This window comes from Ochlerotatus camptorhynchus, unplaced genomic scaffold, assembly GCF_037179485.1.
Source record: "Ochlerotatus camptorhynchus isolate MF236.1 unplaced genomic scaffold, CSIRO-AGI_Acam_v1.1 ptg000330l, whole genome shotgun sequence".
Classification (NCBI taxonomy): domain Eukaryota; kingdom Metazoa; phylum Arthropoda; class Insecta; order Diptera; family Culicidae; genus Ochlerotatus; species Ochlerotatus camptorhynchus.
The window spans coordinates 13,025,324-13,169,502 of record NW_027040818.1 but is presented as its reverse complement, the minus strand read 5'-3'; the positions used below and the strand labels follow the sequence as shown (position 1 = coordinate 13,169,502).

Here is a 144,179-nt window from a genome sequence, read left to right as displayed (position 1 = left end):
CTAGAATGGGGTACGTTAATCGATTTGCTTGGGACCACGAAAGTAGTAATTTAGTAGTGAGCCAATTTAAAATCGTTAGTTTCCACCGGTTGGTTGTACTCCTTTAATCTAATACATCAAAAGGTACAATTGGAGGTACTAGCTTAAAGAAGTACAACCATAGAGGTAACTCCATAGAGACCACAGGGTCCCGAAGAAAATCATTATTATTTTTGGCTCACTCAGTACCAGAACAACGGTCCCAAGCAGTCCCAAGCTATTTCACTCACCCCTGCATGTTCTGCATGAATCCACACACCCCTGATGTTATCTGTCAAACTTTCATAGCGAATCAAAACAAACATAGTGTAGTAATAGAATTTCAACTAGAATAGGGTACGTTAATCGTTTGCTTGGGACCAATAGGCTACTAAAGTGGTGAGCCAATTTAAAATCGTTAGTTTCGTATTGATTGTTGGTACAACGGTAGCACAACCAACAATCAATACGAAACTAACGATTTTAAATTGGCTCACTACTTGACTAGCCTGTTGGTCCCAAGCAAATCGATTAACGTACCCCATTCTAGTCGAAATTCTACTACTACACAATGTTTGTTTTGATTCGCTATGAAAGTTTGACAGATAAAATGAGGGGTTAGTGGATTTTCCTATGTTTCGAGGGGTGAATCGATTAGCTTGGGACCGAAGAGAGTACCAGAGCTGAGCCAAAAAGTTGATCACGTTATTTCGGGACCTTCTAGTCTTAAACGCTGTCCAGACTGGAGATTTATAACATGTTATAACGGTTGTCAACTAATTGCAACACAGAAACCACCATCAAGATAGCGCTATAACATGTTATAACTCTGTAGTCTGAACGTACTATTAAGCGCTGTCCAGACTGAGCAGTTATAACATGTTATAACGGTTGTCAAATAATTGCAACACAGAAACCACTGATGTGTTCTAATTTAGAGTGCAAACGATAAATGTCGTTAAACGAAAACACCATACGATGTTACGTATGACAGTTGGGTCAGGTCGACAAGGTCTGATCGTATGAAAAATAAAGAGGAAGATCATTCCAGTCTGAAACATCAAACGAAGTAGAGTTTTTTTTATTTTGCTCCGCAAAGTCCCGGTTTTCTCCAATATAAGTATAAGATACTAAAGTTGACGACGAGTGATAAAGTGAAGTTAGTGGTGAATACGGCCGTTTTCTCGTTTTCCACTTTATGCGGTGGAATAAAGCTTCGTCGGTGATAAAGCTACCCGTAGCATATAGCGGTGGCATCAAAGGACGCCTGATACAAAGCCGACGGGAAGTTCGCAACCAATTTACTGCTCGCTGCAGTTGTTTCCTTGCCGGCTCAGTTTTGCCGTAAATCTCGCTGTGAGTATTGCAGAGAAAGGGAATTTTTTTTTGCGTGATTTGGCGATACAGTGTAAAATTGTATAGCGTTGCGTATTCTAGCACCATTTTGTGCTAAAGGTGATTTTTACTCTAATCTCTTTTCAGCCACACAGAAGAGTTTTTTTTTGGCTTGTGTTTCATTGTCCCTTTTATGATAAAAAAAAGAAAACAAAAAGAAAGTGGTTGAAACAAAAAGTTCTTTATATTCTTTTTCTAAGAGAGTTCTTTTTCTATTCGTGTATAGGTTACAAAAGTGTTTGTCCTTTACAAGGACATTTGGCCATTTTGTGGAAGGTTGCCATCAAGGTGAAAGGATTTTTCGGTGGTTCAGTTGGTGATTGCGAAGATTAATTGATTGGGTTCATCCTTTCGACGTTGGATCCAGATTGATACAGATAGGAGCTAAGTAAAAAAAAAAAAAAACAAGCAACGTCAACTGACGGCTCGTGTGGCTGCCGAAGGGCTGTGAACAACGAGTTGAAATACCTCAACTTAGACGGCAAAGGCTGAACAATCTTCACTGGTGAGTCTGCATTTTATTTTTGGGGAAGTTAATTTTTTTGGAAAAAGTGCTAATTCAATTGATTACTGGTATTAATTTCGGCGAGTAAAAGCTACCATGGCTCAAGCCAATATAACAACTACGTTAGAGCCTTACCGGAAGGGTAATTGCTTTAGTGATTGGGTGGAAAGGCTAGGATTTTTTTTCAATATGAATAAAATTCCTGAAGAGGACAAGCGTGATCATTTCATCACGCTTAGTGGGCCTGTAATTTTCAGGGAACTCAAGCTACTATACCCTAACAGTGATTTAGCTGAAATTGCCTATGCCGATATGGTTTCTAAGCTAAAGGCCCGACTTGATAAAATAGAATCAGATTTGGTTCAAAGGCTCAAATTTAATGTAAGAGTGCAGCAACCGGATGAATCGTTGGAGGATTTCGTGTTGTCTGTGAAATTGCAAGCTGAATTCTGTAATTTTGACAATTTTAAATCTTCGGCAATTAGAGATCGCATTGTTGCTGGGGTTCGGGATAAAGCTCTTCAGCAAAGGTTGCTAAATGAGGAGAAGCTTACGTTGGAAATTGCGGAGAACCTTATTGCGACCTGGGAAATTGCCAGAAATAATGCCAGAAATATGGATTGCAGCAGCGGCATGGATCTGGTGGCTGCATTGAAAGCGTCAGGTAGTACTGGGTCTAGATTGGACAAGTTAGCTGCTACCATGGATTTGGCGCAAAGGATGAATAATGGTGGCGTTAGTCGTAATAAGGGATCAGTGAAGAACAGACTAGGTTATACACCGTATCAGAAAAATACATGGCGGGACAGACAATGGCGGAATGGAGAATCGCAGGACAGGCAATGGCGGAACGAACAATCGCAGGACAGGCCAAGATGGAGTGGACAATGGCAGACTAAAAGAAATAATAATAGAGAGCAACGCCCTGATTATTCGCAGATGGTCTGTGATTTTTGTGGTGTAAAGGGTCATATTAAAAAAAAATGTTTTAAATTGAAAAATATGCACAGGGATGCCGTAAATATGGTAAATCCAAATGCTTCGGCAACAAATCCAGATGAATATTTGAGCGATTTGGTTAACAGAATGCGAGCGGACTCGGAAAGTGATAATGATGTTGAGGGTGAGACAAATGTTCTTCAATGTATGCACGTTTCTTCTATTGGTAAAATCAGTGAACCTTGTCTGGTAAATGTGGAAATTGAGAATGTTATGATTAATATGGAAGTGGATTGTGGATCGTCTGTGACCGTCATTAGTAAAAAAAAATATTTCGATAATTTTAAGAAGGTTTTGACGAAAAGTAAAAAAAAGCTAATAGTTGTAAATGGTACAAGTCTTGTAATTGAGGGTGAAGCGAATGTTTCAGTGAATTTTAAGGGCATTTCAAAGAAATTGAAACTTTTGGTACTGAACTGTGATAATAACTTCATCCCATTGATGGGAAGGCCTTGGCTTGACGAATTTTTCCCCGAATGGAGACATTTTTTTGTTAATTCTATTATGTGTAATTTTATGACAAATCAAGAAATGATTAATGATGTTAAGAGCAAATATAAAGATATATTTATTAAGGATTTTTCTTCTCCAATCCAAGGTTTTGAGGCCGATTTGGTTCTAAAGTCGGAAGTACCTATTTTTAAAAAGGCCTACAATGTTCCCTATCGATTGAGGGATAAAGTGTTGGATTATTTAGCAAAATTAGAAAGTGAGAGGGTAATCACACCTATTAAAACTAGCGAATGGGCATCTCCTGTAATTGTGGTTATGAAAAAGAACAATGAAATAAGGCTTGTAATAGATTGCAAGGTATCCCTCAACAAATTTATTATTCCTAACACGTATCCTTTGCCAACTGCACAGGATGTTTTTGCAGGATTGGCGGGTTGTAAATTTTTTTGTTCATTAGACCTTGAAGGTGCTTATACCCAATTATCATTATCTGATAGATCCAAGAAGTTTATGGTAGTGAACACCATAAAAGGGCTTTTTACATACAACAGATTACCACAAGGAGCATCCTCAAGTGCTTCCATTTTCCAACAGGTAATGGAACAGATTCTGAATGGAATTGAGCATGTTTCTGTTTATTTGGATGATGTGTTAATAGCTGGGAAAGATTTAAATGAATGTAGAGAGAAACTATTGTTGGTTCTTGACAGGCTAATGAATGCGAATATCAAAGTAAACTGGGATAAATGTAAATTTTTTGTCACTGAATTGGTTTACCTAGGGCATGTTATTAGCGAAAGAGGGTTAATGCCATGTGCTGATAAAATTTCTACGATAGAAAAGGCAAACGTGCCACGAAATGTGACGGAGCTCAAATCTTTTCTTGGATTAATAAATTACTATCACAAATTCATTCCAATATTGTCTTCAAAACTGTACCACTTATATAATTTGCTGAAAACTGATATAAAATTCACATGGGATGAAAACTGCAATAGGGCATTTGAAGAAAGCAAAAAATCATTATTGGATGCAAAATTTCTTGAATTTTATGACCCAAATAAACCTATTGTTATTGTTTCGGATGCATCCGGGTACGGTTTAGGTGAAGTGATGGCTCATATTATTGACGGAGTTGAAAAACCGATATATTTCACTTCATTTTCGCTGAATGCAGCACAAAGAAATTATCCGATTCTTCATTTGGAAGCGCTTGCTTTGGTATGCTCAGTAAAAAAGTTCCATAAGTTTTTATATGGCAAAAAGTTTTTTATTTACACAGACCACAAACCATTGGTGGGAATTTTCGGAAAAGAAGGGAAAAATTCTATTTATGCTACTAGATTGCAAAGGTTTGTGCTTGAAATTTCAATTTATGATTATGAGATTCAATATAGGCCATCAGGAAAAATGGGAAATGCTGATTTCTGCTCGCGGTTTCCCTTAGATCGGGCAGTCCCTGATGAATATGATACAAGTTTGATCAGTAGTATAAATTTTAGCAGGGAACTCCCTATAGATTTTTCTGTGGTGGCTAGTAAAACGAAGGAGGATGATTTTTTACAAACTGTGATAACATTCATGCAAAAGGGTTGGCCTGTTAAACTAAATAGACTTTTTATTAACGTGTTTGCAAATCAAAAGGACTTGGAACTGGTGGACGAATGTCTGTTGTATCAGAATAGGATTGTAATACCTCTGTCAATGCAAAAGCAGATTTTGAAACTGTTACATGCCAACCATTCAGGAATTATTAAAATGAAACGATTAGCTAGGCAAAGCGTTTACTGGTTTGGTATTAATAGCGACATCGAGAAATATGTAGCAGAATGCGACATTTGTAATAGTATGGCAATAGTTCCAAAGGCGAAAATTGTTTCCAAATGGATACCAACAACAAAACCTTTTAGCAGAATTCATATAGATTTTTTTTACTTTGCACATCATACGTATTTACTGATAGTTGACAGTTATTCCAAATGGGTAGAAATTGAGTGGATGAAGAATGGAACTGATTGTGGAAAAGTGTTAAAGAAATTAGTAGCTTTATTTGCTAGATATGGTCTGCCAGACGTTTTAGTTTCTGACGGGGGTCCTCCATTCAATGCTTTCGCCTTTGTTGACTTTTTGAAGCGGCAGGGAATTATTGTTCTAAAAAGTCCACCTTACAATCCTTCCAGCAATGGCCAGGCTGAAAGGTTGGTGAGAACCGTAAAAGATGTATTAAAGAAGTTCCTTCTAGATCCGGAGTTTTCGCATTTAGACTTGGAGGACCAGATTAATCTTTTCTTAATTAATTATAGAAACAACTGCCTAACAATGGATGGGAATTTTCCATCGCAAATCATATTTTCATACAAACCAAAAACAATTTTAGATTTGCTAAATCCAAAGAACCATTATAAAAGACACTTGCATATGGAAACCTCGCATGATAAGAATATTACTAATAACAAACAACTCGTACCTATGCATGATGATGTCAACTCAAAGGATTGCGGGAATGTCCCGAAAGCTATAAAAGATCCTTTCGAATATCTGATGGAAGGGGATGAGTTGTGGTATAAAAACCACAACCCCCATCATACTGCTAGATGGCTTAAGGCAAGTTATATTAAAAGGCATTCTCGCAATACTTTCCAGATTCGAATTGGAAACGTGCCAACAATGGCGCATCGAGGACAGCTTCGCATATGTAAGGATCGGGACTTCTCTGGGAAGCCAAATGTTTTGTTAAGTCGACGACAATTGCAGCCCGAGTCAAGTGACAGCAACGAGGCATTCCATGGTTTTACTGAAGAAGAAGTTAGAAGAGGCAGGAAACGTAAATACGTGTTCGAGAATTTGGAAAGTGAGGTTGAAAAGTCAACAGATTTCGCCCCTAGGCGTTCTAAAAGAATAAGAAAAGCTAACATTGATGAAGAATTTGCATATTAATTTGTAATAATTTTTTACGTTCTGATTTGCATTGTATGAAGCTTTGAAAAAGAAGATTATAAGAAATTGTTGTAGTAGTGAATTGAATTGTAAATGCTTTCTGAAGAGGGAAGAGCTGATGTGTTCTAATTTAGAGTGCAAACGATAAATGTCGTTAAACGAAAACACCATACGATGTTACGTATGACAGTTGGGTCAGGTCGACAAGGTCTGATCGTATGAAAAATAAAGAGGAAGATCATTCCAGTCTGAAACATCAAACGAAGTAGAGTTTTTTTTATTTTGCTCCGCAAAGTCCCGGTTTTCTCCAATATAAGTATAAGATACTAAAACCACCATCAAGATAGCGCTATAACATGTTAGAACTCTGTAGTCTGAACGTACTATTAGAGTTACCTCTATGGTACAACCAACCGGTGGAAACTAACGATTTTAAATTGGCTCACTACTTGACTAGCCTATTGGTCCCAAGCAAATCGATTAACGTACCCCACTCTAGGGATACCTTATCCCATTCTCGTCAAAATTATTGTACTACACAATGTTTGTTTTGATTCGCTATGAAAGTTTGACAGATAAAATGAGGGGTTGGTGGATTTTCCTGAAAAACGAATCAGAAGTGGGTGGCCGGATCAAGGAATATGTGAGGTTCGTGAAAACGCTGTTTGACAGAACGTCTAAAGTCATCCATTCGGATCAAGGTGGCGAGTTCCAAAACGCCGTGTTAGCATCCCCCAACAGAACGGTGTATCGGAAGGAAAGAATCGCTCACTGGTGGAGATGGTGCGTTGCATGATCATCAATTCACGTTTGCCGCGAGGTTTGCCGTTAAAATACTGGGCAGAGGCTGGCCAATTACTTGCAGAACCGTTTGCCAACCAAACCTTTGCAAAAGACTCCGATCGAAATGTGGAGTGGATCGAGGCCGTATCTGAGTCATTTGAAGATTTCCGGATCACCAGCGTACGTGTGGATTCCCCCAACAGATGGATCCTGAGAACGACAAACTACTGACTGTTAGCCGTGATGCAGTATTCCTAACGCGGGAGGAGGTTCGGGCAACGGAACCTCAAAAGGGAAGTATGATTGTTTAGACCTTCAAATCTATTTAACCTGCCGAAGTTGACAACGCGTCCGTTGTTACAGTAAACGACTACGACGAAGACAGCTGTACTTAGCGCAAATATATTTGCAGCGAGTAAATTTGAGTTGGCACGCAATAAGCTAATATGCATTAAGGTCTAAGGTCTCTAAGGAAGCCTTAGCGTGAAATTTTAAAGGCACAAATGTCAGCTTCCACAAAACATACAAATTTGAAATTGCTACTCCTTGTTTGCTGTGCTACTACAAACAGAGAGTAGCAATTTCAAATTTGTATGTTTTGTGGAAGGCTTCCTTAGGGTATCACCTTAAGCAATACGCTTGAAATGCGAGGAAGAAGAAAGGACGATATCAGAGTGACCGTGCCAAAAGGGGAATGCTCCTTTTCGGTTAGGTGTAACCTCACCGAGTTTCAAACTTCCTTCGTGGTCAGTCGAACCAGAGGTTGGAATTAGGCATGACCAGTTCAAAATGGAGAGGTCTGGTAAATAACACACGAACGTCTGATACATGTAACCGTTCTGTTACAAACCTTCAATTCGATGTTTTCTTAATTACACCATGTGATCGATCCTTCAGGTAAATTTAAACTATAGCGATGGAACCCACTGGGAAGACGACACGGTCATGTTTAACGGTCGATTGTTGAATAAGGTGTGCATGGCCACAACAAAATGGTGACACGGAGTCACGGGGTGATGGGGCTGAAGGGTCCTGCGATGCTCAGCGAATCGTTCACTTTTAAACAAGCGAGCGTGTAGACCAGAAGTGATTAGCTAGTGGAGTAAAATTAATACCTAGGGAATCTAGTGCAAGTAGTGAATCGTAGTGACTTGTTTAACACAGATGTCACCGATTCAGGACCTTTTCCGTACGTTTTTAAAACTGCTTACTGGTTGGCGAGTCTCGGACCTCCATTGCACGCTACGGTAGAAGTGACTTTCTAGTCACGGATATCTAATTGTAAAGGACCATTGTTCCTGATTTGTTTCCTTCCCGATTTGTTTCCTTACCGTCGTCGACCGGCTGTGTCTGAAGGAAGCGCCTGTACATCGGGACCAGCTCCACAATCCGTCATACCAGCCCATCACCAAAACACTATCGCACGACAGCCAACGAACGGTAGACGCGCTAGTCAGACCGCCATCGCCGTATTCGCCGGTAGACCAGTTAGCCTTTGATCGTCCACCATCGCCAGAATCGTTCTGAAATTTCAGCGAGCGCTCGCTGTACTGCATTTGTCGTTGTTGTCGTAAAAGTACGTGCCAGAATATTCAATACACCACACTACTCACTCCTAAGTATATTGAGGAATGTTTGGACAATATAGTGGTTAAGTTGATCCGCTCCAAGGGGTGGTCACTCTACACACTTATTTTGTGCCAACATTTTTCTCAGTGTACCTCAGTGTGCCGCAGCTGTACAGGCAGTGCCAAGAAGTCATTGAACTGACTTTTGTTTGCTTGTGAATAATGTCTTGTTTGGCAACCCGGTATTTGAACAGGTCTTGTTTTTGTTTTGTTTTTTAATGTTTTCAAACATGACACGGACTCCAGTTGGGACTACACACTGGCTGCATCCATCTTCAAGGATGCCTGCAACTGACGAGCTCCGTTGCTACACGATCCTTCCGGCGGAAGGCCGACCCCGCACAACGAACGTCAATCATGAGTCAACCAGCCCTTCTGGGAGCCGGCGAAGGAAACATATTTGCACCGATTTTTTTACCGCCCGAGTATCATCCGTCGGAAAACTGGAAACCAACATCGGCCGGACCACACGTCGGACTGACGAAGGGCCCGACCCGATGACCCGAAACGGACCATCCAACTTCATTCAACCGGCACAGCAACTGGGCGCAGTGATGATGGTCTACGGACTCAGTACCGCCATGGTCCAGATGGGAGACGCCATCGCAGTCGAACCAGTCGAACGCAGCATCCAGCACTTGAACAACATTGAATTAATGGAAATGATGGTAGCAAAATTCAAATAGCATTTTCCAAGCAGAACTATATGCCAGAGTCCACCAACCCGTATACTCTGACGGACAATTCGATCATCTTCAAGGTGTACAGCACCTCCAAGAACAATCGTTTCCATTCCCGAGCAAGTTTCTCCACTTCTTCAATACCCCACCCGGTATGTCCGAGGATCTGCTTCTGACTGCATTCACCACCAAGGACTGCCACCCGTCGCAAGTGCGAATGTTCCCGCTGAAATCGGAACGTTCCTCCTTCGGATTGATCGAGTTCCCGAGTGAAGCCCTGGTGGTGTACGCCATCATGAAGTGAAGTGCAACCACAGCGCGATCGATCACAAAGGCACAAAATTCCCGTTCATTATGAAGCTGTGCTTTTCCTCCTCCAAGTCTATGAACGGTGCGTGGAGCAACGAGAACATCGAAAACATTATATATTGGCCGATGGAATGGTTGGTGTAGCAGCCACCGCCATGGATGTATTCGAGCAGTTCGAATGGTCGGATGGTATAGTTTTTGTTTGATTGTTGACTTTCCGATTAAAACTCAAGCACCGTTTGTCGTGACCGGCCCAATATTTCCAGCGTCGGCCACGGCTACACGAATTAGCGATGCAGCTCCCACGGCTGTGGCTGCTTCCAATGCTGCTGCTGCTGTTCCTTTTGCTGGTCCGTCTCCTCCAAAAGTCGTCAGAAAAGACGGACCAGCAGCAGCATTGGAAGCAGCCGCAGTCGTGGGACCTGCATCGCTAGTTCGTGTAGCCATGGCCTGAAACCTCGGTCAGGTCAAGATACCGCTGTCAGCAGTTCTTCGTTTAGGAGAAAATGTGGACGCAACTGCCTTCACGGGTGTAACGATTGTGAGAATCCATGGTGAGACTTTGTTGAGATTCACGGTTGTGTTTTGAAAATAATTTGATTATATTGCGGCAACATCAATAGCAAATTTTGACACATGCAAACTGCGCAGGCGCAGAAAAATTTCAGTGTTACCAGTAGCTTTAAAGATCATAAAAAAATGTAACCATGGGTGCCAAATAGCTCCAATGACTGCACCCGGGTGTGCCCAAGTTTGATTTTGACACACTGTGTAGAGTGACCAACCCCTTGATCCGCTCCGGGTTTTAATTAATTTGAAAGTTGAGTACGCGAAGCCCCTCCAGTCTTCCCGGTAGTGCACCGACTCTGAGACACAGTTCGTAGAGTTTCATGCTGCTGAGTCGTTGTCGGGCAGAACATTAGTTTCATACAGTATGAGGCAATGGCGGCTTATTTAGGGTTATCAGGTCATCTACGCCATTCCTCTTCTCCTCATCCCACTTCATGGATTGGGAGTTTGTTGCCACTTTTTTAGATTCTTTTTTTTTATTAATTAATTTATTTGTACAGGCTCAATCGAATAAACTTTACAGAGCCAAGTTATCATTTGCGTTATACATAATTGATGTCTTAAGTCTAGATTTAAAGGAACTGAACCGATTACTCGCGGTCATTTTTTTTTAGATTCTACCACCCAGGATATAGTCCTTTTTTTCCATATCAACTGTTAGGCACATTTTGCTTCTACCAACTGGCTTGCATTCAACACCCATTCAGTCGAAAGTTATAAATCTGAAAGATTATATGTTATAGATTATAAGTTTTCTTTTTTAATTGATACTTACATCGAGGTTCATCACTGAAAACTGGAAAGCACGTCAACTTACTTGCTTGACAGCATCGGTATCAACATTGTTTTCAATATAACAATTAGGTTGCTATGTGTATATGATATTGAGCAACGCTAGTTACTCAGAGTTACTCAAAATTAACTCCGATTTCACTCATGATCGAAAGCTCCAGGATTCTAGGATTCTAGCGATGAAGATTTCTACGGATATGAGTCAACCTGTGATGATTTTCATAATCAAACGACCAACGATGAAGACCAAACTCTGGAGGAAACTGAATCAACCCATGGATAGAAGGAGAATGATGTTGACACTCCAAGACGGGCCGAACGTGCAAATAAAGGTGTACCGCCGAGTCGTTATCAAGATGTAGTCACACTGGTAACAGAACATCGAAATGAACCAAGCTTGTACCAGGAAGCCATGAATTGCTCCGAAAACGATCATTGGAAACGAGCAATAGAGGAATAGATCGAAACCCTTCGAGAGAATGTCACTTGGAAAATTCTCAGACTCCCTGCAGACAGGAAGGCCATCGGAAGAAAGTGGATTTTAAAGAAGAAACTTGAGCAAACGACTCTTCGTACCCTTATGAGTGTCGCTGCACCTCATAAAGGGTGTCCAACATCAAATTGCATCACGGAAAAAACGCTGTAGAAAATTACCCATTGGAAAATTTGGTAAAAACGAGGTATTTCCACGATGGGAAAAGTGGTTTCCCTAACACAGTCGCCGAATATTGATACCGAACACACACGTAATCCTACGTCAAATCTACGGTCTTGTCTTGGATACAACCTCTTACTTTTTATGTAACCGATAGCCACCATCTTGTGTTTCAAAATGGCGTCAAAAATGGATTTCCGATTCCAACACGTCCCTCTGATTCCAAAAATACCCATATTGTGGGGTATTTGACAGTATTGTTCAGCTTTTCTGTAACCGGATGCCACCATCTTGGATTCCAAAATGGCGTTGACACAGATTTCTGGTTCCTACACCTTACCCTAATTTCAGGAGTATTTTTCAGTTTTTCTCTAACCGGAAGCCAACATCTTGGATTTCAAAATGGTGCCAGGCATGGATTTTCGGTTCTAATACGTCACCCCGATTCTAAAAATACCCATATTGTGAGGTATTTGACAGTATTTCCCAGTTTTTCTGTAACCGGATGCCACCATCTTGGATTTCAAAATGGCCCCCAGTTTGGTTCGTAAATGGAGGTTCCAGTCCCAGTGTATACAACTTTGTCTCAAACGTCATTTAGATCAGATAAGCCGTTTTCGTGCTATGATTTATTGAAAAATATCGAATACGCCAACTTGGGACATTGCCCCTATGCAGTCCATCATAGTTGTTTGGTGCTGCAAATAATCACATTCGATGCCATCTAGCAACGGCCCAACTGCAACGGAAAACGTTGATAACTAAGCGAAACGCGAACGAATCTCTAAACTGATTGCACAAAGTCATACTTCCATATTCCGCTTTAACGATCAATGCAGTTTCTGATTAATGCCTTATTGACACTTGGCAATATTAAACCAGATGAACCTTATAATTGATGACTATACCTCTAGACCGGTGCACATGACAAACAAGAAATGATTACACGCGTGCTGCTTGACAATTAAACAACACCTTCAATTAAACCCCTCTCCTCTCAGCCCAACTACTACTCACCTATGCAATTCCTCGGCCCCGCACTGAACGGTACGTACGCGTAGGGGCTCCTCCGTTCGATCTGCTCCGGCAAAAAGCGATCCGGATCGAACCGTTCCGGATCGGGAAACTGCTCCGGATCCCGATGCAGATCGTAGATTTCCACATTCATAAACGATCCCTTCGGAATGAATTTGCCATCGTACCGGACGTCCTCGGTCACCAGCCGGGATATGAATGGAACCGGTGGGTAGATCCGTAGCGATTCCTTGATAACACGTTCCATGTACTTGAAGTTGTTGTAATCCTGCAGGGTTAAAGGATCGTCGGGGTTCGATCGATTGCTGTCGATGATGGATTGGAGTTCATCGAAAAGACGCTGCTGAACATCCTGGTGGTGAGCGATCAGCAGGAAGGTGAATACGAACGCACTCCCGGTAGTGTCGTGACCTTCGAAGGTGAACGTGTCGACTTCTTCCCGGATGCCTTCGGCGTCGATTTGCTGCTTGGCTTCCGCCAGCAAAAGACTGTCCAGCATGGCGTAGCGCTGCTTGATGTTGGTGTAGATATTCTCTTCGGATAGGGAGTCTACGTTCGGGACCGTCGCGTGGAAGATATCCCTTCGCTGTCGGATGATACTGTTGGTAAAGGCATGGACCGGTTCGAGGATTTTATCCAGATGAGCCCGGTATCCGAACGCCTTGTAGATCCAGTCTTCGAACAGCAGGGGGTTCATCAAGCGTTGCTGAACGATTCTACCGACTTCACGGATGTTATTCTTGTACAGCTCGGCCAGTGCCATCGTGTCCAACTTAAAACCCATTGCCGTTTCTGTGTAGATTGTGGAAGAGTTAGATCGATCACTTCAACCCTATCCGAACTTACCGCAAATGGTATTCAGTGTGACCTTGGTAGACAAGGGCTGTAGAGCTGTGGTGAGCCCCTTCCCGGCATCTTCATCCAGTTGCGTTACTAACTTCCTACACTCGTCATGGAACGTTTGCAGGAAGCTTTGCAGAATGTTGAAGTGAAAAGTAGGCGTCAAAATCTTCCTTCTCTGGTGCCACTTTTCTCCGGTGCTGTTCAGCAAACCATTCCCAATGAACGGGTAGGTCAGCTTATAGATCGGACTCTTGGTGATTAATCGGGAACTGGAAAGCAGCATCTCGACGTCTCTGTGGTGGATCGCTTGCACAAACAGAACCCCCCGTATCAATAGGCGATACGTTCGTCCGTTGAACTCGTGAGCCCATCTTCGTGCCTGTGCAAATGAACCGGTTTGATTCTTGAACAGTGCCGTGAAGAGATTCTGAATGATCGGATACACGGTATGGCCGGGAAAGTGGGTGGCCGCTTTGAAGCTCGCTAGCGACCGGAGATAAATCTCGTACAGTGTAAGCACTAATAGGAACAGTGCCAGGAGTGCGCCAAGAACGTGCATCGCGAATGGACTCTGGACCAGAACTGCGACCGGATTGTGTTTGCAGGAATTGGCTGAGTCTGAGATGATGCATGGGGAGCACAATTTGCAATCATTATAAACCGGTCGAATGTGTATAGCAGCAAACGGGGGCTAGCGATTAACCTATCCTGCGAGGGAACTGGCGATAGTCAATTGTTTTGGTTTATAGTCAATTCGTTTATTATCGGGGTTGGAACCAGTGCGAAACCGAACTTTTTGGCAGTGCGAACCTCAATCTGAGGTAGGCTTTAAAACCAAACGATCAAACATACGTTTGTCATAAAACAAGCAGACCCAATCTTGATACCCGATCCAGGTTGGAGCTGATTTTATAAACGAATTCGCTGTTAATTTGTTGTGATCGCGAGAGCTTTTAATACACGGGAGAGCTATCGGCTTACAATGTGCTGCTGTGTGTGGCATTTTGCAACGTGCGTGGTGCTGTTGAGGTTATACAGATTTGTTTAACAGTTTATTAATCTTAAAATAGACACTAGGGGAAATTGCTCTAATGTTGGCCTATGGATCTAAGATTGGGCCCATCGCTAAAAATCTGCTATCTAAATGAACGCGTCATTGGGACGGTACTAATGGATATTTTTGGTCGCTATTGAAAATTTAGTCGATTGCTGAATTTGTATGGACCTAACTTAGGGGCATTTAGGCCGACATTACATCCATTTCCCCTACCAGTCATAAGCGTCATAAGTATGGAATCGCGCAGAAAAGTGTGGCAAAACACATTATAGAGCTGGAATTCGGGCCGGAACAGCCTTTGTAAACAATGACTTCTTTCGTAGATTTCCAGAAATTCAAGGCACGCCTACACAAACCAACATATCCATCGGGTAGGAGAAGTCTTACTCTACTTGATGGTCATGTAGATTTGCCAGGGAGGGCTATGACTTTCGAGAAATCATCGAGAGAAGCCAATGTTTACAAAAGCTGTTACGCCCTAATTCCATCTCTATCCAGATTTGAGTATTGTATCTCCTTGAAAAGTTTAGCATCACCTAGAAACAGTTCCATTTATAATGCTATATCCTGAAATCCTGATTACCTATTTGCAAAAGTTATTTCACTTCAGCAAAGTTGTTCCGAAGGGCAAGGGCGTCTGGAATGGAGACAGTTTCGTTCGGAATTATGTCGTTACGTGGCGCAAGTGTGCATGCAAAATTTAGCATTGTTGGATGTTTTGTCACATGATCCCGAACACCTAGAGCTAGAGTCTTCACCAACGTAGTTCAGAAGACCAAAGGCGATCGGAAGATAGGCATTAGACTGATGCAAAATTTGAAATTTTCGCTCCACAGTTCGCTCCCAAAATTTGAATTACTTTAGTAAGAAACTGACTTGGCACAAACTATTTCAAGTTTATATGGGAATTACTATGGTGAAACTTATGTTTTTGTACATATCTATGTACAATTCACCACATCACTATGCTTTTAAAAATGATAGCAGTGATTGTAGCTAATTTTCTCAGCTACAACTTTGTTCAAACCTACTTTTCAATCAAATGTAAGGAACAAAAGTTATTAATGATTCAAGTCACTGATGTCTTATGATTATGCTCATTCAACTGTTCAGCAGGCAACATTGGTGTTTCTAGCGCGTAGAATAGAGATTGCTAAAGTATGATTGTGTCAGTGATTTGTTTTCATCGGGAAAATTTTCCGCTATGAAGTTTTTTTTTCGATGAAAACATTTTGCGTATACGTATACGTGACGTAGTGTGCGTACGATAAACGTCAGCAATCCCTATAGAGCACAAAAATCATGGCTACTATGTCACACTGCAGAATACAGTGTTGCCCACAGAAAAGCTGCTTGCTTATGCCATAGGATTATCAATCTCTTAAACAATTAATGACAATTTAATTTGACATTTGGCTGAAAAACAATATTCCGCAAAGTTGTAGCTTAGAAAATTTCCCGTAAGAATAGTTATATAAATTTTCGAAAAAGCAATATGGAAAATGGGTAGAAGACAATGAACAAAAAGTTTGGTTTTCCCACAGTAATTTCCATATAATACAAACGAATAGTTTGTGCCAAGTCAGTTTCTTACCAAATGAGTTTAAAATTTAGGAGGCTAAACAGGACCTGATTTGAAACCGTTTAAGCACTGTGGAGCGAAAATTTCAAATTTTGCATCAGTCTAGTAGGCATTGGTTTGGAATTATGGGATGGCGCTAGTGTCCATGTATAATTGATTCCAAACTTTCTGAAATTATTCAAACTTTTCTGAAGTGATTCAGTACTTGCAGAAGTGATTTCAAACAATTATTTATTTTATAGTTGAAGATGCTAATTTCAAATAACAGACTGTAGTGGTAATTTTTATACGATAGATGGAGTAGATGAAAGCATAGAGTTGATAGTTCCGTTAGAGTACGGCAGTGTGAAGATTGTATATAGATATTAGACAAGCGAGCTAGGACAACTTTTAAGGAAGGTACAAATCGGTTTTTTCATCTCTTTACCAAACTCCCCCTTTGGAGAGGGATGGTGAGGGGTGTCCCCCCCCCCCCCCCACCACCACTGGCAAAAAGAGATGAAAACCGACCCGCTCATGTACCAACTGTGTGTTTGAAACAGTTCTACCGATTTTTTACCGCACTTCAGTTGTTATTTGAAGGAAGGCATCCAGTCGTAGGTTAACGGCGCCGGTGGTGTAGTGGTAAGCGTGATTACCTCTAACCCCAGTAGGCCTGGGTTCAATCCCAGTCGGCGCCGCCGGGATGTTCTGAGGCATAACATCTCTGATCTCGCCTTCCTTCGGATGGGAAGTAAAGCCGTTGGTCCCCGGTTCATGAGTTGATGAGTCGATAGGTAGGGTCCAGGTGTGGGAGCTGCCTTCCTGGCACGTCGGTAGCATTGGTGCTCAGCATGGAAAACATGATCGACTAAAAAAACAAACCAAAGGAAAAAAAAAACCAGTCGTAGGTTTGGAAATTGCAACTATCGTGGTAGGGGTAAACAATAGTTGCAATTTCCAAACCTACGACTGGATGCCTTCCTTCAAATAACAACTGAAGTGCGGTAAAAAATCGGTAGAACTGTTTCAAACACACAGTTGGTACATGAGCGGGTCGGTTTTCATCTCTTTTTGCCAGTGGTGGCGGGGGGGGGGGGGACACCCCTCACCATCCCTCTCCAAAGGGGGAGTTTGGTAAAGAGAGATGAAAAAACCGATTTGTACCTTCCTTAAAAGTTGTCCTAGCTCGCTTGTCTAATATCTATATACAATCTTCACACTGCCGTACTCTAACGGAACTATCAACTCTATGCTTTCATCTACTCCATCTATCGTATAAAAATTACCACTACAGTCTGTTATTTGAAATTAGCATCTTCAACTATGTAAATCGTTGACTTCACGTAGAAGTAATACTAAAAACATATAGGGTTAACTACCCCATTTCCGGCCTATTAAGCATAACCCGCACTTAGTCTTTCTTAATCTAGTCCAGTTTAGCACCAAACGGATTGTTATTATTATTGATGGCTTCCAAATTTATTTATCTTTTCGTACGTACCGTAAGATTTTAAAACGAGAAACCAATCGTTGAGATATTGTCAAAAGTCCAACACTGCTTCTTGACGCCAAACTCGGCCTATGGATTTTAAACTTGGCCTAACGCATTGAAACGCAATTGAAACGCCATTGAATTTACTTCGGCCTATCGGATGAAGATAAAAATTGATTCGGTCGGAGCGCTTCTTTTGATTTTGGGAATAATGGGTGCAAACCTTCATATCACGCGTTCGCAATGACTTCGTTCGTTAGATTATTAACTAAAGTATCGTACCAAACGCATAATTGACTTGTTAACTCTGAAATCATGGATTTATTTGAAGTTTTCTGCTCGATAGGCCCAAAATGGGCGATTAGGCCGAAGTAGTTCTCTACCCTAGTCAAAGTATTTATTTTAATCAATACTTTCCGGAGCAGTTTCGAACTTGACTGAAGTTATTCAGTACTTTCCGAAGTGATTTCGATCTTTTCTGAAATTATTCAGTACTATCTGAAGTGTTTCCAAACTTTTCTTGAATGATTCAGTTCATTCCGAAATGATTCAGTACTTGCGGAAGCAGAGGCGTTCCCTTAACCTCAATCTACTTGTGCACCAACTCTCAAAACAGGAAAAATTATCAAAATAATGCTTGCAATGGATAGATATCGAGGAAACTAGAAGATAAAGTGTATTTTTCAACCGATTCGAATATAAATATGTGATTCCAAGTGATTCCAAAATTTCTAAAGCAATTCAGTGCTATCCGAAGTAATTCCGAACTTTTCTGAAGTGATTCAGTACTTGCCGAAGTGATTTCAAACTTTTATGAATTAAAGAAGTACTTTCCGGAGTTATTAAGAAATTCCTGAATTGATTCAGTATTATCCGAAGTGTCCAGTTCTTTCTGAAGTAATTCCAAACTCTTCTTAAATGATTTAGTCCTTTCTAGAGTGATGCAGTACTTGCGGAAGTGATAACAAGCTTCTTTTTTTAAGTGATTCAATACTTTCCGAAGTGATTACAAAATTTCTAAAGCAATTCCGTTCTTTCCGCAGTGATTTCGAACTTTTTTTAAATGATTCAGTAAATTTTTAAGTAATTCCAATCTTTTCCGAAATGGTTCGGTACTTTCCGAAGTGACTCAGAACATTTCTAAACAGATTCAGTACTTTCAGAAGTGATTCTACTATAAACTTTGCTAAATCGACTCAACACTTTCCAAACTGATTTAAAACTCTTGTGAAGTAAACTGCCGGTAATCGCAAGTCAGTCCCATCTGCATTTTTATCAATTTTGAGTTAGCATCATTATTCAGTTTATCTTTCTATGTTTTTTGAGATGTACTATTGAAAAAATGTGGTTTGTTCAAGAAAAATGAAAAACAATACCAAGTCAAATTGTCCTACAACGAAAAGTAACCGCAAGTCAGTCCCGTTAGAAAAAAAAATAGACTTTCATTAAAGAAACTATAAATCAACGTTTTTAGGATTGCTTCTATATAATTAAAAATGTTCACATCGCATCATGAGATTTGTCTCAAGACAGATTTTGTCCACTTCCCCTAGGGTATCTGGAACATGTCCGGATGTGGCCAACATGGTGCTGGTCACTCATCATGACTCTTATTGATCTTATTTTTGAATTATCATGTGAATTGATTTATCGCATGGTGGTTTTGGCACGTTTATGAAAAGCGCTGGTCTGATACCTATACTGACCTATACTCACCGGAATATGTTCCGGCCATTGCTCTGGAACCAGCAGAACATTCAATAACGTTCTATGGGACCATGGTATCTTTCTACTGTTCAATACTGTGCTAAACTATGCAGCATCGTCATGGAATTGTGACTGACTTGCGGTTATTTTTCTCATTGACGTTAAATGTAATCGCATGTCAGTCCCACTCAGAATTTGGGCATAAAATAAAAATTTCACGATATTTTATCCAATATTTTTTTAAACATAGATCGATTCTATCACATTGTACGTTTATTTTTAAATTCATTCATCCAAAATAAATGCAACATCAGAAAACTTCAAGGGGTAATAAACTCTGCACACTGTACCAAAACACAGCATGGCACACTATTCGGCACTTTAGGATAAACGTTGACAAGTAGGATAAAATCAACATAATATAAAACGGCATCGATCTTTCTATCAGGTCGGCATCACGAAATAAAATAATTACAAAAATGCTTAAGTTTACATACACACTAGCGCGCTAGTGCCACGTAATGATAAAATTCCAAAACAAGCTGTCCACCTTCTGTACGCCCTTGGACCATAGAGGTAACTCTAAGACCAGAACGTCCCGAAGAAACGTGCTCAACTTTTTGGCTCAGCTCTGGTACTATCTTCGGTCCCAAGCTAATCGATACACCCCTCGAAACATAGGAAAATCTACATTTTATCTGTCAAACTTTCATAGCGAATCAAAACAAACATAGTGTAGTACTGGAATTTATACTAGAATGGGGTACGTTAATCGATTTGCTTGGGACAAATAGGCTAGCCAAGTAGTGAGCCAATTTAAAATCGTTAGTTTCGTATTGATTGTTGCTTGGACTTTTCAACAACTTTACTGAAGACTCGTTTCGTCCATTCAACATGTTGCACACATTCAGTGTTGTGAAAATATCAAAAGATCTTATCTCACCAATGTGCATAATCTCATTTGAGTATCGTAAACCAAAAACTCAACACGCAAACAACAGCCCATGATATTACAAGCTGTGATTCGGTTGCTATGATATCATGCTAACAAAACTCCCCGGCTACAATTCTCACCAAACAGTGTTGAGTTTGAGCTTCAAGATTTTTGCTGTACATCCGAACACGAAACGAAACTTCCATCACTGCTGGCAGCAGTAACTTCGTGTCTGCCATCTGTGAAGCGTAAAGAAAGATAGCAAACTATGCTTTCTCTTTCTAAGAAAACGATGTGCAAAGGAATCATTTTTGTGGTAAGTCAACTCGTGGCTGCAATTTTACATGTTCTGAATAGTCTCGCAATATCAAAGGAGCTTGTAAAAACAATATCATGCTTGATATTTTATTCCAATATCATGCGTGATATTGGGAGCCCTTGAGAGCGAAACAAAATCATTTGAGTGAGGATTATGCCATCACTGCACACATTAGAGAAAATTTTAGAACTTGTTGTTTAAGGCCAGCTGTTGGAGTATTTAAATAGTAATAGCATAGAGGTAACTCTAAGACCACTGGGTCCCGAAGAAAATCATTATTATTTTTGGCTCACTCAGTACCAGAACAACGGTCCCAAGCAGTCCCAAGCTATTTCACTCACCCCTGCATGTTCTGCATGAATCCACACACCCCTGATGTTATCTGTCAAACTTTCATAGCGAATCAAAACAAACATAGTGTAGTAATAGAATTTCAACTAGAATAGGGTACGTTAATCGTTTGCTTGGGACCAATAGGCTACTAAAGTGGTGAGCCAATTTAAAATCGTTAGTTTCGTATTGATTGTTGGTAATAGTTTGTTGATACCAGACCAATCGGGATATCGGGAAGGTCATTCTTGTGAAACCGCGTTGAATTTGGTATTAGCATAGAGGTAACTCTAAGACCAGAAGGTCCCGAAGAAAATCATTATTATGTTTGGCTCACTCAGTACCAGAACAACGGTCCCAAGCAGTCCCAAGCTATTTCACTCACCCCTGCATGTTCTGCATGAATCCACACACCCCTGATGTTATCTGTCAAACTTTCATAGCGAATCAAAACAAACATAGTGTAGTAATAGAATTTCAACTACAATAGGGTACGTTAATCGTTTGCTTGGGACCAATAGGCACTACAGTGGTGAGCCAATTTAAAATCGTTAGTTTCGTATTGATTGTTGGTAATAGTTTGTTGATACCAGACCAATCGGGATATCGGGAAGGTCATTCTTGTGAAACCGCGTTGAATTTGGTATTAGCATAGAGGTAACTCTAAGACCAGAAGGTCCCGAAGAAAATCATTATTATGTTTGGCTCACTCAGTACCAGAACAACGGTCCCAAGCAGTCCCAAGCTATTTCACTCACCCCTGCATGTTCTGCATGAATCCACACACCCCTGATGTTATCTGTCAAACTTTCATAGCGAATCAAAACAAACATAGTGTAGTAATAGAATTTCAACTAGAATAGGGTACGTTAATCGTTTGCTTGGGACCAATAGGCTACTAAAGTGGTGAGCCAATTTAAAATCGTTAGTTTCGTATTGATTGTTGGTAATAGTTTGTTGATACCAGACCAATCGGGATATCGGGAAGGTCATTCTTGTGAAACCGCGTTGAATTTGGTATTAGCATAGAGGTAACTCTAAGACCAGAAGGTCCCGAAGAAAATCATTATTATGTTTGGCTCACTCAGTACCAGAACAACGGTCCCAAGCAGTCCCAAGCTATTTCACTCACCCCTGCATGTTCTGCATGAATCCACACACCCCTGATGTTATCTGTCAAACTTTCATAGCGAATCAAAACAAACATAGTGTAGTAATAGAATTTCAACTACAATAGGGTACGTTAATCGTTTGCTTGGGACCAATAGGCACTACAGTGGTGAGCCAATTTAAAATCGTTAGTTTCGTATTGATTGTTGGTAATAGTTTGTTGATACCAGACCAATCGGGATATCGGGAAGGTCATTCTTGTGAAACCGCGTTGAATTTGGTATTAGCATAGAGGTAACTCTAAGACCAGAAGGTCCCGAAGAAAATCATTATTATGTTTGGCTCACTCAGTACCAGAACAACGGTCCCAAGCAGTCCCAAGCTATTTCACTCACCCCTGCATGTTCTGCATGAATCCACACACCCCTGATGTTATCTGTCAAACTTTCATAGCGAATCAAAACAAACATAGTGTAGTAATAGAATTTCAACTAGAATAGGGTACGTTAATCGTTTGCTTGGGACCAATAGGCTACTAAAGTGGTGAGCCAATTTAAAATCGTTAGTTTCGTATTGATTGTTGGTATTAGCGAAGTGGAAAAAAAACTTGGAGTGTAAAAATACGATTGTTGCTGTTTTATTTTGGTTCTAAAACGCGCTTTTGAAGCAATTATTATTAAGATCAATCAAGCGCTTTGGAATTACGGGTACTGCATATAAATGGTTTGAAAGCTATTTGTCTGACAGAACTCAACGGACTGTTTTTAATGATTCTGTTTCCAGTGCCGTGGGGAATAACCTTGGAGTGCCCTAGGGAAGTGTATTAGGACCCCTGTTATTTATTATGTATATTAATGAATTGCGACGTGTTTTGCGATTTTGCGACATTAATCTTTTTGCAGATGAAACTGTGTTATTCGTTGCAGCTGAGGATTTAGATGATGCCGTTTTACACTTGAATGAAGATATGCGTTCTCTAAGTAGATGGTTGAAGTATAAGCAGTTGAAATTGAATACAAGTAAAACTAAATTTATGGTAATTTCGCGGAATCGAGGAAATGAGAACGTCTCGGTTGTAATTGACGATGAGACTATTGATCGCCTTCGTGGGGTGATGGAGTGATTTCCTGGGGTTCGAACCGGAGTTTCCAGAAGAACAACCAGTGTTTAACAGAGCTAATCGGCGTACTCGAGGAGTATTGCCTGGACGTTACGAAGACTTTGTAGTGGGACAAGTGACTGTAAATGACGATCCCGAAGATTGTAGGGAAGCAATTCTAGTGCCAGATTGGAGAAATGCCATGAACGCGGCAATAGCGGCACACGCCGTGAACCATACATGGGAGTTGGTGCTGTTACCCTCTGGGAAGAAACTGATTGGAGTGATGTGGGTCTTCAAGTTAAAGCGGAATGAAGCAGGGAAGGTAGTCAAACACAAGGCGCTTATTGTCGCTAAAGGCTGCACTAAGTTGTTTGGAATTGATTTCACAGAGGTCTACGCTCCGGTTACCCGACAGGCGACGCTACGTGTGCTGTTGGCGGTGGCTAGCAAGAAAGGATTACTGCTGAAACAATATGATTTCAAGACGGCGTACCTTAACGAAACAGTTGACGGGGAATTGTATATGTCCCAGCCACCCGGATATTCTATCAAGGGGAAGGAGAACATGGCTTGCAGATTGCGTAAGAGCATCTATGGACTGCGACAGTCGGCTAGATGCTGGAATAAAACGTTACACGCAGTGCTGCTGGATTTGAAGTTCAAGACTTGTGAATCTGACCCTTGTCTCTACGTACGCCATGGATGGAGTGTCGTCAATCTCGTTGTATACGTTGAAGACCTGATTATTGGCAGTGTTGATGAGAAAGAGATCGATGAAGTATTGAGGAATCTCCGTGACAAGTTCGAAGTGACATCCCTTGGTCAGCTGCATCATTTTCTCGGGTATGAGATCGGAAGGGAAGCTGGTTGCTACTCCATGCGACTGACACCGTGCATACTCCGGAAGTTCAAGATAGATAACTCCCATGCCGTGAAGACACCGATAGATCTAGGGTATATTACAGAGAATGAATGAAGCAAACCGTTCGAAGACACAACGTTGTACAGGAGTTTGATTGGCGCTCAATACTATACCCGATTTGTCGTTGAGCGTGGGTTTGTTGGGACGCAGTCAGCCGAACAACAGCGATTGGAATGCATCAAATACAATACCTGAATGGGAACAAGGATTTCAAGCTAAGCTATGGAACACAGGACGGATGGAAGCTAGTAGGATATTCACACTCTTATTGGGCCGGCGACAGACGTATTCGGCGTTCTACCACGGGATTCATATTCTTTTACAGAGGTGGGCCCGTCAGTTGGGCCAGCAAGGGTTAGGACTCAGTTGCTCTTTCGTCCTAAGGAGACCGAATATAACGCGTTATCCTTGGCCTGCCAGAAAGCGATGTGGCTGAGACGACTATTGGAGGAACTAGAGGAGTCGGAAAGGAATCCGACAGTTATGTACGAGGATAACATGGGATGCCTGAGTTTCTCCAAAACTGAAAGATGTAGTGGCAGAGTGGAGCACATATATACGAAGAGACACTTCATCCGAGATTTGTGTGAACATAAGACTGTCGATTTGGTGTATTGTCCAAGTGAGGAGATGGCCGCCGACGCTTTTACTAAACCAGTCGGTCCGGCTAACCTGAATAAGTTCTTGAGGACGGTAGGACTAAAGAAGTGATTATGGCGGTACTCATCCAGGAGGAGTGTTGGGAATTGATGAGCACCTTGATGTATAACCACCTTGGCTGAAGAGAAAAGTAACTTGATTACTGGCTACCCTGTATTTATCTCGCGAGCTGTAAAGAAAGCTTGCTTGCCAAGTCTCAAGCAATGTTGCATACGAGATCTATAGAATCTATAGAACCGTCAAAGTGATCCAGCGCTGGCTGTTCGTGTTTCGCGAAACTAATAATATTTAAATTGAACGTTGAATGCGTGTACGGCGGTTGAGAAGAAAAAGTTACGTCTGTTTGTCTGTGCTAAAACTGTCCATCTGTGTATATTTTCCTGAATTTCCTCCCCTTGACTACCTGGCTAATTCGGTCTCACCCGCGAAAGAAAACTTCCATGTCCCAATGTCGACCATTTATTTAATTTACCTTCCCACAAACCTAACCTCAATCGGGTTCGTACTGCGGAGGACCAAATCCGCCACGAAGTTGATCTCCTCCAGTCGAGTCACCGGGAGTACCTTGAACCGCAGCAGCGTATTCACCACCACCACCTTCAGTTCCATCATGGCGTACTTCTGCCCAATACAGTTCCTCGGCCCGGCACTGAACGGCACGTAGGCGTAAGGATTCCTCCGGTCCATCTGCATCGAACCGCTCCGGATCGGGAAACTGCTCCGGATCCCGATGCAGGTCGTAGATGTGGATGTTCGCAACACTTCCCGCCGGGATGAGGTTTCCGTCAGCCAGAATGATGTCCTCGGTGATGTTTCGCCCGATGAACGTCACTGGTGGCCACAGGCGGAGGCATTCCTTCAGAGCCCGGTCCAGGAATTTCATCTCAGCGTAATCCTGAGGGGTGAACGACCGGTCTGACTGGGCCTTGCCGGAGTAAATGTGTTCGATTTCAGTGAAGATCTGGTCCTGGACGCTTTGCTCGCGGGCAAGTGTGAAGAATATGAAGACCAAAGCTGCTGCCGTAGTGTCGTGACCTTCGAAGGTGAAGGTGTCCACTTCTTCGCGGATACCTGCCTCGTCGATGAGCAACTTCTGTTCGGCTAGCAGAAGGGAATCCAACATGGCGTAGCGTTTCTTCAGGTTGAGGTAGCTACAAAACAGAGTCTTGGCTGCAGCGGAATCGATTGAAGGATGGACTGGTCAAACTTACATGTTTTCTTCAGTGATGTCGTTGGATTGGACCGAATTCTGCTTGAACTGCTCCCTTCGCTGATTGATGATGCTGCTCGTGAAAGAGTGAACTGGAAGGAGAAGTTTCCGAAAGGCTGCCTTGTAGCCGGTAAGCTGGCAGATGAAGTCGTTCAACAGCCATGGTCGCATCAAGCGATGGATTAGGGCTTCCCCGATTTCGTAGAGCTTCCTGCGGTATTCGTCTGCTCCCGAAACCGAAGACAGCTTCACGCCCATGGATGTCTCTGAGAAGATCAAATTCTGTAATGCGTACTGGAAAGTTTAAAACCATTCATCTTACCGCAAATGGTACTCATGGTAAACTTGGACATCACCGTCTGCAGCGCCGTCGGTATTCCTCGGCCGGCATGCTCATCGAGTGTAGCCAATAGCTGATCGCACTCTTCGACGAACGTCCGATGGAATCCGTTGAGTATGTTGAAGTGGAATGATGGCGTTAGGATTCTACGGCGGTGCATCCACTTGGGTCCGGTACTGTTGAGCAAGCCTAGCCCCAGGAACGGATGAAGAAACTTGTAGAACAGGCTTTTATCGATGTTCTTCGTGCTGGACAGAATGGGTTCGACTTCGCGAACACGAACTACGTTCAACACGCACAGCGAACTGCTGATCCAGAATCGGTAAGATCCGCCATAACGCTTGGGCCACTCTCGAGCCAATCGGAAGGTTTTGGCTAGAACGAAACCGTCAGTTGATGAAGTGTCTTTGACAATGCCCATCTACTGTACCTTGATTCAGGAAGAGAATCTCGCTAAGCGTTCCGATCAGAGGCCAAGATGACGGTCCTGGAAACTTGCTAATAGCCCGATACTGGCGTCCACTTTTGTGGATAAAATCACACAAGCAAAGCAGCAGAACAATGACCCCGACAACGAGCCAACAACTCGTTGAGAATTCCATTATGATGCAAACAACACGACCCTTTCGATTCGACTGTACTTTCTATACTGAGCGAGTAATTTTAACTCGTTATCATCTCCGGCACAGGATTGCAATTATTCAATAAGCCTTTTAAATTATGAAAGAATGCGAGAGATAAGCAAGGCGAATAAGATTATCAACATATGTTTATGTTTATTTTGTTCTGGACCGTCGGTTTGCTGTAATATTTACTGGCTACGCATAGTGCTGGTGGCTTCCCGTTTTGCCAACCGGACTTTGATCGGCGTTTTCGCCCGGAGCACGAGATCTGCCATGAAGACCACCTCCTCACGTGTGGTCACCGGTAGAATGCGATAGTTGACCAGCAGAGCGCAAAGTACGGTTTTCATCTCCAGCAGGGCGTACTTCTGGCCGATACAGTTCCTGGGCCCGGCACTGAACGGGACGTAGGCGTACGGGTTACGCTTGGCGGCGACTTCCGGTAGGAACCGATCCGGATCGAACCGTTCCGGATCGGGAAACTGCTCCGGATCCCGATGCAGGTCATAGATGTGGATGTGGGTGATCGTCCCGTGCGGGAAGGTGGTAGAGCCTGCGGAGAGAAGCGAGTTACCGGAACGTTTACAAAACGAATCTAATACCACTAACCAACATTCAACGGTCCGGAAAGACTTCGCGAGATGAAAGCCACCGGTGGATACAGCCGAAGAGCTTCCTTCACGAAGCGATCCAAGTACTTCAGATTGTTGTAATCGGCAATGGTGAATTCTTCGTGTTCCGACTTTGCACAGCGAGCCTTCGTTAACTCGTGGTAGACTCGCTGTTGAGCTTCCTGCTCGGTAGCCATCAACAGGATCGCGAAAATTAAACCCGCTGCCGTTGTATCATGACCTTCGAACATGAACGTGTCAACTTCTTCCCGTATTCCTTCTTCGTCGATGGCTTCATTCGCTTCCGCCATCAGAAGTGTGTTCAACATGGCGTACCGTTGCTTTGATCCGTATCTGAAATCGTTCTTCCTAATTCAACATACTACAAACGCTGATTTACCTTGACTTACATTCTATCCGCCATCAGACTTTCCAATGTAGAATGCTGCTTTAACTGTTCCCGCTTCTGTCGGATGATACTGCGGGTGAAGTCATGGATCGGTACGATCGCATCCTCCAGCGGCTTGAGGTAACCAAACAGATTGTACATCCCGTCATCGTATAGCCACGGAGTCATCGTCCGGTGAACCAACATCTCACCCACTTCGTAGACCTGCGACCGGTACTTATCTGCGTCCTTGTACGAATCCAACTTGACACCCATCGCCGTCTCTGTAGTCAAGCAACCCAAAATTAGTTCCATCCCATCATCATCCATGAGCAACCTTACCGCAGATCGTATTCAGCGTGAACCTGGTCACGATCGACTGCAGCACAACATCCTCCCCTGAATTGGCGAATTCATTCAACACCCCAACCAACTTGCCTGCCTCCTCCTGAAACACCTGAAGAAAATTGTTCAGGATGTTGAAATGGAACGCCGGGGTCAGTATCTTGCGCCGAGTCTGCCACTTGCTACCCTTGCTGCACAGCAATCCATCGCCCATCAGCGGAGCCAGGAACCGATAGATGATGCTCTTCCGAGTGTGCTTCGTACTGGACAGAATCAGCTCCGCCTCGCGGACCCGTATGATATTCAGAACCACATCCCCAAAGATCCACTGACGGTACGATCGTCCAAACTTCTGGGCACTTGATCGCGCATAGCTGAACGCCTGCATCGGATCCTTGACCAGCACCTCCAGTATGTTCCCCAGCAAAGGGAGCATCACCCCTCCGGGATATTGCAGAGCCGCTCGGTAGGCGTCACTTTGACGCAATCGCCAGTCGTACAGGACAAGTATGATCAAAACCGCGATCGACACCACAAACACCAACGGCAGCATGACTTTAACGCGACCTACAGGGAACTAGGAGCGCGCCAAGATCGAATGCCGTATATAAGCGATCCAGCGTCCCGTGGGAAAAACGGGCCATTGTGAGTGAGTGCTTGAGGGTGAGCAAAAAAAACTGATGAACGTTAATGTTAATCGATATCGTTTAGAAGCTGCTGCACTTACGATGACGTGTTACGTCGCACAATGGGGCAACGATGCCGGTAGCGTGGACATATCCTCTAACGCCGTGGGTATGAATTCTCCAAATCTTCAGACTTCGACAAAGTTGTTTAGTTTACAAAGAGGCTACTTTTGGTGGTTTCTGATTAGTTAGTTTTTATGCCGCATAGGTGGCAGTCGAATCTATCTTTTGAACGGAGCGTCCTACAAGAATGGTTTCTTGAGCAAAGTTTTGAGAAATTTTGTCAAAGACATAAAGCCCTGAGACTCACTGACACTCCGTTAAAAATAATTTTAAAAAATCTAGCGCCACCTATGCGGCATGGATGCGAACTAATCAGAAAACACCAAAAGTTTACCCTTAATAAACTGAGCAACTTTGTCTAAGACTACCTGCACCGTTGCCCCACTGTGCATCGTTTAGATGCATTCGAAAGCACAAGTAGTTCGGGGAAAGTGATTGCAACGGAAGATCACGACGTGCTTTTGCGGGTAGAGATTCGATGGGTGATGTATGTGGATCGACCGAAGGGTTTTTGTTTTTCGTTCTAGGCATAATGTTTTGCTGCTTCTATGGTCAAAGGCCATTTGTCGAGATGTTTGTACAAACTAAAAACAGTCGCGCTCATTTATTGACATCGTGTTCTGTAGTCTTGCTTGGTACCGGACAAAGAAAGATTTAGGTAATCAATTGGATTCGGCGACGATAGTCCCGTTCTTCGTTTATCGCAGAAAGAGCGGTGCCGGTGGTATAGTGGTAAGCATGCTTGCCTCTCACCCCAAAGGTACTTGTTTCAGTCCCAGTCGGCGCCGCCGGGATTTTCTTAGGCATAAAATCTCTGCTCACGCCTTCCTTCGCAAGGGGAGTAAAGCCGTTAGTCCCCAGTCCATGAGTTGATGGATCGATAGGTAGTAGGGTCCAGCATTGGTACTCAGTGCGGAAAACAAATCAAGATAAAAAGGTAAGCGAAAGGGCACCCCTGCAGACAGACCTTCAGTTCAGCTCAATTCTAAATCTATAATTTTCGACTTTGCACTCTGTGAGAACATTTTTCATATTCTTTCAGTTTCTCGCCTGATTCGTTCTACTACTTTTAGCTTTCAATCATGGCTATTTTATTGATCGCTTGAATGAATGAATTATCCGAGGGGGGCGACTCTATCTACGATGCAGAAAAGATTGTGTTTAGCTGTGGCTAGCTGCACGCACGCTGAGTAGATAGAAGGAAGATTTATGTCGGTTTTGAAGATTTCCTGCAAAAAGATGAAGCGCGATGCAAGTAGATGCGAAAAATGAAAGACGATTTTTCGAAGATTGATTCGCTAGTGTGAGATTTTTTGCGCATCTAGAATTGAGATTTAGATGTGTCGCCCCCTTCGGAATTATCCCATAATTGATTCTCTCAAAAATGGTCCGTCAAAACATAATGTTCAAGCTTGCTGTCTCTCACTTGCTGTAAAAAAATATTTTTCGGAATTATGAAATCATTATTGCGAAGTTTTTCTTCAATTATACTCGAGTGATTTTAATTTCGTCGTTCTCAAATTTCGCTTTCGATTTCGTTCTCATTAATCCCACCTTTCCATGACATTTCTTCTGATGTTTACTTTTGACTCCTTTGTTCCAAACCAGCTGTTTAGACCGAGATTTAGACGACGGTAGAGTATGAGAGTACGAATACAAACAGACTGTCACGCACGACAACAAAGCGAGTGTAGTAAAAACATCAACAGTTTCAACCCCTGGTTCCGGCAAAGTGACAGCTAAATCTATTGTCTAACTGTCAAATTTACGTCAACGCAACGCAAACGGATCTAATGTGGGTGGCCCTTTAGAGTACGGCAGTGTGAAAATTGTATAAAGAAAGTAGAAAGCGAGCAAGGACAACTTTGAGGAAGGTACGAATCGGGATGATCATCTCTCTTTACCAAACTCCCCATGTTACCGCGAGGCAATTAATTTAAAACCAAAACCATAAGATAACCACATAGTTGCATCTCGTTTGCATAGCCCTAGCTGACGTTGATACCAAGGCCAAGAATATGAAATGAAAAGTAGGGCAAAAGGGGCGAGAGCTCGTTTTACATAATCTAACTGCAGTATTTACTTAGGAACGTTTCTGCGTTCAAGTGGGATATACACGCCCACGCATGGCATGCTTGCGCATCTAGGTTACGTTTAGCTTTCCCTCTTTGTTTATCCTTAACGAAGGATATAATTATAATGTTTAAACTTTACAAATGTCTCATTCTTATTTGTAGAGCCATATCAGATCTGAGTTACAAAAATAAATAAACTTACAAGATATCTGAGAAATCCCAGATCTGAGAGGGCATAGTATATAAGGTCTAAACAACACAAATTTACCCTTTCAAGGGCGATCGGAATCCTAGCTAATTAGAATAGGCAAATTAGGTTAAAGTTCGGTATTGAAAGGGATATGTTAAACCCTGGACAAATTATGTAAAAGTTTTACATAATTATAAGTTGCTAATGCAACACGTAGCCGTAAGATCACTTTGTACAATTTTGTTGAATAAAATTAAGTTTCGTAGGTTACTCCAGATTCTTCTTTTTTTGAATCCGAAAGAACTTTCGGCCTAGAAGTGAAAACTTCTCTCCTTAACCGGAGAAAAAAGTAGCTCCTAGAATCGAGAAAGAGTGTCTGACCTAGTAAGCGAAAGACTCTCCCTAACCGGAGAAGAAAGTAGCTTTTGGCGACGACCCCAGTTGGAGAGGAATGGTGAGGGATATTCAGTCAAATTGGTTGTCCCATCACATAAGAAGCAATGATACGAAGCAAACATAAAACGCGATTTTCTCGGCTTGCTGATTTTCGCTATGTGACGGACATGCAAAGAGCGGCAGTTCAGTTGGAAGGTAATTCTGACTGCTTCAATGTTTTGGTTTGGCCATTGACCTTCCGGAAATTAGTCCACAATCAGTTGTAAAAATAATATACGTAATATACGGAACGGATAGAGCTCAAATGAGGAAATGTGAACGTGTTTGTGCCTCATAAAAAATCCCATCGACCTCGGCTGGGATTGAACCTAGACCCATTGGGGTAAGAAAGCAGTCACATTTACCACTACACAACCGGCGCCGGCTACATGTTGGATTGTTTCAACAGCTATGATTATCAAATGTTTGACACATGCACACTGCGCAGGCGCACAGATAGGGCAGTGCTGCCAGAAACATGGGGGCCAAACAGTGCCAATGAGTGTGCCCATATCTGTTGTTTTCACACTGTGCCGAGTGACCAACCCCTTGTCTGCCATAGACACAGTAAATATAATAATTTTAAGTAATAGTGAAAATCGTAATACCTTCTCATTCTTACTACAGTATCCTATAGTGGTCCGTAAATGCCCTCGTTGTGACTCCAATTTATATGTATTTTAAATTTCAAAATTGGTTTAAACGAACTATAATTTAGACAACTTTTAAAAATTTATACATAAATCTGAAAAGCATGGCCCACTTAGTAATGGAATAATATCATTTGGGTCTATTCTGGATTTAAAGTAACGGATTTGAAAACGGTTTTCACTAGTGCAAGTGTTTTAAGACAAAAATACGAAACGAATTATTCGTCGCGGTTTCGAAGGAATTCTCAAATTTTTCCCTTAATACGACCCATCAAGCGGCGCACAACTGTTTTAGCGATTTTATCCCGCCAATATTCATCTGAGCTGCCGTTTTGATGACTGTACCTTTTACCTTCAGTTTCATCTTCATAATTAATCATTTTGTTCGACCATTTTCCACAGAGATGGCGCTGTTCCGCTGGTAGGAAGTGATAAAAATCCCCATATAGAAATTGAGAGAAGTGGGAATAATTCGCTTTCGGTGCATATTCAGGTGAAAAAAGTGAACGACAACCTAAAGAAATGAATCAGGGACTTTGTCGTTCAGTTTTTTCCCGGAAATTATTGTTAAACAAGCTACAATTAATTAAAAATGATTTTTCCCCATACAATTTTACCTGCATTACTACCAGTTCCCAGAGAGCCAAAAAAATTCAAATTTGAGAGAGAAATTCTCTCTCACGAGCTCAATCTCTCAACATGCCATGTATTTTGTTGACACTCGATTTGTGATTTCCCTTTCACAGATTACAAAATAGAGTACCTGACACTACAAAACATATCTGGTACCTCTATATATGCATTTGCTTTATCATTTGAAGTCCCTTCCGTTTTTACATATTCTGCGCAAAAGATACTTTATGCCCCGCCCCATACATAAAACTCGGCGGGAAATTCTGTGAGGGGTGAGCTATTTTGTGTGCAGAATGTGTGAAAAAGGAGGGGCTTCGAATAATAATCTAAGTGCATACATAGAGGTACCAGACATGTTTTGCACTGCAGTGTCCTCTGTGAACAATTATAGGAAAAAAGATTGTGTCTAGTTTCCGATAGATGTCACCGCAATCAACAGCTGCGACATCTGATGGAACATTAATGCAGAAGCTTGACAAAATGATCAATTGCCCAGTAGTTTTCAATGGGCCTGAACTGGGGACAATGACTCCGTTGTCATTGTACCATTGTTGCACTTCCCGGCTGTAGTGACAACGCGCAAGATCCGGCAAAATCTCACCGGACCATCATGTGGCAGAATTCGCTTCTGGAGACATTCGGTTTTGTAAACCTCCGAGTTCATCGTTTTCTCAGTGACGAAAACTTTTGTCTTCTGACCTGTAGCGACAAATTCCCTGCCAGATCATGTATTTGCGTGCGAATTTATCCGCAAAAACAAATTTGAATCTGCCAGGGACGCCTCCTTGAGCCTTCGCCTTGTAAAATTTGGGTCCTGGAAGCTGTTCCGGAGTCGGCCTTTACATTAATTTACATCATCCATAAGTATGCACCCACCGGACTTGGTCAGCAGGTTTTCATACAGCTTTCGAGCACGGGTTCCACCACACCTCACGACGTCTCCATGGAGCTGACGGTTGGCAGTTCCACTCCGGTGTTCACTTTGAGGCTTCCGAGAAACGTTCGTCGCGTGTGTGTGTGTGTGTGTGTGTGTCATCCTCTATCCCTCACCCAGCCGGGGGCGTTGGACAAGTAGAACTGCGAATAATTTGATCAAATCTCATGCTCCGTAATGGTGCCCTTTATGTTGTGAAGACTAGTACTTCAAAAAGGGTAACTTTTGAGGCAAGACAGGGTGTCCTCAACAAGTTAAGGGAACAGGATGCACTAAATGTCCACAACAGGTACAGCAAAACATCACATAGATGCCCTTATTCACACTAACTACTCAGGGGGTAGAAGGTCAAGAAGAGCCACCGCCGCCAACTAAAGCTTGAACCGGGTACCTGGGACTCCCACGATATACACGCGGCAATGGTCAGCAGACGATGCCCTGTACGTATTTAGTATGTAATATGTTTTATTTGGATACACAAAATGTTTGAAGCCATGCGTCATCTAAACTAAAGAGCCTGAATTTATAAAGAGACGACATGTCAAAATTGGAACAATCGATTGTCTGTCAAAGTCAAAGGAAAAGTCATTCCAATCGAGCAGAAGACCTGTCAAATGGATAAGATGTCGCCTCTTTATAGAGCTTTTTGACGTTTAATCGGCGCACACTACTGCACCATTTAAATCGAACGAGTGCAAGCAAGAGGGAAACAGATTAGTGGGAAAACAAACCGTTCATTCATTCATGTGTGCTGGATAGAGAAAGACTATCAAACGTCAAAAAGGTCTATAAATGCAGGCTCTTTAATCTAAACCATAATTCCAGAACAACATGTGAAAAGGGCATACAAGCTTTTTGTAAACAAACCTTTGTAGGCCCTTTTCTCACCAATCGAGGGTCGCTCACGCAAACCAGCAATATCATCGGGAAGGGGAAAGTGTCCCCTACCCGGTGATGTTAAAGGTTTGCGTTGGTGTCATATGGGTGGCGAGAAAAGGGCATAAGAAGGTTTGTTTACAAAAAGCTTGTATGCCCTTTTCACATGTTGTTCTGGAATTTGCATCACCACAAATACACTTGTCAACAATCTTCAACTGGAACGTACTCACCAAATCACTTCACCCGGGAGCGCATTCCCTATGCTTCCACGCATATTTTTTTTCCCTCCACTCCAACCACACAACAACCAAATATCACTTTTCTTTTTCAAGTCACTCCGTGCACATCGCAAAACCCTAACAATAGATCAGCGCCGTTCTCATCACCGCGTAAATAAACTGAAATTAAAATTTTCACTCGCGATGCCACAAATTTCTGGTCCGGGAGAAACAATCAAACCACACAGCGCCAAATCTTCTGATGCTTGTAATTTTGCAAACATGATGAATCATGTTTTCTTTCTCGATTCTAAAACTTCTCGGAAAGCGAGAAAACCACCACTCACACACGTATAACCGTCCGGGAGGCAGAGTGCCAGCGCTAATCCGGCAAATGCAGCCGAAAACTATGAAAGCGAATGCACGCACAAAACAGAGAACAAACTTAACACGCAACCGTATCCAAAGGCGTTCGAAACTCGACTCCTCCGAGAAACGTTCGTCGCGTGTGCTTGAATTGATACACTCAGATGTGTGCGGTCCCGTGACATCGATTAGCCTTGATAACGTGAAGTACTTTGCGACGTTCGTCGATTACTGAAGTCATTTTACGGTGGTATACCTGATCGAAAGTAAGGACAAAGTGCTTGAGTGTTTCAAGAACTATGAAGCGTAGGCGATAGCTAAGTTCGGCCAGCAAATATCGCGTCTTCGCTGCGACAACTGCGGCGAGTATCGTAGCCGGAATTCCGACGTGTTTTGTAAGAAGAAGGGCATCGGAGTAGAGCGGCCGGTTCCTCAACCTCCAGAACAAAACGGAGTCAGTGGGAGGTTGAACCGTTGAACCGTACTCTTGTTGAAAAGGTTCGAACGATGCTCGAGGACTCGTTCTTGCACGATGTGGCTGCCCGAAAAAAAAATTACAGTGAAATTTTCAGTGGAAACAATGCTCTAACATTAATATTTATTGTCGACAATAAAAATGATTGTTATAATGTTGTACTCTTCCGAAAACGGCAAAACTGCTACCTAGCTGTACAATGAATTTACATAATAAAATGTTGTTACAATGATTTTTATCGTATTTTTAATTTATTTTATTGTTAACATGATTCGATCATGGACAATAATGAACAACTCTATTACAATAAAAATTGTTGTTACATTAAATATTGGTGTATTTTCATTGTGGGTTACTTCACGAACAATAAAAATAAATCTGATTGAAGCATGATACTATGAGAGGGTCAGCAACACTGCCCATGTAATCAAGATAGGCGCTGCTCGTATGGCTCTTGCTTTGACAGTTCGTTTGGCTCAAAACCAGCCAGTCCGCGTCCGCTCATCTCTTATCCTAGACCCTCTCTAAAGCTTAATGGAGACCTTTTCCGTGCAGTCAATAATCATACAATAATAATAAAAAATTCCACCACTTGAAGATGTCAGGAAGGAACCCTCAGGTGGAAGCATATTTCATGGGCGATTCTCTCCAGTCGAATGCATTAACTTATCAACGACGCTCAACCACCAAGGAGACGTGACCTAGAGATATCGAGCGCAGGGGAGTTGGCCTGCATTTCTCAAAAGTTCCGGATCGAATCTCGATCCATATCCAGTAAAAAAAAGGACCACCCGTAACAGACATACCACCCCTTCCCTTCCCGCGGCAATGTTTTATTTTTTCGATTTATTTTTAAAGTCGATAAAGTAGATCTGTCAAGCCAACACATACACTCTAAAGTACACTGTTATTTTTTTTAATCAATAAATTCACCAACCAACAGTAAAATAACAATAATATATAATGTTATTGAAAAAAAATTATATGGGAAAATCACGAAAATTTCATTGTTAAGATACTTAACAACCCCCCTTTTTTATTGTAAATTTTCCATTTACCATGAAATTTATTGTTTTGTACAACATAAATCAAGGTTAATTTATTGTAGACGTAACAATATAAATCATTGTTAAGACAATAATTTTCGTCTTATTGTTACATTGTTTTTTAATGTATTTTTGTTGTTATTTTTTTTCGGGTGATGACGAGTCAGTCTGCAGTGATGCTGAAAAAGAAGCGAATAGTTGAAGAACCCACCGAAGCAGATACGGATGAAGAGTATGACAGCTTTACCAAGCTTTACCGTTTTACCTGATCGCTACAGTAGCGATAGGATTTAGTCATAAATACTCGCATAAATACGGCTTTGACTACACCGAGATCTACTCTCCGGTTGCAAAAATGGACACTTTGTGCACTGTACTGGCGTTGGTTTGTCAAGAGAGGATGGTGGTTCACCAGATGGACGTGAAAACGGCTTTCCTGAACGGAAGCCCAACTGAAGAAATTTTCATAGTTCAACTGGAAGGCTTTGTGAAAGGAATTGATTTAGCGTGCCGTTTGGAGAAGTCGCTATACGGGCTGAAACAAGCCTCACGTGCGTGGAGTGGAACGATCGTTTCCACCGTTTTGTTGAAGATCGTTTGGGTTTCAAGCGGAGTGCCAATGATCAGTGCTCGTACACACGAAAGATTGGAACAGACAGGGTGATCTTGGTATTGTATGTGGACGACGTTATGCTCGCGGGTGATTCGTTGAATGCGGTTGAAGCTGTCAAGCAGTGCCTATATCGGGAGTTTGAAATGTCCGATGCAGGTGAAGTTAAATCATTCCTTGGGACGAAAATCGACCGCAACGTGGAATCTGGACTGATGAGGATTAGTCAGCGATAGTTACTGAACTTTTGAGGCGATGCAAGAATGTAAACCGATTAGTACTCCGATAGAAGTTCGTCTGAAGTTGCAGAAGGGTGAGGGGGCGAATGCAACGGTGAAGCCCCTATCGTGAACTGTGTAACCCGTCAGCCTGACGAGCTTTCCGTTGAAAGTAAAATGGCTTAAGCGCCACTCCCGAGGGAGACCATTTACCAATTTTGAGGTTGTCCGACCGTATGAGACCTTGCGGGATTAGGTTCCTACGATCGCTGATCGCGCTTTGGTCGTCCCCAAAAAGATGATTGCGGGTTTTGTTCCTAATGTGGCCGTTTCGCCCTGCCTAGGGCGCGTTTCTAACGGTCGCGGACCTCTTCCGGCGTACCCCGGGTTACCTTCAAAACCGATGGTGGGGCCAGAAATGGTCACTAGCTGAATGAGTGGTGTGTCGGGCGTGCACAACCTTCGCCACGAATCTGTATAAAGAAAAACCGTTGCACAAGCACGTGTTAAGCCTCTATCGCACAAACCAGAAATTGTCACCAGTTTTACCTTCTTCCTCCAAAATCACTACACACGCTTCACACTGCTCGGAACGAATAATGCCTATCGAAATAACTAAAGGATTCTTAAGTTTCACTAGTTAGAAAGAACCTCATGTCACTTCTACATTACTAAACACACCACGGCGCGAGATTACGGGTGGACCACTCCTGCCTCTTCCAATGATCAGTCCAAAGTGATCGATAGATTCTTGGGGATCCTCAGATTAAACGCATTATCGTAATCTTCGGCACCGGAAATCACGTAAATCTAACGAAGTTAGATATTCGTGAAACAACGAAAATTGTTCTCATGCTCTCATCAATTGCATCCCCCGCTATCGGCATCTTGCTCTAACAAACAACTCCAATCATCCAATCCTGGGAAAACATGAGACAAATTTTACTCATCGCTGAGTTCCTGCACTTATGGCGATTATGAGTGAACTAAACTCAAATTTGGGTCGTTCTCATTCGCCGTGTATGCATCTCACAACACTCGACAAAGAGTGTGTGGTTCTCCCATTTACTTCGCAAACTCTTTTCCAACTAATCTGTGAGAAAGCGATGATTCTGTAGAAGTTTTCTTCAAAAATTTAAGAGTATTTCTGGGTGAAATGTTGAAGTTCTGATAGTGGAGCTCGAGAGCTTGCAAGGGAAGGGCTAAACACTTCCAGCAGAGTTAAGTTAATGATTGATATTATGTTGTAGGACAACTCTGAAGTTTAATATAAAAAATACATACATTTGTCTTTTTTTTTAAATAAATATCTACTTAGTAAAACTTTCAGTTACTTTCTAAAATAACACGTTACTACAGGTTTTCCACTGTAGTCAATCTCAATACTTTAAGAGCGTTATCTACTATTTACACCTCCACCTGCACATCCAGTAGATGCGACGTATCCGGCGAGCGACCAAGGCGGGTCAACAGCTTTAGATAGGAACTCACTAGCCAAAATTGGAATGAACATTTCCTGAAATATGATCAAAAATCTTTGTTTAGAATACAATCCCCCAGCAACAGTTCTTCGCTTACCACAGTTGATACTCGAAGTTGATCCTCCGGAAAATCGACCGGAAAAAGCCCGTAATACCGCGGTTGGTCTGTCTCAACGCGGCGATGGCACAGCGTGCCATCACCTTCGGCCGATCCACCGGATCGCCGTGCTCCCGGGCAATCGCCCGGATCGTGTTCAAATTTCTCAGCACGAAAATCAGATTCCGAGGCATACTCCTCAACGTTTGCATCACCTTGTCAAAATGTTCCTTGGCCTGGCGTGTCATGTAGTCCAGGTCGTCTTCCGACAGGCGGGTGGTCAGTTTGGATCCCTTGAGCTCCAGCGGGCGTTGCAGCAAAATCTCCGCAAAGGTCCGGTAGTCTTGGACGTTCAAAGCCCGGGCGATTTTGGCCATTTCTGCGTGGTCTTTCAGAACGATAGCTTCCCAAAAGCGGCACAGGTTAGCACGAACCTCCGGAGTAAGTTTCCCGTAGAGGCCGTGATCCAGTAGAACGAGCTGTGGTCGCCCCGAGGTTGGGTCTCGCCTAACGAAGACATTTCCCGGATGTGGATCGGCGTGGACGAAACCGGTTCGGAAGATTTGATCGGCGAAGGCTCGGAATAGGTTGACGTCCAGCTTGGCCAGATTGACTTTGAGGTTTTTCAAGCCCTCGGAATCGTTAATTTTGCATCCATCGATGAATTCCGCCGTTAGGACACGCTGAAATTGTTGGTAGTGAGATTTTCCAATATCGGTGAAAAATTACATCAATACCAATCCATACCTTATTGGTGTATTCCCACAGGACTTTGGGAACGTAGATGGAGTCATGCTTCTTCAAATCCTCGGCACATCGTTCCGAATTTCTTCCCTCATGGGTAAAGTCCAGCTCTTCCCGCAGGGTTCCCTGAAGATCCCGAATGATCCATCCAAAGTTGTAGTTTTTGTGCATCAGCGCAAGCATGTCTTGCAGGAAGAGAATCGTTCTCAAATCGCCGTCGAACCGTTTCCTCAAATCCGCGTACTGAACCTTGATGGCGACCTTCCGGCCTTCCTTGGTCGTTCCTAGGAAAACCTGAGCCAAACTCGCTGCAGCTATAGGTTCATACTCGAACGTTTGGAATACTTCTTCCGGTGTCTTCCCGAAATCCTCCACGAACAGCTTCCTCACCTCCCCTGCTTTCCGCGGCAGACACTTGTCCTCCAGTTTCTTCAACGTCCGCACGTACTCCTTGGGAATGATGTGGTTCATAGCCGCCACTCCTTGGCCCATCTTTATATACAGACCTCCATTAACTAAACATCCGTTCAATATCCTATCGGCCGCTCTTTGGTGAACCTGAGACATGATCAGCTCGTATTTCGGATCCTCATCAGACAGTCCCCAAAGACTCCAGGTATAATCGGCCGATATGCAGACCCCAATCGCCAGGGATCGAAGGAACCGCTGCGCACTCTGCACATTTTCCAGTTCGTTCACCACACCATCGTACCCGATCGCTCCCAGAAGCAAAGTTCCGGTCGTGCCTAGGACAATCCTACCTGTTTTCCATTCCCGCTGCGCAGTAGGCGCCACCCCGCTCTGCGACGTCAGATTTCTTCGCAGACAGGAAATACTGGTCCAGCATCGTCTTCCCAGTCCTAATCGAACACCCAGCATCTCAATTGCCACGTAACTTCAGCGAAAAACTCGCTCCTAATGTTCGCCGTCATAGAGGACGTGAAACAGATAAAAATAAATAACACCGGCCCGTCCTTGACAGTTTGGAGCTTTGCTTGTAAACAACCGCATCTTGGCAAAAAAAAAAGTTGACTAGGGATGCCCATTTGGCAAAGTGCTCGAAAAAATTTATTCGTGATGGTAAGACCGAAAGGGATGCTAGTCGGCATAATTTGCACAGTAAATAAATTTTGTATCTTTTCCCAGTGGCATCACGGACGATGGTATCAGAAAATCCTTTTCATTATGAAGCCGTTCCTGCAGGACATTCTGTTCGTTTGGTTGGATGTGTTGAGTCCTACGCCGCTGCCGGCTGTCGTGAAATTCGCTTTGAGCGTGATCATCGTTGGCGTTATGCTACTACCGGTGGTGTATCTCGTGTTGGGAAGCTTATTCTATCTAGGATTTTGGCAGTATCAAATTGAAAGGTAGCTTCAAAATTCTAGCTGTCATTTCGATTACCTCATGCAGATAATCTTAACATTTTCAGTTTACATCCATCTGTCATACCGGTACAGTTGCAAATTTCACATTGGTTCAGGTAGCTGCTGCAGATGACGGTGTACTCTAAAACGCAGGTGGAGCTATTTCAGAGAAAAATACAAGCAATTTTGCTGATTGTAGCTGGCACGATTGACTATATGAGAATTTTGTTAGAAATTATTTAAATTAATGAATCAATGCTGCATTATTAACAACCTGGAGATTTTGAGTCTGTTTGAGAAAAAGTCTAGTTATTTATACTTCAAACATATCACGCGAATCTCAGGGCGTGTTCGGCACGGATGGCAGAGGAGTTTAAACAAGCTGTCCCGAGGTTGTTCGATCACATGAAGTTTCACCTACCACGCCGAACGGTTTGGGGTGATGTGCGGTTGCCCTGTCGTCCCGAGTGCCCTGGAGCGAGTGCTTTTTTCTTGATTCTATCAAAAGCTGTTCAAGACGCTAAGACAGTTACTCTACTAAATCTCTCTAACAGTCTCTCTGTTACGTTACAATGGCGTAGTTCAGAATTTAATAGACCGAAAAGGAGTGCCTTTAGCCTTAGGTTTTTGATTTCGATTTTAGACTGAGGTCTGAACTCCTCACTAAATAGATTTTAACAGTCTCAACAGTTATGTAAGTTTAAACCTGATGAAGGTACTGGCTGGAAGGAATGCAGATCTTGAAAGATCGACAAACTGACGGAAACATTCGTTTATTAAGTAGAAAATTTACCTTATATTTATAAGGGTTTGATCCTAGAAAGATTTGTCTGCTGCTAAGATCGTCCTAACGTAATGTTGATAAGAACGAAAGAGACTGAAAGTGCTCCTAATCTAAACTTATCCGTCGTTCTCCTTCAAGGTCATGTGATGCATTTCTGGACCAACGCAATCCTTCCAGAATAATTTCATATGTAAGCATACGTCCAGGATGCACTTGACTCCTGCGACTAAGCTAAACTGGTAGAACTATTCCATAAATGGTTGGGATGATACCCCTAATACGTCGTTAAGGAAAATAACCATACACATTTTATTAAGGAAATCCTATGTTGCAAACGAGAGCGTACTGCGGTAAGGAAATAAATACAACTTCTTCGGATTCTTCATTAAGATCCGTTGTTGGATTCCCCATCGGGATCCGTCTTCGGAATCCCCATTGGGATCCGTCTTCGGATGTTCAATCGAGACCAGTCTTCGGATTGCTCATCGGGATCCATCTTCGAATTCCCCATCAAGATCCGTCTTCGGATTCCCCTTCAAAATCCTTGCTCTTACTCCCTATCAGCATCCGTGTTCGGATTCCCATCACGATCCGTCATCGGATTCCCCATCGGGATTCGTCATCTGATTCCCCATCGAAGTCCTTCTTCGGATTCCCCATCGGAATTTGTCTTCTGATTCACCATCGGGATCCGTCATCGTATTCTCCATCGGGATCCGTTATCGAATTCCCCATCGGGATATGCCATCGGTTTCCCCATTGGGATCCGTCATCGGGGTCCATCACCGTATTCCCCATCGGGATCTGTCTGAGGATTCTGCATTGGGATTCGTGTGTGTATCCTGATGAATGTGGGTGTCGTCCTTGACAGATACGCGTATTTCGTCTACAATGTGCAGATAAGCAAATAAGGTAATGGAATTAAATGGAAATTACTAATCCTTCTCTCTTTCTCTCTCTCTCTCTCTCTCTCTCTTTATCCATGTTTGGAATCCCATCGATTCCTATCGGGATTCGTCATGAATAAATAAACAAGCAAAGAAAAAAGAAGCCCCATTACCGTGACAAATTGACCACTTTGTCAAGCAGTTTTGACGTGACTTTCTACCAGCCATTTCACAAAACTGAACCAACTAATTTCTATTTTTTTATGAAACGCACAAATGTTGGGTACTTTTCTCGTGGTTCTAGAAGAAAAAATCTTAAAATAATGTTTTATTTCAACGTTCGAGTGGTAGTAAACGTCATTTTAACTGCTCGAATGAAGTGGTCAATTCGTAAAAATCAACCATTATTAACATCTCGATAAATATGATTTACCATATGCTGCTTCAATATTAGCTGTATCATGTAAAGCTAGGAATAATCCAGATACATCTAAATCCCATTTCTAGATGTTCAAAAAATCTCACTAGCGAATCAATATTCGAAAAAAAATTATTTCTTGCATCTACTTGCATCGCGCAGGAAATCTACTCAGCAAAATACAACATCGTAGATAGAGTCGTCCCCCTCGGCTCACGGTGTAGTTTCTATTTGGCTCACCCATTTAGCAGCCCCGTTTTAAAACTCCTCTCCTCGTGAAAAATTATGAAATTCTGCATTTGATCGTTTTTCGACCTACACAGCAAAAAAAAATGTAATATCGATCAACGTAATTCAAGCTGATGTATGAAATAATGATGTAATAGCAAAAAGCAGATACAATATTACATCAATGGATGTAATTTTGTTCACAAAATCGATGTACATCGTACAATGTGATATTACACAACCGATGGATTGACCTGGTTGCAGCAGTTTCGATGTAATATTCAACAACTTTTTTTGCTGTGTATTCAAATAATTAGGTATTAAAATACAAGCATTTTAATTCTCTCCCATACATCGCGTTAAAAGGATTTTGAAACATTTCAGTACTTCTTATGTTCGCCACGAGGGGTATATCTTGATATCAAATAAAAAAAATGGTTTGGCGCCCAAAGAGTTAACCGTTTTTACTCGGGAGCGAAACTGCTCGAATTTGTGCATCAAAACGGTGTTGTGCGTTATTATTTTGTAGATACCACCCTGTGAAGGATTTTTTTTCCGAAGCCACGGTCCGACGCAATGAGTGTAAACATGTGACACCCAGAGAATTTGTCGTCACTTTTGTTCCTCCGCTGTTTAAACGGTGTCGGAGTGTGACGTCAAACTCCGTCAACCATTGAAACAGCGGAGGAACAAAAGAGATGACAAATTCTCTGGGCCTTACCTCATTGATCCGTGGATCAGCTGCCCGCAGTTGTCATTGTTGTCAAACTCACCATATATGACTTTCTCTTTCCACCGCACGCTAAAGGGCCGCAAAAATCCCGTTGTATTTGCTGGTTCGATCTCGCTCTCGCTCATGTATTTTCTCGCAGAGATGGATGCGGAATTTCTCCCGTCGACATCGTCTTCATCGTTCGTCTGTCTGTCTTTGCTTGTCCGGTCGTCATGTTTAGGTAATTTTATTTTAGTGCTTAGCGAAAAAACGCCAGCAACGGAACCGTCACCAATCCGTGTATTTTTTAGATAGAAAAATTTCTTTACTGTTTGCCGACGATTCTCCTGTTTTATTTGCTTCCAATGCTGGATTAAAACCAAGAAATGGAATAGAGGAGTTTGTAATTAGTGTAACTATTGTAATGTTTTAAAAGTGTGTGATACGGAAAAGGCGTTTAAGAAGCTTGGTCGTGGAAAAGGTAAGTCCGGGGAAATTTTCCTGCTGTCCCATATGGTGTTGTTTGAAGAAGACATAGGCATAGGCTCTAATTTTGGTTGGTCACCTGAGCGTCGCCGTCTGGTTGCTCATTGATTTCGTCTGGAATGTTCAACGCATTCCAGAACGACGCAAAATGGCTCACACTGAGGAACAACCCCGAGGGCTTTGTCCTCGGGTTGAGTTGACCATCATCTTTGAGTCGGCTGTCGCCTGTCGTCATCATCCCAATCATCGTCATCATCATGGCGGATCTCTTCCATCGGTCATGGTTCTGTTTATCTTGTTAGAATAACCACCTCGAACGAAAATAATCATCACTTGCGTGATCGTCTGGGAAGGGAAGAAAGCAAAATACCTTTAATTGAAGGGGAAAAGGAACGATGATGGGCTAACTGGCTCGAGTTTGTGTCTGTACAGACTGACAGATGTTTTGCAGGCAAATCCAACGATAGGGTTGCAAGTAGACCAAGGCGACATATTTCGATAATTACCTATATCTAAATTTAAATCTTTCTTTCCATTTCAGTGTTTTGTGGAACAATTACTGTTGCAATTGTGCAAGTCGAAGAATAAAGTGATTAGCATAAGTCAAGGGAAAAGAGTGCAAAGCCCGAAGTGAGAACAACAGTGATCAGTGAAAGCAGAACAGTGATCTCGAATCGCCGACCACCGCTAGCCGCTGGGTTTAGTAGGATGATTCACGGACATCCACCCCAGCCCCAGCAGCAGCAGGCTCATCCCCATATGGCCCATCCGCCGCCACCGACGGCGCATCAGGTTCCTCCACCGCATCTGACCCATCTGACGAGCGTTCCACCGCCGAACGTTCCCCAGCCGGGCACGATGCCGCAGCAACAGCAACAGCCACCACCGCCGCCACAGATCCGGGAACACCACTCCGGTCCCAGGTAGGTGTCGATTGTATTCTCTTTCCCAAATATCTACTCAATTGTTTTGTTTATGTTTCATTGAAAGTCAATATTGATTGCGAAGAAGTGCAGTGTCGGCATAAAATGTGTGCTGCACCGCGGTTAGTGTTGTGCGGAGGATAATGCTGATGAGACATGCAAGGCAGCGCAAGCATAATGCACTGAATTTAAATATCTAAAATACACTGGTGGAAATTAGTATAGGGACACTTTAAGAAGCATGGCTTCTTCCTATTCAAAGAATCAGAGGAATTCCAAATCGTGTGTGTTTAGAAAAGCTACAATATGAGCCTAAGAAAGAACTAATTACATCATGTACGTAGGATAAAGAAATGGAAATGTGATTTTGTCCTTCGTACATAGAGATAAGGACACCATACAACTTGATTTTTGCACATTTTAACAAAGATCCAATCGGCTGGGCCTCCCTTAGCTCAGTCGGTAAAGGTGCAGCTACAAAGCAAGGCCATGCTGGAGGCGGCTGGGTTCGATTCCCGGTCCGGTCTAGGAATTTCTCGACTTCCCTGGGCATAGAGTATGATCAACCGGTGGAAACTAACGATTTTAAATTGGCTCACTACTTGACTAGCCTATTGGTCCCAAACAAAGCGATTAACGTACCCCATTCTAGTATAAATTCCAGTACTACACTTTGTTTGTTTTGATCCGCTATGAAAGTTTGACAGGTAAAATGAGGGGTTCGTGGATTTTCCTATGTTTCGAGGGGTGCATCCGTTAGCTTCGGACCGAAGATAGTACCACAGCTAAGCTAAAAAGTTGAGCACGTTTCTTCGGGACCTTCTGGTCTTAGAGTTACCTCTATGGTATGATCAACTTTTTGGCTCAGCTCTGGTACTATCTTCGGTCCCAAGCTAATCGATGCACCCCTCGAAACATGGGAAAATCCACGAATCCCTCATTTTATCTGTCAAACTTTCATAGCGAATCAACACAAACATAGTATAGTGCTAGAATTTCGACTAGAATAGGGTCCGTTAATCGATTTGCTTGGGACCAATAGGCTAGTCCAGTGTGAGCCAATTTAAAATCGTTAGTTTCCACCGGTTGGTATGATTGTACTTGCCACACAATTATACTAATGCAAAAATGGTACCGGTTTGAAAATCTCTCAATTAAGAGCTGTCTCAAGTGAGATCCGGCTTAAAGTCCCACTAGGGACGTAAAAGCCAAAAGAAAAGAAGAAGATTAAATTGATAGAAGTTTTCAAAATACACGAAAATGATCGATGATCACATTAGGGTGACCAGTAAACCAGGAATTCGAAGTCACCGTGACAAATCGTGGAAAAATCAGTGCTAACATTTGAAAACGGCACAAAAGCCATTTGTAAACAAATGGTTTGTGGGCCCTTTACTCACTACTTGAAGTACACCCACGCGACACAACAGCAACATCGGGTAGGGGAAATTTTCCCCTTCCTGACGATGCTGTTGGTTTGCGTGGGCGTTCTTCGGGTAGCGAGTAAAGGGCCCACAAACCATTTGTTTATAAATGGCTTTTGCGCCGTTTTCAAATGTTAGTACTGAAATATGTTTCGCCCTCTCTACGAAAAAAAAAAATAGATTTTGGACCATGAAAAAAAGTCAATACCCTTGGACTGGACTAGATTTTCAGGTTACAGTCACTTTCATGAGCTACACTGTGCAACAAATCTGAACTTTTTTTTCTAGGACTGAGAAAGTTGACTATCACCCCTATTCTGTATTTCGTTTCGATCGAAATTCTCATACAAAAATTTTTTTTTTGTATGAGAATTTCGTTCGAAACGAAATACAGAATAGGGGGGTATATTTGACTTTCTTGTGGATCCCTGAGTAAAAGTCTCGAACAAACTTATACCTTAACACGTCCTAATTTTTTGGTACCGCCCTCTTTATGAATTTTGGTATGTTGTCCCGATTTCGGTTGTATACTGCCTAACTAAAGCATGTTACGACATTGTTGAGAAACATTTTTTTAGAACATTTGAAAACGATATCTCGTTGTCTTACCCGTCGTTTGGGTGATTTTTCAAACTGAGTACTTCCCTAAAAATATAGAATTCATTTAAATTCACTGTAAAAAAAACCATAGTATGTGCTGTATGTTGAGATTTTCATAAATTAATTATTTTAACAACTTATTAGAATGAAAACATTCTAAATGCGATGATTTATATCATACTTGATTGTTATTTTATTCAATTTAAAAATATTATTGGTATTTCCTGATTATAAGAAGAGCTACAAAATGGTGAGTTGACAACCTGGAAGGAGCGGAATACCTAGCCCTGGTCCTCACAAGTTCCTACTTCACGCCTCCTCGAGTCATATGATAACAAAAGACTACCAGCTAAAACATGGACACAGCTGGGTGGGCGTAGCCTGGGCAATGTTGCCAGGCCGGCAATAGCAAAGTGAAGAGGTGTGACGCGAACACTGGCTCGGTAACCATAGTACGGTGATAGAGGAAATGCTTCACCAAACCTGAGCGTCTGTTCACCATGGAGGTGCGGCTTAAAACGGCGTCTGTTCTCCATGTTAGGAGCGGCTGATCACCGTCCTAGTGCCAGCGTGGGACTCTAAACAGAGCTGTGCACGATGGTCCCCCGGCGAGACAGGGGGTTGGGGCAGGCCCAACAAGCCGCCCTGAAAAAAAAACAAAGTTGCAAATACCGAAGAAAGAAATACGGATCGGAACAATCGGCACAGACCTACGCGACGAAATAAGGACTATGATTGGAAACTCGGAACATGGAACTGCAAATCGCTCGGCTTCCCGGGTTGCGATGGATTAATCTATGACGAACTTCAACCACGCAACTTCGAAGTCGTAGCACTGCAGGAACTTTGCTGGATGGGACAAAAGGTATGGAAAAGCGGGCATAGAGCGGCTACTTTCTACCAGAGCTGTGGCACCACCAACGAGCTGGGAACCGGCTTTGTAGTGCTGGGTAAGATGCGCCAACGCGTGATTGGTTGGCAGCCGATCAACGCGAGGATGTGCAAGTTGAGGATTAAGGGCCGTTTCTTCAACTACAGCATCATCAACGTGCACTGCCCACACGAAGGGAGACCCGACGACGAGAAAGAAGCGTTCTATGCGCAGCTGGAGCAGGTGTACGACGGCTGTTCGCAACGGGACGTCAAAATCGTCATCGGCGACATGAACGCTCAGGTAGGACGGGAGGCAATGTATCGACCGGCAATCGGGCATGCCGTATCGAACGACAACGGCCAACGATGCGTGAACTTTGCAGCCTCTCGGGGTATGGCAGTTCGAAGTACGTTTTTCCCCCGCAAGGATATCCACAAAGCCACCTGGAGATCACCTGACCAACACACAGAAAACCAAATCGATCACGCTCTAATCGACGGGAAATTCTTCTCCGACATTATCAACGTCCGCACGTACCGCAGTGCGAACATAGATTCGGACCACTACCTAGTTGCAGTATGCATGCGCTCAAAACTCTCAACGGTGCATAACGCACGTCGAAGTCGAACGCCGTGACCCAACATTGAGCAACTACGGGACGCCGAAGTTGCCCAGGACTACGCGCAGCAGCTGGAAGTTGCTCTACCCACGGAAGAGCAGCTTGGCGCAGCTTCTCTTGAAGATGGCTGGAGGGACATCCGTTCCGCCATAGGTATCCCGGACCGAAAAAATGACTGATTTGACGGCGAATGCAAACTGTTAGTAGAGGAGAAGAATGCAGCACGGGCTAGAATGCTGCAACACCGCACGAGATTGAATGTGGAGCGATACAGACAAGCGCGGAACAGACAAAACTCGGTTTTCCGAAGGAAGAAGTGTCAGCAGGAAGACCGAGATCGCGGGGCGATTGAAAAACTATACCGCGTAAACGTTCTACGAGAAGATAAATAGTTCGCGCAAAGGCTACGTGCCGCAAGCCGATATGTGCAAGGACTTGGACGGTAACCTTCTCACGAACGAGTGTGACGTGATTGAGAGGTGGAAGCAGTACTATGACGAGCACCTCAACGGTGAAGCAGCAGAAAACGAAGGTGGCACGGCAACAGACCTTGGAGCACGCGCAGAAGACGACAGGCTACCGGCCCCTGATCTTCAAGAAGTTGAGGAGGAGATCGGTCGGCTGAAGGATAACAAAGCAACTGGTGTAGATCAACTACCAAGTGAGCTATTAAAATACGGTGGTGAAGCGCTGCACTGGGTAATTTCCAAGATTTGGGAGGAGGAGATATTGCCGGAAGAGTGGATGGAAGGTGTCGTATGCCCAATCTACAAAAAGGGCGACAAGTTGGATTGCTGCAACTACCGCGCGATCACACTGCTGAGCGCCGCCTACAAGGTACTCTCCCAAATTCTATGCCGCCGTCTGTCACCATATGCAAGAGAGTTCGTGGGGCAATACCAGGCGCGATTCATGGGTGCCCGCGCTACCACGGACCAAATTTTCGCGATTCGGCAGGTTCTGCAGAAATGCCGCGAATACAACGTGCCCACACATCATTTGTTCATCGATTTCAAATCTGCATACGACACAATCGATCGAGATCAGCTATGGCAGATTATGCACGAGTACGGACTTCCGGATAAACTGACGTGATTGGTCAAGGCGACGATGGATCGAGTGATGTGCGTTGTTCGAGTATCGGGGACACTTTCGAGTCCCTTTGAATCTCGAAGGGGGTTACGGCAGGGTGATGGACTTTCGTGTCTGCTGTTCAACATCGCGTTAGAAGGTGTGATCAGAAGAGCTGGGATAGACACGAGTGGCACGATATTCAGGAAGTCCATCCAGCTCCTTGGCTTCGCCGATGACATTGACATGGCGGAAACGTACATCAGACTGAAGGCTGAAGCTAGACGGATTGGACTTGTCATCAACGCATCAAAGACAAAATACATGAAAGGAAGAGGTTCTAGGGAAGACAATATTAGCCTACCACCCCGAGTACAGATTGACGGTGACGAATTCGAGGTGGTCGATGAGTTCGTGTATTTGGGCTCACTGGTGACCACCGAAAATGATACCAGCAGAGAAATTCAAAGACGCATTAGAGCAGGGAATCGTGCCTACTTTGGACTCCGGAGGACGCTCCGGTCGAATAAAATTCGCCGCCGCACGAAGGTGACTGTCTTCAAGACGCTGATTAGACCGGTGGTCCTTTACGGCCACGAGTCCTGGGCTATGCTCGTGGAGGACCAACGCGCCCTTGGTGTTTTCGAACGGAAGGTGTTGCGTACCATCTACGGTGGAGTGCAGATGGATGACGGAACGTGCAGGAGGCGAATGAACCACGAATTGTACCAGCTACTGGGAGAACCATCCATCGTCCACATTGCAAAAATTGGGCGACTACGGTGGGCTGGGCACGTCGTAAGAATGCCGCACGACGACCCAGTGAAAATGGTTCTAGAAAGCGACCCAACAGGAACAAGAAGAAGAGGCGCGCAGCGGGCAAGGGGGATCGACCAAGTAGAAGGTGACCTGCGGACCCTTCGCAGACTACGAGGCTGGCGAACTGTGGCCATGGATCGAGTAGAGTGGAGACGACTTCTTCGGACAGCAGAGGACAACAAGACCTTAGCCTGATTGGTAAGGTAAGTATGGTTGTAACCCGGCTTTCCGCATTGCGTTTGAAATTTGTATGGAAATTAGTATGGGAAAACCTACTTTTTTTCATCTTTATTACTAGGGACCATAATTTTGCACAAACCATGCATCTAAATACGTTAAAGTATTGCCCAGAAAGTGCTAAAGAATGTATGGTGCTAGAATGTATCTAAAAAAAGTTATAGCTGTTGAAAGATCAATGATTTGAATTAAATGCCAAAAATCCCTTTTTCTGCCAACACTGCCGGTGTACCAATGAAAGTCAGACTCCAAACTGAAATAACTTCGGAGTTTCTTATCTTATCGATTTGGTATGTTCAGATGAATTATTATGTATGTTTATTGAGCATTTCCCTTCACTTTAGATCTTTGAGTGAATACTTCATAAGAAAAATCACCAAAATGAGGAATAATAGTATGTATAATCACAGACAAACAGACGTAACTCTTCATTGTGTATCTTCGTTCACGGAGTTAACGATTGATTTGAATATTATCAGTTCCGCGAACTACTCGCCGCAGCGCTGGCATCGGATCACTTTGACGTTTTTATACATTCTATAGAACTTTTATGCAATATTGTTTACGAGTCAGCGAGCAAGCTTGTTTTCCGCGAGAAGCCCGATAGATGTCGTTACTGAGGTCCTATGTTTTGAGAAACTATGTTTTCAAGAAAAACTTTTACAAAGAGTTACGTCTGTTTGTTTGTGGTATAATGGTCGTATTGTGAATTTATATGGATTTTAAATTTTTGAGGTGGGGTGTCCAATTTGAATAATCACCCAAACGAGGGGTAAGCTGGCGAGATATCGTTTTTAAATGTTTTAGAAAAATGTTCCTCTAATCGTTTCCTACAAAAAACTCTTCGACAGCAATATCGTAACATGTTTTAGTTTAGGCACGTCCATCATCGGGACAGCATAACAAAATTCATAAAGAGGGTGGTACCAAAAAATTAGGACGTTTTAGGATATAAGTATGTTCTAGACTTTTACTCAGGGGACAACAGGAAAGTCAAATATGATTAATTTTCTCAGTCCTAGAAAGTTGTGTTATTCTTATAATCAGGAAAGACCAATAATATTTTTAAATTGAATAAAATAACAATCAAGTATGATTAAAATCATCGCATTTAGAGTGGTTGGCTGGTTGGTTGTCTTTATTAAGGAGATTTTCAGCCAGACGCTTACATTTAGAGTGTTTTCATTTCATTTTCATTCACATACTATGGCTTTTTACAGTGAATTTAAATGAATTTTAGATTTTTAGGGGGGTACTCAGTTTGAAAAATCACCCAAACGAGGGGTAAGACAACGAGATATCGTTTTCAACTGTTCTAAAAAAATGTTTCTTAAGTCATTTCCTACAAAAAACTCCTGGATGGCAATGTCGTAACGTGCTTTAGTTAGGCAGTATACAACCGACATCGGGACAACATACCAAAATTCATAAAGAGGGCGGTACCAAAAAATTAGGACGTGTTAGGGTATAAGTTTGTTCGAGACTTTTACTCAGGGGTCCACGAGAAAGTCAATATGGTAAACTTTCTCAGTCCTAGAAAGTCTTGTTGCACATTGTTGCTAGACGCTTCAATGAATCACCTGAAGCAAGCCTTACTCATACTTGTAATTTAGAAATAATAGAATATGTATTCGCATTTACTAAGTAGGAAATCCAAAATATATGCATAGGAAAAAAAATTCTACTGTATTTTAAATCAATATCCAGAAAAATGCACGAGAATTTCACATACAGCATAACGTAGTCTACGTCAACCATGCGGTCGTGTCTTATACACAATCCCACCATTTTTTGTATCCACGACTAGTAGGTACGATAGATTCGTTCAAAAGCTACAGAACAAAGTCTATAACAACGCATAATATGAACACCGACAAATATTTCTCAACGTAAAACATCGTCACTAAAACATTACCGCCATCTGTTGAGTACACTGTGGTGGGTAGTACACTGAACAGATGGCGGTAGTGTGTAAACGTCAAACGCAAGGGAATTGACTATGCGTGCCACAGGTGGCAGTACTACCAACTGCGATACTTTTAAATTGACCGTTAAATGCTTGTTCGATGAACAACTTGCGAATGTTATGTCTGTTTGTCTGTGATATGAATGTTTATATCCATTCTTCTCAAAAACAAAAGAAGCGCTCCTAACCTAAGGGAAGAGGAGACAACTGGCTTCTTAATTTTATCTATATCTATCTCTATCTCTATCTTACGCATTTCAAATCGGCCAATCGCGTTTGACAGAAAAGTGGTTCGTTTTCGCCCCCGTATTGTCTCCTCTTCCTCTTAGCTCCTAACGAATCCTTTTTTGTTGCCTTCATCCGTATGCCGAGGTGAATTCAATGACGTTTCACTGTGTTTGGACAAGATCGACACTCGTATGCCGGAATTGGAATCAAGATGCTAGATTTTTAACGATATCTCAACAATTTGTGATTCTTTATCAAATCAAACGGTACGTATGGAAAGGTACATACATTTCTAGAGTAACATTTGAAATGGGCCTATGTTCAAAACGTTAACAAACCAGAAAATGAATTTTAAATTTTTCCGCCACTATTCAATTCATATTTAAAAAAAAAATTGAAGTATCATTTATATTGTTCACAATAACAATAGTAACTGTATCTCAGTATACAACATCCAAAATATGCGAAAAACTTTCAAAAATATATGAAAATCGATAACAATTTAATTTCATAAATTAATAAGCCTTTTTGTGAATCTTTCAATCGATAGGCCTTTTTTAGAAGCCGTTGTGCTTTTCATCAGAAATGGTACGCCCTTTGCTAAGCCTTTTCGCAACGTCAAATAAATTCAAAACAAATCATCGGCCCTGCCTCAAAGAGTAGGGCCTAGCTTTGGTTTGAAAATTTTCAATCATCGGCCCTTCTACGTCACTAGGCTTATCAATGAAATGAAATAAATGAATGGTTGGCCGTTTTAGCATGCGGGAGCCTATTAATGAATCGAAAAATTTCGTTGATCGGCCGTTCCGGAAATCGAGATATTTTTAATGATTTTTCTCGATTATGCGGAACTTTCCTACACGATTCGTAGCTATCAAGCGGTGCTAAAGAATGGTATCAAAACCTGATTTGTTTACGTTTTGGACATAGGTTCATTTCAAATGTTACTCAAGATTTTGAAGTCATCTTTGATAGAACCGTTCCCATTTTTTTGTTCAAACCCGCTCGAAAAAGAGAAGTAAAGTGCGGGTTGTACTTAGGATGACGGAAATTAGATCATAACCCCATCAAATTCAATTAAAACATTCAAAACGATTTATTACTCCCGTTTCTTAAGTTGTCAATACCTTTTCCGCGCGGGCAAAGCTCAATGGAACCAGTTTTCTCTCCGTACGGTGCCGAAAATAATACGCGAAACATTGTATCGGAAAACGGATTCTTCGCTCAAGAACCGTCAGGATCAAACCTGAAATGCAATGCCGGTCGGTGCAATAAAATGCACATTTTCATTTGACATTTAATATGATGGATCGGTTTGCTGCCATGAATTGGGTGTTATTAAAGGTAGCGCAGACAGACGGACAGACGGCGGCCACGACGACGAAAGTACGGCAGAGCGAAAAGTGCAATGAAATGCATATTTATCCCTGCCTTCGGAGAGCTGGTTTCGCGCGACGCCCTTCTCTATTGAAAAATTGCATATGCTGAGGGTAGCAAAGGTAGAGCAGGGCGAGCGCCGCAAAAAATGCAATTATTTGCATAAACAAGGGCAAAGTTAAGAGAGGATTAAAATTGCACACACACGGAACTAACAAAAAAAATCCAGACGTCATCCGTCGAGACGCACCGAAATGTGCACCCGACTGGGAAGAGTAGGGGAGATGCAACCAATTAACGGTAGCTGACATGTGCAGAAATCCAAACGGGCAGAAAAAAATCGGATCGATTTGATGTCGCCTCTCGACGGGTGATTTTGCAATTATCCAATCGAATCGAACACTCACACACACACACACACACACACACACAAACACACACATGCTCAATTTTGCTCCAAATGGATGGCTCCTAGTATTACACTGTTAAATGCTGGATTATGAACTCTTTCACTAAAGGGTGACAAAATGGTACGAACCACACAAGCATGACAAGAAAAAGGTACCGCACCCTGCCTCTGTACGGTCGAGCATAATAAAGGATATTGCACACGTAGTCCTCGGGGCGGTCTCCTGCGCCGAGATGCAATAATTACACCAGTGTGAATAATAGGGAATCAGGAAAATCACAACATAAAGGCGATCAGCTGGAAAGATGTCGACGTACCGTTGGTACTTGTTTGCAGGGTGTCGCCTACCTGGAAAACCTGGAAAATCTGGGAATATCAGGGAATTCCTTTTTTGCCCGGAAAATCAGAGATTGTCAGGGAATTTCATTCAAAGTCAGGGAAATATTTCTTTATAACAGAAACATATTAATAAGTATGGCTGACTTCGCTAGTTTCAAACAACTTAATTATTCGTTGTACTTTGAGGATGGCTTTCAATTTCAAATTTTAAATAGATTTGCGAAGTAGTGGTTGTTCAATGACAATGACAATGACTATTTGATGTTGTATTTTTGCAAGTGGAGCAAAAGTTATTCAAACACTAGTTACTGCGTCTGTCAGATCCAGCTGTGTCCAACAAATATCAATCCCTTGAGCGCATTGGAGCGCTTTTGCGTAAATGGAAGAATGATTAAGAGTTAAGCTGGGCTTAGATAAGGCAAGTCGTTGATCAACTCAGTTGAATTCAGTTGGCTTGAAAAGTGGAACCTGTTTCTACTTTTTATCAATTCAAGTTAGTTAAATGGCATAGTTTACACGTTCAAGTCAGTTGAATTCAACTGAGTTGATCAATTGACTTGCCTTGTCTAAACCTAGCTTTAAGAGAAGATAATGATTTTTCTGAATACTTCTAGTTCTAGTTCCTTATTGTGTTCTTACCAGTTTGGTTAGCTCAGAGAACTAACTAAATGAGAATTTACGATAATGGTTGGGAGGTTTTTTTTTATTGCTTTGGAGTAGCACCTTTATGATTGAATAATGATTCAAAGATACGTAGACAAGCATTGCTTTGACAGCATAGAGTGGCTGTATTAAGTATTCCAGGTCTTCATTGTAAACCTGGTTAGGTCGATTAACTTACAGAATTTTGGAGATGAAAGCGTTGTTTTTACTATTTCCTACCGGAGGAATAATTTTCTCACGGAGCTGGGTCTCAAAATGTGCTCAAGGCAAAACAAATATAATGGGATTAAAAATAAGTTTTTCATATGTGAAATGCAGAGTGACCAGTGAACCGGGAAAACCGGAAAAGCTGGAATTTGAAGTCACCAGGAAAATCCCATGAATTTAGTTGACAAATCTGGAAAAATACACCTCGTCTTCGCTTCGAAAACAATAAGATTTCAAGACCCTTGGCCTGTTCTACATTTTCATTTTTCACTTTGAAGAACTATTAAGAGAATTTTAGAAATTTTTTCCAAACCAAATTTGAGCAGATTTAAGAATGAATTCAAGAGATAAACCAAGTTATTTCGGAGAATATTTTCTAGGTAGCATTACGAAAACCTCTAGGAGAGTTTTTACTAGATCTCTCAAGAGTGAAGAGGATTCCAGGATTCTTGAAAAATACCAAGGAACGCGAATTTTGAGGGTACAGTGATGTGAAGATCTATAACGATAACTCCAAGTGCATTTCAAAAGGAATTTCTAGAGAATGTTAATGAGAATTCCATGCAATTTTCAGAAGAATTTAGAGGAGAACTCCAAGATAATTCTGAGCAAATTTTGAAGACTATTCTCGGCGGGAGTATTTCCCATGCCAGATGGTGTTGGAAGGGAAGGAGGATTACAAGTTTTGCTCACAAAAGCTAATAAGCCCTTTTCAATTGTTGGTCTGAGGTAAATTCTACGGAGAATTTCATGCAAATTAAAAAAATTGAAGCTCCAGTGAATTCTTAGAAAGAGTTTGAATTTCAAAAAAAAAATGAATTTTAAGAATCCTACAGAGAATTTCTGTACTATTATGAAAACAATTTCAAGGGATTTCCAGAGCGAATTTCACAATTAATTTTAGAAGAATTCTGGAGAGATCTCTGTGAAAGGAAATTAATCTAAAGGAAAGGTTTGAGAACAATTAAATAAAATCCTGTAAAGTTTTGAGCGACATTTTTATACACAAATTGTGAAGACTTCAAACCTGTCGCAGATCCAAATTCAGAATCCAGCAAAGGTGCTGCTGTCTAAGAAATTATCCATTTAACCTTCGGCTTCATCGCTTTCAGTTTTGTGCTTAATTGAAATACCTAAACCGCGATAATTTCCAAAATTCCGGGAGAAAAACGGGAAAATTGCTAATCAAGATTTGCTGGTCACCATGAAGATGATTTGGAGTTTTCCTTTATTTAACGTCGGTCTCTGTTCCGCAATCTAGTGACAATCACCGACGGACATCGATTGCCATCCATTGACGACAATCGAATGTGCAGGAAGGCAGCTTCCACACCTGTGTATGATATCGCACCCATTCACAACACACATGGGCCGGGACCAACGGCTTTACTTCCCTTCCGAAGGAAGACGTGACCAGAGATTTTTATGCCTCAGAAAAATCCCACCGACCTCGGCTGGGATTGAACCCAGACCCATTGGGGTGTTAGAAAGCAGTCACGCTTACCACTACATCACCGGCGCCGGCTAGATGATTTGGAGATTTGGATGAATTTATGCCCCTAGGGTAGAATACAGATCCTTCCCGCTTTTAGCAACACGAGATTTCTGCCTTTTTTGCATTCTATATAAAATGTATGGAACGCTTTATTTAATTTGAAATTGTAGTAGACCACTGTTCATGGGTTAGAGGTCCGTGTGGTATTTCATGAAAAAATATCCACAAAGCACCAACATATTCTGAGGAAAGTTATAGCTAATGGAATTGTGTTGCCAAAACCGGGTAGGCACTGCACCTGGAATTTTTTTTGAAAATTACTGGAATATCAGGGAATTTAGTTTTCTTCGTTGCGTCGACACCCTGGTTTGGACGATACAACCAGCCCAATGTCGTCAGCGTACACTACAATGCGGATATTCTTAGGCACAACTTTAAATACTGTATTCATAGCTGTTAAAAATAATGTAGCTGACTCAAAATCGTCGATTTTTAAGGAATTCAGTGATCAACATTGAGTTGATTAAGTTGATTTAATATATGTGGGCGCCAAGTTTGATCATATGCCTTCCGAATGTCCAGTAAGACGAACTCCAGGTGGGTTTTTGAGCGTTTGGCCTTTTTTTAAGATTTCTCTTAGCTCGGCAAAGTATGTTGACGTTCCCCGACCTGCTCGAAAGGTATGCTGGTTGGGATGTAGGATATTTTTGTCTTCAAGGAATGATATTAACCGATGGTTCACCATGCGTTCGTATATCTTACCAATACACCTCAGGAGCGTGATGGGACGGTAGTTTTTGACAGAACTTTGTGAAGTGCCAGGTTTTGGTATGGGTATTACTACACCTTCTCTCCTGCGTTGTGGGAACTTACCCTCAGCCCAGATACGATTGTAACATCGTAACATCGCCAATTTTCCAGTGATAAGGAGATGAAGAATCATTGGATATCCAACGTTGTCGCTGCCAGTAGAGTACCCTTTAGCAGAGTCGATGACTCGTAGAAGTTCTTGAATTGTGAACTCCGCGTTCATAGCGACATCTTCTTCGGTCGCTAAACCTGAATACGTGTCCTCGTCGTCTGGTGTACCAACCAAATCAGGAGTTGTTGTTGTCGATGCTTCCCGGAAGTAATTTGCGAATTGTTCAGCGATGACTGCAGGATCCTGTTCGTGTTTATCGCCTATCACCAAGCCTCTTTGTCCTGTTTTTCTTTTGCCACATAGTTTATTGAAGTTGTTCCAAAGGATGTCGGCTGACGTATGTGGGTTGAAAAATTGGCAGAAAGCATTCCATGATTTAAGTTTAGCTTTTACAACCACTTTTCTGGCAGCAATCCGAGCTTGTTGACATTTTTCCGGTTTTCTTCCATATTGGAATCTGTTGCTGAGGTTCGCTTCAGGTTACGTAGTGCTTTCCGACGTGCCTTGACTGCAACTTTTACTTCGTTAGTCCACCAGATTTCTGCTTTCTTAGATGTTTTTGCGATAGAAGCTTCAGCGCCTTCAATGATAACATCACTTATCTGATCAATTGAGAGGTCTGAGTCTGATTTCAAGGTCCAATCGGGTCCAATCGGCGTTCTTGTATAGCCAGCGTCTGCGGTGTCCTGTTTCGGAGACTCTGTCTTGGGAGTATACTTTGAGCATCTGTGGGTTGCAATTTCAACTCTAAGTGGTGCAATCTATATCTGCGTGATATACGTTCCTCCCGACCGCGTTAACGACCACAGCCTGATTGAGAAGCATGCACTTTCGCTGGATTGGATTGTCTCTCAAATGGATGCCAGGGACAGCATCGTCATCTTGGGCGATTTCAACCTTGGCACTGTATCGTGGCTAAGCGATGCTCACGGCTTCTTCTTTCCTGACAATTCCCGTTCATCGTTCAGACCGGCTTCTCTCTTCTTGCTTGACGCGTATTCAACCGCAAGGCTTCAGCAAGTGAATGGCGTTCTGAATGCAAACAACCGTTTGCTCGATCTGTGCTTTGTCGGGGAGGATTTGGGACAAAGCTGCTCTGTTACCCATGCTCCGGCACCGCTCGTCAAAAACTGCAGACATCATTCACCTCTACTGTTGACGCTTGCAATCGATCCTGAGAAACGCTTCCAAGACCACGCCGAAACCGTCTTCTACAACTTTCACAAAGGAGACTTCGAGCGAATGAATAACTTTCTCGCTAATGTGGATTGGAATGCGACACTAGACTCCGGGGATGCGAATCTGGCTGCCTCGACCATGTGTGGTATCATATTCTACGCTATCGATCAGTTTGTGCCTAAAAAACTACGGTGTAAACCTGCCAAACCCGCCTGGTCGAACTCTGATCTTAAGCATCTGAAAAAGGTGAAAAGGGCTGCACTGAGGAAACACAGTAAATATCACACAGATTCTACGAAGGCTAATTACGTCCGCGCCAACAACGAGTACAGAGATCTCAATGCAAGCTTGTACAACGCACATCAGTCTCACTTGCAGAGTCGTCTCAAAGCTAATCCTAAGGAATTCTGGCGATATGTGAACGAGCAACGGAAAGAAACGGGATTGCCGTCCAATATGACTGATGGCGTTACTGATGCCAACTCCGTCGCAGATATCGCCAATATGTTTCGCACACAATTCGGCAGCGTTTTTTCAGACGAAGTTCTTGATGCTCAGGAAATTGCTGCTGCCACGAGTAATGTCCCTCGTACGTCGGTGTTTGGTTCTCCATTCACCATCCACAGTGACATGGTGATTTCAGCCGGGAAACAGATGAAAACATCAACAGGATCTGGTCCAGATGGCATTCCCTCATTAGTACTGAAACGTTGCTTAGACACTCTTTCAGAGCCCTTAGCTAAGGTCTTCAACTTGTCAATGACCTCCGGAGTTTTTCCAGAATGTTGGAAGGATTCGTTTGTTTTCCCTGTTCACAAAAAAGGATGCAAGCAGACTGTCGCCAATTACCGCGGAATAGCTGCATTGAGTGCTATCTCCAAACTATTCGAGCTAATTGTCCTGGAAAAGTTGGTTCAAGACTGCTCGTACAGTATTTCTCAGGATCAACACGGCTTTCATGTCTAAGCGCTCGACAACGACTAATCTAACTGTTTTTACATCGTTCATTATTCGTGAGATTGAACGTGGCCATCAAGTTGACGCCATATACACCGACCTCTCTGCAGCTTTCGATAGAGTGAACCATGAAATTACCATCTCTAAATATGACAAAATGGGTGTTCATGGGAGTCTACTTACCTGGCTTCGCTCCTATCTGACTGGCAGATCTATGTCTGTTAAGATCGGTGACTACGCTTCTCCACCCTTCATTGTTACATCTGGTGTTCCTCAAGGCAGCCACCTGGGGCCATTGCTTTTCCTGTTGTATATGAACGACGTGAACTTGATCCTCAAATGCCTTAAACTCTCGTACGCCGACGACATGAAGCTCTACTACGTAATAAAAGGGCCTCAAGACGCTCATTTCCTCCACCAAGAACTTGAAGTCTTTGATGATTGGTGCCGGATAAACAGGATGTCTTTAAATGTGTCCAAGTGCTCGGTCATCTCCTTTGGCCGTAAACGGGCGATGCATTTCCACGATTACACCTTAAGAGGAATAAGCTTGAAACGCGAATCGACTGTCAAGGACTTGGGAGTCATGCTCGATTGCAAATTAACGTTGAAGGATCACATTGCTTATGTTGTATCTAAAGCTTCATCGCAGCTAGGATTTTTATTCCGTTTCGCCAAAAGCTTCAAGGACGTGTATTGCCTGAAGCCTTTATACTGTTCCCTGGTTCGACCTATACTGGAATACTCTGCCGTTGTTTGGTCGCCATTCTATCAGAATGCCATCCATAGAATTGAAGCTGTTCAGCGAAAATTTATTCGCTTTGCGTTGCGACACCTTCGTTGGCGCGACCCGCGTAACTTGCCGAGCTATGAAAGTCGCTGTAACCTCATCGACCTGGAGCTCTTGGAAGGAAGGCGTAATATGGCGAAGGCTTGTTTCGTTGCGGATCTTTTGCAAGGGAACGTCGACTGCTCCACACTTCTCAGTCTTCTTGACATCAACACTCAACGACGGGACCTCCGGCTGCATGCGTTCTTCAACAACCGGCGTTCGAGGACCAACTATGGCGTACACGAACCAATGTTGAGTATGTGCCGCGTTTTCAATAGTTGTTATTATGTGTTCGATTTTAATGTGTCCCGCGAGAAAAATAAGCGTAGCTTTAAGAGATGTTTGCGTTAATTTTGTGTTTGAAGCAGTTTTGATGTTTAGATATAGAAAATTGTCATTAGGGTAACTATTTTATCTGTTGACAAGTAGAATATAAATGTGAAATGTGATAGGAAAGTGGTCGCTGTCATATGTATCCTTTGCTATCGACCAATTCAATTTGCTCGCAAGATTTCTTGAAACCACCGTTAGATCTATCAAAGATGCATTGCCATGGGAAGAGCTTATAAATGTGGGTTCTCCGTTGTTGATGACCACTAGTTGATTATCGACGAACCAGCTTAGTAGTCTTAGACCTCTGCGTGTTGACGTCGGGCTGCCCCAGGCCTTGTGAGCAGAGTTAAAATCACCGCCAATGGTATAGGGTGGTTCCATGTTGGTCGTAATGTCATCGAGAGTGTTAATGATATCTACGTCAGCGCTGTTCGGTGGAACGTAGATAGATACTACAGTGATGTTGTAAGGACTATGCAGACGGGCAGCGCACACAGGAATTTCAGAATTTGTGTTGATAACGTAATGGGGAACTCCATTTAGGAGTCCGAGCTCTGCTGCACCAGCGCCTTGATTATAATGTTTATTAGCAAGATTCTAAGTATATGTATTGCTTTTGGAGGGCTCTGTTTGCATCTTTGCATATCATCTCTTGCAAACCAATAGCAATAGGAGAGTTTTGAAGTACAAGATGTCGTAGTTCTGGGTGATTACAACAAACCGCGGATATTCCATTGAAAGAACAGCATCTTCATGCTGCGCTCGTCGGTGGGGAAACTGCTGCTACTGTATTGCCGTAAATTCCTAGATTGTTGGAAAGAACGATGGGGTATGACTGATCGTAAGGTAATAGAGGTGTGTGGGTACTTGCCCGGGGAGATGAGTAGCCCACGTCAACTGCCGCCAGAGGCTCTTCGGATCGAGCCGGAACATCCCTGGTCAGGGTCGACGTGGGAGACCTCGCATTTGGCGATAGAACAGGAAGTACATTTCAGGGGAAACATGTCAGAAGGGTCTAACGCGAAACGTAAACAGTGACTTGGATCGTCGATTTCTTACGACATACCCACTCAAACTAACTAAATCATCTGACAGAGAAATGTTCGTTCCATGAGCTGGTGTAGTCAGATTCCGTTGGTGTGTGGTCATTCAAGAGAAATCGACGTTCAAAGTCATTGTTTACGTTTCGAGTTATACCCTTCTGACATGTTTTCCCTGATTTGATGCTTTATTGATTTGTCTGCTGCTGGAAGGTAGAATTTGCATTTTATAATAACGATCGTATGTTTTGGAATCGCTAAAGGCGTCTGCAGGAAGCGGCCGTGGTGCACTATGCCTTCTCGTTGCATCAATGTGTAGTTTAGTTCCATTGGTTGTTGGCTGAAGCTGGGGCGTTGTATCTCCGGTTTAATTGAGAGCAGCCGAGCTAGTAGTTTGGCAATCAACGGGTAGGAGAAAGACGTCCTGGACTGCCTCCCTATCTAGACTCGCTTCCATCCTAGGGTACTACACATTCCCCTCCCCCAAGCTGCTTATCGGTTGACACCGAAGAGATATCGTGTTTATGGGTAATGTGTTGTTTACGAGAATTCCAAATTCGTTGTCCGTGTCGGTGCAGTGGTTGGTATGCATTACTATTAGAAATTTTCGTAGATTTTCCATGTCAGCACTGGAGCACTGCTGGTCACTGAAGTTGTTCAAAACATTACGTGCTGTTTGGCTGTGAATTCAGGAACATCCTCGAATTAAATATACCAGAGGAACTCAGAACAGCAGTTTACTTTTTGGTTCACTTATAGATTTAAATCCGAAATGCCGCTAGACCGATTTATCCTTGCGATTTCAAACCAAAACATTCAAGGTGTCATAAATACCGGGTTGCCGGGATGGGTATTTTACAAACAATCGCAGCTTGCTCTATGACCGGCACAATCGGCACACTTGCGATACACTGAAAAAAAAGTTGACCCAAGATTGGTGTGCGGCAGACTTGCAATTGCTCATTACAGCTAAAATGCTATTTTTCTTTATTATTAAACAATGGGATACTATAATGATAATTTTTATTTGTAAGATGCAAGAAGAGGTGGTTAAGATTGTATATGATATATAAAATTTGTCAATTTTGCTTTCAGAAGGTCAAAACTAGCGTTGCTCATCGTTACAGCTAATCGCTAGTTGTTACCTTCTGAAAGCAAAATAGACAAATGTTATATGTCATATACAATCTTCACCACCTCTTCTTGCATCTTACAAATAAAAATTATCTGTAATTGTATTAAATTAGCTATAATGAGCAATTGCAAGTCTGGTGTGCGGAGTGTCCTACCCCTTGAGGTGTAACCTAATTGTTTGTGGACGTAATTTCCTCCAGCTGCCTGTTAAATGCTCCAAAATCAAAATCAAAACCAGAATTGGAACGGGTGAAAGTTCAATCTCACCATAGAAACAACTTCCTCCAACCAGGTCATCTGATCGACTCAGAAGTACGTGACCTCGAAGACATCATCCAAGCCTATCGTGTCATTGATAATGATGTCTTCCGCAATGTATTACCAATGAAAACCAATGGCCTATTTACCACCGATGAAAACCATCAAATAACTCCCCACTAGACGACCAGTCATACTTCGGAAACAGTTTGTGATTCAGAAAGCTTCGCACCTGCAGTTCTACTGTGGTTGATGTTGCTCATCTGCACGCCCATAGGTTCTGGTCGAACAGCAAGTTGCTTAGTATCGTCATGCGGGAACCGTTAACCCCACCGAAACCCCCTCTACCACGAATCAATCATCAAAACTTTAGAGATTGAGCAAGGCCTTACTGAACTTACAAGAATTGATCGGTAGGCCACCCAGCGCATCGGGGCCTCTTAAGACAAACTAGTTCTACAGCAGGATGATGACAGAGATGCATCTGCAAATTGACCGGATCGTTGATGACGATGAAATCAAGGAATGGAATGTAATTGCATTGATCTGTTCCCAGAGCTGGTAAATATCACGGCCGTCATGTGACGATGAGAAAACAGGTCCTCTCACTATCACGAGACGAAGCGACCGATCATTAGCATTCTTGTCATTTTTCAATGATCAAGCACTCATGAGAATAATTCTTATGCGGTTTTGACATCAGCATTTCTAACTGATTTAGATGAATTTAAGCAAACAACTGTATGTAATCGGTAGAGTGAATATATTATTAAGATTTCCTCGGTACATGTAACTTTAACAGTATTAAATAACCTAGTAATTACGATGATCACAACACTGTCACGTTCTGTCATGACAAAAAATTCGTTCAGGTTTTGAAGAAAATCTCTATCATCGTTTTCTCATCGAATGATAGTGACAGAAGTATCTCTGTAAATATCGCGTGACTTTTGCCAGCCCTGTCTGCTCCTATTAATCCTATACTAGTGCGCTAAGGCAACTGTACACAGGTCCATATCTGATGGAAAATTTGAGGTTAACGTATTGACATCCCCCAGCAGTACAGGAACTTCTATGGACATCCCTATAAAGTATTGTAGATTTCCCATCGATAACCATACCCAATTCAAACCAATGACTGGCAAGAATATCTGAGGAAAAACGCATTGGACCTGATCTCTTCCACTAATTTAACCAACCGTCGCTGGAGGTAACCCATTTCGGCAATCTTGACTGCCGTATCGACAAGCGCGTTTCTACCGACCATAATGTTGACATGAGGCCCGAGTAGAAGCTGTTCTGGACGAAATCAGCTGTGAGTTTCGCTACGCATCGGATGAGATTTGTTGGTTTTGAGAGGAATCATGGTACATAAAATACTAAAGTAGTCAACCTAGCGTGCCGAACAGTGTGCCATGCTGTGTTTCGGCACAGTGTGCAGAGTTGATTACCTCTTGCAAAGGAGCAATTTTGAGAAAAAACAGATCCAAAATGGTCGAATTTTTGCAAAAATGTGCATGATTGCTTATAACACACAATTATGCAAAGTGATATACAAATCGGAGAAGGTCCGATTTCTCTGGAATTTCTCATGAAACTCACAGCAGAATACGCTATTGAATTCTTGACTTAAAAATTGTGATTTTTTTTTCGATGGTTTGTAATTAAATTTTCCCTAATCCATGGTCCCTTGACAATCGAGCAAGGGACCCTAAAATACGTTTGGCCGAATAGTTTCAGCAACTTAAAAATAAAACGGTTAAACCTGTCCCTACAATATTTTTTCCTATAAATCTCACAATAAGTCAAGGTTTATGTTAAATCTCGTTTTGCAGGAGTTACTGTGCCATGTTTTGGTTTTGATGGTCTTTCAGGCAGTGAGGCCTGATGTTCCTTCTCTCGGGGTATAAAAAACTGAGAACCTTACCACACTGATATTAAGAGTGTGTAAGCAGTAAGCCCAAATGATGCTCCATCGATTGCAATACTTACCTCAATGGATGTGCAATGCTATTCCCGTATATGTGTCATTCCGTTCGTCCTCTTCTGCTACTGATGTGTCAGTGATTTCTGCGTCTTGATTTTGGAACCCTTCCTCTTCAAACTTAGGTAGGCACCTCAATCAATGACAAAGCAGCAAGCCATGCTCGGAAAGTAGTTTTGTGTCAATGCTAATAGAAAAAAAAAACTGGATCCAGTAGGTAGGTACATATGCAGAACTTCTTCGCTGATGCTTGCGTCCATCCGCGTCCATCGCCGGTCGGCGCAGATCGTGGACTAACGACGTCATTACGTTTCTTCATACGGTAGCAGCATGAGTCGAGTCGACGACGTGTACAATAAATAAATATAAATTATAATACTGAACCCTTTCTACGTCCAGCGGCTAGCTAGGAAAGGACGAAACACTGTTGCTCCGTGCCGTTGTTGTATTGGTGCTGGTGGTCGTCAGCTGTGTTTGCGTCCTGCTCTTGCAGGTCACCCGAAATTTTTCCCCGTTTGAGTATTTTTTTGGCAATTGCTAAAAAGAAGACCATTTAATAATAAACATGACTTTGTAAGAAACTGCGGCTGCACACAGGCAAATACAGGAAGAAACACACGAGTTAGGGGGAAATTGGCTACCGACCAAGGATATGGAGGAACTGCACTCGACCGTATCGGAACAATTCGGGTACCCCTGGAGGATGCATTCTTTGTGTCGATTGCCTAGATCGTTCTGTGATCCTTTTTTTTTCGTTTCGGCTGGTTCATTGCACCACCTTTTGTGTGTGAGGAATTTCAGGTTCCCTGGCGCTGGTCATAAGTGATTGGAGATGACAAGTGGAAAACTGGCTCCGGGCGAAAAAATGCTTGTGGTGTATTTTCGTTGGCCTCTGGAGTGGATTAGTGATGGGTGTGGGCATTTTAGAGGGGAGGAACGAGGAATTAATGCAATGTAATTGCTTAGAGATTTGAGTGGCGGCGAACGGTGCGCAGGTTGGATTTTGGTTTCGCTTTTTATTAGATGAAAGCTTCGTAGCCCTTTGGCGAGTCGACGCAGGAAAGGAGTGTTATACCGACAGTTCTGGTTCCTATTGAACGCGTCCTCACTCTTGTCATAAAGTAGCATCATAAGCACCCTCAAGCAAACCCCACACGCAACAAATATATTGACGCGAAGGGGAATTATTGACAATAATATTGATGATGTGAATTAAGAAATATTGTCAAGATTTCCTTGTTTCTGTTCATAATCTACGTACACGGCGAATGAGAACGACCCAAATTTGAGTTTAGTTTACTCAAAAAAGCCAAAAGTGCAGCAACTCAGCGATGATTAAATTTGCTTGTAAGGTGCCGAGTTTCTGCGGTTTATACAAATTTTCTTGTTTGGCTTTATTACGTTCCTAATGGGACTTTGCACCGGCCTCAACTTAAAGGGTGATACGGTCAAAATTTGGTCAAGGGAAAACGCGTGTAAATCGGTGAAATCGTTTATTTAAAAAATCAAATTAAATTTCTTTTTCAAGTTCAATTAGTATAAAATTCAGGAAAAATATTCAGTTAGGCTTCCGCTTTTCCAAATCCGAATTGCCGGGCCTTACGCTTGACCCCTGCCATCAGATTTTGTACAGCCACCTTGTCCACCTTCTTCGCCGCAGAAAGCCAGTTTGCCTTGAACTGCTGCTCGCCCTTAGCAGTTTTTTTGGTCTTCTTTAGGTTCCGCTTGACAATAGCCCAGTATTTCTCAATTGGGCGGAGCTCTGGCGTGTTGGGAGGGTTCTTGTCCTTGGGAACCACCTGCACGTTGTTGGCGGCGTACCACTCCATGGCCTTTTTACCGTAATGGCAAGATGCCAAATCCGGCCAAAACAGTACGGAACAACCGTGTTTCTTCAGGAAAGGCAGCAGACGTTTATTCAAACACTCTTTCACGTAAATTTCTTGGTTGACAGTCCCGGAAGCTATGAAAATGCTGCTTTTCAAGCCACAGGTACAGATGGCTTGTCAAACCAGATATTTCTTTGCGAACTTTGACAGTTTCATGTGCTTGAAAACATCTGCTACCTTTCCCCTTCCTTTTGCCGTATAAAACTCCTGTCCCGGAAGCTGCTTGTAGTCGGCTTTGACGTAGGTTTCGTCGTCCATTACCACGCAGTCAAACTTCGTCAGCATCGTCGTGTACAGCCTCCGGGATCGCGCTTTGGCCGTCGTATTTTGTTTATCATCGCGATTTGGAGTCACTACCTTCTTGTAAGTCGATAGTCCGGCTCGTTTTTTGGCTCGATGCACGGTTGTAGACGATACACCCAGCTTATTTGCGGCATCTCGGAGAGAGAGGTTAGGGTTTCGCTTGAAACTACCGGCAACTCTCTTTGTCGTCTCAGTGGCTTCCGGTTTTCGATTTCCCCCCGATCCAGACTTCCTGGCTGTCGACAAACGTTCCCCAAACACTTTAATTACATTTGTAACGGTTGATTTGGCAACTTTTAGCGATTTTGCCAACTTTGCGTGCGAGTAGCTCGGATTTTCGCGATGCGCGAGCAAAATTTTGATACGCTGCTCTTCTTGCTTGGACGGCATTTTGACAACTGAAGAGTGAATTCCGAAATCAAAATAGGAGCAACATTCTACACACACACACCTTCAAAATGAGGGGTGTTCAGGTTTTTTAAATGCAAAATTGAAAGAAATACGTCAAGTTGATATTGACCAAATTTTGACCGTATCACCCTTTAGTGTTCTTTGAGCACTTCCACAGTCATTAATTGAGAATTAGATTAGAAACCAGCACCATTTTTGCATTAATATTATTGTTTTTTTTTCCTTTATTTAACGTCGGTCTCTGTTCCGCAATCTAGTGCCAATCACCGACGGACATCGATTGCCATCCATTGACGGCAATCGAATGTGCAGGAAGGCAGCGTAGGATATCGTACCCATTCTAACACACATGGGCCGGGACCAACGGCTTTACTTCCCTTCCGAAGGAAGACGTGACCAGAGATTTTTATGCCTCAGAAAAATCCCACCGACCTCGGCTGGGATTGAACCCAGACTCATTGGGGTGAGAAAGCAGTCACGCTTACCACTACACCACCGGCGCCGGCTAATATTATTGTGTGGCAAGTACAATCATACTCTATGCCCAGGGAAGTCGAGCAATGTTTTAACCCGAAAAATTCTTAGCCGGACCGGGAATCGAATCCAGCCGCCTTCAGCATGGTTTTGATTTATAGCTGCGGCTTTACGACTGAGCCAAGGGAGGCACTTAGTTTATGACCAGCCGCTGAGGCTCCTGCATTTGCCTCTGTACGTCAGTGATGTCCTGTCAGGTTCCAAGTTTTGTGGGGCTGACCCACCTTCGCTCGCGTTCTAGAATGTGTGTAAAGGGCATCGATCTACTTCTGATGACATCGGAAATTGAGCTCAGCATTCGTGATTCCGTTGTGGGCCCACCAGGCAAGATTTAAATACCTCATATATATCGCGGTCGATTGATAAAGCCCCTGCAGACAGCTTGCTATCATCTGAACAGCCCAGATTTTACGTTCGAATAGATCACATCGTTCGAGCAGTCCAAAATGAAATTTCCAACCACTCGAACTTTGCCGTGGAACAATATTTAAAAAAAAATTTCTTCTGGAGCCTGGAGAAAATGACAATGAGACAATGACAACATGATTAATTGAAAATTCCAAGCGGTAGGTTACTCCGCAACATATAAAATCAACATAATATAAAACGGGATCACTGTCGAGAGTTGACGTTTTGCCAATCGTTGCTAAGGTTGACTTCAAGGGGCAAGTCAGCTGTACTCAGAGCAAATAGTATTGCAGCGAGTAGATTTGAGCAACTCATAATTACTCAAAACTGATCAAAGTAGTCTCGCTTTGTTCAGCATATACAAACCTTCAATGAAAAGTCAAAACAGACGTTATTTGAGTTGAAATCATGCATTTGTTAAATTTAGTAACCGATAAAATTGTAGGAGATCACGTGCAGGACGGCTCATACCTGATAACATATTGATCGGTGCTATGTGACATCGATCCGCATTAATCGTCAAGATATCGTAGACAGGGATTTGATTCTTATAAAAACACAGGATTTATCGTAGCTAAAGCATTTTTTATAGGCGATGACGGAGTAATCTACCCTCGACTCGTGAACCTCAGCTCTGGTGTATTAGTTTCTGTCTGCATGCACAACCAGAACGTATAAACCATAAGATATCTACTGAAATCTTATATCAAAGCGCTGGTTACCAACATTGATACGACAGGAAACCGTATGCGGCGAGAAAGTTCCTTATATCTAGAAAGTAATAATTGGGAAGGAATGTTATTTGATCGTAAAAATGATCAGTGGTGTTCCAACACTAGTAGCGACCATCGGAAGAACAAGACCGGGGACGCCATCAAGAATAGGTTGGCGAGAAGTCGTCGAAACGAGATTGGAAGGAAGTGTAATCTTTTGCTAGAAGTGGTAGAATACGTACGATATTTAGACCAGAACGGGTTTGCAGCAGGACTCATGTTTTCCGCTGAAAGTGAAATAACTATAGATATGGTTTGCATTGTTGTACTATATAAACAAATACTAACATTCAAAAAATTATTAACAAAATTGTGTTTTTAATTTTATAAAATACTCCAATTAACAAAATTGTAGAAATTCTTTCTTGATTTCCTATACTTTGTTAGATTGAGCTACATAGGCGGACACGATTCCACTCAGACGATATCCCATAAGCCATAGAAGGTGTGACTTGCAGCGCTCCTCTAACCTGGAAATCTCTTAGGACGGATTGTTGGTTGGCAGTAGTTTGAACGTGACAAACATCTCATCGATAGTAGCCTTTTGAACACCTGGAACTTGAAGTGATCGCTCAGACAGAGAGTTTTGATTCTCCTCGGGGACTGCTGTTGTGAAGTGATGGCCGTGTAAATCAAATGGGAATCTCTTCACCGTGAGTGATAAATTGTCACTTCACCATGAAGTGACATCGGTAATAAGGGCCACGGTCGTAGTTTTTCTGAGTGATATTCGCGACGCCATTGTTTCCATCTTAAGCAGTCTTAATAAGACTTCTATTTGTGTTGATGAAGATAGCTCATAGAATAATGGCACCAAGGCCTTGCTCAGATTGAACCCGGAGATTTTCGATTGGTGGCAGTTGGGGACAATCTTAGCTCTTCTTAATGACATCATGACGTTTCTGTTCCTCCTGCATATAAGCTTCGTGCCGATGTTCCTAGTACTTGTGGATGCTACTTCTCAAAGTTGTCAAAGGGAGGAAGTCAAATGAAAAATGATGCGATGAATAGCAGTTTACGAGCTGACGATGTTGGCAATGACACTATCCGCTCTTGAGCTTAAACGCAGTGAATTCCAAAAGGAATTCCGGAGAATGCCAGGAGAGCTCAGTTTTAAACTTTCCCTGTTAGCTTGAACAATAGTTTCAGGCAATTTCATTTTCAATAGCTGGACAGCCTTGTTGGTGGATGCCATCATGCTACTCATGAAAATTCAGCAAAATGCTAAATACTGGGAACGGCGCCACAAGCCGCAATCTCAAAACAGCTACAATTTTTTTCTGCAAATATATCCATCCGATCGGTGATGGTATCCGTTAACTCAAACCTGGTGGTCGCCTTGAATCATCGTTACAATCCGTGCATTCTGTAACACCGGACAGAATTATACAATTCAGCAAGTCCAGCATCATTAGTATCTCATCTGCAAGAACTTCAGCGGTAGTTTTCAGTTGCGTACGAAATTATTGTAGAAAAATATGTCAGTCGGTTTCAGCCCACCGATGATGACATATTGCAACACAAAAATCAGGTTGCTATGTTTATTTGATGTTGATCAACGCGAGTTACTCAGAGCGGCTCAGAGCTACTCAAAATTAACTCCGATTTTACTCATGATCAAAAGCTGTCTTGCCCCCCTTGGTTGACTTCTTTGTTTACTGCATTGCGCTTCACATTGGGTTCGGATTCCAAGGAAAAATGTTGTGAGCCATAAAACTAAGTTTATCTCATCCGATTCGTAGCGAAAATTCCAGCGGCTCGTGGTTTAGTCCAACTTCACGCCAATAGAGTTCTTCCACACCATGGTCAGTCGAGAGGGTCGATACGACAGTCAAGATGACCAAAATGGGTTCCCTCCAGCAACGGTAAGTCAAATGCCTGTAAGATCGTCCAATACGACGGTATGGTGCGAAATGCAATCGGCGAACTGACTGGACACTAATCCTCTGAACGACGACAATATTGTGCCAGCTGCGGAGGGTTTTTGTTTTGTTTTACAAGGTTGTTATGCTGAACGAACGATAAAGAGAAAAACCACATCATAGGGGGTGTGGGTGATGGGTTTTGTATTTCGGCCAGGTTTGAATTCCGGTCTTGCCAAGGGTCCTCCGGGATGAACATTTTATCGTTTACTCCTACGTTTTTCCTAAGGTATCCTTGCCAGTCATTGGTTTCAATTGGTATGGACTTCGATGGGAAATCCACAGAACTTTATAGGGATGTCCATACAAGTCCCAGTACTTATTGGGGGATGTCGATAATTATTAACCCCAAATATTCCCATCAGATCTGAACGATTGCCTGAGCGAAACATTTTTTTTTTTTTTTTAATCTTTATTTTAGAGATTTTTAGCCTGAGGCTAGTTCATCTCTTGTGAGCGAAACAGTATTCCGTGAGTACATCCCATCATCAACGATCTAATCTGCACTCTTCTGTTGCACTAGTTCGTCTCAAAAGGACCCGGTGCGATGGGTGGCCTACCAATCAATCAATTATAAGGTCTTGCGCAATCTCGAAAGTGCACGACGCATGACGACACTAAGTAATTTGCTTTTGGGCAAAATCCCATGGGCGCACAGTGGGACGAAATCAAAAATAGTGGGACATGGCTATTTGCGACGAAACTATTGAGTGTAGCATTTTGATGCATTCTAGAATGTTTCTTTATTTTTTAAGTACTCTAATTGAGAAGAAAACATTTTTGATTAAGGATGGTATACACTAAGATAAAAAATAACTTTTTTATGTCTTGTTGAAATTGATAAACATCTATGGAAACATTGTAGATGAAGTCATTTTAAGAAACTTTGTCCAAGACGAAGTTATAGGGTGAAAACGAAGTACTAACGCTAATACCCCCTTAAAAACCTTTTTTACCATACACTGATAGGCAAAATAAAGTGCCCACCCCATCATTTTTGAAATTTCTCTCATTTATTTGGTTCAAATTCAAATAAACACACCGTAGTCTGTTTCGATGTCTTACCTTTATTATTCTTTTAAAGTTACACCTATGGAATACTGAAAATATAAAGTTTTACTTGAAGTAAAAGAAAATCAATTTGGATTGAAAAAGAAAACAGTGACAAAAAAAAGTGCCCACTTCAAAAATCGGTATGTTTTCGATAAGTTTCCATCGGAAAACCCCTCGATTGTTTTTGTTTTGAAAGTTTGACATGTATTGAAGCAAACGGGTGGAACTGGTGCATTTGTACACGTGATCGCATTTGAATCAGTTGAAAAAAATGGAGGACGTAGTGATTTCGAAAGCAATTCCCGTGTGTATCCGAAAATTGGTTGTTCGTGATGTGCAAAACGGTGAATCGCACCGGTCTGTCGCTAGGAAGTACAATATCAGCAAAACAGCGGTCGGGAAAATTCTGCAGAAAATGAAATCGTTCGGATCAGTGGTGGATCGCCCTGGCAGAGGCAGGATGCGCAAAACGGATGCGAGAACGGACACCAAGATCATGCGTGAAGTGAAGAAGAACCCGAAGGTAACTGTCCGCGAGATCCAGGAGGCTCTTCAGCTAACAGTTTCCAGTCGAACTGTTCGTCGCCGTCTCGTAGCACAGGGGTTGAACAGCAAAGTTGCTCGGAAGCGCCCATTTATCAGCAAGGCAAACAAAGTCAAACGGCTTAAGTTTGCTAAGGAGCATGCTGATAAGCCCCTAGAGTTCTGGAAAACGGTTCTCTGGACGGACGAATCAAAATTCGAACTGTTCAACCGGAAGCGACGGGTTCGTGTGTGGTGTAGATCGGGTGAGGAGCTTCAGGAGCGCCACATACAAGGCACGGTGAAGCATGGAGGAGGAAATGTGATGGTCTGGGGGTGCTTTTCGTGGGGTGGAGTGGGAAGCCTGGTGAAAATCGACGGGATAATGACGGCAGATTCCTACATCGACATCCTGCGGGAAAATCTGGAAGTTTCGCTGATCCAGACGGGCCTTGAGGAGAAATTCGTATTCCAGCAGGACAACGATCCGAAGCATACTGCCAAGAAGACTAAGTCTTTCTTCCGGTCATGTCGAATTAAACCACTGGAATGGCCTCCACAAAGCCCGGACCTCAACCCCATCGAGAATTTGTGGGCGATTCTCGATGCCAGGGTTGACAAAACTGGTGTTACCAATAAAAATAACTATTTTGAAGCCCTGGAGCGCGCCTGGGAAGAACTAGATCCACAGCACCTGAAGAATCTAGTGGAGAGCATGCCGAAGCGCCTGCAGCTGGTCCTGAAGGCCAAAGGAGGACACATTAACTATTAGGCTGGTATTCTTTTACTTTATTTTATGTTTTCTGGAGTTAAAATGCAGTGGGCACTTTTTTTTGTCACTGTTCTTTTTTACACCCATTTTGATTTTTTTTTCTTCGAGTCAGTCTCTTCTTTTTATCTGGTATTCTATAAGTGAAACTTAAAAAGAATATAAAGAATAAGATATAAAAAATACTACAGTGTATTTACTTTAATTTGAACCAAATAAATGAGAGAAATTCAAAAAATGATGGGGTGGGCACTTTATTTTGCCTATCAGTGTAATTTTTTAGATTTTGTCAATGTTCTACAAAGTTGTAAGTGCTATAAAAATGAAGCAAATCGCCATCTCTTCATGTAAAGGATTTACATACGTATTTATAATTTTTCAACACTTAGTTTAAAGCGGTGTATCTTGCAGGTTAGCAGGTATTAGCAGCTAAACTCGACGTAATTTCGTTCAGCAACTTATATTCTACTGTAACATATACAATTAATAGGGGGATCCAAGGGGTTGCCTAATGAAAGGATCGTTCCGTTTCCCATACAAAATTTAATCGTAAATCGAGATTATAACCAAATTCGTTCAAATTTTGCCCAGTTGTTGAGGACCAGAATAAGCATTGAAAGAGCAGTGGAAAACCCACTCTAATGTAAACACTTCGAAAAATGGTCATGAAAACAGCAAAACGTAACAAAACGTTGAGGTACTTTTTAGAAAATTCATTATGCATCCCCTTGGATCCCTCTATGCATTGTTTGTGTAACAGAAGACTAAAAAATGCTGAACAAAATAACGTTGAGGTTAGCTGCTAATACCTGCTAACCTGCAAGATACAGCCCCTTACAGATAGCATTAAAAAATTATAAAAAGTTGCTTTGAACCTTTAAAGAAATAGGTAGCGATTTGTTTTTTGCAGCAAAAATGTGCAGTTTTAGAGCACTTACAACTTTTTAGTAGATTGAAAAAAAAAAATATTAAATTCAAACTAAAAAGTTATGGTAAAAAAATGGTTTTTAAGGGCGTACTACCATTTGTACTCCATGTTCTCCCTATAACTTCATCCACTTGAGAGATGGAAAATTGACGTCTTCGACAAAATTTCTTAAAATGACTTCATCTACAATGTTTCCATAGATGATCGTCAATTTCAACAAGATATAAAAGAGTTATTTTTTTTAATCTTAGTGTGTACCCCCCTTAAGCAAAAATATTTACCACTGCAATAAAGTATTTAAAAATTAAAGAAACATTCTAGAATACATCAAAATGCTACACTCAATAGTTTCGTCGCAAATGGCCATGTCCATCTTTTTTTTTATTTCGTCCCACTGTGGGGCGTGCAGATGTACTGTACAACAACAACCACAGGGTACAGTTGAACCAACAATCAATACGAAACTAACGATTTTAAATTGGCTCACCACTTTAGTAGCCTATTGGTCCCAAGCAAACGATTAACGTACCCTATTCTAGTCGAAATTCTAGTACTACGCAATGTTTGTTTTGATTCGCTATGAAAGTTTGACAGATAAAATGAGGGGTTATTGGTTTTTCCTATGTTTCGAGGGGTGAATCGATTAGCTTGGGACCGAAGAGAGTACCAGAGCTGAGCCAAAAAGTTGAGCACGTTATTTCGGGACCTTCTAGTCTTAGAGTTACCTCTATGGTTGAACTGCAGATGCGAGCTTTATCTGGATCGTGCACTATTTCCGAGGTATGACAGATATGATGTTTGTGGACATTTGATGGTTTTCACTGGTGGTTCATTGCCCGAGCAAAGCTGAACATCAAATTGAAATCAAAATTTGCTGTTATGATGTAACTTATTTTGAATACTCCAGTTGATCTAATTTTGGTTGACTTAACGGTTAACACAGCAAAAATGAGAGCAACATTTTACACTGTTGAAGCAAACGGAAAACTAATCCTGCTTTCAATGAAATCAATTTGATTACTGATTTTGCATTCATAATGTTTAACTGAATACGGGCCTAGAGTAAATGGTTACCATTCATGTTTCTCAAGCTGAAAGACTTAAGCTCCAATCTCACCGCGGGCAAGTCACGAATGACCTAAAATGTGTTAAACAAATCAGATAAACGATAATCATTAGTTCAACGACAGATGAATTTCAATTAAATTTTAAACAAGACGTAAACAGCAGAACTTCAAGTTAAGTTGCTTTTATTTGAAACGTCTTGACTGCATAATGAAAGCACAATATGATATCAGAATTATGTCGCAACAATTGAAATCAAAATGAGTTTTCATTATGATATGAACTGCACACTTTAATATCGATTTGCTTTCATTTTGTTAACCGACTTTGCTCGGGTGGCCATTGGTTTTGATTGGTGGTACCTTGTGGAAGGTATCACATCTGCAAAGGATCGTGAACTTGCTATGCTTGAACGTATGTAATTGGGTGATGGTAGGAGACATCATAATCTGCTTATCATGTGGGTTTGATTTTGTCGGGGAGCATTTTACTGGCATCATTTTACTGGCAGCTGGTGAAAATTTCGTCCACCGTCCGTTTCTTGTGAACGGGTCGTAGAGGTTGTATTGCTTCCAGTTTCATTTCCACTGCTCAATCCGCTCTCATTCTAATGAGAATGAAGCTTAATATTTGCCAGAACCATGGTCACGAATAAGAGAAATTGAAAATGTAAACACAATCACAAAAGTCTAACTTCAGGGCTGCCAAACTCATGGGATATTGACACCTTGACTTATACACTTCGGCCTACTTCGGAATGATCGGCACGACACTTGGCACAGCTTTCGGTAATGCCAAAACTCTTGGCACAGATTAAGGTGTGCAGAGTTGAATACCCCTTGAGTATTATAGTATATTTGGCAACCCGGTATTTCTGACAGCTTGAATGTTTAGGTTTGCAATCGCAAGGATAACATCGGTCTAGCGACAACCAAGGAGGAATGCCTCAGTGTGTGATCTCAAAATTGTTATACCGTAGACCCACGGTAATCTGACTGTTTTTAATCTGAGCACTTTTTAATATGAACCCCGCTAATCTGCACGGCGTGTGCATTACAAATTTGTTGAATGTCATTTTGCATAAGGAACGGCGTAAAGCAAAATGGAACATTTGCGAAACGGAACGCAGAATCATAACAAAACGTCAAAGGCTACCAGAAACACGCTTTTCTGATGATCATAGGGTCAATAGAAGTTCAAACTAAAAATAAACCCCGTTAATATGAACGGAGTGTCGTTCAGAATAATGGGGGTCCACGGTAGACCTATGACAAATTTTCTAAGGTATCGAAAAAATAAATCTAAACCCAATATTTTGGCTTGTTAACTTCGTGATCTTGAAAGTTGTGCAAGCCCTAGACATCAAAAAATGGTCTAGGAAAATTGTGATCTCGACTTATTTTTTAAAAGCCAGAAATTTTAAAAATCTTTGAAACCCGGTAGTTGTCCAGACAACGAAAAAAAATCATGCCGCAGAATTTTGAGTTCCATTAAATTCTTCCGGAATCAAAAAATGTTCAAGATCGTAAAATGTTTTCAATGTTTCAGCAGCATTTTAATTTTTCTAGGAATGTGAACTGCATATGTTCAAAATACCACAAATTATTCCATGCTGCACAATTTTCTCAATATGTTTGTCTTAGGATCTACACTTTATAAGTCCATACCAAGGGTAAGTCACTCAGCACATTGTACCGAAATTAGATTCGGCACAGCTTGGACACATCCATCGGCACACCTTTGGCACAATCTCGTAGGCATTGGATTGTTGTAAATAAAATGGGAGCACTGCTGGACAACTGCCATTGAAGTTGTTCACAATATTACGTGCTGTTTGACTGTATATTCAGGAACATCCTTTAATTGAATATACCAGACGAACTCTGAATGTAGGTTCTAGAGTGGGCTCAATAGAAAGAGGCAGTTCATCAGACCCCATTAGTACCCTTAATTCACCAAAATTTCGCACACCCGCAACTTCCCGCGTCATCCTCAATCCAATTTATCCTTGCGATTTCAAACCACAACATTCAAGGTGTCAGAAATACCGGGTTGCCGGGATCGGTATTTTACAAACAATCACAGCTTGCTCTATGACCGGCACAATCGGAACACATGCGGCACACTGACAATAAAGATGACCCAAGATTGGTGTGCGGAGTGACCTACCCCTTGGTCCATACATATTTTTATGGTCCAAAAACTCTAAAATTTATCGCTAAATCCCTAAATTTTTCAAGATCGAGATTTTATGTCATAGACGCTTGCAAATTTGTGTATGTACGTGATATTTTCATCTTGGAAAATTTTCTTCGTTCCAGAATAATGTTTTTGCTTCGAAGACTTAAAAAAATGTCTAGGTCCCAGAGTTATGATTTTTTTTTATCTTGAGGTGTTACCGAAGTTTATTTATCCTAGATCTTAAAAATTGTCTAAATCCGTGACATTGAACATTTTTTCCTTTGCCTCAATTTTTCGTTCTAATCACCAATTCGCGATCTGGATCTACCTAATGTCAACTTAGTAAATTGGTTGTTTTCTAAAAATCGACGTATTTTTGAACCAGCTTTATACTGGATTTGGAAGAGCGAAAACTAAATAGAACGGTTGTTTTCGAAAGATGGATTGGTTTGATCAAGTAATTTTTACTGTCCCTAGTGCTTCGCTATCGGAGGAAGTTTAGAAGTATGCTATTCGATGTTACTAGACGGATTGTAGGTTGGAGATAATGGATATACCTAATGGTTAGTGAATTTGGGAGTGGTCTTTCGGGGTCTTCTAAAAATCTCTCTTTTGCTGGTCTGTTCCCTTCACAGCATCCTTCGTAATAGATAGCCTCGATTGACATAACTGTTCGTCTTCCTCCTCCGACCAGTTGTTCCCTGGGTTGTGGCTGTGACATTCTACAGAAAACATTGTGGGTACAGATTGTGGGTATTTAACAGTTATTTAGAAAACCGATGGCCAACATCTTGAATTACAAAATGGCGGCGAGCATCAAATTTGGACATTTACACGTCGTCCTCGTTTAAAAAATATCCATATTGTTTGATATTTGACAGTATTTCTAAAACCGATGGAGGCCATATTGTATTCCAAAATGGCGTCCAACATAAATTTTAGACCTCTACACTGAAACAAAGATAATAGTTAGGAATACTATTTTGCAGAAAACACTTATTTTCAGTATAACTACGCTTAATACCGTTAAATCTACCATGATTTCAGTATAGTTGACTATAAATATAATCAAATTTACTACCATTCTGTCAAAACTACTATGCTGACTCAAACGGTATAGTAGTTTTGAAAGAAAAAATATTCAAATTAAACGAATTTCGTTTCTGCACAAATCTATTGGTGGGAGTATTTAATTTAAACCATCAATATAGTATTTTTGCTAATGGATTTTGTTTCTGTGTAGACATCACCTCGTTTCTAAAAATACGCATATATGGTATTTGACAATATTTCTTAAACAGAAAATGGCAGCGGACATCGAATTTTGACATCTACACGTCGTCATCGTTCCGAAAATACCCATATTGTTGTGAATTTGACAGAATTTCTAAAACCGATGGCTGCCATCTCGGATATCAAAATAGCATCCAACATCGATTTTCGACCTCTACACCTCGTCTCCCTTCCGGAAATATCCATATTGTGGTTCGACAGTTTTTTAGAAAACCGATGGCCGCCAACTTGGATTCAGCAATGGCGGCAGACATCGAATTTTGACATCTACAACTCGTTCTCGTTTCGAAAGTGCTCATATTGTAGGGTGTTTGACCGTATTTCTAAAACAGATGGCCGCCATCTTGGATTACGAAATTGCTTCTTGCATCGTTCTCCAGCCTCTACACGGTCCCTCTGTCCCGTTCATCCCTGGGACGGGACTTGACAATCGGGTAGCGATTTCGAGCTAATTTGCTGTCAAATCCAAGCCAGTTTCTGATTGGTCTAGCAATCGTAGAATAAAAAGTACAGAGGTCAGCATCATCTGACACTAAAGGGTGTCCATAATGAAATTGCCACACACAAAATTGATTCGCAAAATTCGAGTTTTCATCCGATTGCCATCAAATTTTCAGGGATTGAGAAATAACTATTAAACTTCATTTTACCATTTTACTCGTATTTTATTTACAGCCCATACGCAAATGCCCGCACCTTGGCCTTAACCCCGGCCATAAGATTCTGCACAACCTGTGAATCAACCGTTTTTTACATGTAAACCCATAAAGGGTGATACGGTCAAAATTTGGTCAATATCAACTTGATGTATTTCTTTCAATTTTGCATTTAAAAAACCTGAACACCCCTCATTTTGAAGGTGTGTGTGTGTAGAATGTTGCTCCTATTTTGATTTTGGAGTTCACTCTTCAGTTGTCAAAATGCCGTCCAAGCAAGAAGAGCAGCGTATCAAAATTTTGCTCGCGCATCGCGAAAATCCGAGCTACTCGCACGCAAAGTTGGCAAAATCGCTAAAAGTTGCCAAATCAACCGTTACAAATGTAATTAAAGTGTTTGGGGAACGTTTGTCGACAGCCAGGAAGTCTGGATCGGGGGGAAATCGAAAACCGGAAGCCGCTGAGACGACAAAGAGAGTTGCCGGTAGTTTCAAGCGAAACCCTAACCTCTCTCTCCGAGATGCCGCAAATAAGCTGGGTGTATCGTCTACAACCGTGCATCGAGCCAAAAAACGAGCCGGACTATCGACTTACAAGAAGGTAGTGACTCCAAATCGCGATGATAAACAAAATACGACGGCCAAAGCGCGATCCCGGAGGCTGTACACGACGATGCTGACGAAGTTTGACTGCGTGGTAATGGACGACGAAACCTACGTCAAAGCCGACTACAAGCAGCTTCCGGGACAGGAGTTTTATACGGCAAAAGGAAGGGGAAAGGTAGCAGATGTTTTCAAGCACATGAAACTGTCAAAGTTCGCAAAGAAATATCTGGTTTGGCAAGCCATCTGTACCTGTGGCTTGAAAAGCAGCATTTTCATAGCTTCCGGGACTGTCAACCAAGAAATTTACGTGAAAGAGTGTTTGAATAAACGTCTGCTGCCTTTCCTGAAGAAACACGGTTGTTCCGTACTGTTTTGGCCGGATTTGGCATCTTGCCATTACGGTAAAAAGGCCATGGAGTGGTACGCCGCCAACAACGTGCAGGTGGTTCCCAAGGACAAGAACCCTCCCAACACGCCAGAGCTCCGCCCAATTGAGAAATACTGGGCTATTGTCAAGCGGAACCTAAAGAAGACCAAAAAAACTGCTAAGGGCGAGCAGCAGTTCAAGGCAAACTGGCTTTCTGCGGCGAAGAAGGTGGACAAGGTGGCTGTACAAAATCTGATGGCAGGGGTCAAGCGTAAGGCCCGGCAATTCGGATTTGGAAAGGCGGAAGCCTAACTGAATATTTTTCCTGAATTTTATACTAATTGAACTTGAAAAAGAAATTTAATTTGATTTTTTAAATAAACGATTTCACCGATTTACACGCGTTTTCCCTTGACCAAATTTTGACCGTATCACCCTTTACTTTCTTCAGTTCCTCGACTGTCTTCACTTTCTAGGTCGTTTAAGAAGGTGCTGCTTCATAATCGCCCAGTACTTCTCGATGGGGCGGAGCTCCGGAGTGTTGGGAGGGTTGAAAATTTTCGGCACGAAATTGACCTTATTGTCCGCATACCACTTCAGCACGTCCTTGGAGTAGTGGCATGAGGCCAAATCCGGCCAGAAGATTGTTGGGACGTTGTGGGCCTTCAGGAGAGGAAGCAGCCGCTTCTGGAGGCACTCTTTTATGTACACCTGTCCGTTCATCGTGTCCTGGGTCACGAAAGGTGCACTCCGTTTCCCGCACGTGCAGATGGCTTGCCAAACCAGGAATTTCTTCGCAAATTTGGACAACTTCTGAGTGCGGACATGCTCCGGAACGCTGAACTTATCCTTGGCCGTAAAAAACAGGTTGCCGGGGATCTGTTTGAAGTCGGCCTTCACATATGTTTCGTCGTCCATGATGCAGCATTCAACTTTCGTCAGCATGTTGAGGTACAACTTCCTGGCACGGGTTTTGGCGGACTTGTTCTGCTTCTCGTCGCGATTAAGGGCCTTTTGTACCTTGAACGTTCGAAGCCCAGCCTTAGTTTTGGCCTTCTGGACAAAACTTCGGCTTAGGTGCAGCTTCTTAGCCACATCCCTAACGGAGGCGTTCGGATTTCGGTTGAAGGCCCCAACTACGCGGTTGTGATTTTTGTAGTTGTACGGAATACTTTTTCCTTCACTTCTGGGCTTCCGATCGGTGGTCAACCGTTCCTCGAACCGCTTAATCACACGCGACACCGTGGAATTCGCGATTCCCAACGTTTTAGCGATGGAACGATGCGAGAGATCCTTGTTCTCGTGATGAATGCGCAAAATTTTATCACGCACGAGCTGTTCTTTCGACTCCATTTCCGCGAGTGTTGATCACAGGACTTTAAAACTTGCAGGATGTAAATAATGCACTATGAACTAAATCCACCCAAATTTTCATTAAATTCTACCCAACGGTTAAAAAGTTAGAGCAATTTCATAGTGTGGCAATTTCATCGTGGACACCCTTTAGAAGCTCGATTGTCAAGTCTCATCCAGGGTTCATCCTATATGGACAGCCTTTCGAGACATAGCACATTCAGGAACTTCGCATGCACACTAGCGCCACATAGTGAGAGCAGTGGCGTCGCCCTGACCTCAATCTAACTGTTCAAAGACTCCCAAAACGAAAAAAAAACGAAACAAAACAATTGTTTCCAATGGATGCAAATCAGTGAAACTGAAGAACTTGCGCCTTTTAACACTGATTTGACTGTAAACGTAACCCTAAATAACGTTGTCAAATTTGTTAACAGGTAAAAAGTGAGGTTACACGTCGCCACTGAATGGGAGAGGGGGGTGACCCCGGCGTAGTAGTTAACATCCTTACCTCTCTCGACAAAGTCACGAGTTCAAATCTCACCCCCAGACAAGTCACGAATGACCCAAGAGTTAACACTATAAAGGGTGATACGGTCAAAATTTGGTCAATATCAACTTGACGTATTTCTTTCAATTTTGCATTTAAAAAACCTGAACACCCCTCATTTTGAAGGTGTGTGTGTGTAGAATGTTGCTCCTATTTTGATTTTGGAATTCATTCTTCAGTTGTCAAAATGCCGTCCAAGCAAGAAGAGCAGCGTATCAAAATTTTGCTCGCGCATCGCGAAAATCCGAGCTACTCGCACGCAAAGTTGGCAAAATCGCTAAAAGTAGCCAAATCAACCGTTACAAATGTAATTAAAGTGTTTGGGGAACGTTTGTCGACAGCCAGGAAGTCTGGATCGGGGGGAAATCGAAAACCGGAAGCCGCTGAGACGACAAAGAGAGTTGCCGGTAGTTTCAAGCGAAACCCTAACCTCTCTCTCCGAGATGCCGCAAATAAGCTGGGTGTATCGTCTACAACCGTGCATCGAGCCAAAAAACGAGCAGGACTATCGACTTTCAAGAAGGTAGTGACTCCAAATCGCGATGATAAACAAAATACGACGGCCAAAGCGCGATCCCGGAGGCTGTACACGACGATGCTGACGAAGTTTGACTGCGTGGTAATGGACGACGAAACCTACGTCAAAGCCGACTACAAACAGCTTCCGGGACAGGAGTTTTATACGGCAAAAGGAAGGGGAAAGGTAGCAGATGTTTTCAAGCACATGAAACTGTCAAAGTTCGCAAAGAAATATCTGGTTTGGCAAGCCATCTGTACCTGTGGCTTGAAAAGCAGCATTTTCATAGCTTCCGGGACTGTCAACCAAGAAATTCACGTGAAAGAGTGTTTGAATAAACGTCTGCTGCCTTTCCTGAAGAAACACGGTTGTTCCGTACTGTTTTGGCCGGATTTGGCATCTTGCCATTACGGTAAAAAGGCCATGGAGTGGTACGCCGCCAACAACGTGCAGGTGGTTCCCAAGGACAAGAACCCTCCCAACACGCCAGAGCTCCGCCCAATTGAGAAATACTGGGCTATTGTCAAGCGGAACCTAAAGAAGACCCAAAAAACTGCTAAGGGCGAGCAGCAGTTCAAGGCAAACTGGCTTTCTGCGGCGAAGAAGGTGGACAAGGTGGCTGTACAAAATCTGATGGCAGGGGTCAAGCGTAAGGCCCGGCAATTCGGATTTGGAAAAGCGGAAGCCTAACTGAATATTTTTCCTGAATTTTATACTAATTGAACTTGAAAAAGAAATTTAATTTGATTTTTTAAATAAACGATTTCACCAATTTACACGCGTTTTCCCTTGACCAAATTTTGACCGTATCACCCTTTAGTGACTATAATAAATAAAAAAAAAGAATGAGAGAGTTCTGAACTAATATGAACATCACCCGGAAGACCGCGGTCATCTGAACAACTTTGCTGAAGACAGTAACCTTCTACATGGCCACGAGCTCGGGATACAGCTTATACAGGAAGTTCATATGTACACTGGCGACGAGTAGTGTGAGAGTTCTGAACTAATATGGTCACTAGACTGATGCAAAATTTGACTTTTTCGCTCCACAGTACTTAAATGGTTTCAAATCGGGTCCTGATTAGCCTCCCAAAGTTACAACTCACTTGGTTAGAAACAGACTTCGCACAAGCCATTTAAAGTTTACATGTAAATTACTATGGGAAATCTCAACTTTTTGTTCATTGCCCTCTAGTCTTTTTCCATATTGAGCTGAGAAACAGATCGATAGCCAGTCTTATAGAAAAGCTCAGTTACAACTTTGCTCAAGATCGTTTCTATGTAAAACGAGACAGGAAAAAGTTATTAATTATTTAAGAGATTGGTAAACTTATGACATGATCAAGCAGCTACTCTGTAGGCAACACTGTATTTTGCAGTGACATAGTAGCCATGATTTTTGTGTCCTATTCAACGCCCCAGAAGCACCAATGCTGCCTGCTGAGCAGGTGATTGAGCATGATCATAAGACATCAGCGCATTGAACCATTGATAACTTTCGATCCTTGCATTTAATCAAAAAGTCTTCAGCAAAGTTGTAGCTGGGAAAATTTCCTACAAGCAAAGTTAAAAGCTTTTGAAGTAGACCGATATGGTGAATTATTAGATAGACATGAACGAAAATCTTGGTTTTACCATAGTAATTCCCACACAAACTTTAAATGGTTTGTGCCATCTCAGTTTCTCACCAAATGGGTTCAAATTTTGAGAGGTTAGTCAGGATTCGATTTGGAATCGTTTAAGTATTGTGGAGCGAAAATTTCAAATTTTGCATAACTCTACTCTCCATTTTGTTTGTTTGCGTTGGCGTAGGTTTGCGTCAACATGGCCTTACAAGGTTTGTTTACAAAATGGAGTTGTTGGTCTTGAAGTAATAAAAGTGAAGTGCCTTTAGCGGCGTAGTTCCCTATTAAACTTGAAGCAAATGGCACAGGCTTGTTCCTCTAACCCAGTACAATAACTTTGTCGAAGACAGTATAGCTTTATATATGTTGATACAAATGAGATAATCCACCACAGCCCCTATTAGTGAAAATCCCATAAGCTGTGGGTATCCTTATTCGCGGTTCCTTATTCACGCCCCCGTTACCCCGGCAATAAGGATTCCTGACTGTATAATGCCATACGGTGGTCAGTTTTACGGAAGTCATAAGAAACCGCTGCAGGATGTTCGTCGAAATCACGAACGAGTTTGTCCTCAACAGTGACGATCAGAGGAGGATGGTGCGGAACTCGTAAGGACGACAAGGAGCCGTGGAAATGAGAGACAGAGGTTCAAACTACGGTTGATTTCGTTAACTAAATGGTTAATTTGAGACAGTGTTGCAGCTCCTGCTATCAGGATCTGGATAGAGAAATCCGCTATGGGATGGTCTCCTCGAAACGCCTGGCAGATTGAAGTCGCACATTTCCCATAGTTTCCTATTTTATCGCACCAAATCTTCCGCATTCAGAGTTGAAAATGGACGATCCCACTCTTGCCCCTGTGTACACACCAAATTTAAGTTTTGAACTTACCTTCAACTAACAAAACAGCGAGCAAACAACAAATCTCGATTACTTTTTCGAAGGGACGTATCAGCTTTTGTAAACAATGCATTTGATCGTCGATTTGGTGTAACTGGTAGCTCACCCACGCATGCGTACACTGCCATCAGATAGGGGACATTTTTCCCTACCTGATAGTGGTGTTAGAATGCGTGGGCGAGCTATCAGTTACGCCAAACCGATGGTCAAATGAATTGTTTACAAAAGCTGATACGTCCCTTCGAAAAAGTAATCGAGAAATATAGGTTAAATCGAATCAATCCCCAACAGCAAACGATAGCAAGCCATATAAAAAGTCTGCCACTTATATGCATCTGACTGAAGAATCAATTTGTTTTGATTTGTTTACTTCTCATTGTCTTTCAAAAAACCCCGCAAAAACATGTCTTTCAAAAAGTGATTTCGAATTGTCTTTTTCTGATTCAAAATTGTGGCAAAATTATTCAAAGTGATGCAGCTTAGATCCGGTATAAAACAAAATGTACAATACCGGTGCAGCAGTGTTTTTGTATTTGTTCTAAAAAAATAGACTAAAACCACGATTTGTACCGCCGGTGAAGATACCCTAAGATCAATAGAGAAATGAATCCTCTTAAGCAATTTTCTATATAAATTCCCACAGCTCCTGGCACTGCATATAATAAGTCTTCCGGACTCTTCCAGGGTCCGTGGAATTCTGAACTTTTCTAAAACAAATGCCCTGGCAACAGTGGTTAAGATCTCCAAGTTTTTTTTCTTCAACGACAATGCGCGAGTCATGTGATTCCCCATCCACCGTCCGAAGATTCTCAAGATCGCTTCCATTCTTCGGCAGACCATCACCATCAGTTCACAGTTTTTATTATTTATTTGTTTTTATCCACAAATGTACGCAAATGCTTTCCTCACCCTTTTATGACGGCGAGGTCCTTTATTTCGCACTGTCGAGACTCATCGAGACCTGTTCCGTTGGATAGTTGGCTACAAGAGAGGCACCCTTCACATTCGAACAATCGAGCAGCGTGCAGTCAGTAGCTATAGCCGGGATCTCTTGTTTAGGCGCGACACAGGATCAACCGGAGTGTCCTTTTAAACTTTTTTTTTTCTTTCTTCTCTGTGTGTTGATGTTGCTGCTGATGCTGCTCCTTGGAATAACAACAAAACCAAGGCAGTAGCAGAAAAGAAGAACGACAGTAGGAGCAGCACAAGAAGTGAGTGGTGCTAAAAGGAAAATGAATTTATTACGTCCTCACCCGGGAGGAGATAACGTGTTTGTATATGCGTTCTATTTAGTGCACTGTGGGAAAATTTGCTGTGATTACCGGATGAAATATTAAAATCGTTCTTCTACATATTCTAGAAATTACAATCCTGCTTTCAATAAATAGTGAATTTAAAATTGAATCAATTTCACATTTTGACCGTTATTCAACCGTTTACACCAGTGTGCGCGAGCGCTAGATTGCACAGCAGGAGCTCCGCGGGTAGCCTGGTTTCCACCCAGAAAGAAAAGATGGATCATATATCCATGAATAAGATTCCGCGAGAAGCGCAACATTTGCCAACATCTCCCGAACGTCTGTGAATGGCCATACAAAGGGACGACGGGAGCCGAGCTAGAAAGAGAGACATATGCCACGTTGTCCGACGATCAGGGCTCACTTTAATGATATATGACAGTGTGTAAATAGGGTAAATCAGATTGCGGTTTGGGGATTTGAGTTGACCAGATTAGTATTGCACTAACATCGGTCGCGAGCAGAGCTACTCGGGGACACGTAACAGCAGGAGTGAACACGAAAGGATATTGAACTTTGTTTCCGTTTGTCCGCCGGAGAGACAGAGAGGAAATTTCGCCGCGCATTGACCGCATTGTGATTTGATGAAAGCTGACCCGTGATCGCGCAAAAATGCTGCTGGACAGTCGAACGTTCCTGCCCATACCTGCCCTGCCGGCGGGTTCCTCCTTCACTTCTTTACTATCGTACTACAATCGTTCCTCTATGTTTTCTTTCAGAATCAACAACCGACACCACCATCATCCACGTGTTCCGGCCGGCGGAGATCACCACCAGTCGATGCCCGGTCCACACATGCCATTGCAGGGCTCTAGGAAACCTCCGTCACAGCACTATGGCACCTCCAATGGCATGACACACGGCGGCGGCGGCGGCGGCATGGGATCGAAACATCAGCACTCTGGAATGGGCCATCCTCCGAAGACGCTACCGTACAGCAGCAGCAGCAGCACCAGCAACAGCAGTAGTCACCAACATCAGCAGCATCACCACCAACAGCACAATCATCACAGCCATCACCACACGGGACACCACAACTCGGCTGCGATTCCGGTAGTGTCGGCCGCCGGTCCCGGGGCGTCCAAGGCTCGCATGATTCCATCGCATGAACGTGAGTAGTACCTACGGTGTAGTTTGTTTGAGTGTTGTACGAATATAGTGTGGAGCCTGTGAAATCAGTGGATATTAGTGTGGGACATTGCAGTCAAGCTCAATTATTGAAATTTATTGATGGCCTTCTTCAGTGCATGACGAGAGTGTCGGAAAGGTCAACCGTTGAGAAGAGGTTGGAGGGATTTGTTGTCTCAGTGCGATAGGATAAATAGCTCAACTGTGAGTAGAAGACATGGATTAGCAGTCATTTCGGTATGTTCATCTTCTTAAGGGATCTTCCGAGAGGCTTTTCAGTGCTGGCGCGGCATACAATGCCAGAGATTGACGAGGGTCCGATTGCAAGTCTGGTCATGATTTTTTTTCAGTTCTCAATTAACAACTGTGAAGACCTTAACGAACATTACGTCGAAATTAGAACCACATTGAGACTGGGAGTCTTTAAAAATATGGAAGAATGTCGAGTACCTTGGAGTGAAGGTTCAATTCCTGTTCCAGCAGACTGAACTTTTCGTAAAACGATATTTTCTAACTGGTCTACTGGGTGATATGTTGGATAACTCGGCTCTGTAAAGTTTATTCGATTGAGCCTGTACAAATAAAGTAATTAATAAAAAAAATACTGGGTGATATGTGTTGCTAAGTGCTAAATTTGTGCAAACACTGGTAGAAGACTGTGCCAGTTGTCTTGTAAAATTGATAACACCAGATATACTCCGGATCTCCTTTTTCCGGGTAATAGATAGGACAAATGGACCTCATATAGCCTAGTAAGTAGAGGCACGGTATTACCGGCGGCAGGGTGGCCACTAGACTGATGCAAATTTTGACATTTTCGCTCCACAGTGCTCAAATTATTAGTCTCCTGATTAGTCTCCCAAAATTTGAACTCATTTGAAAAGAAACTGACTTGGCACAAACCATTTGAAGTTTATATGGAAATTACTATGGGAAATCCAAACTTTGTGTTCATTGTCTTTTTACTTTTTTCCATACTATACTGTTCAAAAATTCAAAAGCTATTCTTATGGAAAATTTTCTCTGCTTCAACTTAGCAGAATATAGTTGTTGAGCCAAACGTCAAATAAAATAGTTATTAATTGTTTAGGAGATTGATAATCTTATGGCATGATCAAGCAGCTGTTTTGTAAGCAACACTGTATCTTGCAGTTTGACATAGTAGCCATGATTTGTGTGCGCCAGAAACACCAATGTTGCCTGCTGAACAGTTGATTGAGCATAATCGTAAGACATTAGTGACTTGAATTATTGATAACTTTTGATGCTTACATTATATTGAAATGTAGTTCAGGACAAAGTTGTAGCTGATAAAATTTTCTACGAGCTCAGTTATTATTTTTTAAAGCAGAGCAATATGGTAAATTGTTAGATGGATATGGTTTATTTTAGTTTTATTTTGGTTTTATTTGGTTTTCCTATAGTAATTTCCATATAAACTTCAAATGGTTTGTGCCAAGTCAGTTTCTTATCGAATGAGTTCAAATTTTGGGAGACTAATCAGGACCCGATTTGAAACCGTTTGAGCACTATGGAGCGAAAATGTCAAAATTTGCATCAGTCTAGTGGCCCCTCAACTGGGCATTAACAGGGATTCGAATTTTGTTGTATACCTATACCTATTTTGGTTACAATCATGTTAACTTACTTTGACTATATGTTTTGTATTACTTCTGCGTGAAGTCAACGATTTACATAGTTGAAGATGCTAATTTCAAATAACAGAATAAAGTGGTAATTTTTATATGATAGATGAGGAGATGAAAGTATAGAGTTGATAGTTCCGTTAGAGTACGGCAGTGTGAAAATTGTATATAGAGAGTAGAAAGCCAGCAAGGACAACTTTTTATGAAGGTACAAATCGATGTGATCATCTCTCTTTACCAAACTCCCCCGTTGAAGTGGCCCCCCCACTGGCAAAAAAGAGATGATCGCCGACTCGCTTATGTACCGACGATGTGGTTGAAACAGTTCTATCGATTTTACCGCTCTCAAGTTGTTATCTGAAGGAAGGCATCCAGGCAACACTTAACTTAAAGACTTAAACTTAAACTACCTTGAAAATTCGGACTAACCGGACAATCCTCAGGGAATTTTATTTTTTCCTGGAAAAACCTGGAATTCTTGAGGAATTTTGAAATTCTCGTATCATAATCAAGCAATTCTTAACATTTTATAATATAACCAACTATATCTTCCACGTTTTTCTTTTTTAGCCATTGAACATAATACTTCTGGAGTGGATTAAACTTCAGTAACAACATACATTCTGAAAATTGAATTGTTTTTTAGCTTTAAAATAGCTGTAACTTTGTAACGAGATATGATAGAGACATGAATTTTCTTACTTTTCCTAATTTTCGGAAACGAACATTTTGCTTTCAAAAAAAGCTTTCAGCTAGAGAGGGTCTAGTACACGGTTAGAAAAAAGTACCCAAAATTAAGTTCTTTTCACTCATCTCGGTACTATAGTGCAGGAACCCAAAAGTAGGTAAAACGGGTCAAAGAAATTTTCATTTACTTGTGTGCAGTTCGTATGGAATTTTCCACTGGCTTTTTAACCAAAAGTAAGTTAGTTGTACCCAACAGTAGGTAAATATGATTATACTCAACGTTGGGTTCCCACACTTTACTACCCCTGTTGGGTGGTTTTGCTCCTTTGTTTTTGACAACATTAGAAGGAGAAAAGGAGACAAACTAGTCAAAAGTAGGTAAAAGTGAACTGGCCGTTGGGTACTTTTTTCTTACCGTGTGTAAGAGAGGGCCGGGCTGGCTGATTTTGAGCTAAACGAACTGTCAAAGCCCAGAGCCTATGTTGAATCTTGATTGCATTGGCAGTGTTGCTAGAAATCATCTTGACATAGGTTGCCACGACAGTTTGTTTTCAATCCGCTCCTTTCTCTTATACTAGACCCTCTCTACTTTCAGCGACCTCTAGGAGTGGCGCTACAAAAAAGTGACATTAGGGTCTAAAAAGACCCAGACTGCAACACGCTCCCAATAAAAAACCAATTCTTGATCTATTGGCCTCAAAAGAAAAATAAAGGTTCCCTGAAAGGCACCCTGCCCAGGATTTCCCCAATTTGGCCATTTAGGATATCTGGCACCGGTTCCGATAGGACACAAATGGATACATTCAAAATCTCATGTACTGATACCGAATTCTTCTGCTTCTTCCTCACATTTCAAGCTTATTGCATATCGTATATTAGCTTATTGCGTGCTCTCAACTTAGGTGCACTTCCACAGTTATTAATTAAGTACAATCATACTCTATGCCCAGGGAAGTCGAGAAATTTTCCAGCCCGGATAGTTCCTAGATCGGACCGGGAATCGAACCCAGCCACACCTCCAGCATGGTATTGCTTTGTAGCTGCGCCTCTACCGACTGGTTCCGTCCGACTACTCAAAATTTATGATTTTACAACCAGAAGTAAAGAGACATCATGCCACGAACACACAAGTAGATCTAATCACATCTGGATACCCGGAACTGGTTCCGGCAGGGCCTCAAATAGAACACTTCCAAAACCTCATGTACTGGTACCGTCCGACGACTCAAAATGTATGATTTTTTATCCAGAAGTAAATAAACATCATGTCATGGACCGAAATTTGGATCTGGACACTTCTGGATGCACGGAACCGGTTCCGGTAGGACCCCCAATAGTAAATAGACATCATGCAACAAACAAACAGGTGGATTTGGCCACATCCGGATATCCAGAACTGGTTCCGGCATGGCCTCAAATAGAACAATTCCAAAACCTACTGTACTGGTACCTTCCGACAACTCAAAATTTATGATTTTTCATCCAGAAGTAAATGCCATGGACCGAAAGGTGGATCTGGTCACATATGGATACCCGAAACAGGTTCCGGCACGGCTCAAAAAACAAACACTTTCAAATACTCACGTACTGAATAGTCATTATGCCATGAACTAACAGGAGGATCTGGCCTCTTCTGGATACCCGAATCCGGTTCCGGCAGGGCTCCAGAAAGGTAACTTCCAAAACCTCATGTACTGGTACAGTCCGACGGCTCAAAATTAATGATTTTTCATCCAGAAATAAATAGACATCATGCCATGGGCTAACAGGTGGATCTGACCTTTGCTTTGTAGCTGTGCCTTTACCGACTGGTACCGTCCGACTACTCAAAATTTATGATTTTACAACCAGAAGTAAAGAGACATCATCCCACGAACACACAGGTGGATTTGGCCACATCTGGATACCCGGAACTGGTTCCGGTAGGGCCTCAAATAGAACACTTCCAAAACCTCATGTAATGGTACCGTCCGACAGCTCAAAATTTATGTTTTTTGATCTAGAAGTAAATGCCATGGACCGAAAGGTGGATCTGGCCACATCTGGATACCCGGAACTGGTTCCGGCACGACCCAAAAAACAAGCACTTTCAAATCCTCACGAACTGGTACCGTCCGACGACTCAAAAAGTATGATTTTTTATCCAAAAGTAAATAGACTTCATGCCATGGACTAACAGGAGAATCTGGCCTCTTCTGGATACCCAAATCCCGTGACTACAGGGCTCCAGAAAGGTTACTTCCAAAACCTCATGTACTAGTACCGTCCAACGGCTCAAAATTCATATTTTTTGTCCAGAAGTAAATAGACATCATGCCACGAATAAACATGTGGATCTGGCCACATCCGATACCCAGATCCGATTCTGGCAGGACCCCAAATAGGACACATCCTAAGCCTCATGTACTGGTACCGTCCGACAGCTCAACATTTATGATTTTTCATCCAGAAGTAAATAGTCATCATACCATGGACCAACATGTGGATCTGGCTACATCCGGATACCCGGAATCGGTTCCGAGCGGCGCCAAAAAGAACACATCCTAAGCCTTATGTACTGGTACCGTCCGACGGCTCAAAATTTATGATTCTTCATTCAAAAGTAAATACACATAATGCCACGAACAAACAGGTGGATGTGGTCACATTCGATACCCAGACCCGATTCTGGTAGAGGCTCAATAGGACACGTTCTAAGCCACATGTACTGGTACCGTCCGACGGTTCAACATTTATGATTTTTCATCCCATGGCATCATTCCATAGACCAACAGGTGGATATGACCATATCTGGATACCCAGAACTGGTTCCGGCAGGGCCTTAAAAAGGACACTTCCAAAACCTCATGTACTGGTACCGTCCGACAGCTCAAAATTTGTGATTTTTCATTCAGAAGTAAATTCCATGGACCGGAAGGTGGATCTGGCTACATCTGGATACCCGAAACTGATTCCGGCACGACCAAAAAAAAAAAACACTTTCAAATCCTCACGTACTGGTACCGTCCGACGACTCAAAATGTGTGATTTTTTATCTAGAAGTAAATAGACTTCATGCCATGGACTAACAATAGGATCTGGCCTTTTCTTGATAACCGAATCCGGTTACGGCAGGGCTCCAGAAAGGTTACTTCCAAAACCTCATGTACTGGTACGGCTCAAAATTTATGATTTTTCATCCAGAAGTAAATACACATAATACCACGAACAAACAGGTGAATCTGGCCACATCCGATACCCGGAACCGGTTCCGAGCGGCCCCAAAAAAAAACACATTCTAAGCCTTATGTACTGGTACCGTCCGACGGCTCAATACTGGATACCCAGAACCAGTTCTGGCAGAAGCCCAAAAAGGACACTTCCAAAACCTCATGTACTGGTATCGTCTGACGGCTCAACATTTATGATTTTTCATCCAGAAGTAAATAGACATCATGACATGCCATGGAGTAACATCAGGATCTGGCCTCTTCTGGATACCCGAATCCGGTTCCGGCAGGGTTGTATATTTATCATGCCATGAACCACATTTTTTTCAGATTTGCCCGGAAATTAATTCAAACTTTCTCTTTAGTACCGTGCCGATTCAAATTTCGGACACTTAAACTCGAATTTCGGACACTTTTAAAAGTTGATTATCTCGGTCGAATATGATCCACATGTCTTGTAAATTTAAATTTTTTTGACTAGTGCCCTCCACGATCATCTAACATTATTACTTTGTTTCTAACTGGATGTAATATTTAATTAAAAATGAAAGTGTCCGAAATTTGAATCGTCCGAAATTTGAATCGGAACGGTAGTTTTGTTTGGCTCCTCTGGGAAATTTCTAGTAACTTTCGCCCAAAAATCCATCTAAATTTGTTTCCTGGGATGTCCCGGGTAGGAAACATTACCCTAATAAAAATAACCATAAAAGAGAACTTAACGACGTGTTCGGGGTATCATCCAAACCATTTGTGGGATAGTTTACCCATCCTAGATACAGTTCGTTTATGGTACTTGTTTATTAGGGTAGTTTGAGCCATTTTTAGTTTGCACGGTGTGAAGATTAGCCGGGTTCAGATTACAGGGGGAGAGGTAGCTCATCGATTCTTCCGGTTCGTCTCCTAGCATCGTGCTATAAGGTACCAGGCGATAACCAGGGTAGTTAATCGATAGCTCGATGACGTCATTTCGTTGGCGTCTGCAATGGGAAATTCTCATAGCAGGCGTTGACGATGGGACGTTGTCGAGTTGTTGAATAGCAACTATCGTGGTAACTCACCGATTACCTGTCGATCTGCCAAATTTGGAAATACGTCTGCATTGAATTGTCTCATATAATAATATTCCGCCCACTATATCACAAGAAATTGCAAGTAGCTGAGTGGAATGGAGATAAGTTAAGCATTGGGTATAGGACCAAGTCTCCCCTGGGTGGTGCCAAAAGATTAGCGCAATAGAATCATCAAGTTGCCATAAGGCACGGAATGAGACTATTGCATGACTGGGTAGTCAAAGTCTTCCATTCGTTAGTCATTTCAGGTGGATTAGAACAGGTTTAGGTTTAGGGTGGGCGTTGGCCAGATTTGGATTTTTCAGATGTAATCCTGGATAGGACCCTGTCATTGAACGTCGCGTGAAAGTGGAACTTAATGAAGGCCTAAGTAATTTTTCGTAGTTTTTAGTTTTCGGATTTGAAAGATCGTCGGTTACAGTGGCCTGCTTACTGAGCAGAAAAACGCGGTCCCAGGTCCTTACATATCAAAGATATTTATGGTAAAATCGCTTGTGTATCGTGTATTTTGCGAAACTCGTTGTTGTCGTTGGTTCCGGGTTTGAATGGATACACAAATTTGAGCAACGGTATTATGTGATATGAGGGGCTCGGTGGCCTTAGAGCAACCGTTTTTGCTTACTGAGCAGAACATCATGAGTCTAATCTCAGGCCCATCCACATTCAAGATTCGTCAATCGTTTTATTTGTTAATATGACTACATGGTAATAACAGCAACTCGGTGATTAAAAAGGTGCTCGTCTGCCTAGTGGCAAACGTTTTTGCTTACTGAGCAGAAGACCGTGGGTTTAGTCCCAAGCTCCTTCGCGTTATATGATCGTTAGGACATCAATTCAGCTTATCGTTTACCAAAACGAACCCTGCTGCAAACCCAACCCTCTTATCCAACATCCCAGTGATTCCTCGTGGAAGTGCAGAGGTGTTCTCGGCTTCCATCAAAGCGAGTGTCATGTCAACACAATCCTTCCCATTCCTTTCTTGACCTGTGTTCGGGCGCGGCCGGCGCTGGTATTGCCTAATTTAAGATCACCAGTTTTTACACATTGAGGATGATTGCTAGTCAAAAGCATCGTCTATTGGTTCTCTGTGTAATTACAGCTGTTCTGGCAGTAACAGAGTAGCAACCGTGGGCGGTCAATCAAGCTCAAGCTCAAGATTAGCCGGGTTCAGATTACAATCGGTCAGATTGCCAAGCTCTACCCTATTTTGGCATCAAATTCCATTTTGCATAATAACCATATAGGGGAAAAGTTCTCTTCGGCAATACCTAAACCTATTATCGTCAGGGGGGTAAACAACGTCCTTGAGAGCTCAATTTTGGCATGTGGATACATTGTGTTTCAGAGCAACTATTGGCCAAATTTGAGTGCTCTAGGACTTTGTTTACCCCCCTGATGATAATAGGTTAAGGTATTGCCGAAGAGAACTTTTCCCCTAGCAGAAATGTGGAAATTTTTTATTTACCTTATGCGTGATAATTTTGCACCAAAAAAAATCTAAAAATTTTCGGAGTAGTAAAAATCATGTGTGTATTTAAAAGGGATATGTTTGTAAACATGTATACCTATAATATAGGTCCTATATTAATCATTTATAGAATTTCAATTACGGTCTCAACAAGCTCCCGGAATTCTCTACAGGTTCTGATAATATAGTCCGGATTCAAACACTGAGGCAAAAGAACGTAAGAATTTCATAAGAAACACTTATGAATATTAGCCACCAGAAATAAATGAATTTGCCTTATGAAAAATGATGTTGACAAAAAAATCGGAGCAGACGGGAACCGAACCATGGACGTTGAAATTACGGGGCCTGTTGGTTGACGTCTCGTCTCGACCACGCTTGGGAAAATAAAATGGCTAAAGGTGTATAAGAGCTAGCTCATGTTACCCGTAATTCATTCATAAGTCACGTTTATGAAATTCATATGTGTTGTTCATAAGTCAAGCCTTATGAAATTCTTAAGTCTATTTGCCTCAGTGTATCTCTCCAGGTGCGAGTCAATGTTTGTTTGAGGCTTGCTATACTGGAGTGGCGTTTGGCACAGGCCGTGGTCTTCATGACGCGCCACACTGAATAAGTCAAGGGGTTAAGATTGGGGCTGGATGGCGGCCACATATCTTTCAGCCAGAACGGCAGATGTTCCTTGAGCTAACTCTGCTTGCGGTTCGAGGTGTTGAAAGACCACATTCGGCTCAGGTCCATATTGCTCAGAAATCCACGGAAGGACATATGTACTTACTAAGAATGCCAATATACACCTCCGTGCAACCAGAAGGGAAAATAATTGTTTTACGGGTTTACTGTTTTAGGAAAATTGCAGAGTGAATCAAAGAGCCTTCTATAGAGATTTTCTAGAGTATTATGGAGCAAATTGTAAGGGACTACCACAGAAAGTTCTAATGCGAATTCTGAGCAACTTTTTGAGAAAATTCAGAAGAAATCCTGTAAAGAGTTCCAAGGGCAGAAATACGGGATGTAATGTCGTCAGCCGCAGTGCTGAGATTGGTCATTGTCATTGACAGATTTTCGCGCGGTATTAACAAAATTGTTTTTCACTCCTTTATGTTTAGAATAGGGATGGTTGATATCAAATTTGTACCCATCGATATGGGTATTTTTGGAATCGGGGTGATGTCTAAAGTCCGGAAATTGATATCCGACACTATTTTGAAATCCAAGATAGTGGCTTCCGGTTTCATGGAAAGTGGGATATACTGTCAAATACCCATCAATATGGGTATTTTTGGAATCGGGGTGATGTCTATAGGCTGGAAATTGATATCCGACGTCATTTTAAAATCCAATATGGCGGCCATTGGGTTCAAAAAAAGATGGTAAGTACCCTACAAAATTGATATTTTTGGAACAGGGTCGACGTGTAGATGTCGAAAATTGATATCCGACGCAATTTTGGAATCCAATATGGCGGGCATTCGCTTCATAAAAAGTGGCAAATACCCTTCAATATGGGTATTTTCGAAACGGGAACGACGTGTAGGGCATGTAAATCTGACATTTATTCCGGGCATGGAATAATGTCCAAGATTCTGGACAATGATCATTTATCAAGATTCACAACTATCTGCCATGCTTCGAAATTTTTTAAAGAATTCTTGCACCATGAATTTATTTTAGATTTTAAACCTAGATAAATTTTTAAAACTAAGATTTTGTAAAAAAAAACATTATCATAGACTTCGTTACCCTGTTCCAGTTATAGTGGTTCACCTATAGTTGTGGTATGGGGTTTATACCAGACAATGGTGGAAAACCAGATAAATTTATTATTCATAGGTAACTCTCCTAAAGTAAAGTAAATTTTCATACTTGAAACTAGAAATTAGCCCAAAAATGACGGAAAAAAATTATTTTTCTTTAGATTTTGGGCATTTTTGCACCTATAGTTATGGTAGTGTTCCTATAATAGTGGAATCCATAAGAAACCAATGCACTATTATAGGAACCAAAGTTAGCAACCACTACAACTACTGGAACAGTGTTCCAATTAATGAAGGACGAATTTTCGAGAAACGTCTACAATTTATTTACAATGTAACATTTTTTCGACCTCCTAACATGGAAATACTCACCCTAATGACAAAAAAAAACCAGTCAAATATTTTGCGATAAGGAACAAAACTACTATTTTTTACGAAATTCTGAGAACCACTATATCGCTTTGCTATGGAATAGCTGTATATACAGGGGATACTCAAAATAACTAGGATAGGCAAATTTTTGGTCAACTTTGGAGTGTTTTAAGTGAAAAACCACGAAAAAATACCCGTCGCAAGGCATGTTGTGGTGTTACAATACAATTGTCCCTTGCTACAGGTTTCCCGGGAGCATCCCAGAGGTTCCAAGAGTGACCAATGTGGTCAATGATCCTTTTTGAAGTTTATGGAAACCCTATTCATGAACAAAATATGAAGAAAAAGCTATCGCATGGTATGTTTTGAGTGATTAAAAGATCTGATCACATTCAGAACCCTCCATCAAAACCGATTCCAGGGGAAATGGCCATATCTCGGTGGATTATGCGCTGATTTTTATTCTTGGTATATCATTCGCTTTGGAAATGGTTTTTCTTTCTGTGTATTTACTAAATATATGGATTTTTAACTGGTATCCTTTAGAAAATCTTATCACAAATTTAGCAAGTTAGACAAGCCCTCCGCAAACCCGGAATATCTCCGGCAGCCGGTGACCATGGTTTTTGTCATCGCTACACCATAAAGCTATATTCGTTTTCCAGTTGAATCCCAACAAACAATTCACAGTCACAAATAAGCATACACATTGAATTAATGCTGTATAACAGTGTACATTGCTGAATAAAACAGGATGTCAAATTATGTGCTGAAAAAAGTTCATTGAGGTCGATAGATGCGCCTTTATTCCGCCGTTTGCTCTGATATGACTAAATTACCTGTTAAAAGCTTTATAAACGTTTACTGTCTTCCTGATTCAGAACCAGAAGTTTGATCTAATAACAAACTGAATAAATGTAATTTGCACATACATTGTCGCTTTAATTCGACTGTTTTCAATTGCTTTAATAAAATGCTTCATTAGACGTCTTATAAATGTTTTCTAGCTCCATTATTAGATTTCATTGCATTGCTTTACAATATTGCTGAATAAAGGTGAATATAGTCAGCAAAATAGCTCTTATACCACTATGCGTCCATGTATTAATTGAATGCTTTGTAAATGCTTTATAAACGACGTATTAGATTCATTATTCCACAACACTGCCCAAAAAACAATTCCATTGCATTGCTTAACAATATTGCTGAATGAAGGTGAATACAGTCAGCATAACAGCTCTTATACCACTATGCGTCCATGTTTTAATTTCATGCTTTATAAATGCTTTACAAACGGCGTATTGATTCATTATTGAACAGCACTGCTTCAGGCTAACAACAAAACGAAATTGGTAGCATAGTGGTTACCGTTTCCGCTTTCCAAGTAGAAGGTCACGAGTTCAATCCCAACTTCAATCCTTTTTTTAATTTATTTTCTACGCCTAATTAATTTAAATCGTAATCATAGATCGTATCACTCATGACAATCAATTCATGGCATCCTTTCCATCGAAATAAGAGAGATGGAGAGGTAACATTGGTCTCTTGTAAAACAACAATGAATGATTTAATCATTCTCACATCTCTTTGAATTAGCTAGAGTTACGGCAGGGAGTGCTGATAGGTATTCAGATTCAAGCTTTTATTGCTTATTTAGCTGCTCATATGATGTATTCTAGGATAGCTCAGATGGCAAGTCAAGCGACTGGTGAATGCAAGGTCATGGTTCGAATCCCACCTAACGACATGTGTGTGTTATGTATGTATGTATGTAATAAATTTTCTAGGATCTTATGTGTGCGAGGGGATGCGTGCCTCGACAGAAATAATGACACAACCTTTACTAACGAGAACGACCAACCATGCTCTGTCCCGTTCTTATTTTCGGATTAATTATCCCATAGTTGAATAATCGTTTAATAAATGTATAATAGTGTCTAATTAAACATTATTTCACACGAGAATCAAGCGTCTATATACACCTTTATACCATAGCTGTTTAAGGAAGTAATGATGTCTAGTAAACACTGAACAATCAAAAATTTGCTAGAATAAGCTCTGTTACAACTTTTGTAAGTCGAATAAAAGCTTCTCGACATACCTTATTCAACACCACATATTTTTATTTTTTTTTTTTTTTTTTATATTAATTTATTTGTACAGGCTCAATCGAATAAACTTTACAGAGCCGAGTTATCATTTTCATTATACATGATTAATGTCTTAAATCTAGAGTTAAAGGAATTGAACCGATTACTCGCGGTCGTCTCGAGGTTAGTGGAGATTTACAATTTTTTGGGTGGGGAAAGGGAGAAGGAGGTTTGAAATATGATTTATTATACAAATATTTAATTAATCCTAAAACATGAACTTATTTCTATTCATCTTGAAAACAAACATTAAAAAAAAACTACACGCACAATACACAAACTAAACACAAGGTTAATCAAACTTACAATCTAAGGTTAGTATTCTTAAAGTAAACATATATGAGTTTCATAAACTCCAGGTCACGTCTAGCCAAAATATCCCGAACTGGAACATTAGGTTGTCTACCTCGAGCCCGAAGGGAATCGCACAGCTCAGATCTGACTCCACGATGCTCAGCACAAGACCAAAGGATGTGATCGGCGTCTTGGTAACCTTGCCCACATTCACAGAGATTGCTGTCTCCCAGCCCAACACGAAACAAGTGAGCGTTTAACGAATAGTGATTGGACATGAGGCGAGACATCAGACGAATGAAGTCTCGACCCACATCCAACCCCTTGAACCAAGGACTCTTCGACACCTTAGGGATGATCGAATATAGCCATCGTCCCAAACTCCCTTCACTCCACTTATTCTGCCAGCTGACGAGTGACTGTTGACGATAAATGAAGAAAAATTCATCGTAGGCGATTTGTCGATCGTAAATATCGCCTTCCATAGCGCCCACCTTAGCAAGTGAGTCAGCCATCTCATTGCCCGGAATCGAGCAATGAGATGGGACCCATGCAAAGGTGATGACAAAAGATCTTAAAGATAAAGCACTTAAAAGCTCTCGTATTTTCATGAGAAAATACGAGGAGTGCTTTACCGGCCTCATAGAGCGAATAGCCTCGACAGAACTGAGACTATCCGTAAAAATAAAATAATGATCTGGTGCAAGTGAGGCGATCGTTTCTAGCGTATAATGTATTGCCGCCAGCTCAGCAACATATACGGAACAAGGAGCTTGAAGCATTCGAGAGGCGCTATGAAATTCGTTAAAAATACCAAAACCAGCGGACGACTCTATTAGTGATCCATCTGTGAAGAACGATCTTGCGGAATCAACTTGGCCAAACTTTGCAGCGTAAATTGACGGAACAATCATGGAACGATGATGTTCTGGGATCCCACGAATCTCCCGCGTCATAGATAAATCAAAACTAACTGAATTGCCGAAGTCGGAGAAGCATACACGATGAGGATTATGCTGTGAAGGACTGACATCCTGAGTTATGTACACGTAGTACAATGACATAAAACGAGTTTGAGGGTTTAGCTCAAGAAGCTTCTCAAAGTTTTCGATTACCAGTGGGTTCATAACTTCACAACGGGTGAGGAGCCTGAGGGACAATTCCGAAAACCGATCCGATAGTGGCAACATGCCCGCCAACACTTCGAGACTCATCGTATGAGTCGAGTGCATGCATCCTAACGCGATACGAAGACAACGATACTGGATACGTTCCAGTTTGATGATGTGAGTTTTAGCCGCCGACTGGAAGCAAAAACTACCGTACTCCAAAACCGATAAAATCGTTGTCCGGTACAACGTTAGAAGATCTTGCGGATGAGCTCCCCACCACGTTCCGGTAATTGTTCGGAGAAAATTGATCCTTTGTTGGCATTTTCGTCTCAGATACTCAATGTGGGATCTCCAGGTGCATTTGGAATCGAACCAGACCCCAAGATATTTGAAAGACATGGACTGAGTGATCGGCTTACCCAAAAGTTGAAGCTTCGGTTGTGCTGGGCTATGCTTCCTAGAAAAAACAACCAACTCAGTTTTCTCCGAGGAGAATTCGATACCTAGCTCGATAGCCCAAGTAGACAAATTATCTAAGGTATCCTGTAAGGGTCCTTGCAGGTCGACCTCTTTGAGCCCTGTCATAGACACTACTCCGTCATCTGCAAGTTGTCTCAACGTGCAGTTGTCCCTTAGACAATTGTCAATTTCTCTGACGTAGAAATTATACAAAAGGGGGCTTAAACATGAGCCCTGGGGGAGACCCATGTAACTAAATCGAGAAGCTGTAGAGTTTCCATGAGAAAAGCTCATATGTTTCTCTGACAGCAAATTGTACAAAAAGTTATTAATTAATGGGGAAAGGCCACAAGCGTGGAGTTTGTCTGAAAGGACTTCAACCGATACTGAATCAAAAGCCCCCTTAATATCCAAGAACACAGAAGCCATTTGCTCTTTTTTAGCAAAAGCCAACTGGATTTCTGTGGAAAGCAACACGAGACAGTCGTTCGTTCCCTTACCCCTACGGAAACCAAATTGAGTATCTGAGAGTAGGTGGTTCGTCTCAACCCATTTATCGAGGCGAAAAAGGATCATTTTCTCCAACAATTTTCGAATGCACGATAACATCGCGATGGGACGATACGAGTTATGATCTGACGCGGGTTTTCCAGGCTTTTTAATGGCTATAACTCTCACTCGCCTCCAATCATCTGGAACAATATTGAACTCCAGGAACTGACAAAACAAGTTCAACATGCGCCTCTTAGCGACGTCTGGGAGGTTCTTCAACAAGTCGAACTTGATCCTATCAGCCCCCGGAGCCGAATTGCGACACGTAAGGAGCGCGAGTGAGAGCTCTAGCATTGAAAAAGGCTGGCTGATCTCGTCTACCGAATTCGTCGTTTCGCGAGGAATCATCTGTGCCGGCACGGAATCAGGACATACTTTTCGCGCGAACTGGAGAATCCACCGATCCGAGTACTCCTCGCTCTCGTTGTTTGAAGACCGGTTACGCATCCTTCGCGCCGTGTTCCAAAGCGTATTCATCGACGTTTCACGCGATAAACCGTCCACGAATTGCCGCCAGTATCCGCGTTTCTTGGCTTTGATGAGGCTCTTGAGTTCGTGTTCAAGAGTCGAGTACGCTTCGAAATACTCGGGTGTTCCGCGTTTCCGGAAAAGCTTAAACGCGTCGGACTTTTTACGATAAACCTCAGTGCATTGCTGGTCCCACCAAGGGGTAGGAGGTTTCCTACGAAAAGACGTTCCTGGAACCGGCCGAGTTTGAGCTCGAAGCGCGCTGTCCAAGATCAGATTGGAGAGGAAGTTATATTCCTCCAACGGTGGAAGCTCTTCTACCGACGACACGGCTTCATCTATCGCGGTCTTGAACGTTGTCCAATCGATATTACGGGTGAGGTCGTACGCGACGTTAACGGATTCCGACGGATTGAACCCACTGGCAATCGAAATTTTGATCGGCAAGTGATCACTACCGTGGGGATCCTGGATCACATTCCACGTGCAATCCAACGATAATGAATTAGAGCAAAGTGTGAGGTCTAATCTACTTCCATTTGAGGATGGACCAGCCAGACGTGTTACTTCTCCATTGTTAAGAATTGTCATATTGAAGTTATCACAGAGGTCATATATCAAAGTAGAACGGTTGTCATCATACAGTTCCCCCCAGCCTGTACCGTGGGAATTAAAATCTCCCATAATCAACCGTGGAGTAGGAAGAACTGAACAGATATCTGAAAGTTGTTTTTGACTAATCGAAACTCGGGGAGGAATATACACAGAAGCAATACAAAGGCTCTTGCCTTTAACAAAAGCCTGACATGCGACAACTTCAATACCTGGAAATTGTGGAAGATTCACTCTATAGAAGGAATGGCACTTTTTGATCCCCAAAAGTACTCCTCCTCCACGCGAATCCTCACGATCCAGTCGAATAATGTTAAAATCATGAAAAGGAAGATCGATATCTGAAGAGAGCCAAGTTTCACACAGAGCAAATGCATCACAATCATTATTGTGAACCAAAAACTTAAACGATTCTATCTTAGGAATAAGACTTCGACAATTCCACTGTAGAACAGTGATCAAATCCCCGACCTCGTTTGGAAAATTATCCATCGAAGGAGATGATTGCTGCAAGGAGGGGCCACTTCAATGTCAACTGCTTCAAGAGGGTTTTCACAGTAGGAATCATTGCCAGAACAATGCTTTTCAGAGGATCAGAAATATCGAGGTAATTGAGGATACTGTCCACAATGTTATCAAATGAGAACAACCCAGATGAAGAAGGGGCTTGTGTTCTGAAAATTGGGGCATCGGGGGTTTTGGATGTCCCCGGGAGAGGTGGAAAATCCTGGGTATAATCAGTTCTGCGGAATCCAGGAGGAGTAGAAGTCTCCTTTTTTCCACCACTCCTTGATTTGGGCAAGCTGATTTGGGGTTCTTGATCTGCAACTTTCCGCGAACGGATGCGTTTTCGTTTCCGGGCAGAACCTTCCGGAAAACTGAAAGAAACTCCCTCCTCAGCCAAGTCAGAGCCAGACTCGTCATCTGACAAAAGAGCGAAGGGATTTGTTTCGTTGGTCGATGGCTTGGCTGTCTTAAGCATTTCTGCAAAAGACCGCCTGGAACGTTCTTTAAGAGAGCGCTCTAGTTTTTCCCCGCGTTGTTTATACACCGGACACGACGAGAGACCATGAGGAGGAGATCCTTTGCAGTACACGCATTTTGGTGCCGTGACTGTGCAGGCGCCATCCTCGTGCTTCTCCCCGCATTTGGAACAGCGTGCCTTGCTGCCACAGTGAGAGGCCGTATGTCCCAACTGTTTGCAGTTTTGGCAGTTCATGACCCGAGGAACAAACAAACGCACAGGTAGCCGAAGTTTTCCCAACTCGATGTACTGAGGAAGGGCTGAACCAGAAAAGGTCACGCGAAACGAGTCTGTGGGGGTAAAACTCTTTTTACCCTCGCTGACAGATACTGTTTTTGGACATCCAGTATCTTCACCGGGGGGAGCAAGGGGTTCTTGAAACGACCAACCGCCTGCTTCTCCAAGATCTCGGGGGTCAGACTCGCTTCGGTGACCACACCTTCGTTCTCCACATCACGAGCTGGTATGTAAACCCTGTACTCAATCGTAAAGAGCTGGGAGGCAGCAATCTCGTTAGCCTGCTTCAGGTTAGAAACGACAACACGAAGTTTATTATGCCTAACCTTCGTGATTTCGGTCACGGCCGAGTATCGCTTCGTCAGATCAGTGGAAATTTGCATCAAGTTCAAAGGTTTGTTTTTGGGCTGAAAGTAGACAACCCATGGTCCAGTCGAGTCATCTGGATAGGCTCGCGATCGGGGGCTTTTCTGAGACGAACCATGAATGACAACACGTTTTCGTCTTTTCTTGCCATCGAGTGGCAAACTGGTGTCATCTTCCGACAAAATGTCCATATCGTCTTCTGACGAGACGTCCATTTTGCCGTACTAGTGGGAGCGGTAAACGCTCTACCACTGAAACGATGCTTAAAACCACACAGACACAATAAACAGAAAAAAATTACAAACACAGAAACACAAAATTAAATTTAACTGATGGGCGAGAGAAAGAAACAGGAAAAAAACTTATCTGCTATACTACTACCACCGAGTGATTACACAGCAGCAGCGGAGCGACGCGCAGCGTGGGTGACCTTCGATGCGCGTGTGCGGGCGATCTTTGTAGTGGTGTGCTTGTATTAGGCTCGGCACTCAGCTGGACACACGATGATGGATGACCGGTATAAATGCGGAGGCAGATGCTGACACTCGATGACGATGATCTGTGTGCAGGTATGCGTGATCACGCACCGATGGCAAAATGGTTGGCGAATTGGCAATCGCAAAAACAATTTTCCTTCCGATGATGCCGAAAACACACTTTCTTCTCAGAAAAAAACTCACTTTCAGATAATTGTTTAGCCGGGTACTATGCCAGTAATCACTAAGCGAGAAAAAACTGATAATTTAAACCAACCGAATACCGAGAAAACTTCCGAAATACCGGAGCGCGAAACAAGTCGACTGTACTTCTTGCTAGGTCGCAGTGGGATGGAAACATATTTTTATGTTATGGTTGAATAAATTCTCCAGATTTGTGTGAACAAAGCCTGAGCAGAAGTTATTATTAAAAATAGTACAAGTATTATTAAGCATACAGTTGAATAAAATCGTCAAGAAGTCGTTTCTTCAATAGGCAATTGTTTGTTGGGATACATTTGAATGAATTAAAAGCGGATCATATTTGACGAAGTTACAATACTCCAATATTGACCCAAAATTTGCCTATCCTAGCTATTTCGAGTATCCCCTGTTGCATTTACAGTATATACCATAAAATCTAAGGTGTGACTCTAAAGGAACAAGCGTGATTTATTTCTTATGTTTATACATATCAGAATATCACTTCCCATAATCACTAACTCTAATATGCTAATACCTACTCTGATGATCAGGAACTGATTAACTCACCTGTATCCTTGTTCTCCCTTCTTCCAGCTAAAATCATCCACAACCACAGCAATACGGCATCAGTCGGCAGCAACAACAACAACAACAACAACAACAACGCAAATGCAATAGTGGTCCATCAGGTGGACCCCGTTCAGCAGCAGCTATCGGGAGGAATCTCCTCCTCAACCGCCACTACCACACCCGGCACCACCACCAACATGAGCAGCAATACGGCCAGCGCACCCAGCAGCGGCAGTATTCCGGCAGTGATGGGCGGTAGCGGAGGCGGAGGAGGAGGTGGAGGTGGTGGCAGTGCAGGCGTCATACCGGCGTCCACTGCCACCACCGTGGTGGTCATGGGCAACGCTTCCGATAGCAACCAGAAAGATTCAACCACCATCATACACTCACAGTCGATACTGCTGTCGTCTGTACCAGAAACCTTGGCAAACACTAAAGAGAAAACACCAATGTGTTTAGTTAATGAATTAGCACGATACAACAAGATCCAACACCAGTACCGGTTAACCGGCGAGTCCGGCCCGGCACACAAAAAGCGCTTCACCGTCACGCTCAAGCTGGGCGATGAAGAATACACGGCAGAAGGTCCAAGCATCAAGAAGGCACAGCACAGTGCAGCCCACGAAGCCATCGGGGCCACCAAGTATAAACATCCACCGGCGAAAACCAACCGGACCAAACCGGGCGGGAAAACCAGCATCGGCAACATAACTCCAACGGTCGAACTGAATGCGCTGGCCATGAAACGCGGGGAACCGACTGTCTACGAAACGGAACAGGTGGTAACTGCACCCAAGTACCCCGTCAACAGTCATCCGCCAGGGGCTCCAAACACTCCCCAACAGGGTGGCGCTGGCAGTCACAACTTCTTCGCGGCTCCACCGCCTGGCGCTCACTACGGTGGATACCACCGTAGCAATAGCACCTACAATGCTCCTCCACCGGCTGGCGTTCGGTATGGTGCTCCACCTCCAAATTCCTTCAACAGACGGAACACCATGGGTGGAAAACCGGACTACCATTCCCGTGGATACTACTACAATCAACACGTCCCGCCGATGGCACAACCGGTGCCGGAAGTGTACAAAGTGACCCTGCACGTGGGAGAGAGGACATTTTTAGGGGAAGGGCACACGCTGCAAGCGGCTCGACATGATGCGGCGGCTCGGGCCCTGGAGGTACTGAAGCCGCTAACACCGGATTCGGCCAACGCCGTAACGGACAGTCACAACACATCGATCGACAGCGATGACCCCAACTCCGAGCTAAAATCTCCGATCTCTCTCGTGCATGAGATGGCATTGAAACGCAAACTGTCCGTTCAGTTTGAAGTCCACGGCGAAAAGGGTCCTCCTCACATGAAAGTTTTTACTACTCTTTGCAAAGTGGGTACTATCGTTACCGAAGGCGAAGGTAACGGGAAGAAGCTATCGAAAAAGCGAGCGGCTGAAAAGATGCTGGATGAGCTGAGGAAGCTTCCTCCGGCTTCGCCGGAGAAGAACACCCGCATGCTGTTGAAGCAAAAACGGAAGGTACCGCTACCGAAGAAGAAAACTCGTAACCTGATCAAGGAGAAGGGCGAAGAAGATCCTTCGGGAATGGTGAATCCCATCAGCCGGCTGATGCAGATTCAGCAGGCACGCAAGGAGAAGGAACCCGTGTACACACTGCTGGAGGAGCGTGGCGTTGCACGGCGTCGGGAGTTTATCATGGAGGTGTCGGCCAGCGGCAAATCGGCGACCGGTGTGGGCTCGACGAAGAAGCTGGCCAAGAAAGAAGCGGCGGAGAATCTACTGGTGATGCTCGGGTATGGCCGGTCGGTCGATGGCGGAGGTAGCGATGGTTCGCCGAACAAGGAGAACATGTCGGGAAGTGCAAACGAGATGGTGGAAAAACCGCCGGGCCGAAAGATCGTGTACTCCGAAGGGGGCGGCGGCCCGGTGGCGGGTGGCGGAAAGGTGCACCACCAAGGTGGCGGTGGCTCTTCCGGACGGCAGATCGTGCCCGGGGTGTTGCAGTTGCATTCAGGTAGGTGTGGAAAGATATGTCTTTTCGCGAATTGGTGTTTTGTTTTCAGATCGTTGGTTTGATTATTGAGATGTATCATGCTCGGCAGACTGTTTTAATTTGTGCAATTGTTTGATTAGCTCGCATGCATCTACAATGTACTTAGAGTACTGAAAGTCGAGTTTAACAAGATACAAATAACAAATTTTTCAGAAAAATCGAAATCACCAGAATAATAATTAATATTAGTGAAGGAACTACGTGGACAGGACGGGGCAATAATGAACAGGCCGAGACTTAACGAACAAAAGAAGCTCTTGAATTGGAATGACAGCGAAAAATAACAGGAGTGACCAGGTCAGGTAATCCAACGACTACTTTGATTTCACCCCCTCTCGCTTGGATAGTCCCAGCATCGTCCGAAGTTCCTCAAATCGTCCGACATCCAACGATTTAGTGTAGAAGTCAGCCAACTGGTTGTTGCTGGCAATTGGCTCCACCAATAGCTTACCAGCAGCGACATGATCACGAAGAAAATGGTGTTAATGTCTATGTGTTTGGCTCTCTTACTCTCCAAGTTCTTATGGCTATACCAATGCATCCACGGTTGTCTTCGTATATGGTGATTGGTTCAATGTTCAGCTCATCGAGATCGCCTAGAACACCGACTAGCCATATTGCTTCCGATGCTGCAGCACTCAACGCTACATATTCAGCTTCGCTTGAAGAAGTTGCAACTGTTGTTTGCTTCTTGCTTGACCACGCAACAGTACATCCGTAAACACGGAAAACAAATCCGCTTACTGATTTCCGGTCGTCGGTATCGGTGGCCCAGGCTGAATCAGCAAACCCGATGAGTGGCGCCGCTTCATTGTCTCGAGTAAACGTCAAGCAACACTCCATCGATCCTTTTAAGTATCGTACAACCCGCTTCAGAGCTGTCCAATGTTGTTGTCCAGGTTGAAGTTGGAATCTCCCCAGATATCCGATAGGAAAGCAAATGTCCGGCCTTGTGGACATCATCACGTACATCAGGCTTCCCAATAATTCACGGTACGGTTCGAACACCTTCGGCCACTTGACGATCAAATTTCAATCCTTTCTCCATTGGCGTCCTTGTTGCATTGCACTCCGCCATGCCGAACTTTCCAGGCTGGTTTCTTGAGACAGCATCATTCTACCATTTTGTTGATCGTACCGTATCTTCATCCCAAGAAAGTGAGTCAGCTCTCCACAATCGGTCATTTCAAACATCGCCGACAGTTCGCGTTTCAGCTTCATTATGGTGGTCAGCTGCATACCTGTTATCAGGAGATCGCCGACATACAGCACGATGAAAACAACGAATTTTCCCCCTCTTGTCGATACGGGTGTATAGGCAATAGTCGTGCTTGGAACGTGTGAAACCTAGCTTCAGCAGCGCTTGATTGAATTTTTCGTTCCAACAACGAGGAGACTACTTCAAACCATACTGGCACACCAGCCAAGGGTCTGCCTTGACGCCATCCAGAACAGCCTTGAAGATTCTCTCTTGTAGCTCACCATGAAGGAACACCGTCGTGACGTCCATCTGATGGAACTGGAATCCCCTTTGTACACCTACGGCCAGCACAATTCGAAGCGTCGTCAACTTCGCAAGGGCTTGACACCGGCAGGGCATTCCACCGTCGTCCACACCTTATTCTCCTCAAGAGATTTTAACTCGTCTCTAACTGCGGTCATCCAGAGCTGTCGATCTTCTCGATCTTTGATTTCTTCGTACGATTCCGGGGAACCTAAGAGAGTTGAAATTTTACCAGCAGATGTTGCTCTAAACCCAGTAAAGAAGTCAAGTAACTTACCTGGGAGCCTGCGCTCCCGTTCACTGCGCCTAGTGTCAGACTCTGAATAGTCATCACCTCTATGTTTGGAAGGGAGCGCCCTAGGGTTTTCGGGTGGAGCTTCTTCGGTTGGTTCTTCATCCAGATCAACGGTGCTTTGCGTATCCGAATCGATTTCATCTTCGGTTTCGCTTTCGATAACAGCTACTGCTTCTTGTTCGGCCGACGAACTGTCCCCCTTTGGCGGATACAGCATGGGAATCACTAAGGGAACCTTCGAGCAGTGATGCAAAATATCACGACACTCACGTGACACTCGTCTTGGCATCAACCGACTATCGCTGACAGATCGTTTTGTCACGCAGTGAGAGTTAGAGCCATGGCAAACAACAATCACCAGTAATGGTCGCTGCTCACAGGCAAAACGTTACACTCGCTGCTGATAATGAAAAGCACAACGAAAACAGTGAAGACTTCTGCAGTACGTTGCCCAGATCGGTGATGGATCACAACAGAAGACGACATTCACCAGTTGCTTTTTACTTCTTTCGTCAACTTGATGGATGGTCATGGAGAGAGCTTCGACGAGAGCACATTGATAGGAATGAACAAAGCGTTACTACCATCAGCTGTTTGATGATGGTGATTGTGATAGGTCGCAACTCTGCCTTCGAACCTTCATCTTCTTCATTTGCGTATGATAAAGAAGCTTCATCGAACTTGATGTCACGAGAGATGGATACTTTTCTAGCTTTTCTGTCCCATAAGCGGTAGCCATTTGAAGCATAGCCAATCATGACCGCCTCCCGACTCTTGTTTTCCAACTTCTTTCTCAGCTGGCTTGGAACCCACGAAAACGCTTGACATCCAAAGATACGCAGCTTGGAGAGATCAGGTTTCGCACCTGTCGAGTGCTCAGTGTACGATTATCCGACAGAGCAGCAGTAGGACACCGGGTCAACAAGTACGTTCCAGTAAGTGCTGTCTGAGACCACATGAATTTTGGCATATTTGAGTCGATAAGCATGGTTCTCACTTTTTTACTAGGGTTCGGTTGAACCGTTCAACCACGCCGTTTTGTTGAAGCGAGTATGCAACGGTTGCCTGAATTTGAGTTCCCTTTCGTTTGTAGTACGCTTTCTGTTCTCCGGAGCAATACTCACGTCCCTGGTCGACAGTTAGCTTGCAAATTCGTTTTTCAAACTGGGTGGTTACCATGGTTTTTCATACTCTTGAAAATGTACGAAGACGAGGAAAAGGAGACGAAATATCTTGATACATCCCAAGCCGGCGGATCGATTGGTCCGCACACATCCGAATGTATCCGCTCTAGCAATCGACTGGCTCGCTCACGAGTTCCGTTGAAGGGTTCTCTGCACTGCTTTCCAAGCACACATGTGTCACAGAATCCAATTGAATCAACTTTTGGGCCAAGACCTTCCACCATATTGTGTCGAACTAACGTATTCATCGTGGACTGGCGTGAACCAAACGACGATGCCAGAGATTGCTGACCTCCGCTGCGCAGAGATTTGCTGTAGGTCCTACCACGTCCAGATCTAACTCCAACTCGTAGAGATTTCCTCGCAACTGTGCCACACCGATCGCCGCATCACCTTGCTTCATCAGCGCCTGATGTTTTCCGTCGCGGCTTGTAAACAACACGTCAATCCCGGCTTGGGACATCTTCTTGACAGATAGCAGGTTGCCTCGCAGCTCTGGTACGAAAATTACATTTTTCATCTGGAACAGAATACCTTCTTTGGAAATCCCCTTGACTTCGCCTGCATATTTCCCAACAATCGACACACCATCTTTGGCCACATCAATAACGAAAGGTTGTTTGAGCTTCCGGACCGACTGCATGCAATGTAAACTGTTAACCAGATGGTCGCTACATCCGGAGTTCACGTAGAAGATGGTTCGCTTGTTCTGCGCCTTCAGTTGCTTCTGGTTCACCATGAACGAAACTGCTTTGCTTTCAACCGCTGCGTTGACGTTACCATCGATCATCTTGACACGACAATCTTTAATCATGTGGCCAGTTTTGCCCCATCGATGACACTTTCCGTTGAACTTTCGTTGCTTCTTATTTCTGCCTCCAACAAACGCTGCTGCCTTGTCTTCGCTCGAATCTTCCATCCTATCAGACCGCTTGGATTCTTCAGCCATTAACCGCTGTTTCACAGTCTCCAATGTGAGGTCGTTCTCGTTGATATTCTCTAGAGCCGTTACAAGAGAGTCGTAGGTATCGGGAAGGGTGAGAAATAATTGCGATACCATGTCGTTCTCTTCGAGCTTCGCGCCTGCGGATTTGAGTTGGCGTATGATACATCGAACTGTTGAAAATGATGTCGCATTGAAGTTCCTTCTTTTATACGGAGCCTGGCCAACTGCTTCCGCACAGGGTCTGACTTGCTACAGACTTCTTCGCATATGTATCTTCCAGTGCCTTCCACATTTCTCGAGCAGTCTCCTTGTCCCGTACTATGCCTAGACATTCATCAGAAAGGAATCCAACTAGCAAGGACTTCGCTTTCAGATCTGTCGAGCTCTTGAATTGGAATGACAGCGAAAAAATAAGAGGACTGACCAGGTCAGGTAATCCAACGACTACTTTTATTTCAATTAGTACTAGTATTAGACCCAAGCAACCACTTAACCAAATAAGTGGCTCTTCTTGCCTTAAACGGGTCTCATCAGTTTCAAACACTGGTATTAGCCGTTGCACAGCTGTATAAATTGCCAATGGTTACTTTGGGTCAGTGCGCAAAACAGTCAGGTTCATTGAGTCATTTTGATATGAATATGAACTGCCATCGTTTTTTCTTCTTCTTACTTCATTCACTTACATTCGAACTTGCTATTCAACATCGCCCTCGAAGGAGCGTTTAAGAGAGCTGGCGTGCAGAGGAACGGTACCATAATCACAAAGTCGCACATGCTCCTTGGTTTTGCGGACGACATCGACATCATCGGAATCGACCGTAGAGCAGTGGAAGAGGCGTTCGTGCTTTTTAAGAGGGAGACAGCGAGGATTGGTCTCACGATAAATTCTACCAAAATGAAGTACATGGTCGCCGGTAGAAAGCGTGGGAGCAATAGTGGTGTTGGTAGTGAAGTGGTGCTAGATGGCGAAAAATTTAAAGTTGTGGACGAATTTGTTTATCTTGGTACTTTAGTGACGTGCGATAATGAACAGGGCTTTCTACGGGTTGCGTAGCAGCTTGCGTACGAAAACGAAATTCGCGCTGTACAAGACGTTGATTCTGCCGGTAGCCCTTTATGGCCACGAATCGTGGGCATTGAAAGAGGCCGATCGGAGAGCTTTCGGTGTCTTCGAGCGTAAAGTGCTGCGAACAATACTCGGCGGTAAACTGGAAAATGGCATCTGGCGGCGTCGAATCACGAGTTGTACCAAGTATATAACGGCATGGATATTGTGAAGCTTATAAAACACGGCAGGCTACAGTGGGCTGGGCATGTGGCACGAATGGCGGAAGAGCGTCAAGCGAAGTCAATATTCAGCAGGGAACCCTGAAGAGGACTCGGTTTCGGGGTAGGCCGAGCACGCGTTGGCTTTGTTCAGTTGAGGAGGACATTAGGTCCTTGAACGTCCAAGGCGACTGGAAGCGTTTGGCTCAGGACCGAGACCAATGGAGACGGTTACTTCGTTCGGCGCAGATTTGAATTCAACGAGTCGTCGTCAGGTACTATGAACTGCCATCTGCCTCATCATTCACTGCCTCGTGAGAGTCTGAATGATTCAGAGGTAAACGAGTCACTGACAGCCGAGCACTCAGTCAGTAGCTCAATCAACACGTTTATTATGCCGTGATGGTACCCAATATTTGTTTTGAATGACTGAACGTACATTTTCTATGGAAAAATGACTCAATTACATGCTGTGTGAGCGAAGGCAAGCGGTGTGCGTCGCCTGCTCGTGAGTGACTGAATGTTTTTGTTGGCTCTTTCATTGCCTCGTCCTTTACCGTTTGGTACAAACGGTCTGCACAGAGCAGTGGATTGAATAGTGCAGTGCTTTCACACTCAGCCTAGGCAGTCAATAATTGTACGCTCTGCTTTAGGTATTAGCGAAGACTGAAGACTGGCAACTTTGCCAGAATTCATACGACGAAGGTGGAAGCAACGCATAGAAAAATTAGCAAACACACATACCTTTATTCTGCGGTTGCAGTATACCATTCGTTCGGAGCATTTACCTTTGAGCGGCAGATGACGTGATTATGCCAGTCTCATAGCGGATGTATGAGAAAACGGAAGAGTTGTCAGTCTTCGTGATATGTTGTCTTCAGTATTAGCAACAATCAATACGAAACTAACGATTTTAAATTGCCTCACTACTTGACTAGCCAACGATTCACGTACTCCATTCTAGTCAAAATTCTAGTACTACACTATGTTTGTTTTGATTCGCTATGAAAGTTTGACAGATAAAATGAGGGGTTAGTGGATTTTTCTATGTTTCGAGGGGTGAACCGATTAGCTTGGAACCGAAGATGGTACCATAGGGGAGCCAAAAAGTTGAGTGTGTTTCTTCGGGACCTACTAGTCTTAGAGTACCTCTATGGTATTAGTAAGTGATCATAGTTCTCAATGTAAATTTTCATATATCAGATAGATTCGGTCTTTGTGTGTGTTTTTACAGTCTAACTCCCACTGACTGGCATCGGCATTATGGATAGAATCCTCCTGCAACCATCTTTTATATAAATAATTGCAAGAAGCTTAAATCCGGGAGTTAGAAGGTGACAGCTCTATCGCAAATCCAAAAGCCCATTTCAAGAACGCAAGCATTCCGAAGCTATTTTCGTAAACGATAAGCCCCGCTCCAATGCTTTCAATGTGGGAATCATTAATAATGTACTGGAACTTTCAATCATGCGGTATTGCTTGATTGACGCGTATTTAATGAGTTTGAAATGTTTGTAGTATCACTAGTGCTAGTACTCGGAAACTAAGTATGAAAATATTATAAAGGACAAATTGGAACGAACTCACCGAATCTGGCCAAGTGAACCTTTTATGTCGCGGGACCGTCGCACTAAGGTGGCACTTATCCCGTCATCAGGGGCAGGAAATAAAACGCGCACGTAACTATAAATACTAATTTATTACGGCACTACTAAAAACAGTCACGCGACACAAAACAATCTAAAACATTCTAACTTGCTTGACAACATAATGTTATTGTTTTGCTCTTTCTGTTGCTTCACACGAGTGGCAGCTATGGTGAGGCCTGCGATAAAGATAGGGCAACTGGCAGTGTTGCCTAATCCATTTTCGTTGTCTGCAACATCTCCCCTCTTAATAGAGCTGGTAGGGGTCAAACCATCGAGGCTGCCTTCGAAGACGGGAAGAGCGCCGAGGTAGAACTTCTACCGGTTCGGTTTCAGCTGCTAACTCGAACTCAGTTGATGTTGCTGTCGTAGAAGACATTGACGACATCGATGTACTCGTGGTCGCTGGTGAACTACATCTCGGTGACGGCGGCAATGATTGAGGCGTCATCGGATTCGTAGTTGATGCTGAGCTAGAGGCTTGCGATGATGATGATTGGACGGGCTCGTCCGGTGCAAGCGACGACGGTGACTGAGGTAGGTTCCAGGCAGACATCAGGACGTTCAACGGAAATGAACTGTGTGAGCTCACGGCTTGTCTGACTGGTAACTTGGCATTCGAACTCGTGGAATTTCGACTACGCAACTGGTTGACGTGCGAGCGCAGCATCCGAGCATCGGTCCACACGTTATACATTACGTTACCGATTCGCTCGAGAACTATGCCAGGTACCCATTTCCAGGTGTTTTTGGTGTAGACCTTGGCGTAGACAGCATCGTCGCGGTTGAATGATCGTCGCTTTTGTTCTTTCTGCTCTTCTGGAACTGCCATGGGCGCGGGAGGCGGGCGTAACAACTCAAGGCTGGTTCGGATTTTACGGCCGAACATAGCCTCTGACGGCGTCTTGTTTTCTGGTACAGAGTGATTTGGCGTGCTCCTGTACGTGAGGAGAAACGTATCGATTGCTTCATCCATTGTTCCTCTTCCCTCTCGGATCTTCTTGACGGCCCTTTTGAATGTATCCACGAAACGCTCTGCTTGTCCGTTTGATTGTGGATGGAACGGGGCTGTCGTGAGGTGCTCGATGCCGTTCGTAACACAGAATTTGCCAAACTCTGCACTGGTGAATTGTGTTCCGTTGTCCGAGACCAGTGTAACCGGCATCCCCAGTCGAGCGAAGAGTCCACGCAAGATGGCAATTGTGGATATCGATGTAATGCTGCGCGTTTTGACAATCTCAGGCCATTTGGAGTAAGAGTCGACGACGATTAAGAAGTAGTCACCATCGATTGGTCCGGCGTAATCGATGTGAACGCGTTGCCATGGGCCAACTGTTTTCGGCCACGGCATCGGTGTAGCATGAGGAGGAGACTTCGCAACGGACGCACACTGCGCACAGGCCTTGACGTAACCAACGATGTCTTCGTCGAGTGACGGCCAGTACACGTAGCTCCTGGCAATCGCTTTCATCCGCTGCATACCCGGATGGCCTCGATGAAGCTGGTCCAAGCATCGTTTTTGGTGTTTCGATGGAATGACGAGTCGTTCGGCAAACAGAATGCACCCATCCACTACGGTGAAGGATTCCAGTCTGGCGTGGAATCGTTTGATCTCCGGTTCGACTTGCTTAGATTGCGGCCAGCCGTTTTGGATGTACCGGTAGACCTTGCGTAGAAGTGGATCGGCCTGGGTGCTTTGCGCGACGACTCTGAAATTAAGGGGAAGAACATTAAGTGAATCCGCGGCTACTGACCTGACATCTTCCTCCAGTGTAACGCTAGCGATGATATAATCCTCTTCTGGCTTCGCATGTTGGCTTATTAGTCGGGACAGTAGGTCGGCATGGCCGAACTTCTCAGTCGGAACGTACTCGATGTCAAAGTCGTACAGAAGTAACGTGAGGGCAAAACGTTGCAACCGGTTAGCCGTATACACCGGGATACCTTTCTTGGAGCCGAAGATTCGAACCAATGGAGCGTGGTCAGTTTGAAGGCGGAAGCGCCGACCAAAGATCATTTTGTGAAACTTCGTAACTGCGAAGATGATAGCTAGACCTTCTCTATCAGGCTGACTATAGTTCTGCTCCGCCTTGGTGAGTGCTCTCGAGGCGTGCTGCACCACCTTGATGGAGCCATCGGAGAATTTATGGCTGATTGTGGCCCCGAGACCGACTGATGAAGCATCGGCGGACACGATGATCTCCTTCTTCGGATCGAAGTGTGTAAGCAGTAGGTCCGAAGTAAGAATCTGCTTGAATCGGTCGAACGCCTGTTGACACTCCGTATTCCAATCAAACTTCGATTCTGTTTTGAGGAGGTTATCAAGGGGATAGCGGAGCGCTCGCATATTAGACACGAACTTTCCATAATAGTTAATCGCGCCAAGGAAGGAGCGTACACCAGATACGTCGGAAGGAGGAGGAAGCTTGCTAATTGCTTCAACTTTTGCTGGATCCGGTCGAAGTCCGCTAGCGTCGATGATGTGTCCAAGATAACGAATTTGTCGCTTTCCAAATGAACACTTCTCAGCTCTGATCGTAAATCCGAAGTCTTGAATTCGCTGAAGAACGGCTCGGAGATTGCGGTCGTGCTCTTGCTGGTTTTCACCGCCCACAACAACGTCATCAAGATAACCGGATGTTCCTGGTAGATCAGCTAGCATCGTGTCGATGAGTTGCTGGAAAACTCCAGGAGCAATTTTCACACCCGGCGGAAGGCGGTTGTAGAGGTAGAGTCCACGGTGCGTGTTGATAGTAAGTAGACTCCGAAATTTTTCATCGACCGGTACCTGCATGAAAGCGTCCGAAAAATCAATCTGACTGAACACTTGGCAGTTCGCTAGCTTGGCAAATATATCTTCCGGTAGAGGCAACGGGTACTGGTTCGATTGAAGAGCGGAGTTCAAGCCTGTCGAGTAATCTCCGCAGATCCTAATTGCCCCATTCGCCTTGCGCACGACAACTATAGGAGCAGCCCATTCCGAGTAATCGATTGGCGAAATGATCTTCAGCTTCTCCAATCTATCCAACTCCTGGTTAACGGCATCGTACATTGCATATGCAACGGGCCGTTTGGGACAAAACACGGGTTTACAGCTTGTTTTCAGTTCGAACTTAACGGCCGTTTTGATGCACAACCCGAGCTTACAACTGAACACCTTCGGGAAGGTTGACTTGAGAGTCGACAAGGATGCTGGAGAGGCAGAAATATTGCAGCAAAAATTGTCCATCGGTACTGACCAGAGATCGAAGCTGTCCACGAAGTCGGATCCGAGAAGCTGCAGTGGTTTCTCCGTCACTCGAATCACACCATTTCGTGTTGTTTCACCGATGGTAACGTTGCACACGAACTCGCCTTCAAGCAGCAAGGTATTACCAGAAGCGGTCTTCGCCTTGACCGTCGATGGAACCAGCTCCGGACTTCCGATCTTCTCCCAAATTTGCTTGCTGATGACCGTGATGTCCGAAGCGGTATCGAGTTGCAGCTGAATCGACGTCCCGCATATACTTACGGGCACGAACCTCCGTCGTTGCTGCACGCTGCATACGTCGACGATTACCACCTTGCTATCCACCGAATGCTTCTTCCTTCTCCTCATCGTAGGCTGGCGTGCTTTGTTCGCACTACCACAATAGCCTTCTCGATGTCCAAATTGACCACATTCGGAACACTTGTGCTGCTTGTAGCCGCAGTTGCGAACATAATGTAGTCCGCCACAAAACCAACACGGTGAATCTGGTTTGCATTCACTATCGCTCAATGCCTGGTTTGGGGACTCAAAGTCACGCTTTTTAAATTGCCTGTTGCTATACTTGATCGCGTTCACTTGATCGAATGGAACCGGCGCTTCGATCATAGCGTTATCGTGCTTGAGGTTGAAAAGACGCTGGCACTCATTTGACAGGTGCTCTAGTGTGACGTCATTTACCTCCTCGATCTTTGAGAGGAGCCGCATCCTAATTTCGGCATCACTCTCCGATTTCAACCCGCACACGTATATCAAGCACTTAAATTGCTCCTCCGACAACTTTCCGAGCTCGAACTCCACACAAGCTTTGTTGACTCGGCAGGCGTACGCAATATGGTCTTCGGTCGGATACCGGGAAATCTGCAAACATCTGTATCGCCGACTGATCACCGACTCCTTTGCACCGAACAAATTTTTCATCTTCTCGACCGTCTGGGAGAAGGAAAAATCTTTGGGAAGCTTGGGAAGAATGAAACTCACGTACCTTTCGTGTTCAATCGGTCCCAGCTTCCGAAGCAGCAGTCGCACTTTCGCTTGATCGTCTAATCGAGCTGCGTCCTTCTCGAATAGCTCATCGTATCGAGTGTACCAAGCAGCAAAAGTTATGTTGCTATCCGGTTCGTAGCGAAAATCCTTGATGTTATTCGCCAATGAGTCAAGGATCTGCTCCGGATTGTATGCAACTTGTCGTTCTCGGGACTTTGCCAACGTACGGATGAGCTCCTGATGACGCGCTTCACGGCGTGTCTCGTTTGCTTCGTTTTGCTGGGTCACTTGAATCACTTGAGTCATCATTTGTTGCATCAAAAACATCATCTGACCAAGGTCCGGCTGACTCATTTGTTGCTGCTGAGGAGGAGGAAGAGCATATTGTTGCTGTCCGGGTGCTGCTGGAACGGACTGTTGCTGATGGACCGGGGCTCCCTGCTGTAAATTCAACTGCTGCTGTTGCTGCTGCTGCTGTTGATTCTGAAACCGCTGCTGCTGGTCGACATCGCGTGGAATTTGTCCGTTATTTTCCATTACACTAGCACTATGTCTTCTTTTCCTCCGTTTACGCGCGGGAGGCGAAATGTTGGGTTATCTTCGGGAACTTCACACGCGAAAAAAAAACTCAACAAATCGCTCACAACTCGTCGCCACTTTTATGTCGCGGGACCGTCGCACTAAGGTGGCACTTATCCCGTCATCAGGGGCAGGAAATAAAACGCGCACGTAACTATAAATACTAATTTATTACGGCACTACTAAAAACAGTCACGCGACACAAAACAATCTAAAACATTCTAACTTGCTTGACAACATAATGTTATTGTTTTGCTCTTTCTGTTGCTTCACACGAGTGGCAGCTATGGTGAGGCCTGCGATAAAGATAGGGCAACTGGCAGTGTTGCCTAATCCATTTTCGTTGTCTGCAACAGAACCTAACAGGCTTGATTTGTTAGAGGGGAAGTCGCAATTGTAGACGGTTCGCTTCACGGGGTAATCCGGTTTGTGGTAGAGCTTGCACGGAATGTCCCAAATGTAGTCTACAATACAATCCGCATACTGTGGAATTCAATTCAGGAAATTCAAGAATCTGTTCGTAACCAATATCACTTTACTGTTAAAAAAATCCGGAACAATACAAAATCCAAAAATTTGACGGGAGGAAAAATTTTAGCTTCCATCTACAAGCACAGCACTCTTCGATTCAGATCAGATAGATTCGGTCTTTTTCGCTTAAAAATGCAAACGGTTATAAGTAATGCTACAACTTCTTAGGTCAGTGTTATGGTTAGCATAATAAAATCTAACCTCATTGGTCTCTTTCCAGGCATTGCCAACAAACCTGCCTCCGGTACGTCAGCTAAGGAACCGTCACAGGAAAGCAACGTTTCGGTTGAATCCAGCACCTCGGCCAGCGCGGTCACAACTGCCGTTAACGTCTCTAGTACTTCTAATGTCTCACCTAGTACTACGACCAGCACTAACCCTGCTGCCGCTACGACCACCACCTCCTCCAATCCGGACGTGGGTCGAATGAAGGAGCAGCTCATGTATCTGGCCCAGCTGTTGAAGTTTGATGTGAGTCGATCAATAGATGTTTCACTTCGGAACCAATATAAACATTTTATTTGTTGTCCTTGCAGGTTATGTTCTCGGACTTCCCGAAGGGCAACCACGGCGAATATCTCACGCTGGTAACGCTGTCGACCGAACCGCCGCAGTTGTGCCATGGCAGTGGTGCCAGTCTGGAAGAATCGCACGACGAGGCAGCCCGCGGAGCGCTGGAAATCCTCAGCAAGATCGGCTTGGACAACGTCAAGCCCAAGGGTAGTAGCAATTCTACTACTACCGGAGGTGGAGATGAAAGTAAGTCAAAACCTCCGCTGACCAACGGGTTGAAGAAGTAATAAGAAGGGGAAAAGGGGAAGAATTTGAGAAGTTTATGTCTTCGGAAGTAACTGCCCACTGGCGGTGATTTCCGCTGACCCAAACTACTCGAAACCGTCGCCGGTTGAGGTTATGAAAACTGCCATCTTGGGGAAAAAGAAACAAAGGAAAAGCATGAGTTTGTCTGAAGACAACACAATGGAACGAACGCGGGGGTAAGACGATGCATTTAACCAGATAAAAAGCAAATGGTAAATCTTCTTAGAAATTCATGATTTTCGACAACAAAGCGCTAATGCATTAACTAAACATATTGAACGCAGAGAAACAGAAACAGTGCGCTGAAAGTATTCGCGCTTGTTTTTTTTTAGAGAATGGAGCTCGCTGCGAGCGACTGGCTCGATTAATAGGACTTGTCTGGAGCGAAAGTACGTGTCTCTCAGGCAGGTTCTATTAATTCGTATTTTTAAAGAATTCTGTCTACCGGACGGAAATGCTTTTGACACGGTAACTACACTGAACCGATGGTGGCTAGTTACGGGTGTCACAAGTGAAATTTTCAATTGATTACCATTTACCTAAAACAGCGAAAAACAGCAAATTGCAACAGCAAAGGGATTGTTGGTGGAAAAAAATTGGAAGAAGTATTACAAGTATTGAAGGTTCTTAATCATATGGAATCGATTTAAGCGATTGGAGTGCAGAGCAACACTGGATAAGGTCGAGGAAAGAGGGAGAAGAAAGGGTGTATACCAATATAATCGTTCTACTACTGCATAATAATATGGATACCGACGAGTTCTGACCGTTACTCTTGATCACTGGCTGACCGTAAATTGAGTCAGTCAGCCGATTGAATAACGTTTTTATATTGCTATATTGTTTTAATCGTAGTTTGTGTATTGTTTAAAAACCTTCATATAAAATATCATAGTTAAAAACGAGAGGTGAAAGGAAGTGAAGGAACGAGCCGTTTGCGCTCGAATACAATAAACTTTCGACGCTGTGTCGGCTCACTGCTGGCGTAGGAGGCGCTGAAACTGTGGTACTAGATTAATCCGCGGCGAAACTGTCGAGGTATTCTGTCGAAAACTACATCTGAAGATGACGGATCTTCTAGTACGATTTTTCAAGTGGAATATTGTTGGGGGCTAGTCGCAGAAACGTCAAATCTAGTACCACATCATTTAAAATTGTAATAGAGCAAGCAGCGTTCGAGATTTTACTGTAACCCTTACTTGTAGTAGGCGTGTGTCCAAGAGTGCGTTCCAATGATCTTGGACCCAACCTAAGCCAAATTCAGGCTAGGTGAGAACCATCAAACATGTTCTAGTACTACGTGCCAGTTTGGACAAGCGCCTTCCCTACGCATAAAGTTAATCACCAATTAAGCTAAGTGTGTTTCTACTAGTAATACATATATCTGTAAGAAATAATGTATTTTTTCAGTACTACTATTTCTACCCCTTTACACACTCCCACCCTCATACAAGCGTCCACTAATCACATTCACACACCCCACACACATACAGTTTACAAGTTCAATAAATGTATTTATTCTACACAAACATAACCATTTCGCAGCAACAGAGATCAGAACAAGATAGGTTTCTTTTCACTTTTTCAAACATTACAATCCACAATAAATAAACAATAGTTCATAACAGCCAGAGATAGCACAGCATACGTCAATGTCCCCTTTCATCCCCATTCAAAGAATACACACACAGACACAAAGTCACTACACAATCGTGTAATTGTGTAAAGCCAAAAACATAAAAAATACATTCTTTCCCGGATATTTAAACTAACTAACAACCAAAACAAAACAAATACAAGCAAACTGTAGCTATAACGAGTTGAAGAAACAAAAAGGACAACCAGCAGAAACACATTTCTTTGTTTGACAAAAAAGAATAAGAAGAAGAAGAAGCTAGTACTAAAATCGAACAGCAACTAACAGCAGTGACGAAATCAAGAGCAAATTAGGCACATGGTAATTGATGAGACGTAACGAGAATGAGGAGCAATATTCAACTGTAGAAGACATCCAAAACCAAAAGTAAGACAGAAACGGGAAATTTGAACCAATGGCAAGTTACTTTTTACTTTTTACATTGCAATTTTCTAATGTACGGTTGATCTCCTCCGATACAGCTCCGCAACTGCGGATCCTCGATTGATCGGATGGCGATTGAGCATTTGTACGGTTTTTTCCCCGAATGGACCGATTGGCCGAATGAGATCGAAACGATGGTATGCTAAAACTCCGAACAAAGCAGGATGTTATTTAACTACCATCGGACTCAAGGATGAGTCATTTCGCCGAAAACTTATTCTTTCTCAACGATTCGGTGAAATGACCCACGCCGTTTTATATTTATTTATTCAAAATTCGGCCTGTTATTTGATTCGGTCAGCTGTTCAATTGCAACCTTCCAATCGCCCCACTTGGTCAATCAATCAAGAGGTCAGTCAGTCAAAAAAGACTGGGATAGCCCGTTTGGCAGAAAGTCATTTGTAATAAGGTCATTTGGCATAAAGAAGCATTTGACCTTAAAAATTCAGCCACGCTCTACATGCCAAATGACCCTTGAGAGTTAACTGTTAACTCATTTTGACAGGCTGAATTATACATTATTTTTTACGTTCAATGGCTGTAATCTCAACAGTCATTTGATATAACGGTCATTTGGCATAAATGGAGAAAGTAATAGAACTCTCCTTTTCTGAATGCCAACTGACTTTATGCCAAATGACTTTCGGCCAAATGATGTATCTCCCCGAGAAAATTAAAACTATAAGAACCATTCGATGATTAAAATTGAAATTTTGTTGTTAACTTATTAAAACTTTTTCCGGCTTGTTTCTGTCGCGGTATGTTAGATTTTTTTTTTGTTTCAACCGTTGAAACCAAAATTATCGAATGATTTTTATACGTGCATACAAAGCAAAACAAAACAAACAATACTGAAACCCTCATGCAAAAACACACTCGGAAACACACGGTAGGAAATTTGTTTGATGTTTTAGAAAGGAAATGTTGTTTCAAAATTATTTACAAAAAAAAAGAAAAGAAAAGAAGAAAGCTATAAAACGCAAAACTTTCAATATTTTTCATATTCTCGAAGGAATTGAATCATTTCCATCAACCAAAATCTGAAAGGAAATGAGTTCAAGAGATGATGTGAAGAACTGTGAAACACTTCTCTGAATAAAAACAACCCAATGACACTCAATGGAACACAGATATGTCAAGCAGAATCCCGCTTCTGCCCGCGGAGGCCGTTTTCTCACTTGCTCTAAAACTACCGAACGCTCCTTTTTATTTTTTTGGGAAGTATTTCCCTCCTTCAGCCTCTGGTTCTGGATTCGTGTATTTCATAGAAAAAAAATAATAATTATACAATATTCAATGGCACAATAACATTATCGACCACGCTTCCGGGCCTGCTAAAACAAATCCGCAATCTTATCTAGCACCTTTTTCAGCAAGCCCAACCGGTTGAAGGTGAAGAAGTGCACCAGTTTGACCTCGTCGGGTCGCTCCTGCCGCAGGGTCCGCACCAGTTCGGCAAAGTGCTTCACCACGAACGCCTCGAAGACGTCCGGCTCGTCGAGGGCATGTGAGTGTAGCATGGCGAGCACTTCCGGTGGCGGGTTGACGCGCGTAAGGTTGAGCACGGTTTCCAGCTGGTCGTACGAGGCCGGCAGGAAGATGCCCGGAACGATGGGAACCGTGATGCCCGCCCGCCTGCACTCGTCCACGTACTGCAAGTACGAGGCGGCATCGTAGAGGGTTTGCGTCAAGACGAATTCCACGCCGAGGTCGACCTGTGTGGGGGAAGGGATGGAAAGAAGGGTACGGTCAGTTTCGAAAGTCATCGAAAATAAAACTCAATTTTGATGGTTGTGCTGGGAAAATTGGCTTCGGCGAGTGACATATGACCAGGAATGCCGGGTGTATTTTGAAATCTTCAACGAGGTCGACGGAACGTCTTCACTTGTCTTCAACGCTACTTTACAAATTTAAGAGCGGGGGAGGATGTTTAATATTTCAGATTTATAGAACTGAGTTTTTACAGACGGTCAGGGAACTTCCCAGAAGTTCACTACCCATAAAAGCATAACTATCCCATCTTTGCTTGATTTCCTATTCATATGGGATAGTTATGCTTTTATGCGCTGTTTGGGAAGCTTCTTAAAAGTCAAGCACAATTTGTTGCATTTGATTAATCATAAGCATTTAGCATGAATTTCAAGACATTTATCATCAATCTATAACCGTCATCACCAGTGTTGGCAAAATCAGCAATCAATTGATATTTTTCCGCTCTCATGCGCTCGCAATATCACGCGTGATATTGGAACAAAATATCACGCTTGATATGGATTTTACAAGCTCCTTCGATATTGCGAGACTATTCACAACGTGCAAAAATCAAGCTGATAGTTGACTCGACACAAAAATGATTCCGTTGCACATCGTTTTCTTAGATTCCGTTTTTACTGTTCACCGATGGCAGACACGAAGTCAATCTCACCACAGTTTGTTGAGATTTGCAGCTGGTGAGCTTTGTTAGCTTGATATTCCGTGCTGCTATATCACAGCTTGCAAAATCAACTGCAGTTGTTTGCTTGTTGATTTTTGTCAAGCGTGATCTTGGGCGTTGGTGAGATTTGACTTTTTGATATGTTCCAAACACTGGTCATCACAATGAGGTAATTTATTAAGATCAATGATTAACAATTAATATCTAAAAAGGTCATAAATATAATTTTTGATTAATATTATTGATTATTAAACACTTAACGCTCAAGTTAAGACAATATCATTTGCTTTCGGAGAACTGCTTAAAAGTCCGGAGAACGTTGTTCAGAGAACGTTGTGGAATTTCAAGCAACTTCGTAGAACTTTAGGAAATTTAGAAGTAGTTCACGTTGTAGAAGTTCAGATAACTTTGTAAAACTTCATCTCTAAGATCAGAACGTCCCGAAGAAACGACCCAAGTAACCAAAGGCACGTTATTTCGCCTTTTTGGCTATATACAGCTGAACAACGGCTATATCAGTGTTTGCAAGTTCTGATGAGGCCCGTATATAACCAAAAAGGCGAAATAACGTGCCTATGGTTACTTGGGGAGCTCCACTTTTTGGCTCAGCTCTTGTACACTCTTCGGTCCCAAGCTAATCGATTCACCCCTCGAAACATAGGAAAATCCACGAACCCCTCATTTCATCTGTCATAGCGAATCAAAACACACATAGAGTAGTACTGGAATTTATACTAGAATGGAGTACGTTAATCTTCTGCTTGGGACCAATAGGCTCGTCAAGCAGTGAGCCAATTTAAAATCGTTAGTTTCGTATTGATTGTTGCTCTACTCTCTTCGGTCCCAAGCTAATCGATGCACCTCTCGAAACATAGGAAAATCCACGAACCCCTCATTTTATCTGTCAAACTTCCATAGCGAATCAAAACAAACATAGTGTAGTACTAGACTTTCGACTAGAATGGGGTACGCTTGTCGCTTATAGATGTACTTGGGACCAATAGGCTAGTCAAGTAGAGCGCTGCACTGCGTAATTGCCAAGAGGAGTGGATGGAGAGAGAGAGTTCGTGGGGCAATACCAGGTTCTGCAGAAATGCCGCCAATACAACGTGCCCACACATCATTTGTCCATCGATTTCAAATCCGCATACGACACAATCGATCGAGATCAGCTATGGCAGATTATGCACGAGTACGGATTTCCGGATAAACTGACGCGATTGGTCAAGGCGACGATGGATCGAGTGATGTGCGTTGTTCGAGTTCGAGAATCCTTTGAATCTCCATGGGGGTTACGGCAAGGTGATGGACTTTCGTGTCTGCTATTCAACATCGCGTTAGAAGGTGTGATCAGAAGAGCTGGGATAGACACGAATGGCACGATCTCCGGGAAGTCCATCCAGCTTCTTGGCTTCACCGATGGTGGCGGAAACGTACATCAGACAGAAAGCTGGACTTGCCATCAACGCATCGAAGTCAAAAACACATGTTAGCCTCCCACCCCGCGGGGCCCCGAGTTCAGATTGACGGTGACGAAATCGAGGTGGTTGACAAGTTCGTGTATTTGGGCTCACTGGTGACCGCCGAAAATGATACCAGCAGAGAAATTCAAAGACGCATTATCGCAGGGAATCGTGCCTACTTTGTTGACTATCTACAAGACGCTGATTAGACCGGTGGTCCTCTACGGCCACGAGACCTGGACTATGCTCGTGGAGGACTCTTGGTGTTTTCGAACGGAAGGTGTTGCGTACCATCTACGATGGAGTGCAGATGGATGACGGAACGTGGAGGTGGCGAATGAACCACGAATTGCACCAGCTGCTGGGAGAACCATCCACGGTCACCATTGCAAGAATGCCGCACGACGACTCAGTGAAAATGGTTCTCGAAAGCGACCCAAATGGAAGGCGACCTGCGGACCCTTCGCAGACTACGAGACTGTCGAAGTGTGGCCATAGGTCGAGTAGAATGGAGACAACTTCTTCGGACAGCAGAGGGCAACAAGGTCTTAGCCTGTTTGGTAAGATATATATAACTTGGCCTCCTGGACGCTCTTCTTTTTCAGCTCCACCAAATCACCTTCCAATTGTTGAACCTTCTTCCGACGCTCTTCTGCCAGTTTTCTCAGAGAATGAGTCTCTTACTGAATCGTATGGAGAATTTTTTTTAATCGTAGGTTACTTAAGGCCTGTACTCGAAAAAAATGCACCAGACAAAAGTGTTTGCCAAAAATTTATTTTAAGTCGGATTTTCTTGAAACTTTCAGGAAATGAACTAATGCATATGGATTATGTTTCGACATAATAACTTTATTCAATTTCCTTTCCATCGCTGACCCCTCATTATATTTTGTGCAATAGTGGAGCCGATCTTTTTGGTCACTTTCATCCATTCTTTCTTCAACTCCAGCTCGTTCTTAAACACCTTGGACGATTTTCGAACTTTGGCCTTCATTATGGCCCAAAATCTTTCCACCGGACGAATCTCTGGTGAATTTGGGGGGTTGGCGGTTTTTGGTACAAAAACAACGTTATTGTCTCTGTACCAATCCAACGTCGATCGCGCGTAATGGCATGATGCCAGGTCCGGTCAAAAAAATGTCTCGCCTCCGTGGGACCGCAGGAAGGGCAACAGACGCTTCTGGAGGCACTCGGTGCGGTAAATTTCGCTGTTGATGGTACCCATTGTGATGTACGGTTTACTTAGTTTACCGCATTGGCATATGGCCTGCCAGAGCAAGTATTTTTTGGCGAATTTGTCCACTTTCTTCTTCCTTATGTCTTCCGGAACATCAAACCGTCATTTGGCAACGTAGAACTCCAGCCCCGGTATCTGCTTTTCGTCTACCTTGATGTAGGTTTCGTCATCTATAACCACACACATCGGTTTCGTTAACCACTCTCGATACAGCTTCCTTGCGCGGGATTTGGCCGCCGTGTTTTGTTGATCACGCCGGTTCGGTGCCTTCCGGACCTTGAATACACGAAGCCTAGCTCGTTTCATGGTTTGCTGAACGAACCAGGCGGAACACTTTGCCTTCAGAGCCGCGTCGCGAATCGAAAGGTTCGGATTACGCTTGAAATAATCCAACACCTTCCGGGCCTTCACAGGGTCAGCTGTGAAGGAGTTTCTTCCACTTCCAGCCTGCCGCTCGGTCGTCTTGGACTCCTTAACGATTTTACCACCCGAGACACAGTTGTATGGGTGATTCCCAGTTGTCTTCCGATCCATCTCATGGTCGCAGTCTGATTTTCCATGACGGCGCGCAAAATTCTCCGGAGATTTTCTACTTGTTTCGATGACATCTCAATAACCACTGAACCGATTGTTATTAAATTTTGCACATGTAAACAATTCATTCCAAACTAGTTATGTCCAGATATTCATCAATTTTTACCCACAGTTACACACGGATAAAAATGGTGCATTTTTTTCGAGTACAAGCCTTATGCGTTGAATAACCTACGCTTTAAGAAAAATTTCATTTCTTACATTCTAGCACCGCACTTCCTTCGGCAAAGTTGTAAGGCACTTCCTGGACTATATTTGTACTTAGTTGCACGATTGTGGTCTCTAGGGATTAAAATACAAAAAAGTTGATTTTCCCATACGAATTTCCATATAAATTTTAAACGCAATGCGGAAAGCCGAGTTACAACCAATCGTCCCCAAATTTTGCACAGTTGTTTGGGACTCCAAATGGAACCAAAAAAGTGTTGTTCTCGATTGGTGAGGTAAAGTTTGCGTTTTTCCATATAGCGGTGACCCATTCTAATGCGGTTTAGGATTTTGGTTTTATATATTGTTAATCTACTGATTGGTTTAAGTTAAATTTGAATCCAGATCTCTAAAATTCACCAAGTTCATGTACCTGATGACTTTAAATTTCTATTCTTGTCAATGTCCACAAAATTTAACCATTGGATCATTTTCGTCAATGTCCTAGAACTCTAGTTTTGTAGGTAATTCTGAGTAGAATTCCAAGGCAAATTTTAATGAAAATTCATAACAGCGTTTGACGTTAATTCTTAAGGAGTTATGAGAAAATGTGAACGAGAAGGAGGACTACACCATGATCATTCTGAGGAGAACTTCAAGATAATACAAAAGAGAAATCTAAGGACATTGTTAGGATAATTTAAAGAAGATTCTGGGACAAAAGGAATCCGGAGCATATTTCCATGTGAGTTTTCGGAGAATTCATAGAGGGTATATTATGAAGAATTACAGTTAAATATGAGTATAACGAATTCGGTTGAATATTTCAAGAGGGTTCTGACAAATTTTTTGGAGAAATCTAAGAAGAACTGCAAGTTATTTTTTAGGTGAGAATTTCATAGTTGTGAGTTGAATTACAAGGAAAGGGGCAATATTTAACGGTAATTCCAAAATATATTCAATGAGAATAATTCCAACGGAATATCCTTAGAAAATTCTGAGCTGAATTTCAAGTGGATTTCGAGGAGTATTCTAAGGATATTCCGGTATTTTTTAGATAATTCAAAGGAGAATCCCAGCAGCATTTCGTAGATTTTTTTGCGATTTCCTAGCAGAACTAAATGGGAATTTCAGGATAATATTAAGTAAATTAAGTAAATTCTGAGGTGAACTCCAAGTTAATTTTCAGGAGAATTCTTCAGGCAATTCCTAGCAAGAATTATTAATAATGTAATGAGCATTGCAAAGTGAATTAAAATAGTTTACTAGAGATGTTTAACATTTTTCCTTTACACTAGTCAATAATATCTATCAGAATGTCTAGCTCAATTTAAAATATTTCCATTATACATTTAAATTGTATTTTTGAGATAATATGTCATAGGTTAATGAAACTATGGTACTTTATGGTAGAAACATTCTGAAAAACCTGGAAAACTCATGGAATTTTATTCAAAAAAATGAGTAGACAATAAGCTATAATAATTATCAACAATATAAAAAATCTCTGGGAATCTGGAATTCTTTACCATCGTTTTTTTTTATTTCCTTATAAATTGAGCTTGATAACTTCAAAAGTGTCTTAGTCATATGATTTGTAAATTTCCCGCATCTTGCAGTTCTTTTTGTAGAATCATTTTCCTAATATATTGTTGTTAAAGGTATCGAAAATTAATCGAAGATCATACCCCAATCTATTATTTTAAAATACAATTGACAACAGAATTTTAAAATTAAAAAGACAAATAATCTGGAATTTATTAAAATTAAATCCAAAATATATAATTTTTCCAGAAAGTGCAAAAGCTTGAAAATAATCGAAGAATATTAACATAGCTCCAAAGACAAGACTAAGAGATCTTAAAACAAATGTTTCATTCAGGTACTTAGTCTGACACCTTTCAAATTAAAATGTATTGAAAACTTTCTTATAATTCTAACTATTCTTAAAAATTTTAGATTATTTGTCAGTCTGTCAATTGTCAAATGATCCAAACAAGGTTACTGATTATCGCACTGAAGTGATGATCAGGTTATTTTCCCATCGCGGTAGAAGAACATCAGCAATGTGTGTGCAGTTCATTCTTCGTGTGCGATCGCTTATATTGACGAAGCAATTCGTGTTATTTTGTTTCTCCCACCCTTCCCTTCATTCGCTGAGTGACCACATGCACCCATTGAGCATGGGTCACTCACTCTCAAATTTCCAGCAACACGATCCCAACAATCGTTCTTCGCGAGCGATGCCACTCGTAGAAGAATACACCCGGATTGATCCTCTTCATGACGAGCATCATTGCTATTATCGTTCATGAACGAGGCTTTGTGTGGTTGCTTGTGATGACGAGTGTCTTGATTTTGATAGTGGGTTTACGTAAGCTAGTGCAAAAGGGAATGTTTTTTGTTTCATTTACACAAACATTAATGAGAAACATCGTTAGAGAAAAAATAGTTTCCCGACAGAGAGACGTTGTCAGGGCCAATACGCTTCGTGCGACATCATTGAAGCATATTCAAATATTCTTCGTGAGGATCAAAGCATGAGCATCGCGTTGATACGAAAAACCAGTCATGAAGACTAAAGCATACGAATAACGCTCTCCACCGCTCGCGATGCGAACGACGAAGAGAAGAAGAGTACGCAGCCCGAAGGTTTGAGTGGTGCATCGGCACTCACACTCCTCACTCACCGAGCATTCTTTACGATTTGCTTTTATGTGGGTATCCACATCATTCAAGAGTTTTGCTGAGATACCGATGCTTCGAGTACGAGTTCGAAATGAAGCGAATATCAGTAACCTTGGATACAAAATCTCGTCAGGGATCTTGCGAATTGAAGTTCAAGGAATGTATGAATTCCTGGTATCTTGCATAAACAATTCTGATCATTGGATGTTTGACTCATCATGTCTTATTCTATTTTTACCAGTTTAAAAAAAGGTTATAAGCTTAAAGGTTGAACACGAAAAAATGCGGACACATTAAAAATGTTGCCATAAAGGCATTTTTTGAGATTTTTTTTCAAAACTTCTTATTCAAGCAGTAGGCATTGGTTGTCAGTTCATTTGTTTACATCATGGCTTCACCGGAACAAGCACGTCGCGATTCAATCCTGAGCACTCAAAACGAAAATCCCGGTATATCCGCTCCTGGCAGTTTTCGAACAAATTTCTGGGCAGGAATTTCTTACCTCGGTTGACCGGAAGAGTGACCCGGATGAATATAAAATCAAAAAGAAATTGAAATTCCCCAAAAAGTTCCTTGTCTGGCAAGCAATCTGCAGTTGTGGGATTAAAAGCGAAGCTGGGACCATGAACCAGCAAATTTACCAGGAGGAGTGCCTGCGGAAAAGAATACTGCCTTTTCTGGAGCAGCATAAGGTGGATTGCCTATTCTGGCTGGCAAGCTGCCACTACTCAAATTCCACCAAACAGTGGTACAGCGAAAATGGCGTCACAGTGGTTCCCAAGGAGTTGAATCCTGCTGTGATGTGAAGCGCATACTGAAGAAAAATGGTGGAACACCAATTGGCCTGAAAAATTTCAAGCGAAAATGCAATTTGGCAGCCACACAAGTGGGAACAGGGCTCGTGCAAAAGATGATGGGCCTTGTACAAAGAAAAGTTAGATAAATTGCCTATGGTAAGAAGGAAGACTGAAACAATGGTCTTACAATAAGCATAATACGTACAAATGTATAGCTGCTACAACAAAACGCATTTTAAACCCCCAACAAGATTTTCGTGTCCGGATTTTTTCGTGTTCAACCTTTATTCAATCTTGTTCGGTCCAGTAGAATGAATAGCAACTCCTGTTGTAGCAGAATTATGTTTTTTTTAGGAATTCAAAAATTAGATCTGGTTACAATATCATTTAATATTTTAAAACGCTATCTCGACGTTTCATTCCTCATTTCGGAAATAGTTCTAATAATTAGGCAATGTCTTCTTATTAGGTAGCTAAGCAAACGCGGAGCATCTTCGTGATGCAAGTTCGCAGATCGCATAAAAATCATCATAGTTCATATCTAAAAAGCGTGACGTGTTAGAGAATAGATTAATTCTAGACTTTAATTCAGGAGACCATAAGAATTTCAAATATGATAAAATATCTCTGTTATTGAAAGTCGTATTACACAGTGTTGTTAGTTTTTAATCTAGTTGTGCAAGGTTTTGGAATATGAACTTTTGACGAATGCATAAAGATACGAAATCGATGCCTACCTTATTTTGGATAACTGACAAATCAATTTGCATTATTCTATTTCTGAAAGTTATCTGAAAATGTTTAAGTTTGGTAACTTTTTTAAATGATTTTAGTCACTAATTCACTATTTTTTTTTTGCTTAACACTGCTATCAGCCCTGAAAAACGAAGCTCTTTCAGATCATGTATTAAAGAACCCAATTTGGAAGCCAGTAAAACGTCTAATCGAAGTGACTCTCTTTGTTAGTTAATCTCATTGGCCGTGCCCAGTGGAGCACTATCGAAATTCAAACAAACCCATGCTCTTCCTTTGTTTCAGAAATGCTTGTTGACAATGTCAATTTGATCAATTGTACCGAACATCAACCTTATCAACCATTCTCTCCCTCGAAATTCGTGCAAGGGTCGAACGAAACACGTCCACAGATTTGACAGCAACAAACCGGATAAACCCGTATCGCAGCTAGGCTGCCTTTCGATTTCAAGAATGCACGCAGTACCATATGTATATGCAGGCGTGCTTGATTTAGGTTTAAATTAATATTTATTTATTCTCTTGCCATCCGTCTGTATGCTGCTTGCCGAGCCAACAACGTTAAGCTGAAACATTCAACAACGAAGGAAATTTTCTGTCCATGTGTTTACTTTAGCAGCATTGTCTGACTAAAGCTCCCACGCATTTGTCCTTACCACTGCAACTTGACCAGCGGGGTGAGATTGGTCGACATGCTACAGCTTGTTAGCTTTAACGAGGTCAAAATCATTATTGAAGACGTCCAAAATTGCGTTGAAAAAAAAACCAAAATAACCGAAATGGTCTTGAACAAAAAATGGCTTTGATAGCTCTTTAGATAGAATTCCATAGCAAAACAATATAGTGGTTCTCAGAAGAAAAAAAAATGGTCACCTTAATCACAAAATAAAAAAAAAACAGGTCTAATATTTTGCGATTACTACCAATTTTTACGAAATTCTGAGAACCACTATATCGTTTTGCTATGGAATGGCTGAGTAACTTACTGACTTACTGACTGGACCAAGGTCTTCTAAATTGTGGCAGGTTAGTTTTGAATTCTCTCACAACTCTAGTTACCTCTATGACTAGTAGGTCCGGAAGAAACGTGCTCAACTTTTTGGCTCAGCTCTGGTACTATCTTCGGTCCCAAGCAAATCGATTCACCCCTCGAAACATAGGAAAAACCACTAGCCCCTCATTTTATCTGTCAAACTTTCATACTTTGACTATATGTTTTAGTATTACTTCTACGTGAAGTCAACGATTTACATAGTTGAAGATGCTAATTTCAAATAACAGACTGTAGTGGTAATTTTTATACGATAGCAAATCAAAACAAACCTTGTGTAGTACTAGAATTTCGACTAGAATGGGGTACGTTAATCGATTTGCTTGGGACCAATAGGTTAGTCAAGTAGTGAGCCAATTTAAAATCATTAGTTTCGTATTGATTGTTGACTCTAGTGTGCATGATGACTTTACGTTAATGCCCTGATCATGTAAGAAGTTGCCCGAGGATGAAATCTATTTAATAATTTTGTCTTCGGTAATTGAATCCTTCTGGTTGGGAGACAGATTAGTTCACAATGTTTTCATTACACGGGGCTTGGATGTCTATCATCAGGAAAGCCTTAGCCATCTGAACAACTTTGTAGAAGACGGAAACTTTATAGATGGACAGGCTTTGATGATATAGCACATACTGAAAGTTCACATTCAAACTTGCGCCGCGCATTGAGATAATTGTGAACTAATTTGTCTACCATTAATAAATCGTTGATCAGTTGAACAAGCTAGCCGAAAACGGCAACTCCCTAGATCAGTGGTGCTCATGCAACGGCCCGTGGGTCAGATGTGGCTGTTGAAACTCCTCAAACTTACTGGAGGTTTTAAAACACTCTTGTCCTGCGAGTTTAGCCAGCCCTCACATCGAGTGAGTGGCGGCTGGAATATGGAAGAAGTAAACAAAAACTCCTCGAGAGAGATAGGGAGAGTGAACTTCAGCGAGAGGATGATTTGACGTGAGGTGCGCTTTTCGAGACTCCGGAGGACTTTTTTCTTCGACACAAGAAGCTCAGAGTTCACCCAGAGTGAGAGTAAGAGCGTGTGATAGAAAACATGAACATGAATGGCAGCAAACCTCACTCTCATTTTATCCCCCTTCGCTCAAAAACTCTGAAGTTCAGTGGAATGATTTGGCAGTAGGCATTCTACTCCTCAGAAAAATGCTACGCTCGGCTCATTTCAAACTCGCGAGCGAGGCTCCATCAAGCCTGCATGTGGCCCGCCGAGTGAGCTTGTAAGGCCCGCAGTATGCTCGCAGACTGACCAAAAATTTCAAAGATGCTTAATGTGTTTTGTAATTTCATAATATTCATTATGCCCAGAATTAGCGTTGGATTTTCCACAGAACTTTTCTGTCGATTTCCTAGGAACACACCTCAGTATTCCCTAATTGTTCTGTCTAAATTCGAGTGAATTCTTCTTTAACATTTTCTTGATAAATTTTTAATCATTCCAATCAGCTTTTTTTTCAAAAGTACCCTAGTTTCTAGAAGTTCTGTGATATTCTCCTCATAGGTCTCTTCGGTGACTCACAAGAAACTATCCTCCTAATTAGAATTCGCCTTAGAATTCCTTTGGTAACTATTATCAAATTTAGATTCCCCTTCAATTATTTCGGATCTCTTTTCAGGATGCCCTTGGAATTCTCAAGAACTTTCGAACTCCTTTCGAATTTTCCCTAAATTCCATTATACATAGGTATTATGTAATTCTATTGGATTCTACTCAATACTCCTATGACACTATCCTCCGACTTCCATGAAATTCTTCTCAAAATTACAGCTAAATTACCTCACCTTGACGCTATCAACAATATTAAAGGTAAGCTTACTGCTAAAAATAATAAGGTTTTAATTTGTTTTAAAATGTCGAAAATATCAATACAGTCAACTCCCCATAACTCGATATTGAATCACGAATTACAGGTCTTTTGTGCGTACCAATTTACTTTAAGTCAGCCTTTAATAGAGTTATCGACTTGTAGAATAAACAATCATTTTTTGTATCGTCTATAACGTCAAGAATAGTACCAAAATACTCCATTTACTTATTGGCCTTATTTACTCATATGATTTCAAGGATCCGTTTATGGATGTTATGAATAGTTAATTCATAATTTTAAGCGGTCCCGGGAAATGTACCGTTCAAGCCCCAGTGGAAACTAATGTTTTTAAATTGGCTCACTACTTGACTAGCCTATTGGTCCCAAGCAAACAATTAACGTATCCCATTGTCGTCGGAATTCTAGTACTACACAATGTTTGTTTTGATTCTCTATGAAAGTTTGACAGATAAAATGAGGGGTTCGTGGATTTTCCCATGTTTCGAGGGGTGCATCGATTAGCTTGGGATCGAAGATAGTACCAGAGCTGAGCCAAAAAGTTGAGCACGTTTCTTCGGGACCTACTAGTCTTAGAGTTACTTCTATGGCAGTATTGAGGGGTGCCGGAACAACTCGCATTTACAGGTTTATGGCAAACATCCATTATGGGTATCGTATATTATGGCTAACATTCATATTCGGAAATTACATTATGGTTAATGTCAATTATGGCAACCATATATAAAGCTCGATTCAAAGTAAATCTGGACGCACGGTTTAACACACCACCACCCTGGTGGTTGGAACAGAAAAACACCATTGACAGGCATTTGTTGATGTTTCATTGACGAAGAAATTGGTTAAAAGTTTTTCTCGATTGATCGACGCATCCCGAAATTACGGAGCATGGAACTTGAGAAAAGAAAATTAATTATGCACAAACATCTAGAGAACCCTTCGTGGTCTGCTTCAAAAATAGCAAAAGTGTTAAAATTCCCAAAGTCAACGGTGAGTCTTGTAATCAAACGTTACAAGGATACTCTGAGTGTGGATAGAGCACAGCGCATCTATTATAAAAGTGGCACTAGGGACAAAGAGCTGAGGAGAAAGGTGCTGAGGTACGTGAAAAGCAACCCAGGTGTCTCCATACGTGATTTGGCAAAGAAATACGATTCCAACTTTTCCACCGTGCGTAACATCCTTTCAAGAGAAGGATATAAGTCTTTTTGTGCCAGTAAACATCCGAATCGCTCCCTGAAACAAAATTTAGTGGCCAAAAAGCGAGCACGATTACTATACGAACGAGTTGTGACGAAATTTGATGGCTGTATTTTAACGACGAAAATTGTACCTGTCAACGGGTCGTGGGGATGTCCCTTCCAGGTATAAATTTGTTTTTGCTGATAAGTTTGCTCGGAAACTAATGATTTGGCAAGGAATCTGCAGTTGTGGCCTTAAAACTAAGGTTTTCATCGCATCTCACACAATGACGTCGAAGGTTTACATTAAATACAATACCAACGTTATGTTTTGGACGGATCTAGCCAGCTGCCACTACTCTAAGGAGGTACTAGAATTGTATGCTGCAAACAATGTTAATTTCGTCGACAAAGAGATTAATCCTCCGAATTGCCCTGAGTTCAGACCGATCGAAAATTATTGGGCAATTGTCAAGCGAAAACTTCGAGGATGCGGTAAAGAAGTGACAAATGCCCAACAAATGCGTTTAAAGTGGAATAAGTACGCCGGTACAGTGTCACCAGCGGCTGTGCAGATCATGATGGCATCGATCACAAGTAAAGTGCGACAGTTCGTTCGAAACGGTGAAATGTAATAACTTGTTATGTATCGTTTGATAGCTGACGTTGACGTTTGACGTTTTGATCAACCGTATATGTTGTTTAATTCTTGAGCTATGATCATTTGGACGCATTCATCCAAATTTACTTTGAATAGGGCTTTATGACAAAACGTATGGGGTGTCATCAATCAAATCACATGCGGATCATTGGTGGTCGGATTTTGGCTTGATTCAAAATAATCCATCATGCGACAGTCAAATCTCATGAGAATTAAAAAAAAAAACAAGCTCACTGATTTGATATCAATATTGAGTGTGCTGAATCAAATTGACTACACCTTGTCATGGTGCGGGTGCCCCGAGAATCTGACTAAGTCAACAATAAATTTAAATTTGATAAGAAGGAATCTCACCATTGGAGCACAAATTCAGGTTTTTCACCAATATGATGATAAATTTATGGTAAATCTCCATGGGACTCTTATTTTTGATAATTTTAATGATTAGTTTGAAAAGTTAGAAGCACAATTCTTAGCTCCTGAGTTCAAGTTTCAATTTTAAAGCCGCAGGATCAAATTTCAAATTGTTCATCAATAAAATTTTGCAATTTGATCAACTCAATATGTGTTTAGATAGATAGATAAACTAACCAAAACACAACCCATCTAGCTCCGCCACAAGTGTCGATTTTTGGTGGTTGGCGGTAGTTGTATGACGCAGCAAGCGCTGCATTTTTGAATAGAATATTTTTGGAACCGTTCGAAACAACAACTCTCGCGACCATCAACTTGTTCGTTCGGATCGTGATGGGTCATGTGAAATACACAAGGGAAATATTCGATACTCAACGAAAATAAACTGCCATTGCTGTTGTGACATACGATGCGACGTTTTGGATTCAGAGTGCATAAAAGGAAAATATTTCTATTTTTCCCATGTCCACTTAACACCGCGAATCATGTATCATCACACGACCGATGCACTCACTATCTAATGAGCCTCGCTAACCACAACAATCGCTGACCGTGGCAGAAGCACCAGACTGCATCAATCGGCTTGGTGTGGACGCGCTATCAGTGAGTGGTGATACATAAATCGGTGATTTCCCAGATTTTCGCACACTTGTTTTGATTTGCAAATTCTGTACATGTGTGTTCAGCCTTCCCAAAACAATATGTTTAGTCGAAACGGCGCGCTTGCCCGTGGCAAAGAAACATTTTAACTCATCATCAATGAAAATATTGCTAAAAATAGAGCCAAGCTATGGGAGAGCGATCGTGGATTCTAGTACTGCACGGCTTACACATATTCGCCAATGTCACTCGTCGTCGTTGTCGTCGTCGTCGGCACATATCTTATCACTAACTCTAGAAAATGTCATCATCACTTATCACATTCTACTGTCGTTTCACTGTTTGTGCTAAGTACAGTAACATACCTTTTGCTTCAGATATTTCACGTCATACTCGATGGACGGTGACTCCGGATGTACGTACGGGTAGCCTCCGACGGCGATGGTCATGTCGGGATTGTTCTTACTCCGTAGATACTCGACCAGGTCGGACGAGTGCTTGAAACGCTGGTTTTCACCGACCGTATCGCCTCGGATCACAAACAAGTTCCAATTGCCCATTTCGACGAACTTGTCCACCTGGGTCTCGGTAATGTTGTAACAGGATATGTGATTCATCACCGAGCAGTGTGGTACAATCTTGGCGGTCATTTTCAGCATCGGTGTGTCCACGAATCGCTGATACTGAAGGTTATGGTCCGAAATCCATGGCAGCGAGCAGAACATCGGCTTGGGGCTCAGTCGGCTAAGATCCAGTACAAAGTCCTCTTTGGGGATCAACTCGATGGAGTAGCACAAACGATCCGAGCTGGTCCATTGCTGGATCACCTGCTTCAGGTTTCGGCTGTTCTCGTGACTGTGCATGGCTTCTGCCGGACTGGCCCTGCCTCGGTTGTATTCGCCATTGGGAGGGTCGGACTCGACTGTTAAACGATGCATGGTGCTGTTGGTGGCCTCTCGCCAATGACCGTCTGTGGTGAACGATAATTTTAGACTGATGTGAAGGCGTATGATCTGTCTATACGTACCAACCGAGCTGGTCACGCGTTTCGTATACTCAGTCGGAGGAAAACTAACAGCTGACGGTTGTTGGGGCTATTTGAGTACGAGAGAGGCACCGAGCGAACCAAAGAGAGTCGGTGGCTAGCATAACGCGAACAACAAGTGTACCTACCGTCACAATACTATATAGGAATAAATGAATAAAATTTACTTTGTCTCTACATTCGACGACGATTAGAGTACTGTTCATAGTAAGCTGACCAGCAGCGCTAGCCATCAATCTTATCAGGCGCGTTGATAGTACTAGAATGCGCTCGACGAAACATCCCCACAACAATACAACTACATCGACCGCGAATGCGTATTTTGGTGTCGCTAGCTGCATCGTGACGGCGATGATCATTATATCAGTGCTAACATTTGAAAACGGCACAAAAGCCATTTGTAAACAAATGGTTTGTGGGCCCTTTACTCACTACTTGAAGTACACCCACGCGACACAACAGCAACATCGGGTAGGGGAAATTTGCCCCTTCCTGACGATGCTGTTGGTTTGCGTGGGCGTTCTTCGGGTAGCGAGTAAAGGGCCCACAAACCATTTGTTTACAAATGGCTTTTGCACCGTTTTCAAATGTTAGCACTGATATGGTTCTCAGTTCTGTTTTGTTCCTACTACCATCATACGTCTAATGCTTTTTTTTATCGTCCTTGACATTACCCTCCCGTATGGTATAAGTAAGGTGGAGAGGGGGTTTGGTGACTGGTGGCAGCGAACGGAAAACGATCGAAATAATCGAAAGTCGTTCTTGCTTTGCCTCGTGGATTGAGAGACGATGCGGAGAGACACAACTACTAAGTAGCCACTGGACGAAACAGATGCTTCTTCTGTTTGATGTTACGTAACAGCATCAACAACAACAACAACAACGTAGATGATAACTGCTAATTATATTTATTTAATCGGTTCTCTTCCAGACGAGGATTCGAGCTTTGCTATCAAATCGCACTGCGGCAAAGGCAAAGTTCCAACATTGGAGGACCTGTTCGCAAAAGCTAGGTATGTCATTTGATGGTACTTAGATGCAATTTTCCTATAATCTGAATTCATCGATATTTGTAGACAGGAGTTTCTCGAACTGAAACGTCAGGATGGCAATCGTTATCAGTGTGGACAGAGCAGTCCCTTGAGTTGCCACCAGGAGGATAAGCCACGTGGTAGCATCAGGGAATCGGTCGTTGACTTAATCATGCACTGCTTGAAGGATATGGTCATTGATAAAATGAATGATCACCAACATTAGTGTTTTGTGTTTTGTTTGCTTGTTTGTTTGTTTGTTTGTTTGGTTTGTCTTTACTGAGTAGAACGCTTCAGCTTTAAGACTGATGCGTTTTTATACATAATAAGTAGGTATATGTGTATCATGTTCGAAGTTCCATCGTATCCTTTGATTATTCATATTGAAACAATGTCAATGTTTATGAATGCTAGTTTTAGCATG

The 144,179-nt window shown here is 42.6% G+C and overlaps 6 protein-coding genes and 1 pseudogene across 6 annotated transcripts; 1 reads left to right on the top strand and 6 right to left on the bottom strand.

Moving 5' to 3' along the window:
- Positions 1–12,733: 12,733 nt before the first annotated feature.
- LOC135708417 (probable cytochrome P450 4ac1) lies at positions 12,734–14,210 on the bottom strand. The gene is made up of 2 exons (XM_065230519.1): positions 13,606–14,210; positions 12,734–13,551 (listed from the first exon to the last, which is right to left on the bottom strand). The coding sequence occupies exons 1-2, from the start codon at positions 14,159–14,161 to the stop codon at positions 12,734–12,736; spliced, it is 1,374 nt and encodes a 457-aa protein (XP_065086591.1). The 5' UTR covers positions 14,162–14,210.
- An 11,043-nt stretch (positions 14,211–25,253) lies between these two features.
- Positions 25,254–27,004, bottom strand: LOC135708398 (cytochrome P450 4C1-like; annotated as a pseudogene).
- A 59-nt stretch (positions 27,005–27,063) lies between these two features.
- Positions 27,064–28,907, bottom strand: LOC135708393 (probable cytochrome P450 4ac1). The gene is made up of 4 exons (XM_065230485.1): positions 28,314–28,907; positions 27,994–28,255; positions 27,582–27,937; positions 27,064–27,525 (listed from the first exon to the last, which is right to left on the bottom strand). Exons 1-4 carry the CDS (start codon positions 28,867–28,869, stop codon positions 27,161–27,163), a joined length of 1,539 nt encoding a protein of 512 aa, XP_065086557.1. The 5' UTR covers positions 28,870–28,907; the 3' UTR covers positions 27,064–27,160.
- A 10,272-nt stretch (positions 28,908–39,179) lies between these two features.
- Adck5 (aarF domain containing kinase 5) lies at positions 39,180–41,036 on the bottom strand. Its single transcript, XM_065230732.1, has 3 exons — positions 40,120–41,036; positions 39,373–40,055; positions 39,180–39,310 (listed from the first exon to the last, which is right to left on the bottom strand). The coding sequence occupies exons 1-3, from the start codon at positions 40,993–40,995 to the stop codon at positions 39,202–39,204; spliced, it is 1,668 nt and encodes a 555-aa protein (XP_065086804.1). The 5' UTR covers positions 40,996–41,036; the 3' UTR covers positions 39,180–39,201.
- A 3,725-nt stretch (positions 41,037–44,761) lies between these two features.
- stau (double-stranded RNA-binding protein Staufen) lies at positions 44,762–126,694 on the top strand. The gene is made up of 6 exons (XM_065230403.1): positions 44,762–44,990; positions 45,537–45,918; positions 89,531–89,922; positions 108,697–110,700; positions 123,145–123,395; positions 123,461–126,694. Exons 2-6 carry the CDS (start codon positions 45,704–45,706, stop codon positions 123,722–123,724), a joined length of 3,126 nt encoding a protein of 1,041 aa, XP_065086475.1. The 5' UTR covers positions 44,762–44,990; positions 45,537–45,703; the 3' UTR covers positions 123,725–126,694.
- On the bottom strand, positions 117,828–122,351 carry LOC135708519 (uncharacterized protein K02A2.6-like). The gene has a single exon (XM_065230630.1). It carries the CDS (start codon positions 122,349–122,351, stop codon positions 117,828–117,830), a length of 4,524 nt encoding a protein of 1,507 aa, XP_065086702.1.
- A 351-nt stretch (positions 126,695–127,045) lies between the features above and the next one.
- LOC135708449 (methylenetetrahydrofolate reductase (NADPH)) lies at positions 127,046–142,719 on the bottom strand. The gene is made up of 3 exons (XM_065230566.1): positions 142,711–142,719; positions 142,045–142,649; positions 127,046–127,538 (listed from the first exon to the last, which is right to left on the bottom strand). Exons 2-3 carry the CDS (start codon positions 142,615–142,617, stop codon positions 127,158–127,160), a joined length of 954 nt encoding a protein of 317 aa, XP_065086638.1. The 5' UTR covers positions 142,618–142,649; positions 142,711–142,719; the 3' UTR covers positions 127,046–127,157.
- Between the last annotated feature and the right edge of the window lie 1,460 nt (positions 142,720–144,179).

Coding starts and splice junctions, on each gene's coding strand:
- LOC135708417 (XM_065230519.1), bottom strand. CDS start 14,161: ATGCACGTTCTTGGCGCACTCCTGGCACTGTTCCTATTAGTGCTTACA. Junction 13,552..13,605: donor CACACTGAATACCATTTGCG/GTAAGTTCGGAT, acceptor CAATCTACACAG/AAACGGCAATGGGTTTTAAG.
- LOC135708393 (XM_065230485.1), bottom strand. CDS start 28,869: ATGCTGCCGTTGGTGTTTGTGGTGTCGATCGCGGTTTTGATCATACTT. Junction 28,256..28,313: donor CACGCTGAATACGATCTGCG/GTAAGGTTGCTC, acceptor GCTTGACTACAG/AGACGGCGATGGGTGTCAAG. Junction 27,526..27,581: donor TTCCGGACCGTTGAATGTTG/GTTAGTGGTATT, acceptor TTCTCTCCGCAG/GCTCTACCACCTTCCCGCAC.
- Adck5 (XM_065230732.1), bottom strand. CDS start 40,995: ATGCTGGGTGTTCGATTAGGACTGGGAAGACGATGCTGGACCAGTATT. Junction 40,056..40,119: donor TGTGGGAATACACCAATAAG/GTATGGATTGGT, acceptor CAACAATTTCAG/CGTGTCCTAACGGCGGAATT. Junction 39,311..39,372: donor AACTTCGAGTATCAACTGTG/GTAAGCGAAGAA, acceptor ATCATATTTCAG/GAAATGTTCATTCCAATTTT.
- stau (XM_065230403.1), top strand. CDS start 45,704: ATGATTCACGGACATCCACCCCAGCCCCAGCAGCAGCAGGCTCATCCC. Junction 45,919..89,530: donor GAACACCACTCCGGTCCCAG/GTAGGTGTCGAT, acceptor GTTTTCTTTCAG/AATCAACAACCGACACCACC. Junction 89,923..108,696: donor CATGATTCCATCGCATGAAC/GTGAGTAGTACC, acceptor CCCTTCTTCCAG/CTAAAATCATCCACAACCAC.
- LOC135708519 (XM_065230630.1), bottom strand. CDS start 122,351: ATGGAAAATAACGGACAAATTCCACGCGATGTCGACCAGCAGCAGCGG.
- LOC135708449 (XM_065230566.1), bottom strand. CDS start 142,617: ATGCATCGTTTAACAGTCGAGTCCGACCCTCCCAATGGCGAATACAAC. Junction 127,539..142,044: donor TGAAATATCTGAAGCAAAAG/GTATGTTACTGT, acceptor TCCCCCACACAG/GTCGACCTCGGCGTGGAATT.